Raw genomic sequence first — 144,179 nt, 5'->3', positions numbered from 1 at the left:
GTTTAGCCTCGTTCATTGAGGTACTTCATTACAAATGGCACTCGAAAGCTTTCTTGCACTCGATTCGTGTGCCAATTTTAAAACTTTCATTTTGTCTTAAATATTGGATATCAGAAGCCCAACTTTTCATGTTGAGATAGCAAAATCAATGTTGATTTAAATTGACCAATAAGTCGTGTTTGCAATGTCGAACACTGAGGTTGATATTGAGTTAGAGTCTTGCCTCCTTTAACATCATTATATTTATATTTCTTATGTTCCTTATGTTATTTTACAGATTATTGATAAAGTTTACTAAAAATAAAGATAGTTATCTATGGATAGGTATTCTATATGCTGGCTGTATGTTTGTGGTAGCTTTAGTTCAATCTCTGATATTACATCAGTATTTTCATGGTTGTTTTGTACTAGGAATGAGATTACGTACAGCTATAGTAGCTGCTGTATATAGAAAGGTGAGATACTCTTGAAATTAGATGAATTCATAAAGCAAAACAATTCAAACTGTAACTGTCAAAACTAGAGTTAGTTGTTTGATCATTATATAATTAAATGTTAACGTTAACTTGTATCTCAAATGGATTGATATCAGTGTTTGAAAACATATAGGAGTTTTTCAGGAACAGTTTTGATTTTTATTTTCGATTGGCTTTATGCAATTATAAATTCATTGTTTTTTTTGTAGACTTTGAGATTATCCAATGCAGCTAGAAAGCACTCAACAGTTGGTGAGATTGTTAATCTTATGTCCGTTGATGCTCAGCGTTTCATGGATCTAATGACATATTTTCATACCATTTGGTCCGGACCTTTCCAGATAGCTGTATCGTTGTATTTTCTATGGGAGACACTGGGACCATCTGTATTGGCAGGATTAGGTGTTATGATTCTACTTATACCTGTTAATGCTTTTATTGCCAGTAAATCAAAAAGTCTACAGGTAATTATAAAGTCAAAATTTCTTCTCTTGTTTTCAAAATTCATGATTGCAAATCATAATCACATTGCCAGGAAAAATATGTTTGATCCCAAACACATTATTTCTTTTGAAATAATTCAAAAGAAACATTTTTTTGGCAATCTTAAATTTTAATGCACTCACTAAGTTGTCAATATCATTTTCATGGTGGGGGGTTGGATGGCTGAATGATTAGCATGTGCGCACTGTATCATAAAGCCTGTCATTTAGTCAACTGGCGTGGTTTCGAATCCCCGGTTGTACGTGACAAGGAGTAGGGTCGCCTGTCCAACCTCTTGGGTTTTCTCTGGGTCCTCCGGTTTCCTCCCACTGCTAAAGACCCCTACGCACAAGCGAATGATTGAAATAAAAAAATAAACCATATGTTAGTCCCGAAATGACCTAGTTTTTGTACTTTAACCCTATCTCTCTCTCTCTCTCTCTCTCTCTCTCTCTCTCTCTCTCATTTTTATGGTAATTACAAATATACTTTAGTAGAAACAAATAATTTGGGGAGTTTTAAGACCTAATTATGCTCATCTGAACATATCTTTAATTGTTTTGGTGTTCTTGAACAATCCAAATCGACAGAGGCAGAATCAACACATATCTAAGTACAGATGAGTAGAATCGTGATTTAATCATCATAGCTATATTATAACAGGTCTCAGCTATTGTGATGGTGGATATATTTTCTTATTCAGTTGTTACATTACTTGTTTCTCCACAGTGTTTTTGATTGAGAATATTATATTTCAGAATGTTCAGTCAGGTTTCTTCTATATCTAACTGTATCTATATCTATTAAATTTTTATATGTTTCATATCTACAGTTGCAACAAATGAATATGAAAGATCAAAGAATAAAGCTAATGAATGAAATTCTGAATGGTATAAAGGTAAATTTCTTATACGTGTCCTATATTGAATGAAAAGAATTTGTATTTTGGGGGGACAGTTTTTGCTGGATGAATCATAAAATTTTCTTTAAATATTCCCAGAGGTTATTGATACGATGACACAACTTTTTTATGGTCCGTCTGTCTGTTCGTCCACATTTTGTTTGTGGACACTCTACAGGTCACAATTTTTATCTGATTATGACGAAACTTGAAATATAGATTTACATCCCAAAGATCTTGGTTCCTTCAATATTAGCATGTATCGGAGCATAACTTCATGGATTATGGCCCCTGATTGTTCAAAAAATCACTTTTTTAGCTTGTGGACACTGTAGATGTCACAATTTTCATCTGATTTTTATGAAACTTGAAATGTATGTTTATTACCCAAAGATCTTTGTTCCTTTCGGTATTTACGCGTATCGGATCATAACTTCTTGAATTATGGCCCCTGATTGTATGAAAAATCAGGTTTTTAGCTTGTGATCCCTCTAGAGGTTACAATTATTATCCAATATCTGTCACCGAACACCGTAATGTCGGTTGAGTTCTAATTTATTGAAAATCGGACCGAAACTGCTGGACAAAATGGCCGCCCCTCGTTCGCAATTAGAGTAAACATATGGTATATTAAGATTGTGTACCCTCTAGAGGTCACAATTTTGATCCGATTTTGATAAAACTTGAAATAAATGTTTATAACCCAAAGATCTTGGTTCCTTTCGATATTCACGCATATCGATATTCGTAACTTCCTGAATTATGGCCCTTGATTTTACAAAATATCGTGTCCCTTTAGAGGTCACAATTTTTATCCGATTTCAATTTTAAAAAAACCTGTGAATATATCACCGTTATACCCTAATGATGGTGGAGTTTGAAATGTGTGAAAATCGGATCAAAACTACCCGACAAAATGGCTGCCCTTCGGAAGCAAATAGTGTAAAAATATGGTATATCAAGGTTGTGGACCCTCTAGAGGGTTGTGATTAATCCGATTGTTATGAAACTTAAAATATATGTTTTAATCCAAAAGATCTTTCGATAATTGCGCATATCTGAATGTAACTTCCTGGATTATGGCCTCTTATTATTCGTAAAATTACATTTTTAGCTTGTTGACCCACTAGAAATCACCATTTGTATTCAATTTTAATAAACCTTTAAATATATCACCGTTACATGTCATTGAAGATTGAGTTAGAATTTCGTAAAAATCTGACCGAAACTGCCAGACAAAATGGCCGCTCCTTGTACGAAAAATAGTGTAAAAGTATATAATACCAAGGTTATGGACACTATAGAGAAGTCACAATTTTTATCTGATTTTGATGAAACTTGAAATGTATGTTTATAGTCCAAAGATCGTGGTTCCTTTTGATATTTGCGCACATCGGACTGTAACTTCTTCGATTATGGCCCCTGATTGTATGAAAAATTCTTGTTTTTTACCTTGTGGATTCTCTAGAGGTCACAATTTTTTATCGGATTTTAAAAACCGTTTAAACATATCACCATTCCGGCATAATGAATGTTGAATTTGAATTTCAGGAAAATGGAAATGAAGCAGTCCCTTTTGATATTTGCGCATTTCAGACCATAACTTTCTGGATTATGACCCCTGATTGTACAAAAAAATCGCTTTTGTTTTTAGCTTGTTCTCTATCCATCTCTTGCAAAATGTGGGCATATCTTTCCTGGCAACTGCAGGTTTTTTAATGGTTTTCTTTTGTATTAATGAAAGGACATTTTCATATACATTGCTATTCTGCACTGCATTTCAGGGGGATCACGGTAGCTAAGTGGGTAAGAAGCTGGCTCGCTAGTCTGGAGGTCAGGTGTTCGATCCCTGCATTGGCCGAGAAAGTTCATCCAGATTTTCCGTCGTGGTCCCCCCTTGTTAGTGATGCGGGACAGAGGGCCTGACAAGGACAGCTGTCTAGATGTTCTGATAGTACGAAAAACCGAGGTCCTGTGTACACATTGGCGGGCATGTAAAAGATCCCTTGACGGTTGGAATTCGATATAAGAGTAGGCCGTAGTGCTGCTGTCCAAACAAAATTTGCCTCATAGCACACTGTATGGCGTATGCCTGTCTTCATTAGCCCAGTTCGGAACAGAACAGTAGGATGTTAAACCCCATTTCATTTCATTTCATTTCATTTCATTTCTACATTTCAGGTTTTGAAATTGTATGCATGGGAGTCATCCTTTCAAGAAAAAGTTTTGGGTATTAGAAATAAGGAGTTGACTGTATTAAAAAAGGCAGCTTATTTAAGTGCTTGTTCATCATTTACTTGGACTTGTGCTCCAGTAATGGTATGTATATGATTTCGTCTGATCACATCGATCACATCTGTCATTACCTGTTGATGAAAGCTGCTGATTGTCATTTGATCACCTTGTTTATGGAACAGTTGAATGGAAATGATAATCATATAAATTTGTTCTAAGAAATAAATTATTATCATTTTCTTTTTTCTAGGTTTCTTTAACGACTTTTGCTGTATATACTTTATCTAGTCCAGATAATATATTAGATGCAGAGAAAGCTTTTGTTAGCCTGTCTCTATTTAATATATTACGGTTTCCACTGTCCATGTTACCGCAAGTCATCACAAGTATTGTGCAGGTAGATATAGATTTTCTTGTTAATGAAAACCTGAGACAACTGCTGGTGGACAACTGCCGACAGTTTGCTGGTAGAACAATTTCCAGCCTTTTTATGTGTGAAGTAAAATGAATCTAAATAGATCTATATAATGATTACATGAATGATGTGATAATAAAATATAAGTATTTATTGGTAATGAAAGTGCCCGACAAAATGGCCGCTCTTTGTACACAAATTGTGTATAAGTATGTAATACAAAGGTTATGGACCCTCTAGAGGTTACAATTTTTATCCGATTTTGATGAAACTTAAAACATATCTTTATATTCCAAAAATCTGAGTCCCTTTTGATTTTTGCGCATTTCAGACCATAACTTGCTGAATTATGACCCCTGATTGTACAAAAAATCGTTTGATGAAATTTAAAACTTCTTTATCTTCCTAAAATCTGAGCCCCTTTTGATATTTGCGCATTTCAGACCATAACTTTCTGGATTATGACCCCTGATTGTACAAAAAATCGATTTTGTTTTTAGCTTGTTCTAAATCCATCTCTTGCAAAATGTGGGCGTATCCTGCCTGGTAGCTGCTGGTTTAGCTTGTTGGTATATCTTGCATGGCTACCACTGATTGATTTATTATGGTAACAAACAGATATACAAACAATATGGCCGACAGTTGTCCTCGCCAACAGTTATCCTTGTCGGCAATTTTCCTGCTCCAAATCTTGAACATTAATTTTAAACGCATATGTCATAATACAGTAGAGATCTTAAATATATATATTAGATTTGAATAAAGTTATTCCGTTTACAAAAACATTAATACAAAAAAGACCAAGAAATGAGCATTTGACGTAGTATGGTTGACAGTCTATAATAAATTGTAGATTAAAGATACATTATGGGAGATTTTTACAGAGAATTGGCCATTCTTGCTATAACAGTTAAAAAGAAGATGATGAAAGAAGAATATTTTGAAAATTTCAGTCAAATTACTTTATTCTGAACATAGTTATCATCGTTGTAATATTTGACTAGAGATGGTCGTGAAATGTGCCTTCACCGTGGCTGATCGTTTGATTGACAGGCGTTAACTCCACCTACATATCTCGATTATCAAGTAAAGTTTTCAATGGCATGCTGAAACTCTCTACAGCGGCCTCGCTAAGTACACTCTATCATTTGGCCTCGATCTAACTGACGTATTCTCATCAGGATGCGCCATATTTGAATTAATTGATAAGTGAAATTCTATTTAAATCCGAGCTGTAGCCGAGCCATCGGTGGGTCTACAAAGTTGATTTTGGGCTTGTTGTTTAAATAAAGATCTAATTTATAATTTCTATAACATCTGAAGCCTAAATTAAGACTTGCAATAATCAGATTTTGCTCTTGCATAATGTATGTTTAATTTAGATACAATTGTTTATTTGATTAGGCTAGTGTTTCATTGAAACGATTGAATAATTTTCTGAGTCAAAAAGAACTTGATCCTGGTGCTGTTAATAGATATTCAGAGACAAGTAAGTAGTGTATTCATATTTACAGAGAGAGTTCTGGAAATGATTTTAATGTTTTGTGCCATATACATATGATTATACGCCCACGTATATTGTTATCACCCCTGTCCGTCCATCCACAATTTGTTTGTGGACACTCTACAGGTCATAATTTTAATCTGATTTTGACGAAACTCGAATTTTAGGTCTATCTCCAAGAGATCTTGGTTCCTTTCGATATTGGCATGTATTTGACCGTAACTTCCTGGATTATGTCCCTGATTGTACGAAAAATCAAAATGTAGCTTGTGAAACCTCTAGATGTCACAGTGTTTATCCGATTTTGATGAAGCTTAAAATATTTGTTTATATCCCAAAGATCTCGATACCTTTTGATATGGACACATGTCGGACCATAACATCCTTAATTATGCCCCCTTCATTGCAGAAAAATTGCATTTTTAGCATTTGCAAAATGTGGGCATATCTTGCATGTCAACAGCTTGTTCTATATTTTTAGAAGAATGTATAAATATGAAGAATGGTACATTTACATGGGAGACTGATTTTGAACCAACATTGAGAGAGTATGTTTTTCTTTTTTATCATTTCTTATTTTTATATCTTATATTTTTTACTGACACAAGAAAGTGAACAACAACTCATGAAAGCCATAACAAGTTTAGTTTATTGTGAAACATTGGCACAAGTGGTAAAAATCAACAGACAGTAATGTGTGTTTTCACTTCTAATAGCCACACATGCCAGTGTCACCCTATGGTAGGGTGACCCGTGCACCGTACCGAAAGTTGGTCTTGGCACGGTGAATGTACACGCTTCTGTGTCTTATCTTGAAGTGATTTCTCGCATACACTACGCACTCAGCGGTAGAGTCTAGATACTATAAATAGCCATTGCACGCACAATTCTCTACACTTCTATCAACTATTACAGCCGTAAAAATTCTATTGTTGACGATTCTGAATAGCAGTGATATTTAGCTTATTGGTTATTACAGCAGCTTTAGAAATTACGTTCGTTTATTTTTATAAATTGGTTTATCATTATCTGTACCATTAGGAGCTGCATCTTTTGTTTTAGTACAAATAATATCTCTGAAATACTCGGGTTAGCCAAGAATATGATACTAGCAGTAGTTTCATTTTACTTTTACAAGGTTCTTAAAACAATTGTTGAGTTGCCTAACGTGCGTATTATTTCTAAATTCAGTTTATTGTTCTAGCTTTCTGTCATGTTTCGTAAAAAAAGTAGTCTTGATTAACCCGGCCTATTAATAAAACGTAAAATGATCGGTAGACTGGTTAAGCGAGAATACTTTCAAAACAAGGGGACGTAACCTATTTTTTACTCACATGTGCTCGGAACCATCTATCAGTGTATTATTTATGGATGATTAAATGGTCATAGCTTATTAAGTACAGCATGATCGTTTATTTAGTGACTATAAATGTTTGAAACTGATTTAAGGCTTGGTGTATATATAGATATTGTGGTGTAATTGTCGAGATATTTGGAGATATTTATTTATGGTGGGTCACCCTACCTATGGAAGATATATATCTCTGACGGGCTGCTTGTGGGATCCTTCTACACTCATATTGCAGCGCTGCTTCCAGTGGCTATGGTATTCAAGCACTTTTGAGGTAATGCAACAGCACGCTCTCAGTTTGTGAGGTGTTGGCATATTGTAGGAGTTGCACTGATCCTAGCTTTTTAAAAGCCGGTTACCCCATGTCTGCAATGGTTAATTGGTTATTACAGGGTTTTGAATTATATTTTATTTGTAGTATTAATATGGAAGTAGAAAAGGGATCTTTAGTGGCAGTTGTAGGAGCTGTGGGCTCTGGTAAATCATCTTTATTATCATCTTTACTAGGAGAAATGGATAAATTATCTGGTACTGTTAGTGTTAAAGTAAGTATTGTTTTTAAAATTTGGATTTTAGTTAACTCATTTGGTCTTACTATCGCCAGCCGTCGACCTAATACGCTACTGAATTTTATCAGCTTACGCCACCTGTCGACTACCTAATGTCTAATCACTTTTCCTAACAACGACTGTTGTCAGCCTCTTTGATGTAAAGTTTTATTGATTAAGAAAGTTATCAAAAAAGGTCAATTGGCTTTCCAAAAGTAGTTATCCAATAAATATGTAGTTTAAACTAATTACTGGAATCATAAAATTTACATGTCACATCAATGGTTTATAAAGGTCATAAACTCACAATTTGCCCATTAACGACTGTTGCTGTGCCTCTTTGATGTACTGTTTTATTGATCAATAAAGTTATTGGCTTTCCAAAAGTAGTTATCCAATATATAGTTTGAACTAATGATTGAAATCATAAAACTTATACGTCACATTAATCGTTTAGGGGTTATAAGGTCGTGAACTTGCGAGAAAATTTGTGTCATAGGACGCCATTTTGTACACAAGTTTAATATTCTCACGGTCGTTCGTCCAATAATTTTTCTTCGCTATGGAAAGTGATTCCGATTCAGAATTTGAAGGAATTTTATCAAAGGATATTTATTTACATGTGAATATTAATCTCAGTAATGTTCCAGAAAGTGATTTTTTTGAGATTGAAACAGAGAAGAAGATATATGTGATATACGGCGTACCAAAAATGGCAGCCAGTTTTCGTTGAATATAATATCCCCACGCTCACTCTTTTAATAATTTCTTCGCTATGGAAAGGGGGATTTTTATCAAAGGGTATTTTAGATGTGAATATTAATCTCAATAATGTTAGGGAAAGTGTTTTATCCAAGATTTTAAACGGAGAAGAAAATGACCCAGATACGACTCACTATGAAAAAAAAGTCAAAATGTCGGCCCGTAGTCGGATAAATACAATACCAACTTTTTTCAGCAAACTAAGTTAAATTCAGTGATTTTTTCAACATTTTTAGGACATTTCAATGAGGATAAAAATAGTTTGACTTTTTAATTTGTTCATTGTAGTAAATCATGTACATTTTGAGCAGCAATTAGACAAATGCCTATGGCAGCATACTATGGCCTATTGTGCAATGTGCGTATGCTAAACATTGTTGATTTTAAATAAAGAATAACTTTGTTTTTGCTTTGTATTAGTGCTTAAAGTTTAGACCATTTTGATGCCCAATTATATATCTTCATTTGAATATATGAACATTTTTTGACTGGAATAATAGTTTGTGTGTCATTTTGTGTTCTCTGCAATACATGGGATTAATGGATAATCCTTTAATTAGCTCCAGGGAGATAAGCTATTGTCTAGTTAATTGGCTTAGGGCGATACAGGAGTAGTTAATTAATTAAGCCTAGGGGTCAGTTAGTTAATGATTTGGGGGTGCTTATATGTATTACTCCCAGATCTGTCATCTGTGCCAGCATAAATTTAGATCACATTTAAAGTGAATTTGACCTACAACATCCACAGTTATATAAGGAAGTAATTCTTAATAACAATAAAATGATTTCTGATTGAAGGGATCGGTGGCGTATGTAGCTCAACAACCATGGATACAGAACGAAACATTATGTAATAATGTACTGTTTGGTAGATCGTTTAATAGAAGTAATTATGATAAAATAATATATTCTTGCGCTCTACAACCTGATCTAGAAATGTTACCAGCTGGTGATGAAACAGAAATAGGAGAAAAGGTAAGTTGATTAGGGAAAATCTTGTATAAATAAGAACCAGATACCAAAGTCTATGCTGTAACTGGGAAGAGGGAGCCACGGTGACTCAGTGAGTAGGACATTGGGGCCCCAGAGCTTGCCATGAGACGCAAATTTAATTGTAGGGCAATGGACAACGTATAGTCGTTCGTTTGGGACAAAATACAGAGGTCCCGTGTACTCATTGGCATGCACCTAAAAGAACCCTTGACAGTTGAAATTCGAAATAAGAGTAGGTCATAGCGCCTCTGTCTGGGCAAAATTTCCCTCATAGAACACTGCATATTTATGTTTTTCGATATAAAACCGTCACAGAAATAAAAACCGTTATAGATACCGTGTTCAGAAATATATCGAAAAACCGAAAATACTATGGTTTTGATTTTTGTGGATAATATTATCTGAAAATATGTCTTCCTTTTTATATGCCCACATTGAAATGTGGTTGTATATTGTCGTCACCCCTGTCTGTCGGTCCGTCCGTCCATCCTGCGTCCACAATTGCTTGTTGACACTCTAGAGGCTAAAGTGTCATGGCTGTCCGTTATCTGAAAAATAGCTATTTGACATAGTTTATGGACACTTATTGAGACAGCACTGATGATTTATAGTTTAATTCAGTATTCTTGTATTGCAAAATTCATTTCCAAGAAGACATACGCTTGAATGAGAAAAAACGTTGCTATAAAAACATTTCCTTTTTATGGTCCGTCATATGTAAATAATCTTAATTAAATCAAATATAACTAATGTATAGGAAGAGTATGCATTGCCATTAGGCACATGAAATGAAAATGTCTACTCACACAAATCATTTTGCGTGAATAATTACATGTACTCACCTCACTCAGGTAAGTCTATATTTGCGTGAGTAGTCATCTACTTGCCACCAGATTGCTTGTGGCAATAGCTTGGTCCTGTGTGCATATCGTCTTCATTAGCCCAATAGGAGCAGAACCCTATTTCATTTCATTTCATTTGTAAGGCTGACCTTAAAAATATCTTTGTTTCGCCAAACCCGACCCACAATCGAGGAGAAGGGTCGGTAGGTCGGGTTTTTTTTCAGATTTTTTTTTAAAGAGCTAATTTGACAGCTTGATAATTTTCTGGGGGGAAACATTCGTCTTTTTTTATTGTCAAACAAATCAATGAGTATGACATCGGGATTTTTCGTGATGCACGACTCCGAGACTCGCACACGATTTGCCACGAACTCTAAGTGTGAAACCCCTTCAACACGTTTTTAACGATCGTGCCTTCATTTTTCTCGAAAACGGATATTGAAAATATCTTCGTCATGTTTAAAACGACGCCCCACAGACATAGAGGCAGAATCATTTCGTGGGAATGGACGTGCTTTCGTCTGCAACCATTTTGTTGAGAAGCGATACCTATGACGCTTTCGTCTTGATCAACCAGTTTCAATAATGAATCAAACCATAGCCATAGTAAAGGGAAATAACTCTCGTGATATATTTCAGGTTGACACACAAAATAAAATAAAAAGATCGCGGAAAAGTGCAATAAAATAATTTAAGTCGGGGGTGGTTTTTAGTTAGTCGGTCGCGTTAGGCGAAACAAAGATTTTTTTAAGGTCAGCCTAACTAGGAGCAAATATTTTTGGATATGAATTAATTGTCCCCCGCCTTTCGAAGAAAGCAGGGGACTATTAAAATGGGTTCGTCCGTCTGTCTGTCTGTCCGTCTGTCTGTCCGTCACACATTTTGGGACACAATAACTCTCTTCCTAATTGAGCTAGAATGTTCAAACTTGGTGTATGTGTTTATTAGGTCAATGCCTTGATGGAGTTCGAAGATGAGCATTTTCCGCTTAGGGTAAGCAGAGATAAGCAATTTGATTGGTTGATGCTTTGGGACACGATAACTCTCTTCCTAATTGGGCTAGAATGTTCAAACTTGGTGTATGTGTTGATTAGGTCAATGCCTTGATGGAGTTCGAAGATGAGCATTTTCCGTTTAGGGTAAGCAGAGATAAGCAATTTGATTGGTTGATGCTTTGGGACACGATAACTTTTAATTGAGCTAGAATGTTCAAACTTGGTGTATGTGTTTATTAGTTTTATCATTACTTTGACTAAGTTTGATGGTGAGAATTTTCTTCTTAGGCTAAGGAGCGATAAACAATTTGATTGGTCATAACATTAAATCATAACAACTCTGCTTTTAATTTATTCTATCTGATAGAGAATAATGAAATTTAGCGTATAGTTGATAATCAGTTTGATAAATATGCAATGAAATAATATGTGTCATCTATTTATTTGGGGATTTCGGCGGGGGACATTAGCCTCACTGTTGGCTTGTTTCAAATGGATTATGATTTAATCAGCCCAATATGTCAATATTTAATACCTTTTCTACAGAAATTAATTTCTTGGTTAATACATTTTTATACGCCCACATTTCCATGTGGAGGTATATTGTCGTCGCCTCTGTCAGTCCAAAGGTCTCGGTTCCTTTCGATATTGGCATGTATCGGACCATAATTTCATGGATTATGGCCCCTGATTGTACGTAAAATCACGTTTTTAGCTTGTGAACACTCTAGAGGTCACAATTTTGATTTGATTTTGATGAAACTTGAAATGCATGTTTATAACCCAAATGTCTTGTTTCCTTTCGATATTCGCGTTTATCAAAACGTAACTTCCTGAATTATGGCCCCTGATTGCACGAAAAATCACGTTTTTAGCTTGTGGTCCCTCTAGAGGTCACAATTTTTATCCGATTTAAAAAAAACGTTTTAGTATATCACCGTTACACCCTAATGATAGTTGTGTTTGAATTTCGTGAAAATCGGACCGACAAAATGGCCAGCCATTGTACGCAAATAGTGTAAAATATGGTATATCAAGGTTGTGGACCCTCTAGAGGTCAAAATTTTCATCTGATTTTGATGAAACTTGGAATGCATATTTATATCACAAAGATCTTGGTTTCTTTCAATATTCGCGCATATCGGATCGTAATTTCCTGAATTATGGCCCCTGATTGTACGAAAAATCGCGCTTTTAGTTTGTGGTCCCTCTAGAGGTCACAGTTTTTATCTGATTTAAAAAAATGTTTTAATATATCACCTTTACACCCTAATGATAGTTGAGTTTGAATTTCGTGAAAATCAGATCAAAACTGCCGGACAAAATGGCCGCCCATTGTACGCAAATGGCGTAAAATATGGTATATCAAGGTTGTGGACATCCTAGAGGTCACAATTTTGATCCGATTTTGATGACCCTTGAAATGCATGTTTATAACCCAAAGATCTTGGTTCTTTTCAATATTCGCGCATATCGGATCTTAACTTCCTGAATTATGGCCCTTGATTGTAAGAAAAATCACATTTTGAGCTTGTGGTCCCAGTAGACACTAATGATGGTTGAGTTCGAATTTAGAGAAAATCGGACAAAAGCTGACGGACATAATGGCCACCCATTGTACTCAAATAGTGTAAAAAATATGGTATATCAAGGTTGTGGACCCTCTAGAGACCACAGTTTTTATCCGATTTGGATAAAGATCTTGGTTCCTTTTGATGATCACACATATCCGAGCATAACTTCTTGGATTATGGCCCCTGATTGGTGGAAAAATCGCATTTTTAGCTGGTGGATTCTCTTAGGTCACATTTTTTTTTCCGATTTTAAACATCGTTTAGATATATCACCATCCCACCATAATGATAGTTGAATTGGAATTTCGGGAAAATCAAAATGAAAGTGCCCGACAAAATGGCCGCTCTTTGTACGCAAATTGTGTATAAATATGTAATACAAAGGTTATGGACCCTATCCATCTCTTGCAAAATGTGGGCATATCCTGCCTGGCAGCCGCTGGTTATTAAATCAAATTAGTTTGTAGGTGCTGGATCGTGAAACATGTTAAGCTGTATGTAACCATGATGAACACATATACTATGAAATGATTTGCATTTTATTTTAGGGAATAAATTTGAGTGGAGGTCAAAAACAACGAGTGAGTGTAGCCCGGGCCTTGTATCAAAATGCTGATGTTTATTTATTTGATGATCCATTAAGTGCGGTAGATTCTCATGTAGGAAAACATATATTCGATCATGTTATTGGTCCAGAAGGCTTATTACGAAACAAGGTAAGTTTTGAATTATCTCTATATATTAACTACTAATATAGAAACAATATTGATCAGATTTAACATACTTTTGAGTAATAAATTCACTCAAGGTCTAGTATATGGCAAGTCATTCTTGGTCTACTTTTTTTTAAAAAGAGGAGCATGTCACTTTTTCTACAATACCTGGTACCAGTTTTAATTTGTTTAGGAATTAAGAGCTTTAAACATTTGTTTAACATTTCTATGATTTATATTTTTTAGACAAGAATATTGGTAACTCATGGTATTAATCATTTACCTAAAGTAGACAATATAATAGTATTAGTTGATGGTCAGATATCAGAAGTTGGTTCGTATAGACAACTATTAGATCTTAATGGTGCTTTTGCTTCTTTTCTTAAAAATTATTTACTTGAAGAAGTAGAAGGAGATGTTCAGATAGATGATATAGAAAGTAAGTACTAGTATTTGAATCTGTAATTTAATACTTGGGTATCTTGGGTATCACAAAGAGATGTTCAGATTGACAATATAGGAAGTATAGGTACCATATTTTGGGGGGTATTAGTCCATACTTTCTTCCTCTAAGTCAGAAACTGTCCTCAACGAGATTTATTACATTGCTTGCCAGTGTTTTCCTACTAATCGTATCAAAGTTGTGTAACATTACATGCGTTTTTTTTGGAAGTCGATTGTCTGGCATGCATAAAAGTTGTACATAATATTTGACATCTAATAGCAATGTTGACACATAGTCAAACTAATTTATGATTTTTAACAGACTGACTTCATTTTACTTGTGTAACCTATCATAGCCTACATTTGATTGCTAATAAACTGGATATTTATAGTAGTATATTTTCAATTTTATCAGTGCTATTGTGTAGTGTCTTCATTAGAACTAACTGTACTTGACCTTGAGGCTTTTGCATCATCAGTGTGGAACAATTTGATATTCATTTAGCATTGAGTGGAAAGATAAATACAGTAAAAGAACAAATGTTGAATAATGTTATGGCATATCTTAGTCTCAAAGTGACTTGGTTTGTACATAAGGTATGAAAGGCTGAACTCTTGGTTCATTCCAGATGTAGAATTAAGAGAAGAAATTTTATCTCAATTGGAGGCTTGTTCAGAAAGTGAAACTTCAGTTTTATTGAGAAGGTAAATTTAAATGCTTAATCAGATTATAAGATTATATTGCATATTAAACTATTCTTTACATTCATAGTGCATTGTTCTGAAAATTGGTACTGTTCTTAAATACACATTAGAGAGTGGTTTAATTATTCAGTATTAGATCTTTAATTGAACATGGTTAGCCAGGGGTGTATTCGAAACAGTATTCTGGTGCAGAGAACGGATGGAGAACAGTTTTTTGTCGGTCTCGAACAGCCGGTAATGTGTTCATGAACACATTGCCGTTCTCAAATCCCACACTACCTCGTTAGCTGATGTGATGCGAGAACAAACATGATTGACGCATCGACAGCTGCCGAGAAAACAGCATCATGACTGCGTTTATTGATTTAAAAGTTTAATACCGTTCGAAAACTGCATGTAGTATGTGGCCAATATAACATCAAGTAAAAAAAGGCGGTGTACACGCGACCAAAAGAATTAAAAAAGAGTAAAACGAAGTCATTTATCAAAATTATGCTTATTAGCGAAGTCATTTATGCGTAATACAGTGTCAGTACTTATAAAGTTATAGTAATATAAGGGCATTGAGCAGTCTAAAATGCACATTTTAAAGCTATCACTGTAATTTTTGTTGATAAGATATAACATTTTGTTATTTGGAGTGATAAACTACATATTAATCACCCAAAAAATACCAATTTTATTTACCAACTATGTTCCAAACTTGACCCAAAAGCATAATAATAAAGGGTGTTGATGACAAATTTGGCATGAACAATGCTGAGTGCAATTCCCAAAAAGTTACTGTGACTGTCTAATATCCATGGAAACACCAAAAAATGATGAGTTTTTTTGGAAATTCTATTAGTGCATGCTAAAAAGCTTTATCGATAATCCCCCTGTAGATCGAAAGTAGAGGTTATAAGCGACATTTCGACACCAAAAATGTTGTAAAATATCATCTCAAAGTATTTTAAAATCTTTGTTCATTATTTACCTTCAAATGAGATTTTGTGATTTTCGGTAAATTCTATGAATACGTCCACAACAAGTTCTAAAATACAACAATTCGGACGTAAAAAGTAAATATTTACTTCAGTGCACTACTCCGCCGCTCTAAAAGTCATTTTATACATTCAAAAATGGTAGTCTTCGACCATCAAAAAATGAAATTCAGACATGTTCCAGTCGCAATAGATGGTAGACCTGGATAATCGCGTCTTGAGAGGGAATTCCTTCTGACATCATATATAGATAGATGCCAATGATCCAGTGTGAAACTGCTGCTGGACACGGCATTGATTGTTTACAGAAGATGACGTGAACAGTGTGTATGACGTCATAATTTATTCAAGAACTGATCTAGGTCGGTGAAACCTTTTCGTTTACTGTAAATAGTTTTTTCTTTCAGCGTGTACCTCCATTATTACACAACAAACGTTCAGACTGTCCTCTGGGTTATTTTAAACAAGGAACGTGTGCAGAGTCTTAATAATTGTTGTTAAAAAGTTAGTGCGTATCTTAGACTACTTAATGCCCTTAAGGCTTAAGTTATATAAATTTAATTTAACTTGTTCAAGTGTGTCTGCTAATATTTAGTGGCGGGATTGGAATATCTACCTTTTCACTTTTCTAGTTACTTGAAAGACGTCAACATTGATTTTGGCGATTGTCGAGTGTATACAGTGTTACCATGTATACAATTATCTCATGTTCGAGACTTGTGAATGTGTTCTTGCATTCTTCCGTCGTCCATGAACCTGCGCGAACATTGTTTCGAATACACCCTGAGTCACTATATTACAAACTTTGTTTTATTATTTGAGAGTATGCTCAATATACCATGTATATAACATACCTGATTAATATACCATGTATTGGTCTAAAAATATAAACATTCTTGATCAATATACAATGTATTGATATCAAAAATATAAACATATATATATATGCATAATATGCTTATGAATGTACATTTCAGAAGTATTCAAAATTTATCTCAATCCAAGACATCACTATCAAACAGTAAAAAGTCTCTAAAAGAAACTGTTTACAGTGAAGTTAAAAAACAGAAAAAAAGTGAATCTGAATCTGTTAAAACAGTTAAACAAGATGACAAATTAATTCACGCTGAAACAGTTGAAACTGGTCAAGTGAGGATAATTCTTACATGCTTATTGTATCAATGAGATAGTAAAAAAAAATGTTTCAAACAAACTAACAGTTTGCAAATAGCCAAAACATTGCACAAATTTAACAAAAAATATCAATTATTTGCAATTTATCATTGCTAACCAATAGTTACAATTTAAAATATACCAATTTGTATTATTTCAGGTAAAACTGTCAGTGTTTTATTCGTATGTAAAAGCTGTAGGACCAATATTAACTGTATTTATAATACTCTTCTTTGTATTATATAATGGCGCTAGTATTTATTCTAATGTATGGTTAAGTGAATGGAGTAAGGATGCATCTGAACCAAATACAACTACATTTAAAGATAATTTAGATATGAGGTTAGGTGTCTATGGTGGTCTTGGCGTATTACAAGGTAAGATTGTTGAATAATCAATCGTGGCATTAATGAAATTCCATACCTTCTAAATAAACAAAGAAAAATACCATGTTCTTTTGAACCTGTATGTGGATTTGGGTCTTATGAGATTGCTGTAGTAATGATCAGTAGCCATTACAATATGAAGCATCAATGTATTAAATTTAATTTTCTGTATCCCTCACAGATTCAAAATAACTGTCCATTTTAAGCCAAAATGTTGAACATTATCATCAATATATTGCATGAAAAAAATTTCATGGTATATATTAAACAGATGGTCATTAAATTAAATCATGTTTCATTTTATTCTAAACCTTCTTTAATTGATGCATGTTGTATAATTACGTTTGTGGATTTATTTGATTTTCAGGATTTTTTGTGTTCTCATCCGTATTTACCATGCTCATTAGCAATATTTTAGCTGCTAGAAGATTTCATGAATCAATGCTGAGAAATATGATAAAAGCACCTGTCTTGTTTTTTGACACAACACCTGTTGGTAGAATAATCAATCGATTCGGAAAAGATATAGATGTTATAGATGTGACACTGCCCAGTAATATCCGTCATTTCATTGTCAATTTTTTAAAATTAGTCTCTGTAATGGTCGTGATATCTGTTGGAACCCCCCTGTTTTTGACAGTTGTAATTCCACTTGCAGTTGTATATGTTCTTATGCAGGTTTGTTTATAGTGTCGGTATGCTTCTATTAAGTAGTTCTACAAGATTTCTGACTTATGTTTATTTCAAGAACTGTTTTCTTGGTTCTAGACTTTTACTTTGTGGTCATTAAACGAACAGTCCCAGATTTTGCAGGAGTGGGGATTTAAGTTGTTTTATCAATGTTAAATGCAAAGAAATTACCTACAGTAATGAGCCATTGAATATTGCTTTATTAACAGACTGGCATAGTTTTATTACCAGGATATGGACCATCTTTGTGTGAACTGATAATGCAGCTGTCAGTAAGTCCTTCATCCACAGAGACTTAAGTAAAGTTTTGTGTGATTGGCTTGAAATTTAGATGTAATGTTTATGTTTCGGAACAGCAAAAATCCTATTGAGAGACCTAAGTTTTCATCCGTTTGATTTGAAATTCATGCATAGTGTGTATGTTTATGAGATGAAAGAGCCTATTGAATTTCTAAGATCTACTATTTGATTATATTAGCACTAGGAAGAAGCCTATCAAATTTTGAATATTTCTGGGTTATTGCCTTTAAATCATTTTATGATGTATTTTAAATTATCAGACAACTTAATTAGCTGCTCTGCATGGAGTTATCTTTAACATTAGGATTCTGAAAGCTATAAATATATTTGTCCAGATTCAAATATGGCATAGGGTGGTAAGAGTGATTATCAACCACACATAATCTGGGATTGCTCCTTTAAGTATATATGGCATGAATTTTGGAATAAGTCACGGTGATTATTGATGGTGATGCGGTTTACAATTTTAACTGAATTTGTTTCATAGCCATAGCTATTTCTGAATCTAAATTGGCAAACTACATTTGTTTGATACTAGTATTGCTATGGCTTCAACCAATTTTAAAAATCAGTGTATTTAAAATGAGTGTATTTATCATAGCAAAGTTATAATGGGAATCTTGATAATTGTTAATTTAACTCTAATAACATAAAATAATAGATAGCACACGCTGCTGGGACTAGGTTTATGTTTTGTAATTTTTTTATTTATTTTTTATTTGATAGAGCACTGTAACAGACTTCTAATAATTCATCAATTTTTATGCTGATCTTTAAAATTCACTGCTTAGCTTGACAACAATTGTTATTCTTGTAGCCATTTATAGGTCACACCGTGCTCATTCTAGCCTTGCAAAGATTAATGTTGCAAAGGAAACACGTTGCAGAATGCTAAATAAGCTCACCTTGATTCACACTTTTTACCTGTCGGTTAAAATTATATATGTTAAAATTTGATACCATTTTATAAGTTCGTTAGAAATATTAAAACAGTAATATGGGTATCAGGTTTCAGGTTGCTAAATGCTTGGAGAAAGCTGGAATTGCTGCTATTTTTAAAGTGTTTTAATTTGTTATCCCTGAAGTTTTTGACAATGACAATTGATTTGTTTTTTGGTAATTTGTATGTTCCTTAAAACAATAAATAGTTATATAGTTACTATCCAAATTGCGAAGGAAGTACATATGTTCATTCCCTCTGAGTTAGAAACAATAATTCTATTTTATCATTAGCGTCTGTTAATATATTGTTTATTTGTTTCTAATTTTCAGGTAATTTCAAGTATAAGAATAATAATGGTACACATTTTTAGAGCTATTCTGTATTGATAATTAATATTCTATTAACAAACTTCTATTTCCCTTATAGGTATCCTTACATTTAGTAGTTCTTTATTAATGGCTATAGCTGGACTCCAGGCATCTTGGTATTACTACTATAATCTTATCAACAATCTGCTACGTTTACCCATGGTCTTTTATGATCGGACACCAATGGGTCGCATCATCAACAGATATTCACAAGACATTGCTGAGTTGGATCTGGTTGTGCCATACACAATAAGATCAATGATTAATGTTATTTTGATGGCAATAGCAACATTATCTATTATAATTTATACTACACCCTACTTCACCCTAATATTACCAGTATTGGCAGTCTTCTATATACCCATTCAGGTGATTCTTATATGGAGTTATTAAATGAGCTGTCTCAGATATATTTTGTAAATAAACCAGGTTTATTCTCTGTGAACGACTTTTAGAAATCATTATTGTAACATACATTTGAAGAAATACAAACTTTCACTTTCCCTATGGGTTTTGCTATAAGGCTTCAAAATCCCGGCTATATCGGTACTTGGATATAACCATATTTATATATCTGCCATGTTTTTGGTTAAAGTGGCATTTGTGATTATCAAGTCAATCATACAACTGAACAAGGAAATTTTGACTTCCAAATGAAACAGTATTTGGGCCCGCTCCTTTAAAGTGCAATGTGTTATCTCCATTTTGGGTATTTTGAAGGAATGCATATAAAAGGTTCAAAGAGATAATGAAGTCTTTGCATTCACCCCTCATATTTCTAAAAACAGAAGAAATATTTTATTTCTAAGCCCATTTTGAGAGAGAATATATGAAGAAAAAAAGTAGCCTTAAAATATTCCCTGTCAAAAACAATAAAATGGGGATAACATGTATGCAAATGTATTTATTGAATCTTATTAAACACATCTCTTATCACAAAACCTTATTCTTACAATTTTTACAAAACCAAATCAGTATATTTTACTATAATTCAATTTACAAAGCCTTATTTTTATTATCACAAAACCACATTGCTTCTATTATCGCAAAATCTTTTCTTATTATACAAAACTGAATTACTAAACACTCAAATGACAGAAGGAGTACAAGGAAATATTGAACTTTTACTAAAAAATAAATTGTTCCTTATTCAGATTTACTTACCACAGTATCCTGATTTTTACTGAATTACAAATAAAACGATACTTGGTAAATGCACAGTGTGATTTCCATTAAAAAGATTGCACCTCTTTATGCCTTCCCACTAATGTTATATATTTGCTGCTGTCTAGCAGAATGAGTGTAAGCATTTATAAAATGTGAGCAAGTTTAGACTGAGGAATAAATTTGAAGTTTATTTGAAGTGTACTATATTTATTGAAATTAGAAGTGTATCATCTGAAGTCTATTATTACTATGAATGTTAAAAAGTAAATTAATTCAAGCTATGATTTTTATATAAATTAGATTATTGAAAATCAATTTATTTGTTTTGCTGTTGTTCTCTTCAATTAATTTTTTACTTTCATTTGTAGCTTAGCTTCAGCTTTGACTTTCTATAGTAGTTATTAGTATATTTGTCCCCCGTCTTTCGAAGAAAGCAGGGGACTATTAAAATGGGTTCGTCCGTCTGTCTGTTGTCACACTTTTTAGGACACAATAACTTTCTTTCTATTTGAGCTAGAATGTTCAAACTTGGTGTAGGTATTTATTAGGCCAATGCCTTCATGGAGTTCGAAGATGAGTATTTTCTGCTTAGGGTAAGCAGAGATAAGCAATTTGATTGTTTGATGCTTTGGGACACAATAACTTTAGTTCTAATTAAGTGAGAGTGATGAAACTTGGTGTAAAGTTTTGTTACATCAATACCTTGACTAAGTTCGATAAAGAGCATTTTCTGCTCAGGGTAAGCAGAGCAATAAGCAATTTGATTGGTCAAGACTTTGAGCTAGAATGTTCACACTTGGCGTTGGTGTTTATTAGGTCAATGCCTGGATGGTGTTTGAAGATGAGCATTTTCTGCGTAGGGTAAGCCGGGATAAGCAATTTGATTGGTTGATGCTTTGGGACACAATAACTTTAGTTCTAATTAAGTGAGAGTGATGAAATTTGGTGTATAGTTTTATTACATCAATACCTTCACTAAGTTCGATAATGAACATTTTATGATCTGGGTTAGTAGAGCGATAAGCAATTTGATTGGTCGAGACTTTGGAACACAATAACTCTCCTTCTTGTTGAGGTAGAATGTTTAAACTTGGTGTAGGCGTTCATTAGGTGAATGCCTTGATGGAGTTCGATGATAAACATTGTCTGCTTACGGTAAGCAGAGATAAGCAATCTGATTGGTTGATGCTTTGGGGCCAATAACTTTAGTTTTAATTAAGTAAGAGTGATGAAACTCCCAGTATAGATTCATTATATCATTACCTTGACCAAGTTTGATGATGAGAATTTTCTGCTTAGGCTAAGGATGGATAAGCAATTAGATTGGTCAAGACTTTGGAACATAACTCTGCTTTTAATTGAGGTAGAATGTTTAAACTTGATGTTGATGTTCATTAGGTGAATGTTTACGGTAAGCAGAGATAAGCAATCTGATTGGTTGATGCTTTGGGGCCAATAACTTTAGTTTTAATTAAGTAAGAGTGATGAAACTCCCAGTATAGATTCATTATATCATTACCTTGACCAAGTTTGATGATGAGAATTTTCTGCTTAGGCTAAGGATGGATAAGCAATTTGATTGGTCAAGACTTTTGAACATAACTCTGCTTTTAATTGAGGTAGAATGTTTAAACTTGATGTTGATGTTCATTAGGTGAATGTTTTGACTGAGTTCAATGATTAACATTTTGAGCTGAAGCTAAACAGTGCTGAGCAATTTTATTGGTCGATGCTTTGGTACCAGATAACTTTGATTCTATCTGGTAGAGAGTGATGATACTTGGTGTAGAGTTGATAATCGGTTTGATTGCTTGATACTTTTGAAAAAAATAAATGTGCGATTAATTAATATGTGTCATCTATTTATTTTGGGATTTCGGCGGGGAACATCAGCCTCACTGTTGGCCTGTTTCCCAGTCAGCTTAAAGCTTTCGTGATACCATTGTTCAAGTTTTACTAGGACTGGTCCATGTGCTTCTTAAAAGGAGCATGTCAGCAAGAGATTTTTGCTGTGCTGTCTGAAGAAAAAGTGTCTGTCCTAGAACACCCTGATAAACTTAACATGTGTCTTGTACACCAGAAAATACTGTACATATAATTGCAATTATAATATCAATTCTTTCATGTTCTGTAATCAAGTTCCTGCTTTTATGACATCTATTGATACCAATGCAGCTTATTTTGTTACAGATCTTTCTTGCAGGAGGTGAAGGTGTTTAATTGTTCATACTAGATAAGAAATTAGGACAACTGTCGGCAAGCCAAAGCAAAGTTTTTTTATTTTTTTTATTAGAATTTGTTATATTTTAAATGACAGACTGCTAATAATTATATGGAAATATCTTACCTGAAAAGACAGCATTTGCTGCTTAAAATCCATGTTTGTTAAAGCCCGGCGTACATCGACACATGTAACTGGAGACAACTAGTTGCCGGCAATTGGGGGAGCAACTACTAGCAACTGAGTAGATACGATCGATTGCCAGTTTGTGTCGATGTATGCTTGTGACTGGAAAACCACCAGTTGCTGCTAGTTGCCTGTGTTCTCTTTTCTGGCATCTAGTTGTACTCAGTTTCTCTAAAATGGACGATCAACAGCAACTGAACGTTTGTACGATCAAGAGGGCACATGGGTCGTCACGTTACCAGTGTTCGCAATCATTGCCGTAGATTTGCTATGTATACAGTTAATTATGATAAAAAAGAAAGAAGAACTGTTTTCTTACACTTCATATAAAGGGCAATTGATATTTTGGTAAAATTTCAGCTTAATTCTCCTAGAGCTAAAGCCGTAAAAGACTGTCAGATATTAAAAAACAACCTCAGGCGACTAGCTGAAAGAAAAACTGAAAAATTACATGACCTACTGAAGCACTTGTTTTTCTATTTTACTAATGTTGATGTATTCATTTTGAATTGAGCAACCAACCAGATGCCGAAGTGTCAATCAATATACGTCAAACGCTTTGATCGACTCTACCAATCATTTGCGGAACTTCCAGTCGCCGTGTTGATGTAGGCCGTGCTTACAATATTACAATATTTTTATACGCCGTCGCCCCTGTCCGTCCCGACATCTGTCCGTCTGTCCATGCACAATTTGTTTGTGGGCACTTTACAGGTCACAATTTTTATCCAATTTTGACGAAACTTAAAATATTGGTCAATCTCCCAAAGATCTTGGTTCCTTTCGATATTGGCATGTATCGGACCATAACTTCATGGATTATAGGCCCTAATTGTACGAAAAATCACGTTTTTAGCTTATGAATACTGTAGGGCTCACAGTTTTCACACAATTTTGATGATGAAACTTGAAATGCATGTTTATAACCCAAAGATCTTGGTTCATGCCTATCAGATCGTAACTTCCTGAATTATGGCCCCTGATTGTACGAAAGATCGCGTTTTTAGCTTGTGGTCCCTCTAGAGTTCACAATTATTATCCAATTTGATAAAACCTTTGAATATATCATCGTTCCACCATAATGTTGGTTGAGTTTGAATTTCGTGAAAATCGGACCAAAACTGCTGGACAAAATGGCCGCCCTTCGTATTCAAATACAATAGTGTAAAAGTCTGGTATATCAAGGTTGTGGACCCTCTAGAGGTCACAATTTTGATCCGATTTTGATGAAACTTGAAATGCCTGTTTATATCCCAAAGATCTTGGTTCCTTTTTATATTCGCACATATCAGATCGTACCTTCCTTAATTATGCCCCCTGATTGTACGAAAAATTGTGTTTTTAGCTTGTGGTCTCTCTAGAGGTCACAATTATTATCCGATTTAAAAAAATGTTTGAATATATCACTGTTACACCGTAATTGTGGTCACATTCGAATTTCGTGAAAATTGGACCAAAACTGTCAGACAAAATGGCTGCCTCTCCTACGCAAATAGTGTAAACATCTGGTATATCATGGTTGTGGACCCTCTAGAGGTCACAATTCTGATTCGATTTTGATTAAACTTGAAATGCATGTTTATAACCCAAATATCTTGGTTCCTTTCGATATTCGCGCATATCGGATTGTAACTTCCTGAATTATGGCCCCAGAATGTATGAAAAATCACATGAAAAAAAAACATGTGAATATATCACCGTTACACACTAAGATCTGGGTTCCTTTTGACAATTGCGCATATCCGAATGTAGATTCCTTGATTATGGCTCCTGATTGTTTAAAAAATCGCATTTTTAGCTTGCAGATTCTCTGGAGGTCACAATTTTTTTTCCGATTTTAAAAATCGTTTAAATATATCACCATTCTACCATAATAAAGGTTGAATTCGAATTTCGGGAAAATAGAAATGAAACTGCCCAACAAAATGGCCGTTCTTTGTGAGCAAATTGTGTACAAGTATTTATACGAAGGTTATTGAACCTCTAAAGGTCATAATTTTTATCTGATTTTGATGAAACTTAAAACATATCTTTATATCCAAAAGATCTCAGTCCCATTTGATATTTGTGCATTTCAGACCATAACTTTCTGGATTATTGCCCCTGATTGTACAAAAAATTAGCATTTATAGTTTTTAGCTTGTTCTCTATCCATCTCTTGCAAAATGTGGGCGTATCCTGCCTGTCAGCCGCTGGTTTTGCTTTGGCACGACAATATATTGTAAAGTTAGAAATTTGTAATGTATGCATAAGAACTAACAAACAAAACTACTTTTGTTCAGTTTATTTCATTTTAGAGCATTAATATAACATGAATTCTGAGACATTAATTTAGAATGATTTTGGCTTTTAATGGACAAAAAAATTTAAAATTTGTTTTGTAAAACTCACACATATTATAATTCTGTTTCTACAGGGCTATTTGTATTTATAGCTGTATTGATAAAAGCAGTCGGAGCCAGAGATGCATCCAAAATCCTTCATCAAAATTTCCTCATCAACATTATGAAATCTCCTATGAAATTCTTTGATACGACTCCACTAGGACGACTCGTTAATAGATTTGCCAAGGATGTTGATATTATAGATATAACAATACCAGCTACAGTTCAGATGTGGTTACATTGTTTACTACATGTTATTAGTACTGTACTTGTGGTTTCCATCAGTACTCCTTACTTTCTTCTGGTTATATTACCACTACTTATATTATACTATTTTATACAGGTATCCATGGTTACCAGACATTTATTTATTTATATATTGTTTTGGTTTTTTTCTGTCTGTCTTACTTGGGTAATTCTGATAAAATGTTTAATATTTTAAAGGTAGTCATTATAAATTGCTGATTCATAAAACCTAAATCAAAAGTAAATAAATTTATCTTTAACTTAAAAAATTTAAGTTGCCATTATCGAATTAGATGTTCTTAAGGTATTTCTATCTGCACATTACAATGAAAATAATGATAATATGCATAAAGCAAAAATATTTGCTTATTTAAAAGTTATTAGAAAAAGATTTAATTAGTGTGCAACTTAAAGTAGCTAAGTCCGTAACTCAATATCATCCAAAATCTTCGACATTGGAAACACAAATTTTTTTGCGATTTAAATCTGCATTGGTGTTGTGATATTCTTACCTGGAAAAGATGGGCTTCTGATATCCAATATTTAAGACAAAATAAACATTTTACCATTGGTACACGAATCGTGTACCATAATGCGTTTCAGCGCCATTTGTAACAAGGTATTCAAAGAATGAGGCTAGACATATTCCACAAGTCATGTCAAACGGTGATAGCATGTTCTTATTTTGAGAGCATGCACAATAAATAATATCGGTTTTGACTGGAATAACCAGACGCTAGAAACTGACTTGCTGTTCAGACTTCTGGCGTATTTCCCCGAACAGAACTGATGACAATTCACAGTAAAACGGACACGATTGAATGTAAAACAGTTTATATAAATTCATATTACATTATTATATGTATTGCGACCCACTTGTGCCAATTTCTAGTTCCAAAATATTAGCGATTTAGCTCCTTAAAATTATGCCATCATCATTGAAAAATATACATAGCTTGGATAATCAGGGTTTTGTTATAAGAATAAAAAAATATACGGTATATTGTCTCTGTATCCATGGTAAACTGCATATTAAACACAGCTGTAATATTTGGTAATATCTTTTTAAGACAGCATACCTTCATATTTGGCATTTTATTAGAATTGCTTATTGTATAAATATATACATGTAAACATTAGTATTCTTTTTGAATATAGTAATTTTAGCTTTAGCATGTTGGCTTTACACAGTAGTGGTATATTGTTATCTTTTTATTACAGATAAACTTAAATTATAATATCTTATAAAAAACTATGTAACAATTACTAAATATGCTGTAAATGCTCGCTGTTGTATATTTGATATCAGGTAAATTAGTACCGAATTAATGATATATTTGAAATAAGTTTACAGAAACTGTTATACATTTGTTTTAATTGCAGCACTGATAAAATGACTAATAATATTATATTATATATGATATATATTATATCTGCCCTAAACCTTGTTAATGCAATAGAGGTTACAGTTTTAACAGGTTTTATTCAAATTTGGTGTGAGAAGACCTTATCAATAATATTCAGTGTTCTGCAACGTTACTGTTCCAGAGTAAACCCCCTGTGATAGAGGCTACAATTTTTTTGTGTCTTTTTTTTGTTTTGAATTTGTTGTAAAGTATTGGGTTCATGGGAGGATGATCCATATTGATATTGAGATTTCAGCTTCAGAGTTAAAACTATCACCACCATCCCTTTCCGAGAAGCTTCTGAAAACCATATAAGCTAAAATGATTTAACTGATTTTTCAAATTTAATGATGAGCCCATTTGATTTGCCTTGTTCTCCGTTCATCATTTTGAAAATGCAAGTATATCTTGCATGGAAACCGCTTTTCAGCAAGTGTTTGTGCTAAATTCAAATGTCAAATTGAATCCAAATCTGTTAGCTTAATGAACTTACAATAAGTAATAGACTTTGTGGCAATAGGTATTCTATAAAGAGGTATGGTACCCATGACAACTTTAGGTATGAGACCTAAACCAGAAAATCGGCCGCAATGCCTCCATCAAATATAAAATACAGAACATAAAGTTAAAACTGAAAACATTTAATAGCCAGCAATTATTGGATCATTCTTCATAAAGAAAGCCCCAGCAGACAAGTAAATGTGATTCAAATATGCAGGGAATTCTAAATTTGCATTACATTTATATATGCTATATAGATACCCATATATATAGTTAGTTACAGTGCTCTTGTTTAGTATAGTTTATCAGTGCTGCAATTATTTTACTGCTCTATTAAAGATATTTATAGAGAGTTGGCCATTCTTGCTATAACAGTTCAAAAGTAGATGATGAAAGAAGAATATATTGAAAAATTCAGTCAAATTACTTTATTCTGAACATAGTTATCATCGTTGTAATATTTGCCTAGAAATGGTAGCGAAATGTGTCTTCACCTTCGCCGAACGTTTGATTGACAGGCGTTAATTCCAACTACATATCTCGATTATCAAGTAAAGTTTTCAATGGCATACGGAAACGCTTTACAGCGGCCTCGCTAAGTACACTCTATCATTTAGCCTCGATCTAACTGACATATTTTCATCAGGTTACCCCTTATCTGATTTAATCAATTAGTGAAATCCTATTTAAATCCGAGCTGTAGCCGAGCCATCCGTAGGTCTACAGAGTTGATTTTGGTTTTGTTGTTTAAATAAAGATCTAATTTATAATTTCTATAACATCTGAAGCCTAAATTAAGACTTGCAATAATCAGATTTAGCTCTTGCATAATGCATGTTTAATGATTTAATGGCTGCCTAATAGTTGCTGTTTTTGGTTGATTATTGACATTGGTTTTTTTTTATGGGAATGTGTGCTTCTTTTATTGTATTTTTATGTCTTGGTTATGCTGCACTTTTTTACAGATTTGTCTTAGCTAGATGATTTTGTTCAATATTGCATATTAAAGCGTACATGTAGTTTATTTTTGCTTTTATTAGTATTTTTTTTAACTCACATTTACAATTGATACATTAACCTGTTAAGCGTGACGTTTTTAAAACGTTAACTACCCCCTATTGTGCAATTAATTTGACGAAGTGATGAAGAACTATCTACTACGTTCTAATAATAGGTTGGGGAAAATACCTCCAAGGCGTTATATTATGCCCTACACACAGTGAGTAGCATTTGTCCAGGACGTAATATAAAGTCCTACACATGCTGGGGAATTATGTTCAAAGAATAGGGTTGGGGAAAATACCTCCAAGAAGTTATATTACGCCCTACACACAGTGAGTGGCAGTTGTCCAGGACGTTATATAACGATCTACGCACTTAACGGGTTAATATTAAATTACTTGCTTCATATGGTACTGACTTTTAGGTTATTGGACTGCTGGCATATGCTTTCATATTCTTTCGCTTTTATGTCTAAACTTGCTCATATTTTATTTAAATTACATTAAAATTAAATAGTTTTATTGTGATAAATTAAATTAAATCTAGATTGAATTTAAAGTAAGAGTATATTTTAAAATAAATCTGAAATATGTTTTTATAATTTTCTGGTTTTGCAATGACACAAGCTTTTATTTCAATATATTATAATATAAATAATTTAATTTTAATTTCAGCGTTTTTACGTGTCCACTTCCAGACAGTTGAAGAGATTAGAATCTATTAGTAGATCTCCGATTTATTCTCATTTTGGAGAAACTATTACTGGTGCCTCAACTATTCGAGCATTTGGACAACAACAAAGATTTATATCGGAATCAGAGAATAAAGTTGATGAAAATCAAGTCTGTTACTATCCTAGCATAACATCAAATAGGTAAGGGAGTTAGCAAGAAGTTAACATACTAACATGAGACATTTCAACGGACCTAAAGTTTTGAGATGGGAATATCATGAAAATGACCGCACTACACGTACTAGTCATATTAATGATTTCTGTTATTGTACTAGCCATATTAACTATATGTACATAATATATATATTATTCAAAAAAAGTAGGGGATATTTGATTTTTAAGTGTTATTAAAGTCACCTAATGAAACTGACGAAGAAACAAATGACAAAATGAAATGAAGTTCACATTCATCGATTTATTCCAAATGATCGTTAGACTAAGTAAGGCACAGACTGACCATTATAAGGGTAAAATGATACCCGGGGTCAAACAGCAAAGTTACCACAGCATCACAACCAAGTCAGTAACGGGTAAATCCTCCTCTGTTTGCCAAACAAGCATTGATCCGACGTGGCATACTCCTAATGAGACGTCTATGGTCATTTTGGTCCAGATTGTCCCATTCCTGTTGCAACGCAGCAGCAAGTTCTTGGACATTGGCAGGACGTTGTTGACGTTGACGTAACCTCTGTCCAAGCATGTCCCAGACATGCTCGATGGGGGAGAGGTCGGGACTCAGTGCTGGCCAAGGTAATGTGGTGATGTTCTGTTGTTGGAGGTAACCTGTAACGATCCTGGCCCTGTGACATCTTGCGTTGTCCTCCTGGAAGATGAAACGGCGGCCATGACGTCGTGCGAACGGCACAACATGGACTGCCAAGATGTTGTCCCGGTAGTACTGGCCTGTAACACACCCTGCAACAACATGTAAAGCCGTTCTTCCAGCAACAGTGATGCCTCCCCACACCATAACAGAACCACCCCCAAATCGATCATGTCTGATGATGTTAATGTCTTGGAAGCGCTCGTTTCGACGACGCCACACCCTCCTACGTCTGTCCAAAAAATCAACAGTGAACCTTGACTCATCTGAAAACATCACACTGCTCCAGCGTCGATTATCCCAGTGTTGACGATCCCTACACCAACGACGTCTTGCCTGAATGTGATGATCTCTCAAACAAGGGATCACGCGAGGACGTCGGGCGCGAAGGTGACCCCTATGCAGTCGATTCCGAATCGTCTGGCCACTCACTCTCACACCAGTGTCTGTTTGAAGACGAGCGCTGATCTGATTTGCTGTGATGACACGATTTCTCAAGGCCAAGGTACGGATAAATCAATCCTGGGCTTGAGTTGTCGCCCTTGGTCGACCTGAGCGTGGTCTGTCCTGTACAGATTGTGTATCACGGTATCTGGACCATAGCCTGCTTATGACAGACTGAGAAACATTCATCGTCGGCACCACAACCGCCTGTGTTGTGCCGATCTGTAGCATGCCAAGGGCACGTAACCTTTCATTTTGGGTAAGCCGACGCATATCAAAATTTGTTTTCTGGTCACTAAAACAATTAAACTGATGTTTCCACCCTGGAATTCAATGCCACAATGACTGTAACATTCAAAGTCAGAGTCGTGCAAATCTTGGGTTGGACCCCCATGATGATCCCAAGCATCACCTGCATTCCATGCGGTAGCTATTGGTGCGTTTGGGCGTCACATGTAACTGGAAATGTTTCTTCTGTTAGGTTCTATAGTGACTTTTTTCGTAGTCATTTGCATATTTTAGTATTATGCCCCCAAAATCAAATATCCCCTACTTTTTTTGAATAGTATATTATATATTTCATATGGTTAGCTATAATAGCTATATGACTTTTGATCACAATATACCATTCCTGTTACTAGCCATATTAACTACATGTACATGTATATTTCAGATGGTTGGCTATAAGATTAGAGTTTCTGGGTAATTTGATTGTATTTTTTGCCTCATTATTTGCTGTATTAGGTAGAGATAATTTAAGCCCTGGTATTGTGGGATTGTCCATTTCTTATGCTTTAAATGTAAGTATAATTGGATCTCTTTATTGTTCATTGAATTAATGATTCTACAGAAATATATGCAATGATGATAAACAAATTTTATTGGATTGCTTTCCTTATTGTTAGTTGTTCCCACTGTCCCAGCCTTTCGGGGAACAGGTGACTATTAAAATGGGTCTGTCTGTCTGTCATGCTTTCTGGGACACAATAACTCACCTTCTAATTGAGTTAGAATATTAAAACTTGGTGAATGCCTTGATGGAGTTCAAAGATGAGCATTTTCTGCTTGGGCTAAGCAGTGATAAGCAATTTGATTGGTTGATGTTTTGAGACACGATTGCTTTGATTCTAACTAATTAAGTGGGAATGATGAAACTTAAACTGATGTACAATTGTTGTGGGAGGTGTCAGTGTATATTGTCCTGTGACTCCTCTTAGTAGGTTTGTCTTGTGTAATTGTGTTTGTGTGATGCGGTCTCCCTACACTTTCTGTTTATCAGAAGACACTGTTAAAGTAAGGTTCTGAAATAGAGAACAATCAGTTCAGTGCAAGCAATCTCTGATGTTTACACTGATTTGACAATGTAAGAATTTTTAGCATTGAAGTGGATCAAGCCTTTTCAAAAAGTAGGGGTAGTGAAGTCAGTGATTATGTAAAGGGGTGCATTCTCAGGTCAGTAATCACTCAGAACTTTTTCGCAGCAAATCTAATATTCATGAATGTGGTATGTATGGCATGGGTAATAGGCAGGTCCCAGCCAGGTGGCTCTAAAGTTGAATTTAAGCTAAAAGTGGCCAGAAACAGTAGTCCACTTTAAACAGTTTGTCAAGAATAGAAATTCCCTGGAAGGGACGAAGGAACCTGTCTATAAATTGAGGCATATGATGTATTTTTTTTGTAAACATCCTCAAAATCATCTGTTGTATTATTTTATTTTATTATAATCCTTTAGTGGCATTTAGCAATTGGAAACATAACAAAACTATACAGTTATATGGGACAACAATCACTGGTTTATTATACACAGGCACGACGTTTCGATAAGTATTCTCTTATCGTTATCAAGCACAATAACATTTAGTAAACTTTAGTAATACTTATCGAAACGTTGTGCCTGTGTATAATAAACCAGTGATTGTTGTCCCATATAACTGTATAGTTTTGTTTTATTTTATTGTTTATTATTGATAAGTTGATATGTTTTATTTTTACAGGTAACACAGACGTTAAATTGGATGGTCAGAATGACTTGTGAATTAGAAACAAATATAGTCGCTGTAGAAAGAGTTAAGGAATATGCTGATACTCCAACTGAGGTAGACTCATTTATTTAAAATTTTGTGTTAACAAAAACTACTTTGATTCCATAAAGAGTTCATTACACTTAAACGGGATGATTGATGTAGGAGTTGTCTCAAAATTAATTGGGTATAATAACTAAATTGTTTAAATCTGCAAGGTATTTTTGAACAATGATTAAAAATTATGATATGCAGGCATTTGTATTTTTTTTTTTACACAGCATATTTTTTAATTGGGCAATGGATTAGTAGCTGTTTTTCCATAAATAAAGGTTATTGTGGTTTCTTGTTTGCAGTATGGTATATGGAAAAAAAGTATATTTAAAGTATATATTTTCAGGCTGAGTGGATTGTTGAAAATAATAGACCACCCAAAGATTGGCCAACATCAGGAATTGTAGAGTTCTCTGACTATAAAGTCAGATACCGAGAAGGTTTGGATCTAGTTTTAAAGGGCATCAATTGCAAAGTGAAGTCGGGAGAAAAGGTAAAGTTTTTTCTTTGTTTATAGATTTTTTGTATGGACCAGTTTGATTCTAAAATTCTAGCTAATTTTCTACACAATTAAAACTGTTAATGTATCCTTTTGGTATATTTTAGATTGGAATTGTGGGTAGAACAGGTGCAGGAAAGTCTTCACTAACATTAGCTTTATTTCGTATTATTGAGTCTGCTGAAGGTAGTATATCAATAGATGGTATAAATATAGCTGATATAGGATTACATGATTTAAGATCAAAGTTAACTATAATACCTCAGGTAAGATTTTGTACATTATTATCCAAAATTGGCTATAGAAATGGCTCATTATTAAGGGAAAGTGGAAATTGTCACTTGGCTATTGAAGGATGGGATAATTCGGAAATTCATAGAATAGAAGATAAGTTACAGTCAATAGTAGGTATATATTGCATTCCCATTCAACTCCTGGTTTTTATAAAGACATTTATAACTACAGTGGACTCTGTCAAATCCGACATCGTACAGGATCGTTACAATATGTCGGATTACGCAGAGTGTCGGAATACTCAGTTTTCTCAAAGCCAGAAGTATTATTGTAACTTCGAAAAAGTGAAGTATTATTATAATGTAGCTTCTAATTTCCAGAACGTTATTCTCTTTAAAAATGATAAACCTTTCTGTACATTCAAAATTATATTACATTTCATTTAACATGCGTAGGCATTTTGAATAGGTCAAGTCTGTCGTTAATTTATCTTCTTCATCATCTTCAGTTGATCGCACACATGTCTTTGGTGTCACGTTTTCATTGATAATCTGTCGTTCTATGTCCAGGTCATCGTCACACGGTTCGGATAGATCTGTAGGGTGAACAAACTTAGGTATTCAGGTTCAATCGGCATGCGCAAGGAATGTTTCCAACAGGTGCTAGGAATATTTGTCACAACTGTCTTACAAGAGGATTATAAAATTATCAAAGTAATCAACAAAGACCTACGCGAGCGAGTTTTAATCTCACCGATAATTGATTGGTGATTGCTTGTTAATCTTTTGTGGCTTCACCCCCACCGATTGAAGGCCAGATTATACAGTGTTGATTCAATGGAAGTCATGTGATGGGATGGCTGATTGATGTCGTAATTCTGAATATTCAGAGTACAGATTACTCAAAGATTTTTGGGCTGAAATAATAAGGAAATAAATTGGGACATGAAAATGATGTCAGATTTCACAGAGTGTCGGAGTATTCAGAGGTCCACTGTAATCTTAACTAATTGTTTAAATCTTAACTAAACATTATTTTTTCTTTCTCGCTAGGATCCTGTTTTATTTTCCGGTTCCCTGAGAATGAATTTAGATCCATTTGAAGAGTTGACAGATGATGCTTTATGGCAAGCATTAGACCATGCTCATCTTAAAACATTTGTTAATAGTCTTCCAACAAAATTAGATCATGAATGTAGTGAAGGAGGAGAAAATCTCAGGTGATTTGAAGATTAAGTGTGTTTATTTTAGTTATGTTTGATTTGAAGGGATTGCTGTGTTTTCTGATAGTGTTGTTATAGTCAAATTTATCTTAGTATATTGAATAGGAAGTGTACTATCAATGATGATTGTGATAGTTCTTTGATATTAGAAAGAGAGATATTATGGTTAACAAGGTCATTTCTTTACATTATTTGCTTCCGAGAAAAGCAAAACATTGAAAGAAACTGCATAAAATTATTCAGGCGATCTTACTCCTTGCCCCATTCAGGATCAATAGCACAGACTTTGAATTGATGACACAACGTATAATTGAAAGCACACATACACTTTGACCACTCAGTTGCTGAAATGTTAAGCGCCATATAAATGGTGGTTATTGTCAGTTTAAGTGTGAAAGGGGGTTTGAGATGGCCTACTGGTCTAGAGTTTCACGCTTCGACTTCTAACTGGTCGGTGACCTCTGACTTGCGGTTGTGGTTTCGATCCCTGGTGTGAGTGTATGTGGCTTGGAGATAGGGGCGCCTTCTCAACCTAATGGGTTTACTCCAGGTACTCCAGTTTCCTCCCACAGGTAATACCCATGTGTGTGTGCTAAGGTAATAAAAATGAAAATAAGGTAACTTGTCTGCGATATCACCTTCAGTACTCTTTAAGTACTCACACACACACACAGTTTAAGTGTATTATTTTCTAAAGTTTATGTTTTTTTGTATTATTTATTGTAGTGTTGGACAGAGACAGTTACTGTGTTTAGCAAGAGCTTTACTGCGTAAATCTAAAATATTAATATTAGATGAGGCTACAGCAGCTATAGATCTAGAAACAGATGATCTTATACAAGCTACTATAAGAACAGAATTTGAAGACTGTACAGTTTTAACTATAGCGCATCGTCTTAATACTATATTAGACTATACTAGGTGTGTGCTTTACCTATTGCTGCCATAGAAATGATCTAATTCCTAGAATTTGAAATAAAATGTAGATTATCGCTAGTGCTGGCATGTTATATCGTTGAATCGATGTATCGTGATTCAACTTCTCACAATATGCGTATTGAATCACAAGATGCTGAATCGATGTATCACGATTTTTTTTTTATACATCCACATTTTATGTAGACGTATATTGTCGTCTCCCCTGTCCGTCCGTCCACAATTTGTTTGTTTGATGAAACTTAAGATATAGGTCTATCTCTCAAAGATCTCGGTTCCTTTCGATATTGGCATATATTAGACCATAACTTCATGGATAATGGCCCCTGATTGTACAAAAAATCATGTTTTTAGCTTGTGGACACTCTAGAGGCCACAATTTTAATCTGATTTTGATGAAACTTGAAATATATCTTTATAACCCAAAGATCTTGGTGTCTGTCGATATTCGCGCATATCGGATTGTAACTTCCTGAATTATGGTCCTTGATTGTACGAAAAATCGCTTTTTGTTTAGCTTGTCCTCTATCCATCTCTTGCAAAATGTGGGCGTATCTTGCCTGGCAGCCGCTGGTCATGTTTTTTTGTTGCTTCAGTAAGTAACCTGCCATTCTTAATTATTTGATGTTGCACATTATCCAAACACTCTTAAATTGTTTTCTTCCTTATTTTGATCCACATCAATATCATGATATACAACAGTTTTATTTCTACGACATTGGCAGGACTAAAAATATCAATTATTCATTTATTCTGCTGTTTTCTTTATAAATATTGACCTGGTTCTGAATTGTGATATGAATCATATCGAAGCACCTAAATCGCAATACATATCGTGTCGTGACTGCCGCGGCAATACCCAGCACTAATTATCACAGAATTACATAATAATATGATTTAAATAGTTTACTTTCATCAAAATAATATATATAATTGATTTTATATAACATCATACTGTGTATCTACATCGATGGAACTTCTTAATAAACCGAACATTTCTGTAATGGATTGGCAGATCTGTTTCAAATCTTAGAGGTATTAGATGTTTATACTTGGAAATTTTTATGCTAGAATATGTTTTGTTCTAATTTTACAGAATAATGGTGTTGGATGCTGGCTGTATAAAGGAATTTGATAATCCTCAGGACCTACTAAAAGATGAGTCATCATTGTTTTACAGTATGGCTAAAGATGCTGGATTGGTCTAATGTTGACAATTGTCATTACAGTAGCATGGGACATGATTGCCTTAATGACACTTAAATGTCCGATTTCTCCATCCAAAGCCCTTCGAATTTTTAACATAAGTTTGCTGGAACAAGCTAATTTGATGGTCAAAATGTCAATTTTGAAAGATTTTGCATTGACCACATATCGAAATGAAAATTAAAGAAGCATTGTGTAAGATTTAGATAAAGAGCTGGCCGTTCTTGCTATAATAGTTCCCAAAAAAAAGATAATGCAAAATGAATGTTTGTAGTTTTGATAAAATGTGTGCATTGATTTTTTAATCATAACCACCGTACTGGTTGTTCGAGACTTGGCCCCGTTTCTCCATTTTTATACGCCCACATTTTCATGTGGACGTATATTGTCGTCACCCCAGTCCATCAGCCCACAAATTATTATCCGATTGTGACAAATTGTTAAACCGTTCTAATCTACTTAAATGCGAAGCAATCTGATGGCCTAGAGAGTTGATTATTAAATGTCTAATTGAACATACATTATGTATGGGCTAAATCTGCCTATTGCAGATATATGTTCACGGGATTTGAATCCGATCTGCTGCTCAACGTTCATTGATGATGAAATCCGAAATGGATAATCGAGACTGTTTTTTATCGTACCGACTTTAGTAATGATGATCGAGGCTGGGCTTAAAATTCAAAAGCTAATATCTCGGTTCAGGGTGGATCAATTTGACTGAAATTTTCAACGTATTCTATTTACGTTATCTATTTTTTAACTATTATAGCGAGAACAGTCAAGTCGTTATCTAATCTCCCATAATGCCTCTTTAATAGTTTATATAACATTTAAGGCCGAAAAAAAGACCTGCAATATTCAGATTTAGCTTTTATAGGTAGCATTCATGACTAAAACATCTTCCAGCCTCAAGATACTAGCAAGATGTCTGCATTGTGTATCCTTTCCTGTAGTGATTATAATGCATTGGTTTTATTTGGAAATGTTTTAGTTTGGTGCTATCCTACTGGTCTATTAACTCAACTGCTATCTCAATTTGTTTCAACAAAATGTTAAATTGAGCTCTCAAACTGTTTTTATACGCCCACATTGAAATGTGGTTGTATATTGTTGTTACCCAATCCATCTGTCAGTCGGTGCAGGATCCACAATTGCTTGTGGATGCTCTAGGGGCTAAAGTTAATATCTGATTTGCTTTAAATTTATATACAGTGTTTAAGGTCATGAGATTAAGAGAGAGGCCTATTTACTTGCAACTATTTCCGATAATTACTTCCAAAGTTATGGCATTTGATCACTTTGAAATATCATGTGGATGCTCTAGAGGCTAAAGTTAATATCCGATTGACTTTAAATTTATTTTAGGACATGAGACGTAAAAGCCTATTGATTTTCAATGATTTTTGGATAATTACTGCCAGAGTTATGGCCCTTGATCATTTGGAAATATCTTGTGGTCACTATAGAGGTTAAAGTTAATATCCGATTAATATATGCACTGTTTAAGGTCAGGAGACGAAGAATTATTGATTTTCAATGATTTACAACACTTGTTGGCTGCCCGGATGACTTGGCTGCTTTAGGCGTATGGTTTGTTGCCTGGCAACCTATCTTTAATTCATGATCTGAAATACTAAAATTTTTACCTCAAACCCTTAATGCATTTATTCCCTCTAGGAAACCAGGAGTTAAAACAAATTTGATTATAAATGCAAAGATGAATATAAAAGAATTGATTCTTGTATTTCCAATATGAGATATTTGTGCCAGTCTGTTATTGAGTTTAAGTATTCTAAATATGGTACCAGTACTGTAAATATTGATATCTTCAAAAAAAGTAGGGGATATTGAAATGCAAATACCTATTCAGGTTGTGATATGATAAATAATCATGGACACTTGACATGCTTTGAGAGTATGTTCACAGATGAAGAACTTATCGCCCCAACAGAACCACTGAGCTGACATGTGACACGCAATAGTGCCATACATGTGGTAAGGGTTCATTGTCAAATTTGACACGTTAAGGAAGAGTTGATAAAAACTGCCGCGTGCTGGTTTATCCTATCCATGATTGCTTTCCATCAGTTCTTGCATAAGATTTACTGTTTAGCATATCTTTGCTTTAGTGTGTTACGTTTAATTTGCAATAAGACGTCTTCAACTTGATGAACGTCTACGTGCTATTGGCATGCTTCAAATGGGTTCTACACAGCGAGCAGTAGCAAACATACTTAATGTGTCACAGTCTGTGATCAGCAGACTGTGGAACCGGTACCAACAAACACACAAAGTTGATGATAGACCTCGTTCGGGTCATCCTAGAGCCACTACACAAGCCCAGGATTGATACATTCGTACACAGGTCCTGCGAAATCGAGGACAAACGGCCAATCAGCTTTCTGTAAACTTGTGCCAAGTTACAGGAATTCGAGTTAAACCCCAAAAGATTAGAAATTGGCTACATGCAGCCCCATTACATGCGCAACGACTGCGTGTTGTGCCTCCATTAACTTGCCAGCACATGGCAAACAGGCGTCAGTGGTGTAGGCAGCGTAGAGATTGTTGTAATCGTCGATGGGCGCATGTAATGTTCTCGGATGAGTCAAGATTTACTCTTGATTTCACCGATAGGCGTGCTTGCATTTGGAGGCATGTAAATGAGTGTCATGCTAACGTTAACATCAGACAGCATGACAGATTCGGGCGTGGGTCTGTTATGGTGTGGGGAGGAATCACCATGACTGGCAGAACGGACTTGCATGTTGTTCAAGGAAGAGTCACTGGTGTGTACTACCGTGACCACATCCTGGCACTGATGTTCTGCCCTTTGATCAACATGCAGTTCGACGTTTCATCTTTCAAGATGATAATGCCTGTGCCCACCGCGCTCGTGTCGTGAATGACTACCTCCAGCGTCACCATTATTTCCATATGCCTTGGCCAGCCATGAGTCCTGACCTTTCCCCTATGGAGCATGTCTGTGACATGATCGGGAGACGTGTTCGGCAACAACAACTGACAACACTGCAAGAATTGGCCGTGGCACTGCAAGAGGAGTGGGTCAGGTTGCCCCAAATCGTGATTGGACGATTGATTAGGAACATGCCACGACGAATTGCTGAATGTCTGAGGATTGGTGGAGCAATTACTCATTATTAAGACAAAAATCAAAAACGTCTATTTCCACTTTTGACAGGGTATCTCTTTGCGAGTGAAATGGGGCCGTCAGCTAAGCGCCCATATGAACTGTTTATGTTCATGTGTGGGCAATTGGCCTGTTATTAACATACACTGGTTACCTCTAATAAAAACAGCAGTGCATTTCCGCAGTTTTGTATTGTTTCTGAATATCCCCTACTTTTTTTGAAGAGTATATAATTAAAGTATTTTGATATTTTGTCATTGTTATTATGAAATCCAATGTGTTTATGTCATTGGGACTAGCATGCAAAACAACATTAATAATTCAATAATAAATATTGTTTGTTAGAAATAATAAGATCCCATCAACTCTTTTTTTTGACAAAATATAATTTATTTGAATTTGGCAAAAAATAAAATTGTGATACAGTAAGGAAAGTATTCCTTGCGATAGATACACACAATGCTCCTCTTCTGATAACGAACATTTCTGAAGTATGGTACATTATATATCCTTTGAGGGCTTACTATATTTTAAAACTCTCTTAATATTTTCGAAATGACCCAAATCCAAGTTCTTTGTTCCATTATTTTGTCTGAAGAAATGATGTTGCTTGGCAAAATAACAGGCTAATTATTTGAACTTGAATTTAGGCAGGAACTTGATTCCATGTCACTCATTGAAATTCCTGACTCAGAATCAAGCATCCTGATGATCTTTTGAGACATTTTTTTTATGCTTGAAATCTACAAAAAAAAAGAACCCTCAAAAAACCCTCACATGGCCTTATAGAACACAGAAAATTTGTTAACTACCTCTTAAATTCACAATATTGTGTACTTCTGATTTTATTGTTCATACTCAATTATGTTGAAATTATAGGATTGTGACAATTCAAAGTCTTATTCTTTTGTTAGTTTGAGATTGTCTTTTTATATGTTGAATTTTCATATTTTTTTTTTAACTCAAGTGATGTTTTATTCATTTATGATTTTTAACTGAGCTAGAACTAAAGCTGACACGATACATTCTTTTATTCAGGGTTCTTACCAAGAATGCCTCTTTTTAATCCATTATAGGATTTTATTTAGTTGTGATTTATACAATTTAAATTAAAAACTATGGGGATGTACGTACCTTTCCTGGGATTAGCACAATGAAATAATTCTAGAAGACCGACATCCAAAAGATATAAAATACCTCTCTCTTGTTGACCTCCTTTTTGAAAATTAATTTAAGCCATGTCTGTAGAGGCTATGTCAAATTTTCTGAGTAGAGTATGAGTGAATCGTATTAATAAGTTTGGGTAACAATGTTGTGATAGGCGATATATAACTTTAGTTATAACACAGTCGCATGAGAAGAATTATGATACAATAATATTTATTGTCATCTATTTATTTCAGGATCTCCACGGGAGACATCAGTCTCACTGTTGGCTTGTTATATTTTCAATGATAGTAGTAACAATATTACTACAGAAATGTTTTTATATTATGAAGAGTTGTATATTTTATTGGAAATATTTTGAATGGGATTGTTCAGTGCCTGTTATCTTATTTTCTAGTCATTATAAAGTGAAGAACATTCCTTTACTTTTAATCAGATTTATTTATATATTCTAGAATCAAAGCTTGCAAGCATTGTCTGCTCATTACCCACTACTGCACCTTCCCCAGGGTTTAGTTCATACGAGGACTTATGAATAGTTTGATGGACAGACTCCTTGTCTGCTTTTTAAGAAGAATTCTGGTGTTTTTTTATGGTTGTAAATTACAACTTGTAATCTTTCAGGCCAAGTTACTATCTAGTCAAATATATTAATATTTTAATTTAAAAAAAAAAATAAATCCATTTCCAAACCTATTTTATTTCACTATTATCTGATCGGAACAGATGTTAGTAATTAATAATCTATCTGATTGCATTCATAGATATGTGAGATTTTAGATTGGACCTTTCACACTCCCTATTGATTTGTTATTGGTCTAGCTGTCTGCAAGGCATTGCCATTGGTGGAAGGGGTAGCAGAGACTCCTTGTGTAGATGTTCATTCGGTGAATGGCTTGACTTACTTTGATGATGAGCATATTATGCTAAGGTTAAAGGAGCTAAATCGCTAACATTTGGGACCTAGAAATTGACAAAAGTGGGTCACAACGCATATAATACTGCAATATGAATGTATATAAACTGATTTACATTCAATGGTTTCCGTTTTTACTCCAATTTCAAATCAGTTATGTTCGGCGAAATAAGCCAGCAGTCTCAAGCGAGTGCAAATTTCTAGCGTCTGGTTATTCCAGTCTACATATGCCGTTTGATTTGGTGCAATGTGTCTAGCCTCGTCCCTCGAGTTTCTTGATACAACTGGGGCTGAAGCGCATTATGGTACACGATTCGTGTACCAATGGTAAAATGTTTATTTTGTCTTAAATATTGGATATCAAAAGCCCATCTTTTCCTAGTAAAATCACAACATAAATGTTGATTTAATTTGACAAATAAATCGTGTTTTCAATGTTGAAGATTTTGGATGATATTGAGTTAGAGGCTTAGCTCCTTTAAGTAGAGATTAGCAATGTGATTGGTCATGACACTGAACACAATAACTCTGCTTCTTTCTAAACTGAGGTAGACTGTTCAAACTTAATGAATGATAAGCATGCAACTGTCTGCCTGTCTGTCCATCACACCTTTTGGAACACCATTGGCTTGGTTCTCTTTGCACTTCTGTTTTATTTTTTTTTATACCCATCAATTCTTATAATTCACCATAGTGCTGTTTTATTTTAATGATGACTGTGACCAATAAATGTTATTGCTTATATCTTTTTTGCATTAATTTAAGCAGCACAGCATATCAGCTTACTTGAATGATACTAATTTCCAAGTTGTATTGAGATGTATAATTTATTTTTGTGGATAATATTGAAATAGATCAGTGAATAACATATGTAAATGATCAGTGAAAATAAATTGTTCATTAAATTGTAATGGTTGTCTGTTTTATTATTTATTAATGGAATTCTCTAGAGAATTTCTAATAATAATAACAGACAATATAATCCTAAACTTCTGTTATTATTTTCTGTAAAAACTGATACTCATATTTAATATTTGAATTTTAGTTTTTATCAGTCTTGTGTATCGTTTGTATAAAACATATTTGGGGAGCAAGAACAAAGCAGTATATTACTGTGTAATACAAATGAGCAGGAATATTATGTCTAAAACGATGATTTTTAGAGTATTTACAATGCTTGGGTGATTGGGGGGATAAACTGATCTATGGCTCTGCTAGAATTCCTCCTGTCTGAAAAATTTCAACAATTTTGAAACCAAACACTCAAAAACCCTTGTTCTGTAAGGGATTTACAATGTTTCAATGATTGGAAGAATAATTCTATATGATTAAGCAACCAAATCACGTGGGTGATGAAACATAGATTGTCTGTGTATAAAAGGGTGTTTTTTCTTCAGCATTCTTTTGCTGTTCAGAATTTTTATAATCAACTTCATTTCCCTGAACACAACTTTGTCATTTTGGGACTAACATAATTTATGGTAATACTTTACTTTATGACAGTTCACATAGGGATCATTAGGAGTGAAAGGAAACTGGAGAAACTTTGATATGGACCAGATGCCCCTACTCCTTGTCACATTGATGACAGACTTGCAGCACTGCATAAAATCACTGCATCACTAACTCCACAACCCTCTTCATTAGCCCGGAAGTAGGACATTAAACCCTATTTCATTCATTCATTTTACCTTCCCTACCACATAGAAAGCTGAATCATCTCTACTAGTTGTTACTTCAACAAGATAAACTTCCACTGCTTTCAGAATGTATCAGTGCCACAGATTAAATGAGCCTCAAAATGTGGATAAAAATAAAATTTTCAGAAAATAATGTACAGTACTTCATTGCTTGTATAGTTTATTCATACTTCAAAAAATATATCAAAGCATATACAGTTTTGCCTAATTTGACATGATTGCCACATCAACATTAATTTCATAGCTGTCTTCTAAATTATGACATACAAATATATAAATTGTTGAGCATTATAATATATATAATAAAGAAGTAATTAAAATAACAAAACAAACTGAAAATAAATATATGCAGAGAATTATTTGCCATCTACATTAAAACATTTTTCAGCTGAAGAATTTAAGTATCATCCAAATTAGCTGTAGAAGACAATTAATGAAAGATTTTGGAACACTGTCATTGGCATGATCACCTCCAATGCAACAATTTGGGTAAGTTTTATTTGATGGAAGGACAATACAACCCCTAAAAAAACTGCAATACCACAAAAATAGTGGTATGTTGGAGTTTGTTAAAACTGGAATAACTATATATATATATACAACCTTTGTGAAACCTATTTCACAATATGGTTATTATGATATAGACTGTTTTTGGTGCCATTTAGCAATTGAACTTGATATAATCTGAAAAAACATTAATAGTATTCTATAGAATTGTGTCCTTTGTTTATTCAAATTCAATAAATGCACTTGTGGAACAAGTTGTGATTTTTTCTAGTATGCATTTTATAAAACGTTTTCTATTTCATAAAAAAGCTTATTCTTATACATTTATGGGATATTGAAAAGCATATTTGAGATTAGTCATCTATGACAGAAAGTTGAGATCAGTATAGTCATATAAGAATTATCACCAAAATACCCAATGTTAAAGATATGTTCTATCAGATTTAATCAGAATATCTATTTTACCTTTTCAAACATAACATTTCAAAAATAAAAGTATAGTCAGGGTGATTTTAAGCTCAAGCATCATATTCTGCAAACCAGTTGGTTTTGACAAGCTGCTGGCAAGGGACAGCTCTATTCAATAAGAATTACTTTTTTTTTTATCTGATATTCATAGGCAATAACTTTTTTAAACTATTAATAAACATGTCATGGCTGTATTTTTAGATTTGTGAATGGAAAAGCCTTCCTAAAAAAAAACAACTGGTTTATACAAGTAGTTATCTCAGTAGTTTGTGGATATACATCATTAATCGATGAACCATGGACATATGTCTTTAAACAGTGGATATTAAAAACAAATATTATAATACACGCTTTATTTCCCCTTGAAAATCTGACAGATCCATGCCTGCATCTTGGCTGCACATACGCCTACAAATAATTATAAGGTAAATACATTAAAACAGTTACTTGCTTTCAGCAGCTGTCACTCAAATTATTATAAACAAGCCAACAGTGAGGCTGATGTCACCCGCCGAAATCCCAAAATAAATAAATGACACATATTAATTAATTGCACATTTATTTTTCGAGCAATCAAACTATACACTAAGTTTCATCACTCTCTATCAGATAGAATCAAGATTATCTTGTCCCAAAGCATCGACCAATGAAATTGATTAGCTCTGCTTAGCTTCAGCTCGAAATGTTAATCATTGAACTCAGTCAAGACATTCACCTAAACATTTATATCAAGTTTAAACATTCTACCTCAATTAAAAGCAGGGTTGTTATGTTCCTCAATTAGATTAGAAGGAGAGTTATTGTGTTCCAAAGTCTCGACTAATCAAATTGCTCATTGCTCTGTTTACCCTCAGCAGAAAATGTTCATTATCAAACTTAGTCAAGGTATTGATGTAATGAAACTATACACAAAGTTTCATCACTCTTACTTAATTGGAACTAAAGTTATCGTGTCCCAAAGCATCAATCAATCAAAATGCTTATCTCTGCTTACCCTAAGCAGAAAATGCTCATTTTCGAACTTCATCAAGGCACTGACCTAATAAACACCTACACCAAGTTTGAACATTCTACCTTAATTAGATTGAGAGTTATTGCCTTCCAAAGTCTCGGCCAATCAAATTGCTTATTGCTCTGCTAACCCTGAGCAGAAAATGATCATTATTGAACTTAGTCAAGATATTGATGTAATGAAACTATACACCAAGTTTTATGCACTTTCACTTAATAAGAACTAAAGTTATCGTGTCCCAAAGCATCAACCAATCAAAATGCTTATCTCTGCTTACCCTAAGCAGAAAATGCTCATTTTCGAAATTCATCAAGGCACTGACCTAATAAACACCTACACCAAGTTTGAACATTCTACCTCAATTAGAATGAGAGTTATTGCGTTCCAAAGTCTCGGCCAATCAAATTGCTTATTGCTCTGCTTACCCTGAGCAGAAAATGCTCATTATTGAACTTAGTCAAGATATTGATGTAATGAAACTATACACCAAGTTTTATGCACTTTCACTTAATTAGAACTAAAGTTATCGTGTCCCAAAGCATCAACCAATCAAAGTGCTTATCTCTGCTTACCCTAAGCAGAAAATGCTCATCATCGAACTCCATCAAGGCACTGACCTAATAAACACCTACACCAAGTTTGAACATTCTACCTCAATTAGAATGAGAGTTATTGCGTTCCAAAGTCTCGGCCAATCAAATTGCTTATTGCTCTGCTTACCCTGAGCAGAAAATGCTCATTCTTGAACTTAGTCAAGGTATTGATGTAATGAAACTATACACCAAGTTTTATCACTTTCACTTAATTAGAACTAAAGTTATCGTGTCCCAAAGCATCAACCAATCAAATTGCTTATCTCTGCTTACCCTAAGCAGAAAATGCTCATCATCGAACTCCATCAAGGCATTGACATAATAAACACCTACACCAAGTTTGAACATTCTAGCTCAATTAGAAAGAGAGTTAAATTGTGTCCCAAAAAGTGTGACAGACAGACGGACGAACCCATTTTAATAGTCCCCTGCTTTCTTCGAAAGAGGGGGGGGGGGGGGCAACAAATAAAACACAACTACTACATACAGCAAACATTACCACCAATTAAATCTACAGCACTTAGATCGACATTGTATAAAGGTAAATTATATTTACGGTACCTACATATTGCTAATCAACCAAATGTAACATACATATATATAACAAATAGATTTGGCAAATTAAACTAAATACAATGTGTGATCAGTTAATTTGGAAAAATTTGTCTAGTGACATATTTAGATATGGGGGATGGGGGTGAGAGATTTGGGTCATGTCTCATACTCCCCTTTACCAATATGGCCAATAACTGACTTGATCAACCAAAATAATTGCTTTGGGGTATTTAACTTTTGTGGGCCTTATACCCCTACTACCTCTTTTATAGTAATTTAAAAACCTTGTAACACCCTTTCCTATTTAAGGATTTGATAGGGATAATAATAAATGGTTTGGTATAGAAGGCTGTTGTTGATTGCATATTTTCATATTCAGTTTTAACTTTATTTGACCTATCTTAGCGTCACAAGACTTTGTATATGTACAAAAATTAAAATGCTATATAAACACTAATAAATACAAATGATAGAATTTGGCAAGTTTCATACAATATCAATGAGGTAATAGTTCCAACTACAGAATGAAGATCTTTTACATGTAGACTATACTACCACATTCAACAGATAAAGCCAATCATCTGTAGAATCAAATTTCTACATACATGTGATGATCAATGGGGAAAGAATCAAAACACTGAAACACATTTCAATTGGTTTTGATTGACACAGTTATGTAGTCTTTACAAATTATGTCAAGTTTGCACACATATAATTAGGTTTCAGAAAGAAAATCGACTAATCTTCAGCTGCAGAACATGATGAATGCTGAATCTAGACATACTGTACCACCAATGTGATAAGTTAATTCAAATATACACGCAATAAAAATGTAAATAAACCTAACAAATAGATCTGATAATGATAAATCCTTTCTTTAAAAACTTTTGTCATTGTGATTCTTCGTTGGTTGGAGCTTCCCCTTAAAGTCTTTGACTGAACATTTATTGAACAATTATTAATCCCTTGCAATGTACAATACAATGTCCTATGAAAATTTAATCTCTTGAAGAGATATCGGTCCAAAATGGTTCAATTCAGTTTAGTATTTACAAAGATATTATGAATTGAAAATTTGCAACATTTGACATTCTCTGCAGACGATAAAAATTGGATATGGTCAAAACAGACATAAACCACAGAGCAAAAATTCAATTTAGTCGAAACGACCAAATGTGTGGACAAAATTATCTAAATATATATCACTAGATTCTTATCAAATAAAAAATATGAATCGTTTTGATTTTGTTATGACCAATCTATTGTCATTTTGACTGTAAGTTGTGTACGTTTTGTCCAAATATTCAATTTGGGTGCATTCTAGTATGGCATAAGTTTGATATTTTACGAAAAATGTAAATGATACGCAGTTGATTAAAAAACTAGTAAATAAATTAAAATTTCTATATAATACAGATCTACATAAGTATATTATGACAATAAACACAGGTTCAAGGGGACTTTCTTGAAAATGGCAAGATCCTACCAAAATCATAACAAAAATAATTTACCTTAAGATTCTAATACATTATTAATTGAGCCATTGTTGGTGGAGTGTCACAACCATGGTGAGGGTAAAAATATTTACATTTTGATATACCAGCATAATGTATTTACAAATATGATATAATTAAATGTAGGTAGAAATTTAACACTGATAATTCAATCACCTACATGGAAATAATTGCTATAGAACCGGTAAACAAACTTTTCCTGTGAATAATTCTGATATTATAGTAAAGAAAATAGCCAGTATAAAGAGGACATAAGAAGAGCCAACTTGAGTGTGATTGGGTAGTTTATACGGTCGTCCACCAATCTCATCTATATGAAATCCTATAGGAAACACTATTGCTGCCAAGCAAAATAATGTCACTGAAATAACAATAAAGAAATTGCACTGGTCAATAATTTAAAAAAGATATCTGATTTATTTTAAGCAACTACCATTTAGAATTTGAAGACATTCAGTACAAAGCAAATAACACAACAATAACACAACTTACTTCCTATCAATGCTATCCATCTAGCATATTTTGTAGCTTCTCTCTTCCAGTGAGATGCGAAGAGTAAGAAACATGTTAATGTTATACACAGAATACCAGCTAATATACAGATAAATGTAAACATCCATTCTTTAGATAAATTAGGAAATACACATATTTCTGGACGTCCATGTATAATCTGACATTGTCTTGTTAATCCTAATCTCATATGACCTAAAAATATCAAAATAGTTTATAAATATACAAGTCACATACATTTAAATAGTCATCATTTTAAAAACAAGAATAGCAAGCCAACAGAGAAACTGATGTCCTCCTGTCTCCATCCCAAAATAAGTTGATGTTTATTTGATAGTGAGATGAACCTTGGTCAGAACAAATTTGGTTCCTAATTCACTATATCATTTGAAACATGAAGCTTAATAGATCCCCCCCCCCCCTCTTCTATTTTTCCTGATCATTAGTCTGTTTTGGTGGCTTTGTAATGGCATCGATATTGAATATATATAGGAAAAACCTATATCATAATACTGGTAGTGCCTTGGCATTATAACATGGAGAGCAGAGGGCTTTGGAAAGCATTTTACACCAATCAAAGAAACTCTCTGATCGAGTTGCATGTGGACCATTATCACTGATTCAGTTGCACGTGGACCACAGCATTGTCACTGATCGAGATGCATGCCGAGCATACAAAAGTTGAATAGTAGGTTCAATGTACCCCAGTGCATTATAGACTATATATCATTTGATAATTTGTTCAGCCTAGAAAATTCTTGTATTTACAATCAGTTCATATCTACAATCCAGATAAATAAGGACTTGATCCATTTTGAATTTTTTAAAATTTTGATCATAAAACTGTGATGTGGCAGATTGAGTTGAACCACTGTCAATGGGGTACGTTGAACCCCTGGTTCAATGTACCCCAGTGCATTATAGTTTATATATCATTTGATAATTTGTAATATCTTTGAAAATAAAAACAATATTAGAATATCAATTGATCCAACTCAGTAGGCCTGTCATATAAAAGGAATTAAAACTTCATGGGAGCAGTGTTCGAAACTTGGCTGTGACATACAGGGGCGCACTGGGTCTCCCTGACTAAGAGTCGTTTGTCAGCAAATCAGGCTGTCCAAATTTAGACAGAATATTGGACAAATGTTGGTTTGATTCACTGCAAAAGTTGACTGGGATCCCACTATCCCACCAAACTGCCAACTTAAGTGCAATTTATGGCGATTTGTAGGAGCCTAGGGAAACCGGACTCCTGCTTGTATCGATCGTTGCACGGATGTCAAATCTGTGGATATTTGTTCTTAACTAAACATGGATTGTTTGCATATTCATTAGATCACTATGAAACAAGTGACGAGGTTTGTGATCCAAATTCAGATCTATGTTTAACATGGAATTTTTACCACTGTTCAATGTGCCCCATTATGTGGTTAAACCTGCCCCGACTATTTTGTACAGCGGGGTACATTGAACAATTACGGTCAAGTGGATTAAAATGTGTTTTTTTTAAAAAGTTAAAAATTAATTGAATTGAATCTGATACACAATAGCAACTATGATATGTCTTCAAACAATACAATAAAGTAAATAGATCTTCTAATAAAAACATTTGATATGGAAGGAGGACAACCATGTATGTGAAAAAACTGGTTCAATGTGCCCCGGTCTCCCCTAAACTGTAAATTGTGATGCCTTCTAAAACTGACATAAGAATATGTGCCTGACGATATCAGTTTGCGTTATAACATCATAACTAACAGACTCTGATTTCAGTTACAGAGGCTACATGCAGGACATTGGTGTGACTGTTCATGGTCTGTGCTTCAGAAAAACAATTCAATATTATTTACTAAATATAAATAATAATATTTTACCAGCAACATTTGTAATAATCCAATCAGGATTAGCTAAACTTCCAATTGCAAAAATATCAGCAGTAAAAAATAATATCCCTGAGAGTGCTACCAATTTATCCATCCTTGATCATTATCTTTGATCCACACTCTATTGTTTATCAATAATTACTGATATGTTCTTAATTATTCTAAACACAATAATATTGCCTTTAATAATGTTTTCGTTCGAAGACTTTAGTCTATTCTTGTAGATCTGTGGCCCAGAGACTTAGTTTAGTGATTCATTCACTTATTATCAATAGTATCATCAATGCGATATGAATAATGTTTATTCCTTATTTCACTATGAAATTTCTTGTTAAATGCACGTTCATGTAACCATTATTATCTAAATGTAAGCATAGATATAATCACAACTTCATTATTAAAGGCGAAGATGAAAGAAAATACAATGTCTCCATAATTCTCTAAACTGAATTGACCCATGACCTACTGGCACAGGAAATGATAAAAATAGGCGTGGCAAATGTGTCTTGTTTAACCAGTAACCATATTTATAGGGTTAACTTGTTAGACGTCAATGGGAGGACCGGTGGCTATAGAATAGATAAATATCTTGGATTGGTGGTGACAGTCCATCTGGCACAGATCTCATAAACAACATCCGTGATGTTTTGGTGTCAGCCCGTTCTATATCCTTACTAAAAACGTGTATTTACAATGATAAGCCACACATATCCGGCAATCGTTCATTGGACTCAAGCAAAATTATTGGGTCAAACATGCAATTGCAGGTTAATCTGTTCTCAATACAGTGCCAAAAAAGTGATTCTTAATCTCTCCTCCTGCAGTACCAGCAGTAGGCCTACTACCAGTATGACATCAGGAAAATGGATGGCACTGTCAGGACTGATGTCTTATTCAAATCTGGTGCATGCTGTGGCAGGAGCAGTTGTGGGTATATTTTTTTATTTCAGAAAAGTTTTAAATAATAGTCATTTTTATTTTTAAACTGATCAAAATTAATTATGAAGACCTATCAGTTCATGAACGAAAAATTGAAAACTAAAATATAATTGGTTTTATTTGAATGGTCGCAGGAATTCCAGAGATAAATTAATGTTTGAAGTAGTATGTTTCACCATTATCTATGGTTTCACTTAGGAGCAGCCAATGCTACTAAATTGAATCCAATATACAAAGACTTTTCGAACCAAGACATTAAGTCGTACCAACAAATAGACAAGTCAGCAGATCAATAATATGATTTCTTTGAAATTATAAAGTGTTGATGTGATATTCTTAAATTAAAGTGGAATTATGGGAGATTAGATAAAGAGTTGACAGTTCGCGCTATAAAAATTAGAATAGATAATGTAAATAGAATATGCTGAAAATTTCAGTCAAATTGCTCCACTCTCAACCGAGATATTAGATTTTGAATTTTATGCTAGCCTCAATCATCATTAGTAAAGTCGGTACGATAAAAAACAAAGTCTTGATTATCCATTATTACGTTTTTAAATTATTCTTCAAAAAATGTATTCCAATCCTCTAAATAGCGCAGACTAGCGATGGCATCGAGAGTTGATTATGGTCTGGATAAGTTAATTAATGTCAAATTAATAATTTAGATAACATTTCAGACCTAATAAAGACCTGCAATTGGCAGATTTAGCTCTTGCATAATGTATGTTTAAGTGTTATTTTAATAAATTGATTATTGTGTTTGTTTTAATAAATTGTTGACAATTGATATTTGAAGTAATAAGTGATTAGTGAATTGATTTAATAAATTATAATTCTTGTGATTGGTATTATTATCAATAGAATTATTGTTAATATTCTTACGTTATTATTATAATGTCTGGCATTCAAAAATAATTTTATTAGACTGGTCTGACAATATAAGATATAATTTATTACATGCAATTTATATCTTACAGGGAAGTGTGGTGGCTCTGGCTGTATTTTTTCCCCTGGATACAGCCAGAACAAGATTGCAAGGTAAATTGAATATATCAAGGCCAATGTCCACCACGTCAGATAGTGACAAATTCAGCAGTGGCTTCACAGATAACGTCATAATTCCATGTGAAATTTTGCAGCCAACATGAAAAGTGCAGAGGACAATTTGAATGTTTTGGTTGAGCTAGACTTTGATTCACAGATTAAATTTCTGCAAAAAAATTATTGTAGATTTTTCATTGGAGCATATTGTAATGGGTTCTTGTGATTGGCTAAAAACATGACCGCATCAATTGTTCATTCTGATTCTAATTGTATTGAGCGGAATCTCTGCCTTTTCATGTGGTTGTGCCATTGCATGCTCAATTGACATTGATCAGAGCAACCCCATCCGCTTGAATATTAAAAGTAGGATTTCTGTTCCTAACTAGTGGAGGAATTTGGCCTATATCAACAGTAAGACTTCAAAGAAACAATGTAATTTGCAGTTCAATAACCCCATCATTAAACAATATATCAGTCAAGCGTGGTGGGCATGCTCTTTTAAACTGTTGATGACAGACACCTTGGAATATTGATATTGATAATGCCATTTAAAATTAATTACTTTGTAATCATAACCATCCATAACACTGTCAGTGCTTCATGAATTCTCCATTTTACTCTATTTATTCAAATATGAAATATGCCCTGATAATCAATCATTTTAAAAAGAAAAGAGATTTTGATCAACCTAAGCATAAAATTATCAGCATGATCTTTTTGATTTTACAGTTTATGATTATGTTTACTGGTATTCTGTTTGTAGTTGATGATCAAAGAAGAGCTAAACATTCACCTTTTATAATGGCAGAGATAGCTAAAGATGAAGGATTGTAAGTTAGACAGTGACAGTTTTGGGGTCTTGTATTTGAATTTAGGCCATGGTGTGGGTTAATTATGAAGATGGTTCAATATCATGTATGGTTAATAGTAGTATCTAAATTGCCCTCAAATTTCCATTATTTCTAATACAATACCATATTTGAAAGAATTTCCATTATTTCCAATTCAGTACCATATTTGAAAATTTTTTTCATTATTTTCAAGACAATACCATATTTGGAACAATCACCATCAAATAAGCATATGATTACTCAATAATATTATATATGATTTACCATATATTGATGTCTGATTGGGCATATTCCAGGATAGACGTTTGCCAATCAGGACAAAGTAGAAAAGGAACAAACAATTACTGTGGTTAAAATTTGTCAGCTGTCGTTTTTTTTTAAATACTGAAACAATGGGTATATGCTGTTTGAAGTATTACGTACATTCTTTTGGTTAAGCACAATATGAAACAAAGATAGGGACATGTTAACCCTGCTGTATACGACCCAGTGCTGAATCTAACATCATTGTCAACAAAATTAATAGGGGTGCCCTCTTAAATTTGCAATTTAATTATATGTAGGAATATAAAGATGACTATATAGAGACTTAGAAGTTGAATATTAATGTGGTTTTTTGTTAATATTTGTAGATCAGCTTTATATCGTGGATTGTTTCCTGTTGTATCAGCCTTATGTTGTTCGAACTTTGTTTATTTTTATGTTTTTAATGGGTTAAAAGCTGTTATGTTACAACAAACAGGAAAAGTTGACCCTTTAAAAGATCTCATGCTAGCGTTTATAGCAGGTAAAACAGCTTGACACTTTCATACAAATTAATGCAACCATCACTTTCCAACTGTTGATTCATGTGGCTATCAATGAATGTGTTTTATAGGCCTCTCTTGGCCTAATCTAAGAATTACCAAAATAGACTTGACCTTCCCTTAGTTATGAAATGAAATGAAATAGGGTTTAACATCTTACTGTCCCTTAGTTATAGGGCAGTCAGTAGCATTTAGATATAAACAATAATGCCAAACAAAAACTGGTAACTCTTTGAAAGGGAAGTTTTGATAAAAGGCCTTATTCTCTTTGAGGGAATTATTTTGAGAAAATTGGGAAAGCTGAATTTCCATGAACAATTTTTAACATGTATTTTAATTTTTTGGAAATTGATTATCAGAAACTCACACAAAACATATGTAAAATCAATGATATATTTGGTGCAATAAAAATTGTACAGTTAGGCACATGTCTAAAGTGACAAATATGTAGCAGTAAAGTAGTGTCTGACAAACACATGGAAGACAAGACGAACACACTTAAGAGTCCATAAGGCCTTCAGGACAGGAGAAACAGGAAATGTTGGCAAGTGAAAATTTTGTGATTTTGTTTCAGGTGTTATCAATGTAATTGTTACAACACCACTATGGGTAGTTAATACAAGATTAAGGCTACAAGGAGCTAAATTACAAACCAAAAAATATGATGATCAATCAAAACAAAAATATAATGGCATTATAGGTGAGTAGTTGGTACACTTCACAGCTTGTAAATTATCAAGGAGAATTCAAAGGATCACCACCTTCATAATATAATTGTGTCACATTAGTGGCATGACAGTTACTCTGTGAAGTTGATTTGCAACACTGAATTTCAATATAGATATTTTACTCTACAATTTATAAATTAATAAAGGACGCTTGCCAGGGGCGAAGTGGGAACAGGGGGGGCCCTGAGTCGGACCCAGTGAGGGAGACCCACAAACTACTGTTAAGGTAGGGGCAGTGCACGTGTCTGGGGGCGGTATGTTTCTTGAGTATATCCTGATGTTTCTAGCTTATGCCCAAATTTAGTGTGTGACAGTCCCACTAATTCACCATTACGACGTAAATTAAAAATTAAAGAGGAACCCAAACTAACAAAGGGCCCCCAAACTGCTTAAGAACATTAATTTCTTTAGGGGCCCCCCCAAGTCTTCCATACTCACAGGGTCCTCAGTAAACCCTGGCGCTTGTCAGATCTCTTACATCTAGAATTATGTTAAAGTTTGATGTTATTTGAGCGGTAACTGGAGATTTTCTGCATTTACAGATTGTATTAAGAAGATTATAAGGTATGAAGGTGCCAGATCATTGTGGAATGGAACCATGCCTTCGATTGTTTTAGCATCAAATCCAGCCATACAGTTTATGGTGTATGAGACACTCAAAAGATATTTCCAGAGAATTTTGAAAACAGCTGTAAGTTGAGAAATATTGATTCCCTTTCAAGTATTTCAGGGTATACAGCAAGTAATAATAGGAATACTAATTTTGATTTAACTTCAGAATCTAGTTCTAAGAACTAGGTCATTGTTAAAAAATGAGAGCAAAACTGTTTATATGGCTATAACTAAAGTAATATGAAACAAAGCCTTTGTTGATGTATAATCACTGATTAACTTCATGTAAAATTGCATTAAAAAATGTTGATTTACTCAGTGCTGTGTCTGTCAGATTCATTTCACCACAGCAAGAGTCTGTAACAGCTGATTTCCTTATCGAGATTTCTTCATTGACCCATCAGACAGCCCTGGTTCATTCTTAACTTTTCTCTAGTCAACTGGCCTTGATAGTGGTACACATGGTGATTATGGAAATGCATTTACCTAATTATGCACTATGACCAATTTTATGGCAAAGTATGAGTAAACAAATAAGTTGATTTACCCTATTATATGTTTTTTTCATCAAACTGATCAAGTTCCCTGAACGGTTTTGACCAGTATACTTTCAAAAGTTACCAGTATTGAAAATGGCCCAATGCAAAATTTTGAAGTTTTATATTCAAAAATAGGCCCAATCTTGGATGATGTACAAGTTGTGTGGTACGCGTTTGTATATTTGTATGAAAATTAATAATCTGTCATATAAAGCTAAATCTATTTGTTTGCTGTATTTTACAGGAGTTAAGTGGTGTGTTGTATTTTATAATGGGTGCTATTGCTAAAGCTATGTCTACTGTAATAACATATCCATTACAAGTTATACAGTCTAGAATGAGGGTTAGTTTACCAACCTTACCTATATGTTACAATATCTTAAATTATTCAGTTAAATTAGCAAATTCTGTTTCTAATGATTTAAGATTATGATAGCTTGTGATTTGTAGATAATGATAATATATGCATATAATGCATATATTGTTTTTGATGTCATGGATGAAGCTATTGCTTAATAGTAGCAATTAATTGTGATCTTTATTGCTTAAAAATATCATTCTAAATCCAGGCTCTTATTTCAGCCATATTTGCCAGTCAATGTTATTGAAATATTCCTTGTTAGTTTTAATACGCGGAAGGGGTTGGGTGACCCAATGGTTAACATGTGCGCGTGTATCAGAAGGTCTGTCATTGAGTCAAGTCGTGTGGTTTCGATTTCACGCTTGTACGTGACAAGGAGTAGGGTAATCTGTCAGCCTTGTGGATTTTCTCCATGTCCTCCGGTTTCCTCCCAACACTAAGGACCCCTACGCGAAAGCAAATTATTGAAATAAAATTGAACCATATGTTAGTCTCAAAATGATCTAGTTTGTGTCGAGTGGACGTTAAACACCATTTCTCTCTCTCTCTTTTTTAATGTTCGGAAATTCAAATATTTAAACATACATTATGCAAGAGCTAAATCTGCCTATTGCAGATCTTTCTTTAGGCCTGAAATGTTATATGAACTATTAAAGATACAGTATGGGAGATTCGCTAACGAGTTGGCAGTTCTCACTGTAATAGTTAAAAACTAGATAATGTAAAGGCAATTTGCTGATAATTTCATTCAAATTGATCCACTATGAACCGAGAACTAAGCATTTGAAATTTCCGCCTAGCCTCGATCATCATTACTAAAGTCAGTACGATAAACAGCATAGTCTTGATTATCCGTTAAATCGTGAAGGAAAATTATGCAGTAAATCGGCTCATAATCCACTAAAGATTGCAGGCTAGCGATGCCATCTAGAGTTGATTATGGTCTGGATAGGTTAATTGATGTCTAATTGATAATTTAGATAACATTTCAGGCCTAAATAAAGACCCGCAATAGACAGATTTAGCTCTTGCATAATGTATGTTTAATTAGACCTTAATTAACTCAGTTTCATCTTATACATGTATGTCAGACTGTCACTGGATTTGAATCCGATCTGCTGCTCAAAACTCATTGATGATTTAATCAAAAAATGGATAATTGAGACTATGCTTTTTATTGTACAGACTTTAGTTATGATGACCGCGTCTAGGCTAAAAAATCAATCGCTAATATCTAGGTTCAGAGTGGAGCAATTTGACTAAAATTTTCAGCATATTCCCTTTACATTATTTAGTTTTTAACTACTATAGTGAGAACTGCCAGCTATCTATCTGATCTTCCATAATGTATCTTTAACTGTAAAAGTTGAATATTAGAAACCCAATATTTTTATTTTCAGGCTGGATTTTCAAAAGAAGAAGAGTCAAAAAGCATGTTAGGTAATATATTGCATTTAATAAGGTAAGTACTTATATATTGATTGTTTTTATACACCCATATGTTAAAGTATAGTAGTTGTGTATTGCCATCCTACTGTCAGTCAGACACATTGTAATTTAAAGATTTCATTTTATAACTTGCCTTAACTTAATCAATATTCAGAATGACATATCAGTTATTTACAGAGGTATTGCCTTTGCCATGTAAACATTGTAACTGCTGTACAGGTCACAGTTTTGCTGATTTTTCTTTAAACTTGCTGTGACTGTTGTACTACTCAAAAAAGCTGAAACCCATCAAATTGAGCCTCTCATCAGTTGTCATCAGAGTTTTTATACGCCCACATTTTCATGTGGACGTAGATTGTCGTCGCCCCTGTCCGTCCGTCTGCATGTCCGTCCACAATTGTTTGTGAACAGTCTACAGGTCACAATTTTTATCCGATTTCAATGAAACTTGAAATATAGGTTTATCACCCTAAAATCTCGGTTCCTTTCGATATTGGCATGTATCAAGGTTGTGGATCCTATAGAGGTCACAAATTTTATCTGATTTTGTTGAAACTTGAAATGTAAGTTTATAACCCAAAGATCTCGGTTCCTTTCGATATTTGCGCATATCGAATTGTAATTTCCTGAATTATGGCCCTTGATTGTAGGAAAAATCACTTTCTTTTTAGCTTGTTCTCTATCCATCTCTCGAAAATGTGGGCGTATCCTGCCTGGCAGCCGCTGGTATAACTTGCCTTAACGTAATCATTATTCAGAATGACATATCAGTTATTTACAGAGGTATTGCCTTTGCCATGTAAACGTAGTAACTGCTATACAGGTCACAGTTTTGATGATTTTTCTTTAAACTTGCTGTGACTGTTGTACTACTCAAAAAAGGTGAAACCCGTCAAATTGAGCCTCTCATCAGTTGTCATTTGAGTTTTTGAGATTTTCATTTCAACTTTCAAGGAGTGTTTGGTAAAATGGATAAACCCTATTGAAATTAAGAGTCCTGCATTAATTAGTGCATTTGTCATGAAAGCATGTAATCATTCTACAAGTAAGAATTGCTGTTATAATTTGACTAGGCATAAGGATTAACATCATTGTAATGCAGTGTGCTGCATCCATGCACTTTATCATCAAAACCTTGTAGATGATCTCTGGGTTGGCGAATTTTGTGATTTTTGGAACTACCCGCTTGGCAATATTGAGAAAAATGCTCTAGTCATGTTTATTTCTTTTCTCAGGAATGTTTTCAGCTTGACAAGAAGTTTACATTTTGATTTTTCAGCACTCGGGGAATCCCAGCTTTATATAAAGGAATGGAGGCCAAATTACTGCAAACAGTGTTGACAGCAGCACTTATGTTTTTAACATATGAGAAAATAGCTGCATTTACATTCAGATTAATGGGTATGAAAGTAGAAATACCAAAAAGATAATTTACAGTGACACGACGGCGGACAATACACATATGCCAAGCTTATTTGGTAAACAAATGTATAAGACGGTTTACAATAGAAAAGGCCATTTATTATCAATAAATGACAAGGAAGTACTACGTATAAAATAACGACAGTAATATAACAACAATATATCATGGTACAAAATTAAGACACTCACTGTAACCCGGGTATCATTTAATCTTGTGTATTTAGCCTTAATTTCTTTCACAATCATTTAATATCCAATCTTTGTTTAAAAATTCATAAAATTCATTTAAAATAACCCCAAATCATCTAATTTGTACTTGTGTCCAGTTTAAAGCTGACCATTCAATTTTGATAATGAGTGTCCAATTACAAGCGTTTAGTTTCTCGATCACTGTTCAAAAATTAATTATTATGCTTTAATAATCAATTGAGTTGTTTATCTTTTAACAGTGATCGAGAAATTAAACGCTTGTAAATTAGGCACTCATTATCAAAATTGAATGGTCAGCTTTAAACTGGACACAAGTACAAAATAGATAATTTTTGATAAATTTAGACAAATGATACCCGGGTTATGTAATGAGACATATTGCCATTGATTAATTAAATAAATGTTCGGCTTTCCAAAGAAGGGGTACAGTGTATAGCCCTCCATAGATTGGGAGCACCACGCAAGGTGAGATTGACTAACCTGCGGTCACTGAGGTGAACACCATCTGTAATGGGCTTATAAAATAAGGCAGAGGACATAGGAATTCCTTCATGTAAAGCCCTTGGGCATCGAGTGCTCTCTGTTAAACATAAACATAGTTATCTCCCATGCGCTGTTCGCTACAAAGACTGTTTAACCCTCTTGCATAAATGTCGCTTTTTTATTCTATTTATATATTGTCTGACTTGAATCAATTCTCGTATACTATTTTTATGGTATGTTACAATATCCTTATCTTAAATTGTCCATTTGTACCTTTTTTATACGCCCACATTTTGATGTGGACGTGTATTGTCGTCACCTCTGTCCGTCACTACAGGTCACAATTCTTATCCGATTTTGACGAAACTTTAAATATAGGTTTATCTCCAATAGATCTTGGTTCCTTTCGATATTGGCATGTATCGGATCGAAACTTCATGGATTATGGCCCCTGAATGTACAAAAAATCACATTTTTTAGGTTGTGGACACTCTAGAGGTCACAGTTTCATCTGATTTTGATGAAACTTGCAATGCATGTTTATAACCCAACGATCTTGGTTCCTTTTGATATTCACGCATATCGGATTGTAACTTCCTGAATTATAACCCTTGATTGTACAAAATTTAGAGGTCACAATTTTTATCGGATTTAAAATAAACGTGTGAATATATCACCATTACACATTAAGATCTTGGTTTCGATTTTAAAAACCGTTTAAATATATCACCATTCCACCATACTGAAGGTTGAATACGAATTTCGGGAAAATTGAAATGAAACTGCCCAGCAAAATGACCGCTCTTTGTAAGCAAATTGTGTAAAAGTATGTAATATGGAGATTGTGGACCCCCTAGAGGTCACAATTATTTATCTGATTTTGATGAAACTTGAAATGTATGTTCATAACCCAAAGATCTCAGTTCCTTTGAATATTCGCACATATCAGACCATAACTTCTGGGATTATGGCCCCTAATTGTACAAAAAATCACATTATTTTTTAACTCCTTCTCTGTCCATCTCTTGGAAAATCTGGGCGTATCTTGCATGGCAACACTTGTTTTAAACACTCACAGATTTTTTTAAAAAAAAAAATCATCTTGACAATGTATTCTATACTGGTTGGTGTATATTGTGTTGCCTGACAACCTATATTATTGCTCGGGATTTTGTAATTGTTGTTATACATGTGTTTTATCATTAACATTAATATTTTAAAAATATATGTAAAATAAAGAAACAAATTATCAGAATTCTGTTTTATTATAGGCCCACATTTCGTGTGGACGCATTATGTTGTCCCCTATGTCCATCCATCAACAAATGCCTTGTGCACACTATAGAAGCTACAGTTCTGAACGGATTTGTTTCAAAGTTGGTATGAAGTATTGTGATCAGAAGAGTACAACTACAAACCCTATCGATATACATTGTTCCACTACTTTATTATCTGGATAATCCCCCCTTTTTCGAAAATCTTGTGAAGACGATAGAGTGCTATAGTTTTTATACGCCCAGATATATAGTCGTCGCTCCTGTCCGTCTGTCCATAATTTGTTTGTGGACACTCTATAGGTCACAATTCTTATCTGATTTTGACGAAACTTGAATATAGGTTTATCTCCAAAAGATTTCATTTTCTTTCAATATTGGCATGTACCGGATCGAAACTTCATGTATTATGGCCCCTAATTGTACAAAAAATCACGTTTTTTAAGTTGTGGACACTCTAGAGGGCACAATTTTCATCTGATTTTGATGAAACTTGAAATATATTTTGGTCGAAGTTCACGCGTATCGGATCTTAAAGCTACATTCCCAGAAAAGTATTTATCGGGTGGTTATTTCCAATAAAAGTATGGCAATTTTGGTATATATGGAAAGTAGAATATCCAATCTTACTAGAAAAATATTGGATTCCCTGAAAAACACTCATGGAGCGCATACAGGACAAAAATGTAAGGGTTTCTCTAATCGACAGGCCGTCGATTAGGAGTGTCTGCACGCGTGACGTTGAAGGTTGCACGCAGAGATTGAGCGCTTGATGTACATTTTGATAAACTTTATGAAGAATTAGACGTACAACACTTTCTGAGATAAAAATCACGGAAAAAGACGCGGGCAGTGCATAATCCGAAAATTTAATTAGGCTTCGATATTTGTAATAAATAGTTGGCGATTAAAGACAACATCGTCTTGTGTATGCAATGATTTCTCCTCCGACTTCGCTTGTGTTGCTAGGTAGGCCTACCGGGAGAGGTAAGTCATGTGACACAAACGTGACCTCTTTTGATCGATTTTTTATAGCCGATAATTGCAACGCTTTGGGAAGGATTTGAAGCAAAATTGTGATAAATTAATTAGTTTGAATATGTTTTTAGTCCAAATATATCATCAAATCACCCAGTTTGTACCCGGGAATGTATCTTTAACTTCCTGAATTATGGCCCTTGATCGTACAAAAAATCATGTTTTTTGCTTGTGGTCCCTCTGGAGGTCACAATTTTTATATGATTTAAAAAAATGTTTGAATACATGTACATCACCGTTACACCCTAATGATGGTTGAGTTCGAATTTCGTGAAAATCGGACCAAACTGATGGACAAAATGGCCACCCCTTGTACGCAAATAGTGTAAAAGTATGTAAATACCAAGGTTGTGGACTCCTAGAAGTCACAATTTTTATTCGATTTTAATGAAACTTAAAATATATCTTTATGTCCCAAATATCTCAGTCCATTTCGATATTTGCGCATTTCAGACTATAACTTTGTGGCCTTTAGCCCTGTTTTTCCAAAAACCTTGTGAATGTGATAGAGCAAACAATTTTTAATGGATTTGTTTCAAATTTGTTGTGAAGCATTGGAGTCATGAACAGTATTCAGCGCTCCAGGACTTTTCTGTTCTGGAGCTACCTCCCCATTTGCCAAAAACTCTGTGAATGTTATAGAGGCTATAGTATAGTCTTTAACGGAAAGGACAAACCCCATCGATATTCAGCATTCCACAATCTTCCATTCCATTGTGAACCCCCATTCCAGCAAAGCGTTAACTGCTACTGTTAACAGATTTATTTCAAGATTTTGAACCTTATAGATAGCAGATTTATTGTACATTAACAAATTTGGTCTACAGATAATTTTTGTATGTCCAGATTTCATATGGACGTATTATGCTCTGGCCCCTGTCCGTCCGTGTGCCTGTTCACATTTTCTTTGTGTACACACTACAGGTCATAATTTTGATCCGATTTTGACGAAACTTGAAAAATCACGTTTTAAGCTTACAGATGGTCTTTAATGCCAAGGAGCCACTATGGCTCAGTGAGTAAGACATTGGCTTGCTAATCTGGAGGTCCTGTGTTCAATCCCGGTGTGGGCCAAGAAAGTTTTTGTGGTGCAGGACAGAAGGCCTGGCAAGGGACAACATATAGTTGACAAAATACTGAGGTCCTGTTTACACATTGGCGTGCATGTAAAAGAACCCTTGGCAGTTGGAATTCAAGACAAAAGTAAGCCATAGGGCCGCTATCTGGACAAAATTTCCCCTCATAACACACTGTATGGCATATGCCCGTCATTATTAGTCCAGTTCTTAAATGCCAAACCTATAATGAAATGGGTACATCTTTTCATGGTTATTTCGTTTACTTTGGGGAATGTGAGACTTTTGCTTAATGTGTTTCGATTGTATTGCCAAGTCCCAACTTTAAAGGAGCTGGTATTCTAGATGGCGTAAATGTAGAATGACACATGTATTGTCAATATGTCCATATCCATATACAAGAGGATTACATTTTGATCAATCCCAGACTAAAGAAATCTTGCCTGAGTAGAAAGGAGTTATATTAGTTTATTACCACTGAACCCAACTTGCTCATTTGAGGTTAACATAGTTTAGAACTTGCACAAGGAACTCATGCACATGATTCACAATCAGAGGTATGTCTATCTGGTTTCCAATACCGGCAAGTCTAATTGTCATGAACTGGTTTATAATGTATAAGCCCACACCTTCAAACATCATGGTTGTATTTATTTCAATATTTTGAAGAAACCAGAGAAAACCTACATGTAAAATCATTTGTTTCCAATACTGGCAAGTCTTCTTGTCATGAACTGGTTTATAATGTATAAGCCCACATTTCAATATTTTGAAGAAACCAGAGAAATCATTGGACCCAAATCTAAATTGATGACTAAGGATTTGTGGCACAGACCCCTAACGCCATACATCAGGGTTAAATTTATTTCAGTATTTGAGGAAAGGAGGGTGACAATACTCCTTGTTGTGTAAAATCATGGAACCCAGAACCAAAACTGAATTGATGACTAATGATTTGAGGCACAATGCATCTGTTGATCCTCCACCCTTGATTACAATTGTACCCACTATTTTTATTTAATTATGCCCTTACAATTAGCTTTCAAATGCTACCCCAATACACATATTTAATAAATATTAACAGAAACGAATATTGTAGCCAGAAATTAAACATTGCTTATATATTACTATACAGGATACAACAGTTCATCATGATCTAATGATCTTGTGTTATTTCATTTAAACCATCTTCGTCAGCCCAGTCGGAGCAGAACAGTAGGACGTTAACCCCATTTCATTTCTTTTCATTTAACAAAATGGATCTTTCCCACAGCATATTTTCATGTTCTGAAAGAAATCTCGTTTTCCAATGAATTTCTGGCTACAATATTGGTACCCTGTTTGTACATAAAGACTTTTAAATGAAGAACAAGAGTTATCAAAATACACCACCAGAAAATCTCACAGATGAAAAGTATTGCACATCGACATGACTACAATACTCGTTACAGTTCAGCGGGGGTAGGGGGTCTAGAATTGTTTAAAAATAAACCTATTGATATTACATGTACCGTATGCAGGTCTTTTAACTTTAATTCTAAATATGGCATTGAAGTCTACACTTTAGATGGTGTGTTAATCAACACTTGATTACTTAGCTCTTGTTCTCCATCACAACAAAATCCACAAAACAGATTTATTTTTCATAGTTTTTATTGGAATCAATTTTCTCATAAGGCACCATACCTGTGGTGCTACATTTAATCCGCCATCTATCTGTGACAGTAAAATTAAAATACATGTACAGAATTTGAAATGTACACTTATATACAATATAGATTAGCAATATCTTTAATCAAACATAATATATTTACACTCTTTCTAAATCCACAAACCTTTTCATCCACTCTCTTCTATACATAAGTACAAAACTTATAGAAAGGTGTTTCAATAGCAATAACTCTTGTAAACAACCTTATCTATGCTGGGAAATCATAAATCAAATGCAAACTGGCATTATGTAATAAGCTTCTCAAAGAAACATCCACATTCAACCATCTTTTCTGAAAAATGCCTATGTTTGCAGACATTTCCCACTGAAATAATCTTTTTATCACACAAGGTATTTATAATTTTATATAAAGAGGAAATAGTTTATTTTAAAGTACTAATTTGCTTCGCTCTTTCTACAGTAAATAAGTACTTATATTAATAAAAAAAATTATAAATAAAAGTTAGATGACAAGTTGAAAACAATACTTATAACAAAATATTTTTCAATTTAAAGACATCATTCTGCAGTTTTAATTATTTAGTTGGAATGATGTTGATGAATCATTTGTAGCACTTATGTCCAATAACATGATTTTAATGACAATTTAATTGAATATACTTTTATATACACTAATATAATCATACTTAAATAATACTGTTTTGTGTTTTACTTGATTGTTGAAAACCAAAATCAAATATTACCATTATCATGTTATGAAACTATTTTCATTTACCATACTTCACATTATGCTATATACAAAGTCACTACAACTGTATCTATATTTGAGCTATCAATAGTATCAATAATATTAATACAATGTAGATGATATACCAATAAGGTTTCACGTAAAGATGATAAAACCATGCCTGAAAATAAGGCACCTGTAACAGACATTGTCAGGCATAATCTCTCTGGTGCCTGTCATTTTGATTGGCATAGATTTGAGGTCTGATACAAAGTTTAAAATGTCAGGTACTCGTACAGTGGTGCTTAACATTTTCTGAGGTATAACTAAAATTATTATTTCCAGGCTTGTATAAAACTACACAATGATAAAACACTTTTGTTTTTATACAATAGAGATCTAAGTTTTTCATATGATCAAGTTATCAACAGAGGATGCACATTACTTTTGTATCTTATCAATACACAGGTCATAATTCCATAGAATACAATTATTGCTTATTACTGAGCCATGATTCAACTGGACTTCTCTTGTCTTTTACCATTACATGTATCTTACCAAAACACAGGTCACAATTCTATGGAATACAAATATTGCTTTTTAAAGAGCAATGTTTTGCCAAGGCGTCTATCGTTATCATTGCTTGATAATGACTAGAGGAGACTAGTCAAAACTTTGCTCAGTAATAAGCAATAATTGTATTCCATAGAATTGTGACATGTATACTCTAGTTCAATTACTAAATGCCATTGAAACAATGTATCTTATGAAGATTTAGATGCACAATAGGCTTACATTATTAATAACAGAATACAATGATGTTTATTTACATGTGACTACTGACTGATTTATCTAACTATTCTGTCTCTTGTTCTTTTTTCTTATGTTTCTTTTTCTTATGTTTATGTTTGCCAGTTTTATGTTTGTGCTTATGTTTTTTATGTTTAGATTTTTTGGACGGATTTTCATCATCTGTTGTGTCATGTCGTTTCCGTTTTTTAGCAGGAGTTGGACTACTTTCGCGTGAACTGGCACTTGGACTGGGTTCTTTTTCTTTCTGGACTTTGCCGGGGGCCTCATCTGTTGAGCTGGTTTCCGTTTCACTCACTTCTTCGTTGTAATCAGGTTCGAACAATGATTCATCTAATAATGACTCTTTACGATCTATCACAGGTTTAGATTTAGATTCAGTTTTTTCATTAGTGTTCCTAGTTTCGTTTAATTCCTGATCACTATGATCATCACAATCTTTCACAGATTTACTATTAACTGTGCGTGATTTATCACTAGAACCTTTTCCTATATCATTGTCCTTATGATTAGAATCAGAATGTCTTCTTGATGGTTTCTCGCGATGTCGTTCCCTCTGCTCTTCAAATCGCTCATGGTCTCTCCTATCTGTTCGATTTGGTAGTTTTTCTCTCAAATCTTTAATTTTTCTGCTCTCGCGATCTTTTCTATTACTACTGTCTTCAAAACTACTTCTACTTTCTCTGTCTCTTCTATCTTTGTATTTATCAGAATTTCTTTCATGATCATCTAACTTCATTCTGGTGAATACAGATTTGCGCTCTGGTTCTCGATCCCTCTTCTCTTCCCGCCTCGATTTGTCTCCTTTCCTCATCTCCCTTCTTTCAAGCTCCTCATTTCTTTGTCTTTCTTTTGATGAAATTGTGATTTGCATCGATTTCTGTTTTGTATGAACTCTCCTATTGTCTTCATACGATTCAACTGGCTTTTTCTCATCCTCTCCTTCATCTAAATACACTCTACGCTTCTTACCTGTATTACGTACTGGTGAAGTTATAGCAGATGCCACTGAAGATATTTTGGGTGGTTTTTGAGTCAAAGCTTTCTCAGCTTTCTCTATCACAGACCTACAAAATGGGAATAATATGTATCAAACATTTAAATGATTGTATCCAACTTACCGACAATAATTGGATTTCCTTGAACAAAACATCAATTCAAGCATTGTTTGACTGTTCTGTAGGACTACATTTATGAATAAAATTTACCCAAGACGAAAAAGAAGATGTGGAAAAACCTACAATCAGCAAGTTATTTATTTGTACACAAAAGGATAAGACACAAAAACAACGCCTTAGCAAATCAGTGTTGTATTAACAATTTTAACATAGACATGAGCTGTAGTGCTTGGTATTGCCACTGCAGTCACGATACAATACGATACATATTGCGATTCAGGTGCTACAATATGATTTGTATCACGATTCATAACCAGATCAATATTTACCAAGAAAACTGGATAAATGAATAAAATTGTTATTTTTAGTCTTGCCGACCTCAAAAAAATAAGACTATTTTATAACACTATACTGATGTGGATCAAAATAAGGACCAAAACAATTTAAGAGTGCTTGTGTACCTATGGATAATTGGTGATGTGGATAATTAAGAGTGACAGGCTAACTACTGAAGCGACAAAAAAAACATAAAAAAGAATCACAATACATTGATTCAGCGTCTTGCGATTCAATAAGCATATCCTGAGAAGGTAAATTGTGATACATCGATTCAACGATATATCGTGCCAGCACTGAGGTGTTGATTATGAAATGATTTCTGTTAAATATTTAACCTTAAATATTAGGACACTTTATCAAAGAGTTTTAAAGGTAGTTCAATGTGAGGACTTTAAAAAGCTTGAAGTGACATAGAAACATTTCAGTTTTAAATAGGAAAGATAAAGGTAAATAACCTACTTTGGCAAGGATTTTTTAACTTCAATTTTTTGTGGTTCCTCTTCAGATTCCTCATCTATATCATCTCTCTCCCACTTGGATAATTCAGGTAGATCTAACATTAACTCGGGTTTGTCTAATAATAAATCTGGTTTATCTAATAATAAATCAGGTTTATCATTAACACCTGGTGGGGATGGTTCATCTTCATGAACACCATCAGTTGCATCAATAGGACTACTAGGAACCTGATCATGTGGACTTGGGGGAGCACGATTAACTAGGGTAGCTACTTCATTGCCAGATTCATTATTTTCCTTTTCTACCTTAGTTCGGATTCCATCTGGGTCCTTGCTGGGTGTTTCTGCATCTTCTTGTTTGGATTCTTCCTCTTTTCCTTTAGCTTTTCCTTTCTTTGATGTGCCCTTTTTCTTTGGAGGTTTATCTGATACATCCCCAGAGGTTTCATTGTATTCCACTAGTGCAGCTGCCTTTTTACTTGAGCGTGTTCTAGATTTGTTTTCAGTTGTGGAGTCACTTGTATCTTCAGCTACATTACAACTCTTGCTTCTCTTTTTCACTTTCTTTATCTTTTTGATGTCTTTGGCAGGAGAAGGTTCGGTATCTTTTTTAACATATGTAGCATCTGTAGTAGTTTCAGCAGTATTAGCTTCAGATTTTTCCGGTGCTTCATCACCTCCACCAGTTAAAAATATCAATGTAGAGTTGGATGATCTAGTATAAGTATTACCAGTAGACACCTTTGTGCTGTCTTTCTTTTCTTCATATTTATCAACATCACCAGATATGTCTGTTTCTACCTTTTTCTTATCTTTAGATTTATCTCGTTTCTTTTTCTCAGATTTTTCTTTTTTCTTTGATTCTTTCTTTTTCTTACTTTTACTGTCACCTTTCTCCTTACTCTTCTCTTTTTCTGTCTTTTCATCAGACTTCAACCCCTTTCCATTTTCCTTGTTTTCTTTATCCTCCTTACCCTTCTTATCCTTTGATGTTTTATTGGAATCTGATGTTTGACTATTTCTTTCTTTATCATGTGACCGAACTCCATCTTGCGTTTTGGGATAATCTTTGCGACCATATCCATCTCTCTGATATCTTCCTTTATCATCATGCGTTCTAGGTCTATCAGATGCCCTGTCTGTACCATAATCTTTTCTATCCCGAGGACGATCATGATCATATCTACCTCTTGGTGGAGTACCCATTAAAGGTCTGCCATGACGTTTCGGGGATCTAGAACGATTGCGTATAGGTGGTACCGGGGGAGCAGGATACATTGCAAAACCTGGTGGTGGTGGTGGTAGACCAACTGGCATTCCTGGTGGACCAAGTGGCGGTCGAGGTCCAATTCCATACCCTGGTGGATTCCCAAAGAAGTGAGGAGGAGGAGGAGGTCCATCAAATCTTAAAATATACAGACATATTATTAGTTACATAATTTATTGAAATCGTATTTATTAATTTGTCTATAACAATATTATATTTATAACATTTGTTTGTCAAAACATACATACTTACATTATTTCAATAGATTTGTATAACATGGAAAATAAAGTCTCATTAATTAATTACTGCGCGTAACACTGATAAATATTTTAACAACAAGCAGCATAAATGTAGTGCCTTGAACTGTGATGTTTGTAAGAAGTCATTTAGCTCAGTAGTGATCTTTTGACAAAATAAAAACCTCCCTCATGCATCAAATTTTGCTAATAATTGTCTGTGAGAACCAGTTTATTTTTTATGTACATGTGGCATAACTTACCCAAATGGAGGAGGACCTGGAGGACCACTGAAACCATAATCAGGAGGGTATCTTGGAGGTGGGGAATATCTTCCAGGGCTATCATTACCATATCTAGCACCAGGTCTTGGGGACCATCTTCTACTTTCAGGATATTTTCCTCTATAAGATGGACTGCCAGGAGGCGTTAAAGATCGTCGCCTACTGCCTATTGGTGATCTTCTACGAACAGGTGAGTAACGTCTATATGGAGATCTAGACCTTGATCTTGAATATTTTCTGTAACTACGAATCGGAGATCTTGAATAAGATCTATATCTACCTCTAGATAAAGATCTAGCAAAAGATCTAGATCGAGACCTATATCTTGACCGAGAACGAGATCTGTACCGGGACCTTGATCGAGATCTAGTCCTTAACCTAGGAGGGGGTGACCGAGACCTAGAACGTGATCTATATGGGGTTCTCGATCTACTTCTTTTTCTGATTGGTGTAAGAGATCTTGGTGGTCTAGATCTAGATCTCGATCTCCTGGGTGTTAATGAACGCAGTCTTCTTGGAGTTCTTGACCGCGATCTTCTAGGTGTCTTCGAACGGGACCTGTAAAACGATTAAAAATCATAAATATATAAAAATAACACAAGCTCACTACAACTTAGTCATTAAATCAGACCATGAAGTGTGTCACATTGTGGGTCTTTAAAATACAGGATAATATTACTGACATAATAAAGGGCAATAACTATAAGTAATTATCAGAGTGAGCAATAGCAATAAATCCAGAAGCTGCTTTATTTCACTAACCTAAAAAATGCATATAAATTTCAAGCAGTTTGATAATGTTTGTCTTTTGGACAGGGGCGATGGCAATAAAACTAGTTATCATTCACCAATAATAAATAGAATGGTTTGATGACATAATTCAAATTTATTAGTACACAATAGAGTAGTTTACCTTGAATGACTTTTTGATTTACTTTTGGTTTTCTTAACACGATCTTTGCGCTCTAAGAAATCTTTTGTAAAATGATCCATTACATCATACTTTTTCTCTCTGAAATAGTTTAAATTTTGCCATGATTAACCTTTTAAAAATACTATAAAGATAGGTTGCCAGGCAATGGAACATACACCAACAGCAGCTAAATCATCGGAGCAGTCGACAAGGTTTGTTGCTTATTTATTCTTTTGTAGGTAATTGGGGACATTTACAAGACAATTCCATACAGATCAGATTATAATTATCGTCGTTTGAGGGTTCACAGAAATTGCTGAAATTCAATAGGCTTCTCTGTTTCACTAATTTAAATGATAAATATACTTTTCATACAGATCGGATGATACTTTTGTTGTTCTCAATGTGTAAAAACATGAAACAAGGGCCACAACTCTAGAAGTAATTAATGGAAATTGCTGAAATTCAATAGGCTTCTCCGTTTCACTAAATTAAATGAGGCATATAAATTTCATACAGATCGGATGATAACTTGTCATTAACAAGATACAATAAAGTAATAAAAAAGGGCCTAACTCCAGAAGAATTAACAGATGGACAGGGGTGTCAGCAATATACGACCACATTTCCATGCGGGCATATGAAAAGGAAAGGTACACTTGCAGAAAATAATAATTGAAAGAGGAATGTTAAAGTCATCCAAGCAGTATATAAAGTACTGTTTATTATGTTATGTCACATTTTCATTCCATTGTATGTGACAGAACCATTTTAAAGACACTAATAACAGAACTATCAACTCTATCAACAACTCATGAAATCATCAAGAAAATTTTTTTTTTAAATAGATCAGATGTTAACTTTGGCTGCTTGCGTTATCGGAACTGTTGAAAACCAACGGCCCTTTTCACCTTATGAACAGAAACACTATGTAGAAATTTGAAGTCAATTGGATAACTTGACTCTGTAGAGTGATCAAGGGCATTAACTCTATCACTATTGCTCGCAGATATTGTTAATAATCAATATCTGTTTTTGTCTCATGAAAATAAACACTCCGCAGTCACTTTGTATATACTGCAATTCATAATGGTAATAAGTCAAACCTCAAGAGTGTCCACTAATTGTGGACGGAACTGGGTTGATGATAAGATAAAACATGTCAATTTTATCAAATTACTATCTACGCATTAAGATATCATTGAGATATGTTTTGTGCAATAAAAGGAAAGTTTATACTTACTTGGCAGCTTCTTTCATTCTCTTTTGTTCTCTATAAAACTGTTCTTTCGACATGGGTGCAACTGGAGGAGCAAAAGGAGGAAACGGAGGTCGTGGTCCAGAGCCAAATGGAGGGACGCCAAAATTCATTGGCGTAATAGGTTGTCCGATCATAGGTCCTGGCACACCTGCTAACAAATATGAATGATTTTTTAGAACTAAGTTTATTGTGACCATAAAAAAATAAAGATCACATCCTTCAAATTCATCAATTTCATGCAAGACATGTAAGTCTGTTTTGCTGTTTTATCTTGACTATAGGAAACAATATTGAAACTTAAAACAAAACAAGCCACCAAGACAATCCACGAATGTTGTTTAATCCGTTCAGGCATATTCCATTCAGATTATTATCATGACCATTATTCACTTTTATTATACATAATAAATCCTTTAATCAGGGACAATATTTTTTCTCGACAGTATGAATATTTTGAGCCAACCTCTGTCTTTACAATGTTGGCATTGGCTGTGTCGATCATGGTTTGTTTTTATTGAAATATATTAGGAACGATCATTTCTAATAAATTTGTTTGCATAAATGAAGTTTCAGAAAGCTTTTAAAGTGATTTTTTCATAATACAGACAATAATTTTTGTTATGTTGTTTAGTGTAGGATGTTGGGTAGCCAGTGCTGTTTTTGAGATGACAACATGATCATTTCATACAATGTACATTTTGTATTAAGCTTAGTTGCTGTACACTGACAATCAAAGAGGTCATCTATATGTAATAATTCAATATATCTATTCAGAGTCATTTATGCTTTGTTTCATTAGCCTAAACATCTCACCTATCATATACGGAGGGAACAAACCATCAACATAAATAGCTTTACAGCAATAATAAGTCGATGCAAGCCATAATAAGTTGCAATCATATTAATCAGCTTTTAATTTCAATAACAGTAATTGTTGAATATGCATTTTAATTTAGAAATGCAAACAGTTTAATGTCCACACCTCTCTATAATGACAATTATTGTAAACAGTTTTCACATGTATTTTAACTCGATGCAAAAGACTAGATAGAAGTGATTGATTTCATAATCTTATAATATAATATAAACAATTTCAGGTACATGTATACAGCAAGTAGACTATCCTGTATAATTAACTTACCTGGATATATTGGTGGTGGAACACCTAATAAAGATGGAGGGTGTGAGTTACTGGTTGTTGGTGGTAATGAACCATATAATGGTGGGGTGTTACTTCCAGGAGCTTTCAGATTTTGCCATGAAGGAACAGTACTAGATCTAAATCAAAACATTATTTAATCAAAACCGGTATGCTTAAATTTTCCAAGTTTGCTTTATGTCTGTTTATAGTTTTAATGCTGGTTTATTTCATTTCATTAACTTATTTCTAGAAATAAACTAGATTTAAGGAGATAGTTTCCTACAACTAAATGTCTTTGATCAATCGGAGATATTGCTTTTTACAGTATGTTTAATAACATATAAATTAGTGATTGTTACAGTGATAATTAATACTAATTAATACTAATTAGTTAACATTTCTATTAATATCATAGTTATTGTTTTATTTATTAATCTTTTTCTGAAATACATTTTTAAAACTTATATAAAAAAATTTTTTGAACATGAGAAAATTAAGAAAATAAATTATGATAATAGATTAAATTTACCTTGTGGTCTGTACAGCTAGAAAGAAAGGAACAAAAAAAAAAATACATTAAATCATTAAACTAAACTTATTCCACAATATATCAATTCACATTTGCTTATTTCTAAGGCAAAAGTTTCATTTACAACAAATAAATGATATGTGAAGTGTTAAATTGTACCACAGACAATATTTAATTATAGCATCTTTGAATTAATTATTGCCTTATAAGGGAAAGTGCTGAGGGAAATTTGCCCTTGCAGTGACGTTTCCGCCTACTTTATAAGAGTTCTTTTGTAGGTGAATTTCAACAAGAACATGGATGGACTTTGTCTTTTTGTCCCATTTTAAGGACTGAATGCCATAGGATTCAGACTGTTAGTGAGCCAGAGCCATACTGGCCAAGCCACCAGGGCTCCCACTTTACAGTACTACAGTAAAACAAGAAATATGTGTGTTAAATGCCCACTACTACTACCTCTTTGTTCAATAGTAGACTGCAGTTGTATCAAACAGCTGGTTACATTAAATTATGTTAACTGACAAATTAATTTATACTATATACCTTGTACTGTTTGAACTTCTGGAGGAGGCTGTCCTACTACTGATATAACGTTCACCTTAAATATATAAAATATTATTTTTAAAAAGTTCAATTAGATATCTAGAATAAAATTATTCACATTATAATTCCAATACAAAACCTAAAAGGATTTTCACTTATGTCAAAAAGACAAATTTACATTCTGCCAACTTAAATGCATAAAATAGTCGTCTAATAGCACCCAACCCACCAAAAGCTTTGTTTCGCTGGTCACAATCAAAAATATGACTAGAATAATCTTAACATTGATTGAGGGCAATACCTTTCATAAGCAAGCTAAAAAAAAAAAAGAAGCAATTTTTCGTACAGTCAGGGGCCACAATCCAGGAAGTTATAGTCCGACATCCGACATGAAAGGAACCAAAATCTTTGGGATATAAACATATGTTTTAAGTTTCATCTAAATTGGATAAAAATTGTGACCTCTAGAGAGTCCACAAGCTAAAATCCATGAAGTTACGGTCTGATACATGCCAATATCGAAAGGAACCGAGATCTTTGGGATATAAACCTATATAGTATATTTTAAGTTTCAGCAAAATCGGATAAAAATTGTTGCCCGTAGAGTATCCACAAACAAAATGTGGGCATATAATAAATGACTACGTACTGTTGCCTCGTCAACACCTGGCGGATGGGGCTGTTCATCTTTAACAGGAGTTGGTGCTCTATCTTCAGGCGTATTGCTAAAATAATAAACAAGCCAACAGTGAGGCTGATGTCCCCCGCCGAAATAGGAAAATAATTAGAGGACACATATAAATTTATCACAAATTATCTTTTACAAAGTATCGAACAATCAAACAGTATATCTTTACTTATAGTCTAAGCATACAATGTTTTTGATGGAATAATTATAGCATATTAAGGGGAAAACATGCTCTATGCCTACAAATCTAGAGTTTGGTTGTATCAACGGGTCTATTTTCCATCTTGCTGCAAGTTGTGCAAAGTTCACTGTTTTCTTTCTGTCATTAAATGTCAATTCATTATTGCATACTACATATTTAATTAATTTATAATAGTTCTCACTTAATTAGAACTAAAGTTATCGTGTCCCAAAGCATCAACCAATCAAATTGCTTATCTCTGCTTACCCTAAGCGGAAAATGCTCATCTTCGAACTCCATCAAGGCATTGACCTAATCAACACATACACCAAGTTTGAACATTCTAGCCCAATTAGGAAGAGAGTTATCGTGTCCCAAAGCATCAACCAATCAAATTGCTTATCTCTGCTTACCCTAAGCGGAAAATGCTCATCTTCGAACTCCATCAAGGCATTGACCTAATAAACACATACACCAAGTTTGAACATTCTAGCTCAATTAGGAAGAGAGTTATTGTGTCCCAAAAAGTGTGACGGACAGACAGACGGACAGACAGACAGACGGACAGACAGACGGACAGACAGACAGACGGACGAACCCATTTTAATAGTCCCCTGCTTTCTTCGAAAGGCGGGGGACAATTACTATATTAAACAACACATCAAGACTGAATATTCAAGGTTTACTACAAATGTACAATTAAAGTTAAGATGGTGTTGAATTATTACCAAATGAACCTATTTTGAATAACTATGCATTTCATCACGAATACAAGCAGTATGAATTGTAATAAGAAATTATCAATAAAATGGGAGTATGTGAGTCCTACCTTCTTTCTGAGTGTTGTGATAAAATAGGGCTGTTGACTGACTGTACAGGTATAGAAGTCATGTGTAATGGCGGTGGTTGTGATCGTGTTACTGTTTGTACAGGAATAGCATCATTAACTACTCTATTTACCGAGGATATGGTATTAGTAAAATGATGAGGAGCTTGCTGGATACTGGGTATCTGTTGAGTCACAGGTACAATGCGAGGTATGATATTCGGTTGACTAGGAGTTAGAGTCTGAATAACTTGATTATAAGTGGGCTTTTTATATTGTTGCCAAGCCTGTCGAATATTCACAGGCTTCTGAGCCTGAACAGGTTTCTGAACTGGTGGAGCCTGTACTTGAGGTGTAGAGGCTGGTGGCATAGTTGGACTAGCACTTCTGCGTTCTTCTTTCATACGTTCTACAGACTTATTTATGGCATTAGTGTAGCCAGATTCATTTAAAAAATTGATAATAGCTTTTCTCATCAGCATATTAGGTATGAGTTTATCGGGTGAGACATCTTGTTCATGACAAACTGGACATTCATGATCTTCTGTCTCTAACAGTTTATTTCTTATACCTGTTAAAAGAAACAAGCACAATTTCAATATTAAACACAACATATGATGATACTCCTTCATTTTCATTAATATCTGACCAATAAGTCACATCAGACACAGAGTAATTAATACACATTCTAAAGTACTAACGTAATGTGATACACGTTACCTGGGATAGTGTTTGTATGTTTAGAGAAAATAATCATCACAATTCCACACACTTATATATTTAACTCACTTGAAATAGTGAGAGACATCAATACTTAGTAGCTAATAAGATCATTAACATCAATAGGATTAAATTTGGCTATCTGAAACAATTTTAACGCCTTTAATTTAAAAATGACCTACATGTAATAATAACCAGCGGCTGCAAGGCAGGATACGCCCACATTTTCGAGAGATGGATAGAGAACAAGCTAACAAGAAAGTGATTTTTCCTACTATCAAGGGCCATAATTCAGGAAATTACAATTCAATATGCGTGAATATCGAAAGGAACTGAGATCTTTGTGTTATAAACTTACATTTCAAGTTTCAACAAAATTGGATAAAAATTGTGACCTCTATAGGGTCCACAACCTTGATATACCATATTTTTTACGCTATTTGAGAAGGAACAGCGGCCATTTTGTCTGTCAATTTTGTGCCGATTTTCATGAAATTCGGTCCACAACCTTGATATACCATATTTTTACGCTATTTGAGAAGGAACGGCTTTCATTTTGTCTGTCAATTTTGGGCCGATTTTCACGAAATTCGAACTCAACCTTCCTTAGGGTGTAACGGTGATATAATAATACGTTTTTTTAAATCGGATAAAAATAATGACCTCTATAGGGTCCACAAGCTAAAAACGCGATTTTTCGTACAATCAGGGGCCATAATTCAGGAAGTTACGGTACGATATGCGTGAAGATCAAAAGGAACTGAGATCTTTGGGTTATAAACTTTCATTTCAAGTTTAAAAAAAATCAGATAAAAATTGTGACCTCTATAGGGTCCACAACCTTGATATACCATATTTTTACGCTATTTGAGAACGAACGGCGGCCATTTTGTCTGTCAATTTTGGCCGATTTTCACGAAATTCGAACTCAACCTTCCTTAGGGTGTAACGGTGATGTAATAATACGTTTATTCAAATAGGATAAAAATTATGACCTCTATAGGGTCCACAGGCTAAAAACGTGATTTTTCGTACAATCAGGGGCCATAATTCAGGAAGTTACAGTCCGATATGCGCGAATATCGAAAGGAACCGAGATCTTTGGGTCATAAACTTACATTTCAATTTTCAACAAAATCGGATAAAAATTGTGACCTCTATAGGGTCTACAACCTTGATATACCATATTTTTACGCTATTTGAGACTGAATGGCGGCCATTTTGTCTGTCAATTTTGGGCCGATTTTCACGAAATTCAAACTCAACCTTCCTTAATAGGGTGTAACGGTGATAAAATAATATGGTTTTTTAAATCGGATAAATACTATGACCTCTATAGGGTCCACAAGCTAAAAACGCAATTTTTCGTACAATCAGGGGCCATAATACAGGAAGTTACGGTCCGATATACGCGAATATCGAAAGAAACCGAGATCTTTGGGTTATAAACTTACATTTAAAGTTTCAAAAAAATCGGACAAAAATTGTGACCTCTTTAGGGTCCACAAGCTAAAAATGTGATTTTTCGTACAATCAGGGGTCATAATCCATGAAGTTTCGATCCGATACATGCCAATATCGTAAGCAGCCGAGATCTTTTGGGGATAAACCTATATTTCAAGTTTCGTCAAAATCGGATAAGAATTGTGACCTGTAGAGAGTCCACAAACAATTGTGGACGGACGGACGTCCAGAGGCGACGGCATAATACCTCCACATGAAAATGTGGGCGTATAAAAATTATAATAAAAATTATGCAAAACTTACAGTCATCACAAAAACTGTTTCCACAACAAGGAATAAGAACAGCATCTTTCAGTAAATCTTGACATATCAAACATCTTAGTTCTTGAGGAATTCCAGGTGATTTAGGCACTACTGCTTGTGTATTCATACCAGGCAAGAATGGTGGCAATTCCTTTTTACCAGTAGCATAAGCATGCCTTTAAAAACAAAAAGTGGTAATTTTACTGGCACCAATCATGAAGTATGACAATACGACATTTGTCCTCTTAGAAAGAATAAATAAATAGTTTCACCTTTCATAAAGTGTGTCAACTTAAAAATGTTTCTGTCCATAAATGTGACTACTTAATGCTAATTAAACACTTTAAGTCATTCCAAAATATACTTACTTATCAATGGTAGGAACTGCAAATTTTCCAGAGTAAGTTAACAAGGCTCCTGGTACAGTGGGGTCATCGGTTAAAGTTAGAAAACTATTTGGTATTCCTGTACTTCTCTTAAACTTTGGTTCAATTACATTTGATTCCTGCAATTTACAAGGTATATGTTATTGTTATCCTGGTCTGCTATGGTAGTTTAGATAATGAAAAGTTTTAGTTAGAATATCGGACCCAACTTCAAAAAAGAGTGAGAAAGAGGATTGTTTATGAAGCTTAATGTTGCCATTGCTTTATGACACACACTACCAAAACTGAAATAAATCTAACTAAAACACCCTTAAAAATTTGTGACATTTGAATGTCATTTCATATATTCCTAAAGCACCGACTGCAAGTTTTACAACATCTGGACGTTGCTAGATTACTTCACAATTCCCGAACTTATAACTACGTTATCTACAGACACTTGAACAGTAGCGTCCAATCAGAGGTTGTGACATAGCGACCTCCACGGAAACCTTGACATTGAACGAACCTTGAACTTTGCAACTCAATTACCACAGGTAGACATTTTAGCTTGAAAGCGCAAGACTTGGTATTCTCGACGATCGAGGAATCTGATAGGTTCACAAGCTAGGCTTGTAACCAATCAAAATTAGTGCCGAAATATGCAGGGTATTTACGTGAAGGACTTGATAGGATGTACGTAGTTAAAGCGAGATCAAGCCTTCTATTGAAGATGGTTATTTGATGGAATAAGGAATCCTTTTCAAACTACAAAAAGTGTGGAATCCCTAAAAGCTATATTGGTCCAAAAGCTGTTCAATGCCATTCAGTATTTTACAGAGATATTAGGTGATAATTTGGATATTGTCAAAAGTCAGTGCCACATATAATATACTATTCAAAAAAAGTAGGGGATATTTGATTTTTAAGTGTTATTAAAGTCACCTAATGAAACTGACGAAGAAACAAATGACAAAATGAAATGAAGTTCACATTCATCGATTTATTCCAAATGATCTTTAGACTAAGGCACAGACTGACCATTATAAGGGTAAAATGATACCCAGGGTCAAACAGCAAAGTTACCACAGCATCACAACCAAGTCAGTAACGGGTAAATCCTCCTCTGTTTGCCAAACAAGCATTGATCCGACGTGGCATACTCCTAATGAGACGTCTAAGGTCATTTTGGTCCAGATTGTCCCATTCCTGTTGCAACGCAGCAGCAAGTTCTTGGACATTGGCAGGACGTTGTTGACGTTGACGTAACCTCTGTCCAAGCATGTCCCAGACATGCTCGATGGGGGAGAGGTCGGGACTCAGTGCTGGCCAAGGTAATGTGGTGATGTTCTGTTGTTGGAGGTAACCTGTAACGATCCTGGCCCTGTGACATCTTGCGTTGTCATCCTGGAAGATGAAACGGCGGCCATGACGTCGTGCGAACGGCACAACATGGACTGCCAAGATGTTGTCCCGGTAGTACTGGCCTGTAACACGCCCTGCAACAACATGTAAAGCCGTTCTTCCAGCAACAGTGATACCTCCCCACACCATAACAGAACCACCCCCAAATCGATCATGTCTGATGACGTTAACGTCTTGGAAGCGCTCGTTTCGACGACGCCACACCCTCCTACGTCTGTCCAAAAAATCAACAGTGAACCTTGACTCATCTGAAAACATCACATTGCTCCAGCGTCGATTATCCCAGTGTTGACGATCCCTACACCAACGACGTCTTGCCTGAATGTGATGATCTCTCAAACAAGGGATCACGCGAGGACGTCGGGCGCGAAGGTGACCCCTATGCAGTCGATTCCGAATCGTCTGGCCACTCACTCTCACACCAGTGTCTGTTTGAAGACGAGCGCTGATCTGATTTGCTGTGATGACAAGATTTCTCAAGGCCAAGGTACGGATAAATCGATCCTGGGCTTGAGTTGTCGCCCTTGGTCGACCTGAGCGTGGTCTGTCCTGTACAGATTGTGTATCACGGTATCTGGACCATAGCCTGCTTATGACAGACTGAGAAACATTCATCGTCCGCGCCACAACCGCCTGTGTTGTGCCGATCTGCAGCATGCCAAGGGCACGTAACCTTTCATTTTGGGTAAGCCGACGCATATCAAAATTTGTTTTCTGGTCACTAAAACAATTAAACTGATGTTTCCACCCTGGAATTCAATGCCACAATGACTGTAACATTCAAAGTCAGAGTCGTGCAAATCTTGGGTTGGACCCCCATGATGATCCCAAGCATCACCTGCATTCCATGCGGTAGCTATTGGTGCGTTTGGGCGTCACATGTAACTGGAAATGTTTCTTCTGTTAGGTTCTATAGTGACTTTTTTCGTAGTCATTTGCATATTTTAGTATTATGCCCCCAAAATCAAATATCCCCTACTTTTTTTGAATAGTATATTTGCTAAAAAAAATTGAATCCAATTGAATCCATACTGGGATATTATCTACCGTTGATATTTTTTGATTTTGTTTAAACACACAATAATTAATTTGAATACATTTTGGCATGGATTAAGCTGTGGAAAATTGTAAAGAAAGGTCTGTTATTTGATGTCATTTGAACTTTTTGAGATGAAGTTTACATAGTGATAATTTTTACCAATTTGACAACCGGAAACATGATTCAACATTCATACAAGAATTAGACGAACTTACTGATTTTTCTGTACAGCCATGAATATAATGTCCCCCTTTACCACATTTATAACACTTATATCCTACTGGTGGCTGGCCGAGTGGAACTTTATTCTTGTAGCTTAATAAAATATACAATTAAAAGTACATTATTATATCGTAGTTGCATCAACCATAGAGTATAATATCAATTACATTACGAATTCTAACATTTGAAAAAAAAAAAAAAATTTGACCAGACCAAGTCTTTATCACAAACAGTTTAATTTTCTCACCTTGCTGGGTCAAAATCTCTACCAGACTGGTTCATCATTGCACGAATTTTATCAATCTCCGAAGTCTTAGCATTTGCTATATCCCCGGCCTGAAAATTAATTTTATTCCCTTTATAAAAAATATAATAACAATGAAAGCATATATAACAAACTGATCCAAACTTTCTCAAGTTCATTTTTATATGGCCGCATAAAAAGTCAAAATGTTAAAGATGCCTTCTCGCATACAAACTGTGTGATATGATATCTTTGTACTAAAAACATAATTAAACTCATTTATGTACCAAAAGACTGCTTCAAATCCACCTAAAAACATTTTTTCTTAAGACATCTATCCCATGACATGAGAATTTATTTTTTTCATCAGCCTTGTTTATCACATGACTCGACTGAGGGAGAATCCATTTTTTTGTTTGTATTTGTTGTTAGTTGCTGTCCATTTACCATAAATATCGAAGTCTAAGTAAATTCTTGGATTCTCCTCTGCTAAATTCTTTTACCACGGTTCAGCCTCAGAGTCTATTGAATGTTAAATTCTTTCAATGTTCTCACAACCGTTAGCCATTAGATCAAAACATAAGAAACGCTCCTTGTGTCACTCGAGGAGAGAGGCTGCCTTTTTAGAATACCCTCACATTTTTTGCATATGCGCACCCCATGGTCTCACAGGTTTGTATGGTCCATCAATTGTAATATATACAAGGGAAAGGAATTAAATGTAGAACACACACACAGGCATTTCTTGGATATCTACTCGCAACCAAGCAAGATCGGTCTTATTATCTACGAGATATGTGCCTGATCACAGAATCGGGAGCTGTGAGATAGATTTCATTATCTATTGTTGAAATTAAATGAGATTAAAAATTTGGGAATATATAAGATGTGTTTTTAATTCAAAGCAATTGATCGTTGCTAGAGGGATTTTAAATCCAATGCAAACTATAACATCAAGATAGTTGATTCTCGAATAAAATGAATATCTATCCAAAAATAGTTTAATTCCTTAAAGGGACAATAACACTCTTGCTGGCTTGACAGCTCCAGAAAAAAAAAAATAGCCTTATTCTAAGTACTAGATGTGTTAGTGTCCTCCCTTTGTGTAAATTATCCATTAAATCCTATTTTACTTGTCCAGAGGGTTCAAAAATATTTTTAAATCAAAGTCACATTTGAAAAGATTTACGTGAGGCTTTTCAAATCATTTAGTTGAATTTTTCCAATTTTTTAAATTAGGTGTGTTAAGATGAAATTTGTATCATCAAATAATTGGAATATTGTAAAATAGTACAATTTGTTGACCAGAATAAAGATTGGGACATATTATTCAGTTACAACAAGAGTGGTATTGAGCCTTTAAGCATGTACCAAGATATGAAAAATTGAAATTTTTTGCAATGCTCGGAATGCTCTGAAGACAATTTAAATAAGCCATAGACATCTCAAAGTGTTGGGTAATATTTTTTGATAGGACACTTTTTTTAATTTGATTGAATCCAAGTCAAGATATTATCTATTGATCTATTTAGGTGGGGTCACGTTGGCTCAGTAAGGAGTTGGCTCGCTAACCGCGAGGTCCTGTCTCCGATCCCTGCGTTGGCAGAGAAAGTTCATTGGGATTTTCTGGTGTGGTTCCCCCTTTTCAGTGGGGCAGGACAAAGGGTCTGGCAGGGGACAATGCATAGTCATTTGGATGGGAAGAAAAACCGAGGTCCTGTGTACACATAAAAGATCCCTTGGCAGTTGGAATTCGATTTAAAAGTAGGCTGGGCAACATTTCCCTTGTAGCACACTGTACGGCATATGCCCAGCCTGAGCAGAACAGTAGGATTTTAAACCCCATTTCATTTCATCTATGAAGGCATGAGGAATTTGATTTAAGAGTAGGCTGGGCAACATTTCCCTCATAGCACACTGTATGGCATACACCCAGTCTCAGCAGAACAGTAGGACTTGAAACCCCATTTCATTTCATCTATAAAGGCATGAGGGGTTCGGCTTACAATTTAAAAAGTTTGACCTCATAAACCTAAAGGCTGTATTCCCTGATTCTGATTAATGTTGGTTATTTCAGGTAAACTCAATTCACTATATAACTGAATATTGGACCTATTTGTTGTGCCTTTCACAATGAATGTTTTGGAATATGCCCCTTTGATGTTACCTAATATAAATATGTGTTTGTGACATGCACAATCCTCCACCCCCCTCAAAATAATTAATTACTATTTCATTTTTTCAAGACCTAATATTCTGTGTAAAAAAAACCCCTGAAAGGCACTGCTACAAATTTGTACCGTAGTTAACCAATGGATGCCAGGCAAAATATGCCCACATTTTGCAAGAGATAGATAGAGAACAAGCTAGAAAGAAAAAGCGATTTTTCGTACAATCACTGATGTGTAACGGCGATATATTTAAACGTTTTTTAAAATTGAATACAAATTGTGACTTCTAGCAGGTCCTCAAGCTAAAAATGTGATTTTCCGAACAATCAGGGGTCATAATAAAGAAAGTTAGTTATGTTCGGATATGCGCGATTATCGAAAGGAACCAAAATCTTTATGATATAAACATAAATTTAAGGTTTCATCAAAATTGGATGAAAATTGAGACCTTGACATATCGTATGAGGGGCGTCCGATTTTCACAAAATTAAAACTCAATCATCATCAGGGTGTAATGGTGATATATGCACATGGTTTTTTAGATTGGATAAAAATTGTGAACTCTGGAGGGATCACAAGCTAAAAACATGATTTTTTGTACAATCAAGGGCCATAATTCAGGAAGTTACGATTTGATATGGAACCAGGATCTTTGAGTTATAAACATGTATTTTAAGTTTCATCAAAATCGGACGAAAATTGTGACCATTATAGAGTGTCCACTCCATGAAGTTATAGTCCAATACATGCCAATATCAAAAGGAATCAAGATCTTTGGGAGATAGACTTAAATTTCAAGTTTCATCAAAATTGGATAAAAATTGTGACCTGCAGTGTGTCCACAAACAAATTGTGGATGGACAGACAGACATCAGGACAGACAGGGGCGACGGCAATAAACATCCACATGAAAATGTGGGCATATAAAAACCTACTTCCAGGATGGTGATCAGATTACCTAGATCCACCCACATCATACCCATTCTAAATGTTACATTTGATCATCAAATCTGCGATCGAAATCCTTTGGTTATCATTGGTCTGAAGTACCTACTGATGGAAAGGTAAAACTTCTCGATTGTTAACCTATGTCAATGCACCTGCTTATTGTCATTCAAGAAACTTTTAATAACTCATATGTTCAAGCATGTTATAACTGAGAGCTAAAGACTCTTTTAGGATAGGATTTCTAGCCCTACAAGGACATTATGTGGAGTTTTGGCACTATATATGGACATTTATTATTATTATACAGTTTACACAAAGCCAAGTATTGTACCCATCTAAGGCATGCACCTGAGTTGAATATTCCAGGATTACACTCTTAAATAGCTGAAAAATACATCAATATAACTATAAATGAAATGAAATGAAATGGGCTTTGGTGTCCTACAGTTCTGCTCCGATAAATAATTATAAGCATTACCTGTTGATTGGCCAGTTCCTGAGCAGCTCTCTCCTTCTCCTTCTCTTGTTTTATCTGAAAATAAATGCCCACAAACCATGCTAAACAATAGTACAACACCATTACACATGTAAAATCTATTAACACTTTACATGATTATGATACCGTGGATAGTTTCCAACTATGGAACCTTCATCGCATTAATTCATTGGAAAAATTAGACAAGCCACAGTCCGAAAAATTGATACATGAACAGAAATGCTAACAACTGTGCTTGTTAGTCATATAGTTCATTTGTCATAGAAAATTAATTGCTGAACAATCAATACTCCAAAATTCAGAATTGAGAGCATTTCTGTTACAGTATCAAGTCAGCTGGTAAAATAGCATAGGATCTGTATTAAAAACAGTATTATGGGGATATCAGTTGAGATCTTCTTCATCTTTGTCTTCTGTTGTTATCTGCAGTCGTTACCATTCAGAGAACTTGTGTATTTTATAGCTGATGTCCATACTTACCAAGAGGAAAAATCATATCTTCATTCACACCCTTTTCATTACAGTTTTATTAAGTTACACCCATGGAATAAATTAGGACATTATAATTTGTAGTAACTTAAGACTCATTTCCTAACATAATCATGATTCTTTGGGGTTTAATTTTTGTGATCCATCTAAAAAATGCATTCTGCAAGATGCTATTCGTCATTCAATTTCAAGACTATAATATTGTAGCTGGGAAAATTGGGGTGACTGAAAAGGATCCAATTCACACTTCTTTCACTTTGAAAAATCACAAATTTCCAATCAGAACGAGTGTTTATTTCAAAAAGATATAAACACAAATCAAAATAACAAAAAAATATGTATCAAAAAGCAATAACAATGTATAAAAAAAACCCAGTAACAATGTATAAAAATATAACAATCTTTGTATAACATTACTTAGCAACAAAAAAAATACTATGTTATGAGATCAATGACAAAAAAAAAAAGTATATCACAATGAATTGGTACATACAGACGTAATCCATAGCGCACTTGTGAAAACGGGCGATGTACAAAGTTTGCACTAATACAACAGTATCAATAATTATGTATCTTCAGAATACAAATTAATTATTATTAAAATAAAATAGAGATCAATCCATTAGTGTGATACAGACAATTAAATATACAAACAACCATGTATGAAAGTTGCCGGTAAAAATAACTATGAATGACAATTTTCAGTAGTAAAGGCCTTGAAAATAAAGTAAAGCAACTGGTGAGATGTAGCGGTTTTGAGAGAATGATTTCCAACTACATGTAGCAATATACATCTACTTTGCATAACAATTACGATTTCCAAGTGTTAATTATATAGTAAACATATACGGTTGAATGACGCATAAACTTAAAGTTTGAGCTACGAAAAAAATCAGATTTAGTCAACAAGATTTCATTTTTAATACACAAGTGGTCAATATTATATCTAAATTGACATATATATAATCTATTACTTGATAAATAGGGCACACAAAAATGTACATATACATAAATTATCGAAATTAACCTTACAAAATAATGTGTGACCAGCTCTAGATAAATAAGACATGTCACAGGCCTATTATTTCTGATAAGGCATGAAAGGTCCAAAATACAAAACATTTTTTCCAATTTTCACTAAATAACTATTTTTATTTCCCCACTGATTCAAGGTGAGAAATGCATGACATTATTTTCTGGTATTAGACTATGGAGTCGTGTCTGATTTGTTTCAATAATTTCCAATCAATTTTTTTTGTATACCAACTTCAAAGCTAGAGATCTTAGCAATTATGAAAAATAATTTCCTTTGTTGCAAACAAAATTGAATTTCTTTGAAAACAGAATTTAAATTTCTTTGAAAACAATATAATTTCATGTCTTCACCTATATGTGTCTCATTCAGCCATAGCCGGTAACATTATATAAATGGTCAAATTTTAAACAGGATACAATACAATTATCGTTCAATATCAATATCATTATTAATAAAAATATGTTTAACTCCCCAAATCCAGTTTCCTGCTGGACCTTATTTAACACAAGTACTTTACTTCCATTCTAGTGTTTTTACACATTTTAATTACTACACATCTAGTAGATTTGTGTTAAGGAAAACCTTGTTGCTTTTTTTCAATATCATAAACAATATGGTAAATATGCCTATTGACATCTGTGCTAACACGATCAAGCTAATATTTTTTCTAACAGTGGTTCAGTGAGCAAAGCGCTGGCTCACTAATTAGTTAGTCCCAGGGTTGGCCGAGAAAGCTCAAGATTTTCCAGGGTGGTTTCGCCTTGTCAGTAGAGCGGGGGGTCTTGACAATGGAAAAGATGGAAAACTGTGAACATAACAGAACCTTTGAAAGTTAGAATTTGACGAAAGTAGACAGAAAAGCTGTTGTCTGGACATAATTTCCCTCCCACTGGATGGCATTAGCATGTTTTCATTAGCCATTTTAGTGCAGGAAGTAGAAAGTAGGACATTAAACCCTATTTTATTCATTTTTTCTCACTAATTTTATTAACCAGCGGCTGCCAGGCAGGATACGCCCACATTTTCGAGAGGTGGATAGAGAACAAGCTAAAAAGAAAGTGATTTTTCCTACAATCAAGGGCCATAATTCAGGAAATTACAATTCGATATGCGCAAATATCGAAAGGAACAGAGATCTTTGTGTTATAAACTTACATTTCAAGTTTCAACAAAATCGGATAAAAATTGTGACCTCCATAGGATCCACAACCTTGATATACCATATTTTTACGCTATTTGAGAACGAAGGGCGGCCATTTTGTCTGTCAGTTTTGGGCCGATTTTCAAGAAATTCAAACTCAGCCGTCCTTAGGGTGCAACGGTGATATGATACGCTTTTTTAAATCGGATAAAAATTATGACCTCTTTAGGGTCTACAAGCTAAAAACGCGATTTTTCGTACAATCAGGGGCCATAATTCAGGAAGTTAAGGTCTGATATGCGCGAATATCGAAAGGAACCAAGATCTTTGGGTTATAAACTTACATTTCAAGTTTCAACAAAATCGGATAAAAATTGTGACCTCTATAGGGTCCACAACCTTGATATACCATATTTTTACGCTATTTGAGAACGAACAATGGCCATTTTGTCTGTCAATTTTGCGTACAATTAGGGGCAATAATTCAGGAAGTTACCATCCGATATGCGCGAATATCCAAAGGAACCAAAATCTTTGGGTTATAAATTTACATTTCAAGTTTCAACAAAATTGGGTTATAAATTTACATTTCAAGTTTCAACAAAATTGGATAAAAATTGTGACCTCTATAGGGTCCACAACTTTGATATACTGTATTTTTATGCTATTTTAGAACGAACGGCGGCCATTTTGTCTGTCAATTTTGGGTCGATTTTCAAGAAATTCGAACTCAGTCGTCCTTAGCGTGTAACGGTGATATCATAATACGTTTTTTTAAATCGGATAAAAATTATTACCTCTATAGGGTCAACAAGCCAAAAACGCGATTTTTCGTACAATCAGGGGCCATAATTCAGTAAGTTACGATCCGATATGCCCGAATATCGAAAGGAACCAAGATCTTTGGGTTATAAACATGCATTTCAAGTTTCATCAAAATCGGATCAAAATTGTGACCTCTAGAGTGTCCACAAGCTAAAAACACGATTTTTCGTACAATCAGGGGCCATAATCCATGAAGTTATGGTCCGATACATGCCAATATCGAAAGGAACCAAGATCTTAGGGAGATAAAGCTATATTTTAAGTTTCGTTGAGATCGGATAAAAATTGTGACCTGTCGAGTGTCAACAAACAAATTGTGGACGGACGTCCGAACAGACAAACAGGGGCGACGACAATATACGTCCACATGAAAATGTGGGCGTATAAAAACCAACGTACTAAAGGTCCCAAGTTCTTACTTTTGCATGTGTATTAAATGAGCAGTCCACCCAGATATATTTTAGTAAATAAAACTGCTTTATTTGGATGTAAGATTCATACAAGACCTTATCCCTGTCATGTTTAACCATTTGAAACTATGCTGTTGATACATTTTCAAAAAAACATAAAAATTTCCATTTGGGTTTGAAGTAAGTTCATACACACAGTTTCAATCATGAAAATAGATCAACATTCATTTCCAACCAAAATCATGATACATGTGCATTTAATCTTTTACTATCAAAATATAATCATTTAAGTACATGTATGAACAAGATGAATGAAACAAAACAGATCTAGATTTACATAATCTATCTACAGGTACATGTTTTACTGTTATAGTTATAGCATATATAGATGAAGTATATTATATAAAGTCGGCATTATCTTTTGAACATACCTAATTAAACTTCAAATACAGGTTTTTCGATGAAAAAAAATTCCTGGACTAGAAATTAATTATTTCAAATTTTGTAAATTTATAAATAATAGCTCAATTTAATTATATATATAGAGAGAAATGGGGTTTAACATTCACTAAACACAAACTTGGTCATTTTGCGACTAACATATAGTGCAATTTTATTTCAATAATTTGCTTGTGCTTAGGGGTCTTTAGCAGTGGGAGGAAACCAGAGGACCTGGAGAGAGAGAGGAATGGGGTTTAACTCCACTTGACACAAACTAGGTCATTTCGGGACTAACACACGGTTCAATTTTATTTCAATAATACGCTTCTGTGTAGGGGTCTTTAGCAGTGGTAGGAAACTGGAGGACACGCGACCCTTGTCATGTACAACCGGGGAATTGAAACCACTCCAGTTGATTCAATGACAGACCTAATGATACAGCGCGCATGTGCTAACCATTCAGCCATTAATCCTACTTGCCTGTTCACATCAATTATTTCACATGAACAAGACTAATCCAGTTCATATATTATCCAACTGGAGTATGTATGTCGTTAAAAAATTATGTTAGCTTTTAGTGTAAGGCACTGGCTCACAAAGCAGGAGGTCTCGGGTTTGATCCCGGTGTTGGCAGCGAAAATACCACAGCATGGTTTCCTCTAGTCAGTTGTATGTGATGGAGAGCTTGGCAAGGAACAATGTCTTGTCATTTGGTTGGGATAAAATAAGAGGCCTGGTATTGCTGGCATGCACGTTACAGAACCATTGACAGTTGGACCAGAATGAAAAGTAGGAGGAAACAACACTGCCCGTGTACACCAAAAAGCATATGTCTGTCTTTGTTAGCCAAATTGGTATAGAGAAGTAAGACGCTAAACCCCATATGCAGTAATATAAACAATAGCTTTTAATATTGTTCATCCAGATTATAAATTGTAAGATCTGTGGTTGGTTATAAATGTACATTGAATTTAATAAATCATTCACATTACAAGATAAAGAATTCTAATAAAATCAATTACTAACACAGTATGTATACTACATGTATTTAAGCTAACAATTATATCATTACATTTGAATTTAATATTTCTTTCTATGTCAACACTCATCAAACAAATACAGATAAGAATTGGAAGAAAGTGATATTATTTTGTTTATTAACTTGTCAAAAAATAATTATATTCAAGGTTACTCAACATAAACATTGTTGAATGAATAAACTGAAATAGAATGTTATTGTAAAACTTGACATGTTCATCATGCTCAAATCATATTATAATCTGTTTTTATGAAATATATCACCCACCAAGATGAATTTAAATATAAAGAAAAATACCTGTACAGCTGAAAAGAAACAGACAATATAAAAATAAAAAAACAAGATACATTTTACCAGATTAAAATAGGATGTATAAAAATGATAAACGTACTGCTCTGGCACACTCCTGTTTGAAAGCCTCCCTGAAATAAGAAAAGAAAATAATTAAAGATACATTATTTAAGATTTGGTAAAGAGCTAGCCATTCTTGCTATAATAAATATTTTGAAAGCAGATAATGTAAAATAAATGATTTGAAAATTTCATTCAAATTGCTTTATTGCAAGCGAAGATATATTAGCCTTTGAAGGTTTGACGAGATGTGTGCAATAATTTCAGCCACCATACTGGTTGTTCGAAGCCAAGTCTCACTCCTTCATTTTTGAATTAAATCAAAATATGGCTGAATCTATTTAATATCAAAGAAATCTGATGCCATCAGAGTTGATTATGGCCTGGATCAGTTAATTAATGTTTAATAATTTAGAAAACATTTCAGGCGGCCAGGCCTAAAGAAAGACCCGCAGTAGGAAGATTTAGCTCTTGCATAATGTATGTTTAAGCCCTAAGAATAAAACATATTTGTAACAAGTATTGTCCATTCGGCCAACATGATACATCATTGAATTGTGATTTGCTGTATTGAATACCAATAGTGAATCACTATATTTTTCTTTTACAAACGAGGCCTTTAGGACATATCCTTGGCTTTAGTTAAAACAATAACACTGAAGAAGAGGTGGTTCATGGGTAGTCCATAATGGTTGTATTTTTAAGTTGAATGAACTCTATTTATAGAAAAAGTCGGAGACTGTCACGTGACGGACAATTAAAAAATGCTGTAGGGCTGCGGCAGCTCATTTTAGCTACAACATTTTCCGATTTTTGGTGCCTCGAACAATCCCAATTTCAAGGAATGACATACATTACTAATTAATCATGCAACAAATAATTTTAAGTTCTCAGTACATGTACATGGTGTGTATTTTTAACTTCGTAGGAAGTGTGACCCAATTATTCCTTTAATAAACATTGTTTAATTAACAAGATAAAATAATACCCTGCGTTTCCAGACGAACAATGACATACATGTATGTCTACATTATCATGATATTCAAAGCATTTTAATGGGTTCTATTTTTTAATGAGTCACTATCGATAAAGGTACATGTATCTGTATCAGCCGATGTGTTTTACTGCGATCAACATCTGATATCAGTAAAGTCAATTGTACTACTGCACGTGATAAGCTAACCCAGAGGTTTCATTAAGAGCCAGTTGTTGGCGAATTTCCCCGCCTACTGAATTTTGCTCCTTACGTCAGCTATATTTTATATCCATCTGACTATTTGCTAAAATATTAATGTACTGGTAGCACAGTGTTTCGCTACGTAATATAGAACGGGTAGGCGGTGAGGTGCACGCCCAACAATAAACACAGTAACGTCACGGTTATCTGGTACTGTAGTCAAAGTTAAAAAGTATGTGGTAATTCAAGAAACAGGCATTATTCTGTATCTCCTTTCAAAAAGAGTTACCGGTGTAGTTTAATATCGTGCCTTCTCTTTTTTCACCCACAATTCGAAATCTTAACGATTAATTACATTTATACCAATATAAAAAATGTTACGAGGCTTATATCTTTATCAGCTTACTTTAATATTTTTAACAAACTTTCTTTCAAAAACAGTCTTCATACCGGCTGGTTTTTATGCATTATACATCAGTAAACTGACATGGAATAAAATACATAGCAACTAGCCGACTCTACACTTATGTGGTTGCGCTGGCTGTTAAAAACAAAGAATAATCATTTCTTATCACAGTCATTTGATTCTCAGCTGATTTGAATAATACAATTCTTGTTTATTATTTGTCAGTGAAAATAATGAAGCTAGCTGACAGGAAAGTATATTACTAGACGATAGGAGATTGCATTTTACACAATATTTTTAACAAGAAAAAATATAATTTAATAGCCCACGATGTATTGATGTACTGGTATCGCTACATTAGAAAGGGATCGTTGACTGTTAATCGATCTATTTTCTGTGACTGCACCAAATTGAGTTAATTATCTTGTGCTAACTTTAACATTTAAATAATATTTATCTGATACAGGTTCTGATTGAAAGGCAAAGTTGCCCTTATATTGGCCTTTAAATGTCGACTTCTGAAAGTGGTGTAAAATCAAATTGCATCATTTATTGCATGCCAAAAACGCAAAAAAGTGTTTTGCAATCAATGCAGTGCACAACCTTTTCGATCGTTTGAGTTTGGGCAACCAAAGAAGCAACTGAAGACAATAACATTACCGGTAATTCAGAAACAATTGATGTCAGTTGACTAAATTTTATTCACAATGAATATATCACTGATTACTTACACAAATACTCATAAATATAATATTGCTTTTCACATCATCTTAACCCCCATAATTTTAAATACCCTGTTTAAGGATATATATTTTTATAAATTATATTACATCCCTGTCAATTATAGGCAACTTTGTGGTTAACATTTATAAAATAAACACTTATATTTCATAATTTTAATTGATCATATTTCATATCACAGTCTAATCCCAATGCTCTGTGGTTATTAGTCTATTTTCAAAGTTTTATGATTACCTCAATAATTTTCCTGATTAAATTACTTTTTTTGTTTATTCGACAGATAGTGAAACCGAAACATTTGTGATAAGAATAGTTCCGGATATCTAAACATCTTTATCGTCTTTATAAAAATGCATTTAAAACAAAAAATAATTGGATACACTGCCCTGTGAATTTCAAAACGAAGCCGGGATTTTCGGAAATTAATTGTTACCGAGACACACGATTATAAAATCCTGAACAGTTTTTGCACAATGGAAATAATATAAAGAAGAGAAATAGAAAGACATGGTACAATCTGTCGATAATTAAACCAATGGGCGGTATGATTTGTTGATAATAATTTTGGGTATTTATAAAAAAAAAAATAACGTTATATATTATACCCATTCAATTCAAAGGCCTTGGCTATTAATTTTGCCGAGGCAAATGTAAAGTACATCAGTATTTACGGATTTAACTCAGCTACAGCAGATTTCCAGGGTTAACTGACAGGACTGCTTTAAAAGTTCATCAGGAAAATTTAAAGATATTCAAGGGTGAGATTCAAGGCCAGTAAGACGAATGTCATTCTTTTTGTTTTGCACCTATGTTCAAAAGAAACAATGCCACCCAAAACTCTCTAACCAAATAATTAACACAAGACGGAAACAAATAACGGATTACAAGCTTATTTATGCTTGTAAACACCCAAAACTCATAACTGGGTCCGAGAGCAATAGCTTATTCATACACAAAATTTGAATTGTCGTTAACGAACCAGACATCATTATGATTGACAAGCCTCGCTGCGACCCCCTTGTACGAAATGATCTATCCCGATAAGTGACGTAATTAGCTTCCATTTTTGTATTTCTCTATGTCCCAAGTTTGTGATTAGTTCAATTTTACAAGTTAGAACTTTTTATTCGCTGGGATATTTAGTTGTACAATGGATTTTAGTTAACAGGAGATAATTTTAAATACACAGGTAAGTTTATAATAACCAAAGTTAAGTAGTTTGTTCATAATCAAAGAAATCTGTTTAAAATTTACAACAGTTCAGGTTGTAGTAGCCATATTGATACATTGAAGTTTCTGAAATCTTCATTACTTGTTTTAGGGGAGTAAGCTTACTCATGTTTTCTACACAGCTAAATATGTACATTAGGTACATGTAATTAAAGAGACTGCAGGCAGTTTCAGATTTCACTATATTGTTCCTACTGTCTGATTCATCGTAAATTTTAAACGGATTTCTTCGATTATGAACAAACTACTTAACGTTGGTTATTATAAACTTACCTGTGTGTTTGTAATGAACTCCCGTTCGATAAAATCCATTGCACAACTAATTATCACAACGATGAAAACAAGTTCTCTCTTGAAAAATTGAAATATCACAAACTTTTCCCAGAGAAAAATACCAATATGGAAGATGGTTACGTCACTCTGCGGAAGATATCATTTCGTATTAGGGGTGACAGCATAGGAAATTCAAGTACAATTACGACAAGAATCCATGACCACTCGGACCAAAGATCACTCGGTTCAAGACCAGTCGGACCAAGTGATAGACCACTCAGCCCAAACAAATAGACTACTCGGACCATACAAAAAGACTATTCGGACCCAACAGAAAGACGACTCGGAACATTAATAAAATGTTGTTTTAATAAATTGATAATTGCGTTTGTTTTAATATAATTACTCGAACCAATAATAAAGTGTTATTTTAATAAATTGATAATTGTGTTTATTTTAATATGACTACTCGAACCAATAATAAAGTGTTATTTGAATAAATTGATAATTGTGTGTGTTTTAATATGACTACTCGAACTAATAATTACGTGTTGTTTGAATAAATTGATAATTGTATTCCAAATCGCAAAATATCGAGAACCACACTTGTAGTCACGTTTAAAAAGGGGCATATAAACGTCCGGTCTTCGTATTATTATGTGCTGTTTATATTAACGCATCAAGGGCGGATAACTTGAAAACGTGTCTCCACCCCCCCCCCTCATATATAGTAACCCAGGGGTTAGTGGGGTAGAACGGAATGAAACCACTGGGGATACCGCGAATGTGGAAAAAGTAAAATTAGGCTATCAGACAAGAACAGTATACCCGTATATGTAGAAACTGTCAAAAGTCTGGACATACCGAGTCTCATTGCAAGAGTAAAGAAAAATTAGATTGATATTTTTTTTTGGCACCATTATTAATTAATTTTAAAACTAATCGTTGATTTATTTACGTACACAAAATTGAACCAAACAACTCTAAATATAAGAATTCCGTATAAGAATTATTTGCTTCTTTGTATTGTGATTTAATAATAAATAAATAGCATATTGTCTAGCCTTATAATATAATTTAATTGGTCCGACTGGTCTTGTTTTGGTCCGACTGGTCTTAGTCCGAGTAGTCTTTGGTCCGAGTGGTCTGGATACCTACGACAATTGGCATTGAGTTTGAGCGTTCGCACACATAACTACCCGCATTCCTGTATTTAGTTACCGTCTTTTACATTCTAGTAAAATCTCTGCAAATTTTATAGCTTTACTTTTTGAAATATTTTGTTCTAATTATTTGATTAGCGACTCGGATGGGATTATTTACTTTTGAACACGCATGCCGCACAAACACAACTATACATTCGTTTTACGGGCTTTATCACACTTCGGTCAAAACTGTCGAATCGAGAATTAATGTTCCGCTTCTTACGGGGTCATACGGGCTTAGTAGCATTATATACCCACCCGGGCATCCAATACGGCAATAGACACGCTGAGGGCTGCCGCAACACGCTTAAAGATGTTACTGAAGCGGTTATTATTCGATCGAAAGAATGCGTATAAAATTAAAAATACACTCAGAGAATTCGGAGGTAAGCTTCATGATCCTTGTTAAATTATTTATAACATAAAGAAGATAGGATATTTATAGTTTATTCATGACTTTATTTTTACGAGTATCCGTGCAATCAGTGATATTTTAATTGTGAAAAAAATTTGATAGACTGGCGATCAATGGTTTCCATATAAATCTCCTATGTAATTGCCTTCAATTGATATTTTTCGTCGCCCAAACCCATATACGATCAAAATGATCGCGCTGTCAAACTATCTTTCAATGTTAACCAACCCCCGCAACAGGTATATTGGATTCGACCAATACGTCACGAAGACATTGTTGACATCGACTCTGTCGAAATTACAAGTAAATTTTCAAATTTTTCAAGAGAGAAATTGTTCTCATCGTTGTGATAATTAGTTGTGCAATGGATTTTATCGAACGGGAGTTCATTACAAACACACAGGTAAGTTTATAATAACCAAAGTTAAGTAGTTTGTTCATAATCGAAGAAATCCGTTTAAAATTTACGATGAATCAGACAGTAGTTACTCTTAAAATGAAATAATTTATTCCCTCGATAAACTTGATATGTGTCACTTACCATGATTTGCTAGTGTTATTTTTGGTTGAGGTTGGGATAGGTACACGGGCAACAATCACGGAGGAATTTTTTGGTATCATGTCATCATTATTCTTGTATACTAGAAAAAAATATATCATGGAAAATTAATTACAATTCTTTTACAAAAATTTTGGGTATAATAATGTATCAATTTCTTCAAATAGCATCCATTCCCCGACACTACTCTAACAAAATACTAGACACAATGACACATCCATAAAACAGTAGTATACTAACTAGTAAATGCTTAGCGGCAGCAGTTTAAAACTATTGGTTCATTTTGTTGGGCAAATAAATATTATTGTTCATTTAGATTTAAAGATACAGATAATTATATATATATATATATATATTAACCTTCTTTAGTCTGTGCATTTGTTATTTCTAAGTCAATCTCTCCAGGTTTCATACGGCGTTGTTGAAATATGGCTTTCTTCAGGTCTGCCAACGACAGAGCGACTCCATCAAATGATATTGATCTGTAGTCCAGGGTCGTCTTGAATTTATAATGAATGCAGGACATTTCAGCCGGTTTTGTTTTGTCTGATACTTCAAATGTTGCAGGATGTCTGGTAAGGTTTTATAACCTTTAAAAATGGCTTCACCTGGCCTGTTTTTACTGCAAAAGTGGATAACAAAAACCACCACGTTGAGGGTCAAGTGTCAAGGACAGTCGCCTTATTTTATATCTAATTGACGATCAAAGGCTAATTAAAATGTTTGTTGAATTTAACACAACAAGAACCACGTAAATTGACGTGCTTTGTTGTTCCTAGGGTGTTTCTTTTAGCTTCTTCTGATTGATTAGAATATTTGGCGGCCATGTTTATTTTCTAACCGCGTGAGAATAATAAATTTTCATAAGTGTATGTTTTCATGATTAATTCCTTCTGAAATATATATTTCTTTCGTCTCCTTTTCCTCCAATTCTTCTAGCTGACAAGTAATCGTGGATTAATCAAGGTATCGTATAGAAAAACTCATAAAATTTTTATCTAAATCATACGAATATTTCACAATCTCTTCTTCTTTCTTCTTCAGTCTGAAATAAAAGTCTCGTTATTTCTCGTAATTTCTCGAAATCACATGACGTACTGTCTTTACAGGAAGTACCAATCTAACAGGTGATTGTTGATATTCATTTGAAGTGATAAACAACGGAATATTACCTATTTTAAAACTTGATGGTAACTAATTATTGACATTAAATACACACCTTCTAACGCAGTAATTAGATATTAAAGGTTTCAACGGTTGTTTTTTCTTAAATGAAATAATATAATTCGCGATGACGACTGACGTTGCAAGAAATACGTCAAATGAAAATGTGTTAAGTTACTGAATGTTGTTTATTTGTGTTTATTCGCTCCAGATAATACATATAGTATTAGGTAATAAGCCTAATTTGAGTTTGTATGCTGACATCTTCTCCATTAAGCACAAACATTTAAAAAAAAATCAATCAATTTCTTTAATAAATACACTTCCAATATTACAAAATTAGAAAATGTGTGCTGCATTGACATTATTATCTGTCTGCTGAGTAAGACAGAGAGTGTTCTAAATTCTATTATTTGATCTAAACTTCTTTTTTTAGAAGGGAATGGCATTATATCTATAAATAGTGTAGTTACTAATATTTTGTGAAAAAACACAAATCAGAAATATGTGAGTGTCAGCAATTAGATTTATTTCAATTGTCACTGGTTGTAAAAATCCATAAACAAAATAAGCCTATGGCCCTATGGTATTTCACATTTATACACCATAAATAATTATCTTTTAACCTAATTATTGCTTGTAAGTTGTCTATAATATTACTTCTATTATTACTTGGAATAGGCTGTCTATGGCTAGCCTATGGTGTTCTGCATTCTTTTCCCTTTGAACAGTCAAAACTTCCTGTTGATGATAATATCTCAATTTTATTAGTAAATTTTGACAGTAAATTTTTTGTAACTTGAAAGAGTTGTCCAAGATGCACATTAGTGATTAAATTGGTTACTCTTAGAAATTTGTATCCAAGTGTCATGTAATTGTGTTCTACATTTATTTGAAACTTTTGAAAGAAATATTAACAATAGACTTTGACTAATCAGCTTATAAACTTGCATGTGGCTGGAAACCTGTTTTCTCACTCCATACATTGTCTGGACCAGGGAGGTGTTGACTTTGCTGAAATAAAGTGACTGTTCTTAAATTAATTGATCAGTAATAAATCAATCAGAAGAGCTGTATAAGAAGATAAGGATATTGTTAATGAATAAATAATAATGTTAGCTCAATAGTCAAACACCGTATCAAATTAATTAATTAGCTTGCAATATTATCTTTTTTATCTTACATTTCACAAATGTTCTTAAATATTTACATTGGTTACTGGCTGCTGTTAGAATTGATTTTAAAAGATTTTACTATTGACTTTTTTTATAAACATTTTATCTCCAGCTTACTTATCTGAAATTTTAGAAATGTATAATACCCAGTTAAAGTCTTAGATCATCTGATGATAAAATTCTTTTAAAACCAAAGTCTGCCAAACTTATACTGTTCAAGCCTCTTTTTTAGGGAATAAATTACCTCATTATATTAGTTGTACATGTGTAAGTCTTTCTTTTGTTGTGATATTCTTCTTCTTGTGAAATTATTTTTATATATCCACAGCTAAATTTATTATCTGATTACTGGTAAATGTATTGTTAAAACATACATTATGCAAGAACTAAATCTGCCAATTGCAGGTCTTTCTGTAGGCCTGAAATGTTATCCAAATTATTAATAAGACATTAATTAACTTATCCAGACCATAATCAACTCTTGATGTTATCGCTAGCCTGCGATATTTACTGGATTAGAATCCAATCTACTGCTCAACGCTTATTGATGATTAAATCAAAAAATGTATAATCAAGACTATGCTGTTTATCATACAGACTTTAGTAATGATGATCGAGGCTAGGCCTAAAATTCAATCGCTAAATTCTTGGTTCAGAGTGGATCAATTTGACTGAAATTTTCAGCAAATTCCCTTTACATTATCTAGTTTTTAACTATAATTATAGTCAGAACTGCCAATCATAATGTATCTTTAATATATGTTAGCATTAGGAAGAACTAGAACCCTATCAAATTCAAATTAGAAAAAAATTTGATAATTACTCATCGGGATGTTACACTTGATGACATTTTAATGTCTTGTAAGAAATTGTAAATGCTCCAATTTTACCAACTCAGGAATAAATATGTGACCATTCTTGTGGACTTCTCAGACAACTTAGTGCCTTGGGGCTTATGTTTCATGGCTTGGCAACCTATCTTATTTCTTGATTTGTTTAATGTCTTTCGTGGTTTGATTTCATTCATAGTAACATTGTAAAGTACTCTTGAACATGTAAAAGAAAGAGAGTCTATATAAATTTTATAATATTTATAATTTCAATCCTACCTCGTGGGTTTTCTCCGAGTCCTCCGATTTCCCCCCCCCCCCACTGCTAAAGTGCCCTATGCGCAAGCGAATTATTGAAATTAAATTGAACCATGTGTTAGTCCCGAAATGACCTAGTTTGTGTTGTGTGGAGGTTAAACTCTCTCTTTCTCTCTCTCTCTCTCTCTCTCTCTCTCTCTCTCTCTCTCTCTCTATAATTTCAAAGTATGATTGTAGCAAAAATATACTAAATCAATCAGAAGAGCTGTGAAAGGTGGGAATTTTGTTTATTAAAGATACATTATGGGACATTTTAATAGAGAGATGGCCATTCTTGCTATAACAGTTCAAAAATAGATGATAAAAGAAGAATATATTGAAAATTTCAGTCAAATTACTTTATTCTGAACAAAGTTATCACCGTTGTAATTTTTGACTAGAAATAGGAGTCAAATCCCTCTTCACCGTCTACGAGAATGCAGGCCGTTTGATTGACAGGCATTAACTCCACCTACATAATCTCGATTATCAAATAACGTTTTCAATTCGTATCACGGATAACTTCGCTCAGAATACAGTAATTTGACTGAAATTTTCAATACTCCGGTAATCATTTTTCATCATCTATTTTTAAACTATAATAACCAGAGTGACCAGCTGTTTATCTAAGTCTTACTTGAACATTCATTCTAAATTTTGCATATAATGCGTCTTTAATTATATTTATAATACAACAAATGGAATGAAATGAAATGGGCTTTAGCGTCCCACTGTTCTGCTCCGACTGGGCTAATATGCCATACAGTGTGCTATGCGGGAAACTTTTCCCGGGCAGTGGCTCTATGGCCTACTCTTATATCGAATTCCAACTGCCAAGGGATCTTTTACTTGCACGCCAATGTATACACAGGACTTTGTTTTTTCCTTCCATCCAAACGACTAGCCAGCTGTCCTTATCAGGCCCTCCATCCTACACCACTGACAAGGGGAAACAACGGTGGAAAATCCAGATGAACTTTCTCGGCCAGTGCAGGGATCGAACACTCGACCTCCAGACTAGCGAGCCAGCGTATGATACAACAAAGACAATACAGTATTTTATTGAGTAGACATCGCTAGCCGGGAGGTCGTGGGTTTGCTTCCGGTGTTGGCCGAGAAAATTCATCAGGATCTTCCGACATGGTTTTCCCTTGTTAGGGGAGCAAGATAAAGGGTCTGACAAGGACAGCTGTCTAGTCGTTGGAATTCAATATAAGAGTAGGCCTTAGTGCCACTGTATGGCATATGCCCGTCTTCATTAGCCCAGTGAGAGCAGAACAGCAGGACGTTAAACCCCATTTCATTTTGATTAAGCACAAACAATCTATATCGCTTGGAACTTAAATGAATTATTATATAATTCTAAATTAAAGATAAATTATGTAAGATTGACATAAAGAGCTGGCCATTCTTGCTATAATAGTTTAAAAATAGTTAATGTAAAATGAATAATTTGAAAATTTCATTCCAATTACTGTTCTACGAGCGAAAATATTAGCCGTTGAAGATTTGACAAAACGTGTGCAATAATTGCAACCACCGTACTGGTTGTTCGAAGCTAAGTTTTGCTCCTCCATTTTTAAATTAAATTAAAATATAGCTGAACCGTTCTAATCTATTTAATATCGTAGAAATCTGATGTCACCAAGAGTTGATTATGGCCTGGATCAGTTAATTAATGTCAGGCCTAAAGAAAGACCTGCAATAGGCAGATTTAGCTCTAGCATAATGTATGTTTAAGAGAGATTAAATTCTACCTGGTCATACTTTCAACATTTGTCATATTACATTTTAGTTAAAAAAACTATATGGATATGTACTGATTTCTACGTTTCTACACTCAAGACATGACAGTTTCTTTTATTTACCTGATTGCTTTTATAAAATATTAAAACTAGATGTTTTGAATTTATTGACATTTGAATTCAGTCAGGTAGATTTTTCTCAGATGGACTGGCAGATATATTCTAAATGCAATCCCTGGTTTGTATGATTTATTATTTCATTCAGTCTGTAAATTCTATTTATATAACATCTCTTTTCCCCAGGCATTGTTACTGTGCTGACTGACACATGGGTCATGTGACCTAGAATGGATGAAGGTGAATTGAAAAATGACAGTGAAGTAACTAACCATGTTGAAGTGAAGAGGGAGGGGGATAATGTCAATTATGGAAACATCAACTTAAGTGAAGTGATAGGAAAAATATCTGGTTATGTAAAACAAGTAAGTTCTGGTAGTTACACACATGCATAATATGTCATTTGAAAAGGATTTCAATGATTAAAGGGACAGTCCCTCTTTAATATAGGTGAAAATAGGATATTGAGTAGGGTTGATATTAGTGATGGGCAAGCCTGGAAATAAGGCACCTGTCACAGACAATGTCAGACACAGATTCAGACTTTGTCAGGCACTAAACCTCTGGTGCCTGTCATTTTGTCCTGCACTGATTTGTCTTTTTTATTGATATTATTATTTGTCCGGATACTGTTTCCATAATGTGTGAACAGAAGGTCAGCAAAAAAATTGCTATTATAAAAATGCTTATATGCATAGATTCTAAACTCCCCATGTAAACATGTAAAATTTTAAATGAAAATGCAATGAAACCAACAATTAATTTTATTAACCCAACTCAAAGAGGGTTAGCTGTTTTAACATTTATTGTGACTGCCTAACGTGAATGAATAGGAAGTTATGTTGGACAATTTAGTAAAAGTTTTATAACTATCTCTTAAGTTAAACCTGTATGTTACTTTTTATAAATAACTGAAAATATTTGTTCATTTCTAAAGTTTTTATAAATAATTGAAAATATACATTCATTTCAATTCTTATAATATTTCTGAGGGGTGAATTGTTGGTGTAAATTATGTTGGGATTGTAGCTTTCACTTTGAAAATTGGGCATGACAGGGGGGTGATATAAAATGCATTCTATCATATAATTGCACCATTATTGAAAGAATGGCAGAAGCCTGTTAATTTCGGGAACGGGACAATTTGTCCCTTGACAATTTGTCCCCTGACAATTCGTCCCCTAGGACTATTCGTCCCCAGATAATTTGTCCCCATACAATTCGTCCCCGGATAATTATTCCCCTAGGACTATTTGTCCCTTGGGACTATTCGTCCCCTAGGACAATTCATCCCCTAGGTCTATTTGTCCCCTAATTATGATCAACAGTTAATTCTAAAGAAATAGAAACTAACTGATGTCTGGTCTACATTGTTTTATCATACACAATAATGCATATTGATTTTAGTCAAGTGCAGTATTGACAATTGAAAATACCCATAGTGAAGGGATAAATAGATTCTCTAACTCACAAAATGTGTCACTGATCATAGCTGATTACTACATGCACATCAATTAGCCCTAAAAAAACTTCAGGAACCATTAAGTTAAGGCCTAGATTTAATACTAAATGTAAAACTAGCATCAAAACTGATATTTAGGATAAAAAGTAAAGATTAATTCAGTTTTTGATAATAGAACTACCAGTATTGTTGTTCAGGGACCAACTGTCCTAGGGGACGAATTGTCCTAGACAAATTGTCCATGGGGATGAATAGTCCTAGGGGACGAATAGTCCTATGGGACTAATAGTCCTGATACAACTTGTCCGGGGAGGAATTGTTCAGGGAGGAATTGTCCTAGAGCCATTAATTTCATACTAGAGTACCTTCCACAAGAAACCATTCAATTTCTTAAACTGTTTTGACAGTTTTATAGATTAACCTGTAGTATGATATTAACCACTTACTATTAATTTTTTTTTTAAAACATTTTTATTTACAGAGGAAACACAATGAGGCCTTAGCTGAATGCAATAAAGGTAAAATATTCAGTTTTTATGGCATGTTCACCATTCTGACTATGATTAAAGTATTACTTTGCCTATGTGTTAATCAGTACTGCTTGTAATTACTGATTTCATGCTAAACATAGTAAACACAACTTATTAGTTGTAATATGTCCATATTCATGTTGTTTAGTGTTTCACTCTCTTTTGTATGAACTTCATACTATGAAGCACAACTTGTCAAGGTAATTAACTTCAAATGTAGTCACAAGCTGTTCAGATGATGGATTTACATGTACCTCCCTTAAACTTCAATTTGTCCATCGTCCACAATTTCTTGTGACTATTTTATCTTCTGATCTTTTAGTAGAAGTTGCCTATTGAATCTTTTGCTGGTTATAAATTTTAGGCATTGAAATTTGATGTTGTTTTTATGCGAATATTAGTGCTATCATAATTTGACCAAATTATTTATTTCAAGTCAGTCCTTTAAATGTTGGCGGGTTGGATTTTTGAATGGTTAGCACGCGCGGGGTGTATCATAAGGTCTGTCATTTAGTCAACTGGCGGGGTTTCGATTCCCCGGTTGTATGTGAAAAGGAGTAGGGTCGCCTGTCCAACCTCGTGGGTTTTTTTCCGGGTCCTCCGGTTTCCTCCCACTACTAAAGACCCCTACGCACAAGCGAATTATTGAAATAAAATTGAACCATGTGTTAGTCCCAAAATGACCTAGTTTGTGTTGAGTGGATGTTAAACCACATTTCTCTCTCTCTCCTTTAAATGTTTCAGAACCAATAATTGACAATTTTCTTTGGTTTATGTATAGGTTTAGCTTTGGAGCCTCATCATGAGAAACTTTTGGAGAAAAAGATTAAAATATTATGCAATTTGGGCCAGTTAAATGAAGCCTATACTCTGGCTTTACACTGGAATAAGAGACAGCCTCAGGTAAAGACTAATTATTGAATAACAATGAATTGCATTCATAATTGATAAACATTCATTTATTTGAAAAAATACGCTAAAATAAAAAGCAAAATTAAATATGTATTCGTCTGTCTGTTAGATGAAAAGGTAATTAAATTAGCACAGTAGTTAAAAACCAGGCTTTTCATTTATGAGAACTGATAGTAGAAAAGATAACTTTCCAACTTAAAAGTCTTATCAGATAATGTATACTCTTACAAATAAGTGTTACATTGTATTATATACATTTATACATTGTTAAATTGTAAAGATCAAATTTACAATTAAGGTTATGTATAGTTTGTGGAAAATCATTTGAAAAATGTTGAATGAACGAACTAAAGAACAATAAGATTCTGCCTTTATTTTGAAATATAATTATGGAATAGCCACTGAAAATTATAGAAAAACAAATAATGTAACAAATTTATGAGTTCTGCTGCTTTCTTTTGTTCATTATTACCATTAAATTTGAATTACATTATGAGTATTTTATTAGATTCATCACTGTGTAGGCTGTATTCAACAGTGTCTTGTAATATTGATGATTCTCAGATCAATAGCCATATATATCAATTAGTTAACATTGTAAATATTACATCAGTAATCAATATCATTATGTAAATACATGTATAACATGGTTATGATATATAATTATTATACTGTTGTTTTTCTTTCTCATTACAGCATCCTGTTGCCAACAAAGAACTAAAAAGGCTACAAGATGTTTTGGCATCTCTGCAAGACCAGGATTCTGAGGAAGAACCATCTGTTAATTCCTCTAAACAAGATGAAAACCATAATGCACATGATGTTTCCCCTTCTCCCTCCAAAAATAATCGAAATGTAGGCGATGTGAAAGAAGACAAGTTACAAACAAACTCCAAAAAGTCAACTTTGGTGACTTCAAATGCAAATCTGTCAACCATTAATCAACATAAAAGTAACGGTTAGTATATTAGAGCTCATCCTCTTGTGACAGGTTACTATTAAATACTTTGCCCTTTTAAATCACTATTATTAATTGGCGGACAAACTGGGTACTTGTTTTATCGGAGACAGTGAAATATTTTGGATCAGTGCCTTTTGCATTACCGTTATGAAACAGTTTTCTGAACTGCGTTTGCCTTTCTTAAACCCAATTTCATTGCATTTTCATTTTAAATTAAACTTGCTGCTAGATGGCCGAGTTGTCTAACACTGTATTTGACATCTGTGCAAGCTGTGAGTTTGATGCCATGATTGTATGTGCAGTCACCTGATTAAAATCTCTGGCTTCTCCTGTTTTCTCCCACTACTAAAGAGAATTATTACTATTCGATCTGGTTGTGTTTAGAGTTATAGGTCTCTCTTATATTTTCAGGTACTTCTAATGGATATGAATGTACATTTTGTGATATAAAATTCAAGAAAAAAGGAGAACTTGAGACTCATTGTCGAAGTGATCTGCATAAAAAACGCCTAACATCAGATGAAGGACAAGACTGGCAGTTTAGGCCTCCACCACGTGGACTATCAAGTGAAGAGTATTGTCTCTGTCAGAGGTAAACATGTTAAAAAAATAAACATTCCTCAATATTTAAAAACTGCATCTTGCTTTATATCGAACAAAAAGAAACCTGAAAATCATAAGAACATCCCGGGGACTTATTAAATGTGGGGAAAAGTACAAAATCTTATCCCTAGATGCTACCTAAGCGAGAGAAATATCTTATAGTCTTTTTCTGTTTAATATAGATTCTCTGAGAATGGGAGATGTACTTTTGGAGAAAAATGTACTGAAGCTCATTCTGAAGAAGAGTTGAATGAATGGAAAGAAAGATTTAAGTATCGTAGAGAACAACTGCAAAAAGCCAGAGAAAAACTTCTACATGGAAACTCATACACAGAGAAGTTAATGGAAAGATTGATGTTATCAGAAAATCCTTCTGCTATTGTAAGTTTTTCTTGAGAAATTACTAAATATATTATATTAGTTTCCGTCACTCTTATGTACATACCGCAAATCTTGTTTTGTCTTCATTTTCAAGCTGTATAATTTGTTATGTTCAAATGTAGTTACTCAGTCAGTATGGCATTGGCTCACTAACCATGTCCAGGGTTTGATCCTGATGTAGGCTGCAAAAGTTTATGTAGATTTTCCATGCCTTGTTCCCCTTACCGTCTTCATTACTCCAGTCAGAACAGAACAGTAGGACGTTAAGCCCCATTTGATTTGGTTTTCTTTTGTTAGTGGTGCAGGATAGAGCAAGGAAAAGTGTCTAGTTTTTCAAATGCCACAGCAAAAATGAGATCCCATTTATACATTGGCAAGCATATAAAGGAAGCCATGTCAGTTGGAATTTGAATAAAACTATAAGGAACTGCATCTGTCCAGGCAAAATTTCCCTTAAATCACACTGCATGGCATATGCCTGTCTTCATTGACCCAATTATTAATCTTCATTTCATTGCATTTTATATTTTAGCTAGTTCAATCTATGGATTTTGTTAAACTGCACATTAACTCAGATTTAAAAGTTAACATGGTAAATAAACGCTGTACAAATGCTTGGACATTTACTGTTACCAGTAAGGTAAGTTGTTGACTTACTGAGAAAATAAACCAAACACACTTCTCATGCACTTTAGATTAATGTGAAATTAGACAGGTGTACAATTTTATTTCCAGTTCTTCTTAGTATTCATGTCAATGGCATTGATAGTTCAAGTTTCTCATTTCCAGACCTTGCCATAAAAAATATGGGGAGAATAAAGAATCACTCTCCTAATAGTAAGTGCAGGAGGACGACACTACACACAAATAAAACTAAGTCAAACCTGTGGACAAAACATACAAACTACACAGATATTACAAGCAATAAACGTATATATCAAATTAAGTGAATGGATTTGGGAGCTAGCATAAGCATCCACTGCACTAAGCAATCCCAGGCCTGTAATGATATAGGCTACACTAAATGAAGATACACATATAATAAAGATGCAATTTTAGGCAAGTAGATGAGTTTCACAACTTACTAAATTATCAGTTTGATAATTTTCAAACTCAGGTGAGTTAAGGATATTAATCACTATCTTTCTACTTGCTTTAGTCTTCAGTGTCATTTGATAGGATGCCAGGTAATTTGTCCACTACTATTATAATGATAATTTTATTATTTCTAATAATTTCTATTTTACCATCAAAATTCTTTAATCCTATTTCAGATGTGCTTACATAATGTATGCCTTTTAGATGATGTAAATAAATCATATTTCTGCATTTCATCCATATCTGTTGGCCCGAAAAAAACTCAAAAATATCAGAATTTAGAGAACAATTGTCAGGAATGGACTAATCAGGATGTTAGTGTAAAGGCTCACGGAGAATGTGTATATAGAATCAAGGTTAGTATGGGTCTTAAAAAAAAGGTCAAAATTACAAACCATAATAATTTGTTTTATGAGCATTTAGTTTTTGTATCAACTGTAGGGTTTTGTCGAAATATGTTTGATGTCAAAAAACAAGATACGCCGTAAGTGGTCAGAGCTTTAGTCTACCAGCTATTACATTTTAATATTACAACACAGTCTGTGAGTCACTTGTTGGTTTGACATGAATGGAGAATTATTATTTTTTCCTTTTATCAATCGTGTTAATTTGCTTCTTCAGGTGGTCTTTAAAACTGATATATTTGGTACATTCCGACAGTCAATAGTGTTTGATTTTGGATTGGAAACTGTATTACGTCGTGAAATGGAAGTTGACTCAGCCCCTGTGCTGGATACAGGAAAATTGACTAATGATCTCTTGATAGTGGAAGCAGCAAGATGGACAGAAGAAAAAGTTCAAATTGTTGCTTATCAACCTAAGTATGTATAGAATATTAATATCTATTAGTGTCATGCTATAATTATAAAAATATTTATTACTATTATTGATGGATTATATTTCAGACTGCAGCATCATAGTGCTACAGAGAAAGACTTGCTGGCCAAGTATACATTACCACGCGCTGAGAAATATTCAACCATTATGCAGACATTGTCCAAGGAAAATTACCGTCTGTGGATGCATGAGATGTTATATTTAGAAGAGATGACACAGTACAGTTTGATATCAGGGTATGTTGGACATTTGTTTGAAGAAGCCACGGTGGCTCAGTGAGCAACGCACTGGCTCACTAACCATATTGTGACAGTTTTCTGTTTTGTTCTAGATGACAAAGTTGCCTGTGGCTAGATGTTTGTTGTCTGGCAACCTACGTTTGTAACTTTATCATTTGTTAACAATTTTATTCAGTGTATTTTTGTTATGTTATAGATTTAATGTGAAGACATCATTACAATTGGTGAACAGATTTTTATTGATGCCAGGAGCATTGTCCACAGCCAAATATGCTCATAATGGAGAATTGTTTGCCAAGATGAAGTTAGAAGATGATTTGTCTGAAGATAGTATAGGAGGAAGATTAATATTACAGAATGCTCAAATAGCTTGGATAGCTTTATGTAAATCAAATAGTGATAAGCCACCCAAAAAGGTTAGTTAACCATTTTCAATTTAATATTTTACTTTATTACTTGTAAAAACTTCCAACTAAAATATTATCTCATTTAGTTCTCTACCCATACCAAAACACTAGTATTTTGTCTGAGATATTTACGCTGCTGCCCAGATAGTTCAAATGATACTAGAGGCTTTCTTCTCAGCCCGTGGATTATTGTGTGCAGTGGACATAACTGGTAGGCTCCACAGTAAAATTATTTAATTCATCTTTTCATTTTGTTCAGGTTTATGAAGTTGTTATAGAAGATAAAGGAAAGAATTTTATATTTTTACGATTATCTAAAAATTGTGTTGATGAATTAAAGCTATCATGTGATGAAGAAGTTTGTGTCGTGGTAAGTTAACTGTATGGCTACAATAAGATCTTTATTTCTGCAGTATGACAGTTCTGGACCAGGGAACTGGGCCCCAAGCTCTACTTATCTTGTTGTTATTCTTGTCCTTGAGTATGATGCTCTTCAAAAAAATCCTATGGCTTTGCCAATTCTAGCCAATCAACATGAAACTTGGCATGCTTGTTCCATATAGTACTATCGTAATTGTTATTTTATAGGTGTGTCATTTATGTACCATTTTATTAGAAGATGCACAAGAAAATATCTTCAAAATTATTTTAAAATAATATTATAATTACTTATTGTTTGTGATTTCAGATCCAGTTTCAGTTAAACCGATTACCTAAAGTTGAAATGCATGCTGCTGTAGATAAACTACCAACTTTAGATATTGTCTTTCCTAACTTAGACACGCTACAAAACATACCTTGGTCACCAGAGAGGTAGTTATCGTTGTATACATATTTTGCATCTGATATATATGAAAAAGATTGAGAAAGAGATTTGAGATACATGAATGAGGCAGAAAACAACTTTATTTTATTCTTAAATGAATTAGGATATGAAACAATCAAGTATAAATTCATATGAAAATTTAATCTTTGTCTAATTGATTTTGATATTTTTTTTTGATTATTAGGCAGTGGAATGAAGAACTGGATTGTAAATTAAATGTAAAACAGAAGGAAGCAATCTTGGCTATTACTGCTGACACTGATATAATTCTACCACCATTACTACTGGTTGGTCCATTTGGCACAGGTAAAACCTACACACTAGCTCAGGCAGTGAAACAAGTCTTAAAAAATGATGGCAGCCGTATTCTGATCTGCACACATTCAAACAGGTAATTATTTAGTGGGTATGTCTTAGTCTTTCTGGAGTCACTGGTATCACCCTAGGTGGAAGTGGATGTGCACCCCTATTATACTACTACTACTACTACAGTTTACCCCTGTCAGTGGCAAGGAACAGCATCTAGTTGTTCAGATGTTCCCTGTACACATTGACCTGCATGTAAAAGAAATCTTGACAGTTGGAATTCAATTGCTGTCTGGGCAAAATTTCCCTCATTTCACACTGTATGATGTATGTCGGTCTTCATTTGCCAAGTTGGTGCAGAAAAGTAGGATGTTAAACCCTATTTCATTCGCTCATTCATTGATTACTATATTTCAGTGCTGCTGATCTGTACATTAAAGATTTTTTCCATCCATGTTTTGAAGAAGGTGATGAAGATATTAAACCACTACGTATATTATATCAATATCGTTGGGTACAAACAGTATCTGATGTTGTTTTGAAATATACCCTATATGATTCATCTACCGGTATCTTTAAACATCCTACATTAGAAGATCTGGAAAAACACAGAATCATTATTACAACTTTAAGTACAGCACGATATATAAGTGATATCAATGTATCTAAAGGTAAGTTCAAGTAATACAGTAATACATTACTCATATATAAAATTCACAACAGCTATGATATTACATATATAAGCATAAGTCTAAATTTCGGTAATTTCGCTAAATGATGTTCCTCGAAGCTGCTTGCCCAAGTCAGCTGTTGTGGGAACCAACTTTAAGAAGTCTTTAGTCTTGTAAAGGCCGACCCCCTGAGAATAACCAAGTACTATTTATTTGATTGGTCAGGCTGTCAAATTTGTAAAACTATATGTAAATTTCCATTTCATTAGTTTGCAAACAACACTGGAATCTACATGACATCCTGTTGTTGATCTTTTTGTTGACAGATTTTCCCCCTTAGTTTGAAAAAAAAAAGGTTTTTACGAATTCAGAATATCTTTCATACCACACGTCAGAGATATTGCTATCATTATACCAATATTGGCCTTCGGGACACACCTATTATGCTACATTTAACCACTAATAGCACCAGCTTCTGTCTTCATGGTTAATTGCATGTTAAACACATCTGTAATATTTGATAATATCCCTTTAAATTGTAAAATGAAATTCAGCAAATAGTAGGGTGCCTCTCCATAAATAAATATCTCCAAATATCTTGACAATTACACCACAATAATTATATATATACCAAGCCTTAAATCAGTTTCGCACATTTATAGTCACTAAATAAACAGGCATGTTATACTTAATAAGCTATGACCATTTAATCATCCATAAATAATAGACTGAAACATGATTATGAGTGTCGGCCTTAACATCCTTTCACTATATACGTTACATGCTCTTGTTTTGAAATGAGTCTCGCTTAACCAGTCTACCGACCATTCTCCGACTGATTGACAGACTGGGATAATCAAGACTACTTTTTTTTTAAACATAACAGAAATCTGGAACAAGAAATTGAATTTAGAAACACACATGTTAGGCAACACAACAATTGTTTTAAGAAAAGTAAAATGAAACTACTGCTAGTATCATGTTCTTGCCTAACCCGAGTGTTTCAGAGATATTATTTGTACTAAACCAAATGATGCCACTCCTAACGAACGTAATTTCTAAAGCTGCTGTAATAACCAAAAAGTTAAATATTTCTGCTATTCAGAATCGTCAATAATAGATTTTTTACGGCTGTAATAGTGATAGATGTGTAGAGAATGGCTATTTATAGACTCATACAAGTGTTACCGTACTGCATAACAAGCCAGAAATCACTTTGAGACAAGCCACTGAAGCGTGCACATTCTCCACGTCGTGTTCAATTTTCACTGCACGTGGCACCCTACAAATAGTTGTAATGAGGTTTTCTGTAGTTTGATAGTGTAATGATTATGTGCTCAGCATAAGAAGACAATTTTTTTCTCAATTTTCAGAATTTTTCACTCATATCTTTATTGACGAAGCTGCTCAAGCTTTAGAATGTGAAACGTTGATTCCATTATCTATGGCCTGTGAATCAACAAGAATAGTTTTAGCTGGAGATCACATGCAGGTAAAGACATATTTATTTATGATAACTACATAAAATAGTCCAATTACTGTACATAAATACTCTAGACACTTGGTAAGAGCACTGGACTCAACTAGAATGAACATGATTTAAATTGTAGCATGGGTGTAGATGAAATTTGGAGGGACTTTTCCAACTTGGGAAGATAAATGCCTACTGGTTAGATTAAAACATGTGTCTAGTCTTTTGGATTCCACAAAACATTGTGTCACTGTGTAAAATCTGGTACTACTTCAAAGCATAGAAAGTGGGTTCACCTCTGTGTTAAGAAAATTTAACCACATGTTCTTCTAAACAGATCATCAAAAAAGTTAATGGCATATTTTGCATCAATTTGTTTTGGTTTATTATCATCTTAATTTTGTTTCATTTTTTGTAGTTAAGTCCTGAAGTAAGTGCAGAATTCTGTCGCCAGCAAGGTTTTCATATGTCATTTTTAGAGAGACTTCATGAGATGTATCCACGAGATCACAGTTGTAAAGTAATGTTGTGTGAGAATTACAGATCTCATTCTGCCATTGTTGATTTTACATCAGAGTTATTCTATGAAAACAAATTGATATCTAGTGGAAAACAGAAGGCACACAGTAAACTTTACCCTTTGACCTTCTATGCAGCTAAAGGAGAAGAAGTTCAACATCCAAATAGTACAGGATTCTATAATACTGCAGAGGTAAAACTAAGGGCACACTAAGTAACACACAAAATTATTATAAATTTAATTATTATTCAACTCTTAATAAGAAAAACAGAAAGTAAGTAAGAATTTGAAATAACGTCCGAATAATTCTGTGACTTCACCTATCTACATTAACTCTTTGAGAAATGTTTTCAAATCCACCGTTTTTATACGCCCACATTGAAATGTGGTCGTATATTGTCGTCGCCCCAGTCCGTCCGTTCGTCCGGCTGGCGTCCACAAGCAATTGAATTTAAATTTATACACAGGGTTAAAGGTCTTGAGACGAAGAAGCCTATTGATTTTCAGCAATTACCGATAATTACTGCCAGAGTTATGGCCCTTGATCACTTTGAAAAATCTTGTGGACGCTCTAGAGGCTAAAGTTAATATCCGATTGACTTTAGATTTATATACAGTGTTTAAGGCCATGATATAAAGAAGCCTTTTGATTTTCAGCGATTTCCGATAATTACTGCCAGAGTTATGGCACTTGATCACTTCAAAAAATCTTGTGGACGCTCTAGAGACTAAAGTTAATATCTGATTGACTTTAACTTTATACACAGTGTTTAAAGTCATGAGGCAAAGAAGCCTTTTGATTTTCAGCGATTTCCGATAATTACTGCCAGAGTTATGGCTCTAGATCACTTCAAAAAATCTTGTGGAGGCTAAAGTTAATATCCGATTGACTTTAAATTTATACACAGTGTTTAAGGTCATGAGATGAAGAAGCCTATTCATTTTCAGCGATTTCCGATAATTACTGCCAGAGTTATAGCTCTTATTCACTTCAAAAAATCTTGTGGACGCTCTAGAGGCCAAAGTTAATATCCAATTGACTTTTAATTTATACACAGTGTTTAAGGTCATGAGACGAAGAATCCTATTGATTTTCAGCAATTTCAGATAATTACTGCCAGAGTTATGTTCTTGATAACTTTGAAAAATCTTGTGGTCACTCTACAGGCTAAAGTTAATATCCGATTGACTGTAAATTTATACACAGTGTTTAAGGTCATGAGACGAAGAAGTCTATTCATTTTCAGCGATTTTTGATAATTACTGCCAAAGTTATGGCCCTTGATCACTTCAAAACATCTTGTGGATGCTCTAGAGGCCAAAGTTATTATCTGATTGACTCTTAATTTATACACAGTGTTTAAGGCAGGGATCTTAATCGGCTGTTTTTTGTCGGCTTTAGCCAATTGATCTTTAATCTAGCCGATTGGTAAAACAATGAACCAGCCACTAAGGTATCACAAATCTATCTACTTTCGGCCGATTTACAAAGAATTAATTATCAGGCCGATTGTTTAAACAATGAACCGGCCACTAATGGTATCATAAATCAATCTACTTTCGGCCGATTACAAAGAGTTAATTATTACTCGGCTTATTTCATAAATAAACAACTTAATTGAGGTAATCATGCCAAGTACTTGAACACCTCGCAGAATGACACCAGGAAACGTAAACGAGATTTAACTGAAGATAGTGATGGCGGCGTTGACCTTGAACTTCAAGTATGCACGTCGTCAATGGAAGTTCCAAAAGCCGGAGATCCTCCCACGTGCAATATAGGTCAACCAAATTATCGACAATAAAAGACCGTATTAATCTGACGATCATACCTGCGCAGCAAAGAAAGACGATGACAGAACAAAGAGATTAATTCCCAAATCTACAGAAATTGTTTCAAACCGGGCGTTAATCTGAAATGCGTATTCCATAGCAAAAAGAAACATTGCCATCAAAAATTATGAACAATAATTGAACGATTTGACAGAACAACAGGATCATGAAATGACAAAAAAACTATATCGTGATTTTAATTGTTGTGGTGAATTTATTTCTTTAATATCCAGTGAAATAAAGGAAGAGATCCTTTCAGATATCCGAACTAGTCCTGCTACATTAAATCCCGACAATTGTATACCGGTAATGCTAAAAATAATCTAATCGGAATCACGACAATTGGCCACAACACCTTTCGCCCGTACAGCATATTTCCGAGTTCTGACTATACACGGAAACCGATTTGTGCTACTTTGTTATTTATATACTTATATACTTTGTTATTTATATATATATTAACATGTGCTTACGAATAAAATAATTTAAAAAAAACATTTGTATGTACTTGTAGTTTTTACTAATTTATAACTTCCATTTAGTTGGATGAAACCAAAAGTAGGAATAAGCAATGCAAGTTGCTGAAATAATATACTATTCAAAAAAAGTAGGGGATATTTGATTTTTAAGTGTTATTAAAGTCACCTAATGAAACTGACGAAGAAACAAATGACAAAATGAAATGAAGTTCACATTCATCGATTTATTCCAAATGATCGTTAGACTAAGTAAGGCACAGAATGACCATTATAAGGGTAAAATGATACCCGGGGTCAAACAGCAAAGTTACCACAGCATCACAACCAAGTCAGTAACGGAACGGGTAAATCCTCCTCTGTTTGCCAAACAAGCATTGATCCGACGTGGCATACTCCTAATGAGACGTCTAAGGTCATTTTGGTCCAGCTTGTCCCATTCCTGTTGCAACGCAGCAGCAAGTTCTTGGACATTGGCAGGACGTTGTTGACGTTGACGTAACCTCTGTCCAAGCATGTCCCAGACATGCTCGATGGGGGAGAGGTCGGGACTCAGTGCTGGCCAAGGTAATGTGGTGATGTTCTGTTGTTGGAGGTAACCTGTAACGATCCTGGCCCTGTGACATCTTGCGTTGTCATCCTGGAAGATGAAACGGCGGCCATGACGTCGTGCGAACGGCACAACATGGACTGCCAAGATGTTGTCCCGGTAGTACTGGCCTGTAACACGCCCTGCAACAACATGTAAAGCCGTTCTTCCAGCAACAGTGATGCCTCCCCACACCATAACAGAACCACCCCCAAATCGATCATGTCTGATGACGTTAACGTCTTGGAAGCGCTCGTTTCGACGACGCCACACCCTCCTACATCTGTCCCAAAAATCAACAGTGAACCTTGACTCATCTGAAAACATCACATTGCTCCAGCGTCGATTATCCCAGTGTTGACGATCCCTACACCAACGACGTCTTGCCTGAATGTGATGATCTCTCAAACAAGGGATCACGCGAGGACGTCGGGCGCGAAGGTGACCCCTATGCAGTCGATTCCGAAGCGTCTGGCCACTCACTCTCACACCAGTGTCTGTTTGAAGACGAGCGCTGATCTGATTTGCTGTGATGACACGATTTCTCAAGGCCAAGGTACGGATAAATCGATCCTGGGCTTGAGTTGTCGCCCTTGGTCGACCTGAGCGTGGTCTGTCCTGTACAGATTGTGTATCACGGTATCTGGACCATAGCCTGCTTATGACAGACTGAGAAACATTCATCGTCCGCGCCACAACCGCCTGTGTTGTGCCGATCTGTAGCATGCCAAGGGCACGTAACCTTTCATTTTGGGTAAGCCGACGCATATCAAAATTTGTTTTCTGGTCACTAAAACAATTAAACTGATGTTTCCACCCTGGAATTCAATGCCACAATGACTGTAACATTCAAAGTCAGAGTCGTGCAAATCTTGGGTTGGACCCCCATGATGATCCCAAGCATCACCTGCATTCCATGCGGTAGCTATAGGTGCGTTTGGACGTCACATGTAACTGGAAATGTTTCTTCTGTTAGGTTCTATAGTGACTTTTTTCGTAGTCATTTGCATATTTTAGTATTATGCCCCCAAAATCAAATATCCCCTACTTTTTTTGAATAGTATATGACTATAAATGTCGATATTATAGCGATGTATGAATGCAAGTATGTAATTACTAAGGTCTTGTTTATACAGAGTTTCGGCTATTATTATCCTAAATACATTATTCAATTAGTGAATTATGCAATTACTGACATGAATAGAGTATGCATAAACTAACATGTTTGTTGTTGAAAAGACGACTATCCGTTAGGCCTAACCGTGGCCGGTTCATTTCAAAATGGATTAAGAATCCTATTGATTTTCAAAGATTTCCGATAATTACTGCCAAAGTAAATTTTTATGAATTGGAACAGCTTAACCCATGATATTAAAAGTTTTGTATACTAAACGTTAGCATGCCGCAGAACTTTATAAAAACCAAACAAATTCTAATGGTTTTCTGATAATTACTTCATGATTTTAGTGTATTATAAATGGTTCATTACCGAAAAAAGTAAAAATATGCGACAACACTTGTTGACTGCACGGACGATTTAGCTGCTGTGGGCGTATGTTTCATTGCCTGGCAACCTATCTTTTGTTTTGCGACCATTAAATCTTCGTGGTATTGTTAATGTACTCATTGTCTGCAGCCTCAATCTACTTGTGGAGAATATTTTCAGTCATCTCTTTCACAGTCATATTTCTCGGTGAAAATAGATGTTAGCAAAAGTGTAGCCATCTTTCTTTTGAATAATAAATTAACATTCGAATATCCTGAGCTGTATGTGATTGTCAATGTCATTGTCAGTAGTGTTTCCCTTGGTTACGTACTTGATTGTCAATTCTAGTGTTCATTTCCTGTTATCAAGAAACCTTTAATAGAGATACTTCCTTTGATCGCGAGAAGTATTGACTTTGGTTTTTTTTTTAAATAGGACGATTTAGCTGCTGTGGGCGTATGTTTCATTGCCTGGCAACCTATCTTTTGTTTTGCGACCATTAAATCTTCGTGGTATTGTTAATGTACTCATTGTCTGCAGCCTCAATCTACTTGTGGAGAATATTTTCAGTCATCTCTTTCACAGTCATATTTCTCGGTGAAAATAGATGTTAGCAAAAGTGTAGCCAACTTTCTTTTGAATAATAAATTAACATTCGAATATCCTGAGCTGTATGTGATTGTCAATGTCATTGTCAGTAGTGTTTCCCTTGGTTACGTACTTGATTGTCAATTCTAGTGTTCATTTCCTGTTATCAAGAAACCTTTAATAGAGATACTTCCTTTGATCGCGAGAAATATTGACTTTGGTTTTTTTTTTAAATAGAAAACGTGTGACGTGGTCAATTTTTGATGGCACGGCAGTATCTGAGAACCAGGATATTTTTTTGTGTGGCCTAATCTTCAAAGTAGATATTTGTTAAGTTTGCATGTAATGGGTTTGGATTTCGGCAAATGTTTCTGGTAAATATATTAAAGGGCAAAATAAAATGTATTTTTGAAAAGAATTCCTTGATTTAATTAAATGTATTTTTAGACGTCCATAAACAACTATCAAGGAATTGATTGGATTATTTTTCTTGTTTAATTCAGGTTTATGAAGTTGTTGAAAGAGTTGAAGATCTACAAAAAAAGTGGTTGGTTGATGAATGGGGACCATTAGATGAAGATGCTATTAGTGTTGTTACTCCCTACACTGATCAGGTAAGATAAATTATTATGTTTATAATTGTGCCTCTTAGACAACTCCCAGGTCTTTAATTTGGCTTGGTTGGGTGACATGGCTGGAAAAAACTGGTCGGACATGGACAAAGTATGATCAAATTTTGCAACTTGTCTAGTGAAACTTATATACGATGTCACATTTCAGGAATTTAATATTTTCCCAATAAATCAAATGCTGATAGTAGCTACATAGCTGTCGGTCTGTCAGCTGTTTGCAGGGAATGGTTAATTGGGTTGTATGTATTTCAGCATAGAACCTTTTATTACAAATTTTAATGAAACATATTCCTGCAGATTTACAAAATAGGCTTCCTGTTAATTTCTTACATGTTCGTAAACTACAGTAAATTAATTATCCGTACTCCAGAAGTTCCATATTATATTATTCTTCCAATGTAGTATTTTATGGTGTAGTAATCTCTGTATGTTTTCACAATAAAATGTACATAGATTATGTAGCCACACCAGTTTATAAATTAAATAAGATTTATATATTAAGATTTGCAAGGTCAAAATATAATGGGACATTGGTCAAGGTCAAGATTTGGATGGATTTCAACATTTATTAACTGATAATCTAAATCATACTTTATTAATTCATAATACAACAAAAAAATAAGTTCCCAAAAGCTGGTCATATTTTCAACCCTTTATAGAAAAGGTAGACAATTGTTGCGTGATTAGGCTAACAATGTCAGAATGAAGACAGGTATACGCCATAGAGTGTGCTATGAGGGAATTTTTTTCTGGACAGCGGCTACAACCTACTCTTATATCAAATTCTAACTGCCAAGGGATCTTTTATGTGCCAGCCAAAGTGTCCACTGGATCTAGACTTTTCCGTCCCATCCAAATGACTAAACATTGTCCCTTGCCAGGAAAATCAAAATGAACTTTCTTAGCTAACGCAGGTTTGAAAAATGGGACCTCCAGGTTAGCGAGCCAACATCTTACTGACTGAGCCACCGTGGCTCCCCTTTTGGCCTATAGTATCCTAAATTGTTATTTATGACAATTTATTATTCATTGATTCCAATTTTTGTTTTGCACTTAATACCTTGTATGTAATGACCTATGACTTACCATGTATAACATAATTTCTTTCAAGGTGTAACCCTCATTAGTATAATTTTTATTTGTCAGGTGAAGAGAATACGGGCAGAGTTAAGAAGAAAGAAATTATTTCGTATTTCTGTTGAACGAGTACATAATGTTCAAGGTAAATAAAACAGAAACAGCTTTTTTTTTATAACTTGTATAGTTATACTAAATAAAAAAAAATATTAAAAAATACTACCCACAATGATGTAAATTAGTTTATGGAGTATTTATGGATGAAAAAATTCTATTACTTGCTGTGTGTACTTCCTGTTACATATGATCTGACTTTTAGTGCAGTGTGAATATATTTGTTATATACTCTACACATGTATTATTGATATACATGTTTTATTATGTAATTATAATATTTTTAATTACAACATGTGTGAATTCTGCTATTGCATGCCACTATACTGGAGACATTTCTGTATGGATATATAGTAAGATATTGGAAGCAACAGTGACTAGGATGGAAAATATTTTTTGTATAGTACTGGTAGATTTTGTTCTGTTTATGTATACAAATTTTGTATTTTATTACAAAATTTGATTTTAGAGAATATAAATTCAGTGTTTATGTGTATGTACAGGTAAACAGTATCGTGCCATCATATTAAGTACAGTAAGAACCCAGAATACGTGTAGATCTGACAGTAGGGAAGAAGATTTTATAGACTATGGTTTTCTGTCGAATGTTAAGTTGTTAAATACCGCCATAACACGAGCACAGTCATTGGTTATGGTAGTAGGTGATCCGGTATCCTTATGTTTAGTAGGAAAATGCAGGTAATCCCAATATATTTCTTTAATATTCAATCAAGGTCTCAGTTAAGCTTGAATATGTCATAGTACTATTTTTATAAAATTTAAAATCTAAAGAGTGACGAGTAACCATCTTAGATTCCTCTCATAAAGCTACTATTTTCCTTCTTTTGCTTTAGTGATAATGTATGACTCTCATTACCACATGTGACAACTGGACAGGAGTCATTCACTAAAATCACTTTGTAATGTGTCATAATCATGCCATGCTATTGACGTGTATGCAATAATGGCCACTGTAATATAAATCATAACTTGTCCCAACGTCTATTCTTAGTCTACACTTACGTTAATAATAATACTGTTTTTTGCAACACTTTGAAAAGTTACATGCATGATGGAAATCTACTATTTATATATTCAACAATTTTTTTATGGTGATTGGAATGCATCATTAAATTAGTGCAAGCTGGCAGAAATCAAAATTCAAAATCCACAAAACTACCAATGCATCTGATATAATTGTAAGATTTCATGTGACTTTGAGTATTTTCAAATGTAAAGTTTATTTTGAGAATAGAATAACTTTTGATATAAATATTTAGGCATGCAGATAAGAAATGCTGAATATGTTACAAGAACACTGTTTTAAATGGATAAATTTGTATTTTTGATAGGAAAGTTTGGGAATATTTTTTGGAGATTTGTAATAAGCATGGAAGTTTACATGGTATGACATGGACGCAACTTCGAGCTCAGTTGGAAGGGGTGGAGATGACTAAAACCTATACTTTAAATCCACTCGCTCCAGAATTTATACCTAATAGACTGTACCATATTACTAGGGCAGCTTCAGAAACAATAGGAATGAATCTCCACAGTCAGGTACCAATGCCACCATGGCAACACATGAGTCCATATTCAGTGCCGGGTTATAATCCAGCTACTTATCCGGTAATTTTTTTTAATATATTAACATTTTTTTTTATTGTACTACTCGAAGAAAACAAGGGACTATTAAAATGGGTCTGCCCATTTGTCTGTCTGCCCATTTGTCTGTCTGTCTGTGGGGGGTTGGATGGCCTACATTGAGTCAACTGGCGTGGTTTCGAATCCCCGGTTGTACGTGACAAGGAGTAGGGTCGCCTGTCCAATCTCATGGGTTTTCTCCGGGTCCTCCGGTTTCCTCCCACTGCTAAAGACCCCTACGCGCAAGCGAATAATTGAAATAAAATTAAACCATATGTTAGTCCCAAAATGACCTAGTTTGTGTCGAGTGGACGTTAAACCCCATTTCTCTCTTTCTAATTTAGGTAGAATGTTCAAACTTGGTTTAGGTGTTCATTAGGTGAATGTCTAAAATGAGTTCAAAGATCAGCAATTTCTGCTTAGGGTAAGCAGAGATAAGCAATTTGATTGGTTGTTGTTTTGGGACACGATAACTTTGGTTCTAATTAAGTGAGAGTGATAAAACTTGGTGTATAGTTTCATCACATCAATAATGAGCATTTTCAGCTCTGGGTATGCAGAGCTATAAGCAAATCGAGACTCTGAAGCTTGACAACTTTGATTATAATTGAGTGATAATTTGTCTACCCGCCATTAGGAAATACCTTGTTTGGGAAAGTAAGTTTTTTTCTTGACAGTTTCTTATGGAACAAGGGTCACTTATTCCATTTCTGGCTATTGGACCGTTGTCAACCTTGTGCTTTTTGAGAAAATGCCCTAATTAGATAGTTAACTAATTAATTCTGAGCAAATTACTAATTACCCAAATTACTCGGGAAGTATTCAGTTTTGACCCAATACGTCCATTACAAGATAAATCCCCAATGAATAAATAAAAACGTATTTGCGTCTGTGGGCCATTTCATTGACCTAAATTGACCCATATAGTGCCTATAATGACCCAATTATGAGAGAAATACGAACTATTTGAATTATTCAGAAAGTATTCTGTTTAGGCCTAAGTCAATTACAAGAATTATAGATTAGTTTCCAAAAAACACTTTTAGGTCTGTGGGATGTTTTCATGGGCCTATATTGGCATATAATGGCCTAATTCTGAGCAACATATTAATTTGATTATATCAGAAAGTATTCAGTTTAGACCTACAAAATCCATTTCTGTAATTAAAGATCAGAACCAAAGTATCCAAAAGAAACATATGGGGTTTCCGTGGGCCTTACTGGGAAAATATGGCCAAAAATTCACTCAAAACATCAAACCAAACACATGCGCCACCATTCTCAGCGAGTTCACGATTAACCATTAAATCATTAAAAGAAATGTCTCCTTGAGTCTGACATTTGCAAAACATGGTGAACATGCTTAGAATGGTGATGACGAAATGGAAATTGATACATAATATACACTTTGGTGGCCGGACTAAGTGGTGAAACCTTGTGTATAGTTTGATTACATCAATACCTTAACAAAGTTTCATGCTGAGCATTGTCTGCTTAGGCAAAGTAAAGACTTAAAACTGATTAGTCGAGACTTTGGAACATAATAACTCTCCTTCTTATTGAGGTAGAATGTTCAAATTTGTTGTGGGTGTCTATTGGGTAAATGCTTTGACAGAGTTCGACCATGCGCATTTTCCACAAAGGCTAAGCAGAGATAAGCAATTTGACTGGTTGAGACTTTGGAACACAATAACTTTGGTTCTCATTGGGTGAGAGCAACAAAACTCTGAGTATAGATTCATTATATCAATACCTTTACTAAGTTCGATGATGAGAATTTTCTGCTTAGGCCTAGTTGTGATAAGCAATTTGATTGGTCAAAACATTGGAACATAACAACTCTGCTTTTAATTGAGGTAGATGTTCATTAGGTTAATGTCTTGACTGAGTTCAATGATTAACATTTCCTGCTAGAGCTAAGCAAAGCTAAGCTATTTCATTTGTCGATACTTTGGGACAAGATAACTTTGATTGTAATTGATGGAGAGTGATGAAACTTAGTGTATAGTTTCACTATCATGTACTTCAAAACCTTGACTGAGTTTGGCCGTAAACATTTCATGCTTAGACTAAGTATAGATGATCAGTTTGATTGCTTAATACTTTTGAAAAAGATAAATGTGCAATTAATTGATATATGTGTAATCTATTTATTTTGGGTTTCGGTGGGGGGAAATCAGCCTCACAGTTAGCTTGTTGTTTCAATTAAGACTCTATACTAACCTACTCAATGGTCTAACGCATGTGCTTTAGATCATTAAGGTCTGTCATTGAGTCAAGTGGCGTGGTTTCGATCCCACACTTGTACATGACAAGAAGTAGAGTCATCTACCAAACCGCATGGGTTTTCCTCCCACAGCTAATGACCGCTATGCGTAAGTGAATTATTAAAATAAAATTTACCATATGTTAGTCCCAAAATGACAGTTTGCGTTGAGTTGATTGAACCACATTTCTCTCTCTCTTCCATACTTCCATTTAGAAATTCTAACATATGACTTTGAAATACTTATATATTATGTTGGGTTTTATTTAATTTGTTTTTTGCAGATGTACCAACATATGATGCCATATCCTTATCAAGGTCAATACGTACCCAACATGTACAACCGTGTTATGTACAAACAACCATCTCCACCCAGTACTGGTGGTCGTGCATCACCCAAAACAACTCGTTCACCATCACAACTATCTCCAAATAGTCAGAAAGTTCGTGCTGAACACAATAAAGATGGTATAAAGAATGTCGAAGGTAAACCATTTCATAAACCAGCTAGAAGTCGGATGATGGGGTATGTGCCACCAAGGGTACTAATGGCTCCTCACTATAGCCATTATTACCCTGTTGTACCCCATTATCCAGGATTTTATTATTTACCAGAAGATCCAAGAGTGGCTGTTTATCCAAACCAGTATGTACCACATAGATCTATGCCTCATTTAATCCACCATCCTGGCAGTGAACGTATGTATCCTCAACCACTTATAGGTCCTAATGTTGCTCATAAAAATAACAAATCTGATACTGAATCAGACAATTCTGATGCCAGAGTATCACCTAGTACAAATTCGGGCCAGCAAATCCAACTTTTGCCAAATGTAAAACATATCCCAGGACATCTGTTCACTTGCGGACCTCAATCTACTAAAGGTGATGCGTCGGAAAATAATAATCTAGAGAGAGCAAACAAAGGACAAAAACAGCAGAAAGAAGAACGAAGGTTAAATGTTTCGGATAGACCATACAGTCCTGCCAACTATGGAATGGATCGTTCTTCTACTCCAGGTCTTGAGGAATTGAATACTGACCTGCCTCCAAAACCAAGTCCTTTTTCCAACAATCAAGGTCCATTTAGCCAACGTAAGTTTCACAAAAGTCCTGGATCTGATAAGCAGTTTGCAGAAAAACAAGAAACCTTGAAGAACAGAAGAAGTGGTAAAGCTCTGCATTTACGTACAGGATTTAGTACACAATTTGATGATGATCTACCCACTCCTACGGAAGTAAAAGATATTGTTCAAATGCTAGAAGACTTTCATGAAGAAAAATCACCATGTCCCTTGCCTATTGTTTCAGCTTCAAAAGAGATCAAAACACAAACTAAGACATCAAAAGAAAAGGGTGCAGCAGCTAGTTCCACTCCACCGCTTAAATTTCAGTTAAATTTCACACCACCGAATAATGGAGAAGTACAATCCTCAAATAATGGAGGCAAATTGTCATATGCTGGAGTTTTAAGAAAACAACCATCAAATTCACTCTCTCCACAGCCGAATGCTGATCCTCTAAGTGGTATAGAACCTCAGACACCAAGAACACCATCAGGATTCATCACTCCTGGCGGGGATATGAATATAGATCCATTTGGAATTCTCAAGAGTTTGAATATTGAACCTGCCCCACGACATAGAAGTTTTCAACATTTTTAGTTTATATCTCCATTTTCTTTAGAATGAAATCTCAAATTAGTTTAGAATTTATTAACTTAAGTAATATGTTAAGCATTTTTTGATTTTCTGCATTTATCATTCTCAAAACTACAAATGTATTTGACTTTGTGGATGGGGTGGGGGGTGGGGGGCAGGGGGTGGAGATATACATCAGTCTGATTAAAATACAACTTGTAATATATTACTGTTTGTTGACGTATTTTATATTTTTGATAGGCTTTTAGTAAGGGATTGTTAATGCAAGTGACAGCTATTTGGAAAAAATTATTTGATTTGTATTTAAATCAGATTGTTAAATTAAATTAGAACAAATATAAAAATGGAACATTTCTGTAGTTCCAAGATTTGTATAATTGAACCTGCTTTTGCATATATCCACAAAATATAGCCCCATAAAACAATTTTTTATTCTGTAGTCCTATCCAAAATTGTCAGCTTCATGACTTCAGTATTTGGACTGTTAGAAGGGTACGTAATATGGAAAAATACTAGAATAATTTGGACTATTTTTTACTGATGTTTGGCATAGCTACTAATTTTCATCATTTGGAAACTTTGAAAGTCATTTGAATTTGTATAGGTACAGAAAAAGATAGAAGAAGAATGTTTTTTTTTCTGATTTAAATGCTACTGAATTGTTTGTTAGATGTATATGTAGAGTAGCAGATTATTACATATATATATTACATGTATATATATATATATATACTACATATATGCATGTAACTTTTATTATAGCATGGAATAACAACTGATCATAATAATTTCTTGTCGGCAATTATATGTTCTTTTGTAAACTAAAACTCAAAGTTCAATATTTATCTATTAAATCAAGCTTGTAGGTGTATAATTGCTTTTTGGCATGTAATGTTTAGCTTTTTATGCGATATACACCTAACTTTCATTTATGTTTTATACCATTACTCTGCTTGTGTAGCTAGTTAATAACCTTCTCTACAGTCTATACTGTATAACATGAATCTGATTGCGGCATGAAATTACTATTGAACATTTCTCAAAGTCACAGCAAAATATGTCCCAGCTGGATATTGTTAACATGTAATAACGTAAATATGATGCTGGGAAGACATTGGTAAGTAAATGATGGACATTTACTGGCTTACATTAATTTCATAATGAATCTTATCCATCACATATGTTTTTCATTAATTTCATGGCACAATAATTTCATGTTGTACAGTAAAAGATATTCATTTTACTTGTAACGGTTGATGGGTATAGATGGAATGGATATTGAAAACATTTATTACCTATCTTCTATTGAGATATTTAATATTATTTGTTGTCAGTATCGAGTTTTTTCTCTTTGGCTAAATGTTGTTCATTTTTTGTCTATTGTTTTTCAATTAATAAGGAATGTATGATAGAAAGTCATATCTATTATTCGAACCAATCATAAGTTCCTGAACCAATCAATTCTATGAGGTCCCTAATTCAGTATATTTAATAGTTGTCTGTTTAAAATGAAACAGGTCATCTTGATATGATAAAAAGACAAATAGAATATTTGATTCAGTCCTAACATTTAAAATGAATTGTGTGGTTATTGTTGACAGAACTTTTCCATTTTGTTATGTATTCTAATTTAGAAGTGCTATATCATATTTTAGTGTTGTTATTTGTAAGCTATTGTTTATTAGTATATAGAGGTTATCAAGTGGATGGGCATGTAATATTTTATGATGTATTTCAGTCATTTACTGTTACTTCTAATATATTAAGGAATCAAGTAATTTTATTTATATACTGACTACTAAATCAATTATGATAATTTTTGAATATAAATAAACACAATTTTTTTTTTCAATTTTATTTATGGTACTTAAATAGTTATCATTTTCTTTTTTACATCTACTCACTAATGGCTGTACCTATCCTATTGATAAAAATTCCTTAATATGTATATATTCATTTTAAAAAAAAAGACAAAAATAAATGATGAGCTCAAAAAGGTAGGAAAAGAGCAGAAATTTTGTTAATTTTGCTAGTCATTATCATTAAAGATAAAAAAATAAATTACATTAATAGGTTGTTTTATTCAAAGTGTTCAATTATAAGTTAGTTCTTTTGACAATGAAACCAATTCTACAATAAATATCACTGATGGTTTTTCTTTAATATCTCCATTTATTTTAAAAATCTTGTTTTTGTCTGTCTAGCTTTCAGTGCATTTCGTTCACTTTATTTAACAAAATTTCTGCTCAATTTTCCAAAAAACCATTCCCAGTAGAGTTGTCACATCAGTTAAAAATTCATTGTGTGATTATAGTTTGAGACTTAATATTTTCCGTAGGCCTACATATTTTATTAGTGTTGTAAAAGATATGCATTGCATAATTGATAAAAACTTTACATGTGCTTTTTGAAATATTTACCTGAAAAATTCACTGTTCACATATATTTGAAAACATAAACATATATATTTATAATTCATATATAAAAGATGTAAAATGGAATGTTTTGTCACAGTTAAAGATGACTTGTATATTCATAACAAAGAACTAATTTGTTCATACTTATATTTGGGATGTTATTTGAATCCATTTTATATATATAGTTAAAATGTAATGTAAGTCATTATTTAGAAGACTTGCATACATATATGTAGAGAATATTTTTGAAGGGCTATATGGTTTAGGTTTTATGGTGTTTGCCCCTATGTATGGCTTCAAACGGTGCGGCAGCCATTTTTCTTGTTTCTCAACAGAGAGATAGAGGACATACAAAAAATTGACCAGATTAACTTATGTACATGTCTTAATTTAAAGAATGATTTGTTTATACAATTTCTCCATTTACCAAAATTAAAATGCAGTGTGATGCACTGGAAGGTCAAGTCTGGGAATAAAGGACTTGTCACAGGCGTTGTCAGGCACAGCCCCTCAGGTGGCAGGTCAATTTGTGTGGCACAGACTTAAATTTTATAAGTATTTTTAATATACATGTATATTATACATGTCAGGCATGACATTTTGTCAGGTAAAACTAAAATCATTATTTCCAAAGCTATTTAATTCTTACATGAAATTCGTGGAAGAACCTTTAATGCAGTATATGAACTCTGCATCTATATATCAATCTTAAGTCATTCCGTTGAGATACAAGTAAAAATGTTAGGATTGCTGCACCAACTAGTTTATTACTTCAAATAATGGAATATATATATATATATATATATATATTAGATTTCTTTTTCATTTGTTGTAATTGCTTGCTTCGAGTTTATTACACAGATTAAAGTATATTGCAAAGATTAATTGTCTGTTGAATGTAGAAATGTAGTAGGACACTCAACAAATAGTGTAACCAGCGGTTGCCAGGCAAGATACGCCCACATTTTTCAAGAGATGGATAAAGAACGAGCTAAAAAATACAAGCGATTTTTCGTACAATCAAGGGCCATAATTCAGGAAGTTACGATCCGATATACGCGAATATCGAAAGGGACCAAGATCTTTGGGTTACAAACATTCATTTCAAGATTTCAATCAGATGAAAATTGTGATCTCTAGAGTGTCCACAAGCTAAAAACGTGATTTTTCATGATTTTTATCCGATTTTAAAAAAAAGTTTAAATGTATTACCGTTACACCCTAATGACGGGTGAGTTCAGGTCTCGTGAAAATCTAAAGGAAACTGCCTGACAAAATGGCTGCTCCTTGTACACAAATAGTGTAAAAGTATGTATAAACATGGATCCTATTTCATTTCATTTTTATAGTTCAAAATTTCATTTTACTTGTCTTTACTAACTAGGATCTGGAAGAGTTGTTATTTTACCGGCGCTTTGGTTGAAGTGAGGGATAAACCAATGAAACGGTCTGTTACGGCGACTTCTTGGCGTGCCATGTACAGAACTGTGGGTAAACCACTAGAAACGTCAATGCTGATTGATCAATGTCTGGCGTTATAGGGTCAAAAGCCGCACATACGACCCCTGACAAGACCTTCGAGTACAACCGGACAGATCTTCATGTAGTGTTGGCCATCGAAAGTATAAAAAAACGAAATATAGATCTGTATTCTAATCAGATTGTGGACTCATGGACCCTCTAGAAGTCATAATTTTTAGCCGATTTTGATGAAACTTAAAACATATCTTTAGGCCTATATCCCAAATACCTCAGTCCTTTCCGACATTGGCACATTTCAGATCATAACTGCCTGGATAATGGCCCCTTATTGTACGAAAAATCGCTTTCCTTTTTAACTTATTCTCTATCCATCTCTTCCAATCTTGTGGGATTTCTCCGGGCCCTCCGGTTTCCTCCCACTGCTAAAGACCCCAACGCACAAGCGAATTATTGAAATAAAATTGAACAATGTGTTAGTCCCGAAGTGACCTAGTTTGTGTCAGCGGACGTTAAACCCCATCTCTCTCTCTATCTCTTGCAAAATGTTGGCGTATCTTACCTGGCAACCCTACCGGGCAACCGCTGGTTTAATAGATCAGCCAATTAATCAAAAAAGGTAGGCCAATCCCCAAACAACTGCGGTAGAGTTATAGTTCTACTGAATGACGTCCTAAAAGTTTACCAAAATGGGAGCACCGGAAAGTCCAAAATTTTTGAAGTCATTTTCTCAATTGAAAACTTCAGACAGGCATGTATTTCCATGTGCCATTTTCGGGGGTACTCCTACCCTAAAGACCTATGTCTGAAAACCCACATCATAAATAGCAAAGTTGGTCATTCTGTCAGTTATCTATATATCCAGTGGTGTTAACTGGCCACTTACACCTTTTCAGGTGCACCAGTACCCTAAAACCTACCGAAAACCTAAATGTACGAATAGACATAACTATGTACTGCTTGATCATAATATAGTAAATTTGGTATCTGAATTAATGTTTTGGGGTCAATATTTCATTTAAAGATATGATCAGGGGTATTTACAGGTCCCTTATACCAGTAACGGGGTACTTCATCACATACTGGCTTATTTGGTTATGTACATGTTTTGAGAAGATACCCCTAGGGTCCACGTAACCTGCTATCGTGGAAAATGAGTGAAGCAAGACAAGACAACGAAATAGATGTGTAAGGAATCATATACCAATTTGCTCTATGTAAAATGAACTAATAAAGAGTGCTGTCATCTAAATGATTTCTAAGACACGTGGGGTGCTTTTTATTAACTGAGCAATTTTTGCTAAAATAAACGTCAATATCAGTTTGCTGAGCTATACAATGTTATAGTTTGAATCAGATGTACTGTTACACATTCGAAGAACTGATAGGAAAGGCTAAAGTTCAATACAAGTGGCTGCTGCTTTAAATGTGATAAATTGGGAGTTAAAAGGGGTTGAAATGCCTACTAGCATCTGCAGATCATGTGGATCCGACATGCTACTTAAGCCGTAGCATTGCATTCCACGTTTTGGAGGTCACAGATCTTCTCATACTGCTGGTAAAAAATGCAAACATCTGTGCAAAAAGAAATTATTTTCGTTCTGACAGAGCTCAAAATTGTGTATGGAGAGAGAAAAATGGGGTTTAACGTCCACTCAACACAAACTAGGTCATTTCGGGACTAACACATGGTTCAATTTTATTTCAATAATTTGTTTGCGCGTGGGGGTCTTCAGCAGTGGGAGGAAACTGAAGGACCCGGAGAAAACCCACAAGGTTGTACAGGCGAGCCTACCCCTTGTCACGTACAACCGGGGAATCGAAACCACACCAGTTGACTCAATGACAGACCGTATGATACAGCACGCATGTGCTAACCATTCGGTCACCCAACCCCCCCAAAATTGTGTAGTTTGTCTCATCAAGAAACTTCTGGAGTATCTTCCTAAATCTTGTTTCTTCACGCAATCAGTGGCTGAGATAGCAATCTGGTAAAAACACAGATCCGATTTCGTTTCGTTTTTATAGTTCAAAATTTCGTTATATTTGTCTTTACTACACTTGGATCTGGAAGAGTTGTTATTTAACTCGTGTTCTGAATGGTGTCAGGGATAAGCCAATGAAACGGTCTGTTACGGCGAGCTTTAGGCGTGTTTTTCACGGAACTGTGGGTAATCCACTAGTAACATCAATGCTGATTGGTTAATCAAATGTCTGACGTCATAGGGTCATAAGTCGGTCTTTTGACCCCTGACGTGACCTATCGCTATAACTTGTCAGATCTTCATGTAGTGTGGGCTATCGAAAGTATAAAAAAACGAAACGAAATATAGATCTGTATTTTAATCAGATTGCCGAGATAGCACACTCTTAATCCATGGCATTAGCAAAAAAACGTTGTTCCAAAAGATTATTAATATTAAGCGAGATCATGTAGTCCTACCGTAAGCTAACATAATATTAATGTGCAATATATACTGTTTATGACGTACATGTCATGGCTTTCTGTGGTCGTCAGACTATCGTCATTTTGAGGAGACGACCACTGTAAAGATTGGTTGCATTATTTCTCTTACGTCTCATTTTTGTATTCCTGATTGTTTTCAAATTTGAGTGAAGTCTGTGTCACTACAGGCCCGGGACTGTAGGCCTACAGCGCAGTGGACGCTTACGGCTGGCCCCCGGATCCATTCACTTGATTTGATATTTGTTTATTTGGTGCAATGTCTATTTTCTGTCTTGTCCGCAGGTTTATCTTGTAGATTTTTGTTTTACATGTAGTGCGGTCCTACTGCATTTACTATTATATAGTTGGGAATCATCTTAATGCGCTAGAAGCATCTCCCTCTGTCCCCAAAGGAACTCTAAGATGACAACCACAGAAAGACATACATAGTGCAATATGGTAGGCCTACATCATAGAAAGTCCATATAATATTGCGTCATTGTAATGTCAGGTGTGTATTATCATTATATGGCTATATGACATCATACTTTTAATGGGCTCATTCATTTGACATTTTGATATTACATAGCTATGTTCATAAGGATTTTTTTATACGTTGATTAGGCGAATGTCGGCCATCTTGGATTTTATCAATTTTTACAACTTTCCTGTGCACAAAATTTTGTAAACTACTGGGATGTAAGGCTACAAGGCAATGGTTCGGACAAAAATATAAAAAAAAGATAATGATTCAATAAATATTTTTTTATTTACATCTCAATCGAACAATAATTTTATGTGATGCTAGTACAACAATTCAATAGTAATAATTATTGGTAAATATTATAAAAATTAACTACGATCATAAAAAAGATTATTTCATTTCCTGACAATAAGGTTTTTAACCAATTTTGGTAAATAGAAGATTATACAATAATCATACATCATGTCCATGTAAATAAATATAAGATATTGAACATGTGCAATAACATCTTAGCATTTACTAAATTTGGGGTAAGAATTTAAATCATCCAGATTTCGGTGGTATTATGTCAATTGCAGAGGTAATAGTGTATTAAACATTCCATTTATTATAAAATAAACAAAAGGAATTTGATAAAGATTAAATATTTTATACTACCATGTCTTAAAAAAGAAGATAATATTTTGAAAATAATAGAACTTTCCTTTATCACACATGTACTAAAGAGCTCGCATAAATATTTAATGGATATTCGTTTACAAAAGTCACCTATGTCAATAAATCTACAAAAACCATACAAATAATCGTACATTTGAACTGAACAGCAAATAACATTAGGATAATGACTTAAAATATTCAAATAGTTTAAAATTGATTAATACAAAAGTCAGTATCATATTTTTCGTTCAGTGAAGTTATAGTTTACTTAAATTATTTTTAAAAGATAGGTTGCCAGGCAACGAAACATACGCCCACAGCAACTAAATCGTCCGGGCAGTCAACAAGGGTTGTCGCATATTTTTACTTTTTTCGGTAATGAAACATTTATAATACACTAAAATCTGATTAAAAGCAACAACTCACGAAGTGATCAAGGGCCATAATTTTGGCAGTAATTATCGGAAATCGTTGAAAATCAATAGGAATCTTCGTCTCATGACCTCAAACACTGTGTATAAATTTAAACTCAATCAGATATTAACTTTAGCCTCTAGAGCATCCACAAGATTTTTTGAAGTGATCAAGGGCCATAACTCTGGCAGTAATTATCGGAAATCGCTGAAAATCAATAGGCTTCTTTGTCTCATGACCTTAAACACTGTGTATAAATTGAAAGTCGGTCGGTCGGACGGACGGACGGACGGACGGACGGACGGGGGCGACGACAATATACGACCACATTTCAATGTGGGCGTATAAAAAATGTTTTGAGAATTAACCATTCAGACAATTGACTTACATACTGGTTATGTATATACAAAATTTATTCAACATTTCACCGATCCATAACAGCAGGCATGCAAATTAAGCATACACTACCAGCTTATAATTTAATGGCACTTACTGATCTTTAATGGCACACTTTGAGACTATATTTAATAATTGGTTCAAATAAAATAAATTTAATTTATAATATAAACAAAACCTTACTAAATAACTATGAAGAATTCTGTAAACATGTTTTATTTCAAAAGCTTTTTATCTATATAATCTATATATTCCTTTCCTATGTAAAGAAGAACAAGACCAGATCCAAGACCAAATAAAGTTCTTAAAGCTGCATCTCTAGGAAGTATGGACTTACAAGTTGCCCAAAATAAAACAGATCCAAAGTTAAACAAAAAGGATCCAAAAACACTGTACTGCACTCTTTGTATTTTGGTTGCTGATTGAAGATGTCTTGAACCATAAAGATAAAGACCAATTCCCACATGTGCATTAAACCATAAACTGTTGGCTACTATCAAATCCCGATCATTGAACAGACTGAAACAAAAATATCAAAATTACACACAAAACATTGGGTACCGGTATGCAGATTTTGTTAAGATGAACTGTATGGTACCTGTACCACATTGAACATTAAAGACCAAATAGTCTGAAATTGGAATGGTAAACTTAAACCGTATTTCCACTAGTAGGCCTATCAATCTAATATAATGTCAGTAGGCTACATACATATAGATCTTGTCAGAATCTTGTAAATCTTTTATCAGCTTCAACTTTGAAGAACTATAATCTGCTCATCATGAACTATATTCCACAATTTTGATTGCTATCTTAATTCACCAAAAATTATATTTCTATTCACTTTCCATCCAATATAAATGAAATTTCATTAAAATTGTGTTTCTTTCCACAGAAAAGTTACTGCTTGTGATTTTGGTGTCTATTTCAAGTAGAAAGCAAGGTACTAAAAGGTCATTATTTTCAAAGGTTATGGGTAAGTCTAAAATAGACAAGATAATTAAAGATACATTATGTAAGATTTAAATAAAGGGCTGACCATTCTTGCTATAATAACTCAAAAATAGATAATGTAAAATGAAAATATTGAAAATTACATCATTCTGAGCCAAGTTATCACTGTTTGCAGTTTTGACAAGATGTGTGTATTGTGGTAACCAGGGCACTGGTATATTCAAGTCTTAGCCTCACTTTCCCATTTTTAAATTAAATTTTTAAATGGCGAACCGTTCTAATCTAGAATCTCGAGTATCCGATGCCATCGAGAGCCTATTGTTTATGGTCTTGTTTTGTTAATAAATGTCTAATTAATAGTTTATATAACATTTCTGGCCAAAAGAAAGACCCGCACAATAGGCAGATTTAGCTCTTGCATAATGTATATTTAAAGATGTATTGGAAGAAGAATAACATCAAATTTTCACCCAATAACATATATATAGTCAATAATCAACTTTTGTTCACGTTTAAGTGAGAAATTAATACCTATCCTCCTCAACACGTGGTCTATTATTGCTTCAGACATTTTTTCCCACGCTAAAGTCATTAGAATAGTATATAAATATGGACATGAAATCCGTATGGAAAGTGATGTATGATCACATAAGACGGAGTGTGCATGCTATTTCTGGCTGGGTGGACGTTTTAAGTTGGATAGGAGAGAAATTTCACATAGCAGTTGGGTTTTATCAAATCATATAATTATGCGGCCTTTTCAATGGGAATTGGTTTATTTATGTGCAGTAGTAGGCCTACAGTTTGGGGTGAGTTTATGGAAATTAATGGAGCTATAGGCAAGGAACTTTTTTGAACTCCTTAGAATGATCCACTACTGTGGCTGGAGTAAGACGGAAGACATCAGCTGTAAACAGTCAGTAGCCTAGTGAAACTATTTCTCTATGTACAAACAATTTGGCAACAAACTAAAAAGATAGGTTGCCAGGCAACTAAACATACGCCCACAGCAGCTAAATCGTCCGAGCGGTCGACAAGAGTTGTCGTATATTTGTTCTTTTTATAGGTAATTAAGGGGCATTTAATAGACAATTTCATACAGATGACATTATAATTTTCGTCGTTTGAGGGTTCACAAGGTTCTAAAAACTAAAACAAGGGCTGTAACTCTGGAAGTAATCTACAGAAATTGTTAAAATTCGGCAGACTTTTTCGTTTTACTAATTCAAATAATACATATCAATTTCATACAGATCGGATGATAACTTTTGTCGTTCGAACGTTCACAAGGTTCAGCAAAGAAAAACAAGGGCAATAACTCTAGAAGTAATTGAAAGAAATTCTTCATTTCACTAATTTAAATGATGCATATGAATTTCATACAGATTGGGTGATAACTTTTGTCGTTCAAGCTTTCACAAGATTCAACAATTTGAAACAAGGACCATAACTCTAGATGTAATTAACGGAAATTTGCTGAAACTCAATAGGCTTGTTCGTTTTACTAATTTAAACGATACCTATAAATTTCATACAGATCGGATAATAACTTTTGTCGTTAAAGCATTCACAAGGTACAACAAAGTGGAAAAAAGGGCCATTACTCATGGTGTAATTAACGGAAATTGTTGAAATTCAATAGGCATCTTCGTTGCACTAAATTAAATAATGCATATCATTTTCAAACAATCGGTTGATAACTGTTGTCATTAGAGCGTTCAAAAGATTCAACAAAGTGAAACAAGGGCCATAACTCTAGATGTAATTAACGGAAATTGCTGAAATTCAATAAAGTTCTTTGTTTTACTAATCTAAATGATGCATATAAATTTCATACAGATCGGATAATAACTTTTGTCGTTAGAGCATAAACAAGGTACAACAAAGTGAAACAAGGGCCATAACTCACGGCGTAATTAACGGAAACTGCTCAAATTCAATAGGCTTCTTCGTTTCACTAATTTAAATGAGGCATATCAATTTCAAACAGATCGGATGATAACTGTTGTCATTAGAGCGTTCACAAGATTCAACAAAGTGAAACAAGGGCCATAACTCTATATGTAATTAACGGAAATTGCTGAAATTCAATAGGCTTCTTTGTTTTACTAATTTAAATGACGCATATAAATTTCATACAGATCGGTTGATAACTTTTGTCGTTAGAGCGTTCACAAGGTGCAACAAAGTGAAACAAGGGCCATAACTCCAGACGAAATTAACGGAAGTTATTGAAATTAAATAGGCTTCTTCATCTCACTAATGCAAACAACATATATCAATTTAAACAAGCCAACAGTGAGGCTGATGTCCCCCGCCGAAATAGGAAAATAATTAGAGAGTTATTGTGTTCCAAAGTCTCAGCAAATCAAATTGCTTATCGCTCTGCTTAATCTGAGCAGAAAATGCTCATTATCGATCTTAGTCAAGGTATTACTGTAATGAAACTATACACCAAGTTTCATCACTCTCACTTAATTAGAACTAAAGTTATAGTGTCCCAAAGCATCAACCAATCAAATTGTTTATCTCTGCTTACCCTAAGCGGAACGGACAGACAAACAGACAGACGGACGAACCCATTTTAATAGTTCCCTGCTTTCTTCGAAAGGCGGGGGACAATAAGCATGAACATTTACTCAATTCGAAGATCAACCAATCAAATTGTTTATCTCTGCTTACCATAAGCGGAACGGACAGACAGACAAACAGACAGACGGACGAACCCATTTTAATAGTTCCCTGCTTTCTTCGAAAGGCGGGGGACAATCAAAGTAGGAGAGTTATTGTTTTCCAAAGTCTCGACCAATCAAATTGCGTATCGCTCTGCTTACCCTGAGCAGAAAATGCTCATTATCAAACTTAGTCAAGGTATTACTGTAATGAAACTATACACCAAGTTTCATCAATCTCACTTAATTAGAACTAAAGTTATCGTGTCCCAAAGCATCAACCAATCAAATTGCTTATCTCTGCTTACCCTAAGCTGAAAATGCTCATCTTCGAACTCCATCAAGGCATTGACCTAATCAACACATACACCAAGTTTGAACATTCTAGCTCAATTAGGAAGAGAGTTATCGTGCCCCAAAGTATCAGCCAATCAAATTGCTTATCTCTGCTTACCCTAAGCGGAAAATGCTCATCTTCGAACTCCATCAAGGCATTGACCTAATAAACACATACACCAAGTTTGAACATTCTAGCTCAATTAAAAGTTATCGTGTCCCAAAGCATCAACCAATCAAATTGCTTATCTCTGCTTACCCTAAGCGGAAAATGCTCATCTTCGAACTCCATCAAGGCATTGACCTAATCAACACATACACCAAGTTTGAACATTCTAGCCCAATTAGGAAGAGAGTTATCGTGTCCCAAAGCATCAACCAATCAAATTGCTTATCTCTGCTTACCCTAAGCGGAAAATGCTCATCTTCGAACTCCATCAAGGCATTGACCTAATAAACACATACACCAAGTTTGAACATTCTAGCTCAATTAGGAAGAGAGTTATTGTGTCCCAAAAAGTGTGACGGACAGACAGACGGACAGACAGACAGACAGACAGACAGACAGACGGACGAACCCATTTTAATAGTCCCCTGCTTTCTTCGAAAGGCGGGGGACAAAAAAAATCAGATGATAAATGTAGTCTGTAGAGTGTTCACAAGAAATTGTGGACGACGGACGGACAGACGGGGGCGACGGCAATATACGACCACATTTCCATGTGGGCGTATAACAATGTCAAATTATGAATTGTGGGGCCATACCGGAAAACACCGAAAAACAACCGGAAAGCAACCGGAAAACACCATTTTATACTGAATACCGGAAAACACCATTTTATACTGAATACCGGAAAACACCGGAAAAACACTAAATACCGGAAAACATCCTAAATACCGGAAAACACCCTATATAGGTAACCCGGAGCCTGGTCCTCTGTGTGCGCTTTTGAACCAAGTGAGCGCCGATGAAGGAAGGTCAAGGTCATTACGATGTTCGTTTTACAAATAGCCCCCCCCCCCCAAAAAAAAAATAAATAAAAATTTCCGATTTTTTTTTCTCCAAAATTTGGTTGATGCCTATTATGTTTTGAATGTTTTAAAAGACGCAATCAGTCTACCTCCATCATTGACCATATTTTATTTTGTATTTTAATTTTAGTTTTCAGTAAATTTTAGTAGATTTCAGTAGATTAAACACAGCCCTCTGAGGGCCCCGGTTGCGCCGGTCTACTGATTCTTACCAGTAACGCTGGCATCAGGGTGGTACGAATTAGTGGAAGGCACGATTAGGCCAACTCCTCCCTAGGTAACAAAAAATCGCATCATAAAACAGCAAGTATCATCAAAAGCGAGTTAATAAATCTCTGAATAGTTCGAGTTGAAGTTCCAGGTTTAACTGCTATGTGTCCTAATCACCAAACGAAATGGATGCCACGCAATTCTCGGACAGGCTGTAATCTGAAAAGTGTCTATCCTTTCCAAGAGCTATCCATCTCGTTGGAAGGGCTAAAAATCTACTTGTTTCTGAGCTTACTTTCATTCCAGGGTCAAATATAATCACTTGAACCATAATAATATTCAACATATTCCATCATAATCCGAGGGCCGCACACAGGATTTTTTTTCTGGATTACCTTTCGAGCTTTATTCCCCAACTCGTTGACCAGTTTTCCTTGAGAAAACCCCAACTTTCGCCCAATTGTCCATGAGGAAACTACATATTCTATCTTACTGCATTGACGGGAAGTGGTAAGCTGGACGTCTGTGAAAAGGGTTGATCCATAAATTTTCAAGGAAGCAATTGTTGTTTTTGTTTGTGAAATAGAGGACTCTAGCCGATGAGGCTACTTTCCCCCCAAGAACCTCAGGCAACCAATTTGTTTTATGTACTACTATCGTAATAAAACATTACTATATTAACCACTTCCTGGTGGCTGAAGACTTACACTGAATGCGTAAACGGAAAAAAATGTCCCCGAGAAAATGTTTTTTCTGACAATTGATATTCGAGATGTCTTCTGTTGCACAAATTATGCTACACTGTGTAAGAACTTTCATCCTTTGATCTGAAGATTGTTTGCACTATTTCAAAGTAAACCTGCATTTTCGTATATCATCCCGTAATTTGTGATTAATGACAATGACTGTGGAAATAATATGGGTTGAGGAATGGAAGATCTATGTTCGTCACGTGACTGGACAATTCCACCCCCCATCCCACCCGGACGATGATCGCTCCCGGAGCGACGCGGCGCGCCCTCTAAAAAAATCTCGGGCACAGTTTACTCTTCTAAGTTTTCCGGTAGGTATTTAGTAATGCGGAGTTTGGTCCTTGGTGTGGTTTTGGATCAGGTGAGCGCTGATGAAATAAGTTCATTAACATACAAGCGAGTGATCGCCTACGGTCAAAGAAAAATTTCTTTTCAGATTTTTTTTAAGAATTTCTTCTCCCAAATTTCTCTCTCAAAAAATTCAAATTTTGTTTCCAGTATTTTTCTCTGTAAAATTATTTCCTACGGAATGTTTTTTTTGTAAAACCAATTTTTTGGAAAAATTCTATTTTTTGGGGGGGACAGAAATTTTTTTTCGTCAAAAAAAATTTGGGAGAAAAAAAAATTGGATTTTTTTTTTTTTTGGGGGGGGGGGGGGGGGGCTATTTGTAAAACGAACATGACCTTGACCTTCCTTCATCGGCGCTCACTTGGTCCAAAACCGCACAGAGGACCAGGCTCCGGGTTACCTATTTAGGGTGTTTTCCGGTATTTATGATGTTTTCCGGTATTTAGTTTTTCAGGTGTTTTCCGGTATTCAGTATAAAATGGTGTTTTCCGGTTGTTTTCCGGAATTTTCCGGTTGTTTTCCGGAATTTTCCGGTTGTTTTCCTGTGTTTTCCGGTATATGGGTAATTATCTTGTGAGTGTGCATTCATGGTATCAGAGTTCCGAATTATTGAACCATCTCGAAGCGATACATTTTTGACTTTGTTTCGACAACTAGTATCTTCTACGTCCTATGTTATGAATTGACATGCAGTCTTTAGAATTTTAAGACAAAAGGGGCTTTTAGTGGAACTTGTTTTACAAAATCTCAACACCGCAACGGTATTGTATAGTCAAAAAATATTTTAAATTAACCAGAAAACGCAAAAACATTCAACTTTCTGAAAAGATGATGGGGATTACACTTCAAAAATAATATTTCTTTTTATATCGTCATAATTTCTTTGCTGTAATTTGTAGTTTATACCACTTACCTCAAATCGCTCCACATTTTGTAATTGTATTAAAGTGTAGCGCAATAAAAACATGATTATGTATTTGATTTCTTGATTCAGTAACACAGACCGATCAAATAATATTTCTGTCCGCTTATAAAATGGTTCTTTAACTTTAAAAAAAGTAGCAATGAGAGATTTTACACTCAGTGACGGTGTTGAATTCCCGTGACGGTGATATTTTTAAATTGGTGGCTTTATATAATAAACAATAACCTTATATTAGACACTATAAAAAATAGTATGTTTACATAACAGTTTGCTACTTTACACAAAAATATATGCAATAGCCATTTTGATAAACCTTTCAAGAACACATAATTTATTAAACATTTTATTTTATTCCAGACACAATCAAAACTCGTTGAATATTTGATCAATATTACCGGGAGCACATTAAAATCTTGATAAAATACTGATTTAACACTAATTAATTATACGGTTGGCATAAAAAGGATGCGGTTGGAAATACACATATATGGTTAGTAAATGAAATATACGGGTGTCGGGTATCAAATAAAACACACGGTTGGAAATGAAATATATTGGTAGCACACCCGTAACTAAAATTGGTCGACCATAAAAAATTTTCGCCCCATGTGAAAAAAATCATCTGTATATTTGATATCGGATTCTCAGTGTTTACGGATTTTATCCAGATTTCTGGATTTTTTACCTTTTTCAGATCTTTAAAAGAGGACTATTTTGAGGTTTTCTGCTCAAATTTTCTTCGAACGAGGGGTCTTGCATGAAAATTGACTGATTTCTTCGGTGTGAAAGGGAGAAAGACGATTGACGAGGCTGCCCAGAGTGCAGGAAATAGCGTTTCCGGCAGTTCAATTTTGAAAATTTTTCTCGACCCCCCCCCTCCCTAGATATACATTGTCCGTCATTTTTACAGCACCCCTGAGAACACTTTCCACTTCCACCCACCGCCACCGCTCCCACCCCGTTGCTCTGAGCTATTTACGGCCCTGATTGGTAGTAAATGAAATATATGGTAAGAGATCAAATATACAGGTTGCAGATAAAATTTGAGGTTGACAATGAAATATATGGGTAGTCCGGGTGGGCGGATCAGACAGACAGGCAGGCCCATTTCAATAGAACCTGCCTTTTTCGCTCTACAGGAATGAAATTGGATTAGGTTTGTAGTTTATCTTATTTGTGATCAACACAGTACAAATAAATGCGTTTTACAATGTTCCTGGTTTAGTAAGATACACACTTTCATAGAATATGAAACTTCTCACATTTATGCTACTCCAATCTATACAAAATGTCAGTTTCTCTATCTTTCGCTTCGCTACAAACGAGGACGTCTGTTGACACTATCACCCTTCAATTAACAAATGACCATTAGAAAGGGATTCGGATTCTGTATTTTCCATTAAAGCACAAGCAATCTACTCGAATTTTAAGTTTATTGTATAAAACGAATGGCGAATAACTATCTTTATCGTTCTAGGATGTTTGCCATACGAGTGGAGAATATCCACTCCGGTGAAATATTAGAGGAACTACAAGTTATTCTACATAATTATGTTGATAAGATAAGATTTAATTTAAGCGCTGGTGAACCAAACCTCAACACCGTATCGGTTTCTCAACACCGTAACAAAACTTAATGTTACGTAGTTGAGCGTTACGGTGTTGAGAACCATGGAGTTTATGATGTTTTGAGCCAAGAGCGCATGTGTGAGAAACGCCGTTAACGT

The 144,179-nt window shown here is 34.3% G+C and overlaps 5 protein-coding genes and 1 long non-coding RNA gene across 8 annotated transcripts; 3 read left to right on the top strand and 3 right to left on the bottom strand.

Moving 5' to 3' along the window:
• Positions 1–29,565: 29,565 nt before the first annotated feature.
• Positions 29,566–43,214, top strand: LOC126810525 (multidrug resistance-associated protein 1; the record flags this gene model as incomplete). The annotated part of the gene is made up of 8 exons (XM_050535640.1): positions 29,566–29,771; positions 31,571–31,697; positions 32,892–32,993; positions 33,319–33,465; positions 33,579–33,737; positions 34,758–34,924; positions 35,654–35,848; positions 36,960–43,214. Coding segments are annotated over 8 exons (1,215 nt in total), but the record flags the coding sequence as incomplete, so codon positions are not given.
• Positions 43,215–44,146: 932 nt separating this feature from the next.
• On the bottom strand, positions 44,147–51,498 carry LOC126810526 (uncharacterized protein C16orf52 homolog A). Its single transcript, XM_050535642.1, has 3 exons — positions 51,040–51,498; positions 49,145–49,357; positions 44,147–49,013 (listed from the first exon to the last, which is right to left on the bottom strand). The coding sequence occupies exons 1-3, from the start codon at positions 51,140–51,142 to the stop codon at positions 48,826–48,828; spliced, it is 504 nt and encodes a 167-aa protein (XP_050391599.1). The 5' UTR covers positions 51,143–51,498; the 3' UTR covers positions 44,147–48,825.
• A 57-nt stretch (positions 51,499–51,555) lies between these two features.
• Positions 51,556–61,750, top strand: LOC126810522 (peroxisomal membrane protein PMP34). Its single transcript, XM_050535637.1, has 9 exons — positions 51,556–51,975; positions 52,968–53,028; positions 53,798–53,864; positions 54,518–54,672; positions 55,266–55,391; positions 55,962–56,110; positions 56,815–56,913; positions 58,332–58,393; positions 59,660–61,750. The coding sequence occupies exons 1-9, from the start codon at positions 51,742–51,744 to the stop codon at positions 59,808–59,810; spliced, it is 1,104 nt and encodes a 367-aa protein (XP_050391594.1). The 5' UTR covers positions 51,556–51,741; the 3' UTR covers positions 59,811–61,750.
• A 3,749-nt stretch (positions 61,751–65,499) lies between these two features.
• On the bottom strand, positions 65,500–99,079 carry LOC126810514 (E3 ubiquitin-protein ligase RBBP6). Of its 2 annotated transcripts, none has more exons than XM_050535619.1 (18): positions 98,372–99,079; positions 97,994–98,093; positions 92,046–92,076; positions 86,256–86,309; positions 82,662–82,750; positions 82,408–82,507; positions 79,732–79,868; positions 79,364–79,539; positions 76,880–77,447; positions 75,831–75,906; positions 75,182–75,236; positions 74,639–74,654; positions 74,110–74,246; positions 72,951–73,119; positions 71,708–71,806; positions 70,774–71,352; positions 69,009–70,412; positions 65,500–68,159 (listed from the first exon to the last, which is right to left on the bottom strand). In XM_050535619.1, the coding sequence occupies exons 1-18, from the start codon at positions 98,535–98,537 to the stop codon at positions 67,139–67,141; spliced, it is 4,977 nt and encodes a 1,658-aa protein (XP_050391576.1). In that variant the 5' UTR covers positions 98,538–99,079; the 3' UTR covers positions 65,500–67,138. The 2 variants fall into 2 exon arrangements, with proteins under 2 accessions (XP_050391576.1, XP_050391577.1); XM_050535620.2 differs by having other exon boundaries at positions 72,951–73,116.
• LOC126810528 (uncharacterized) lies at positions 87,035–92,001 on the bottom strand. Its single transcript, XR_007675246.2, has 2 exons — positions 89,408–92,001; positions 87,035–89,338 (listed from the first exon to the last, which is right to left on the bottom strand). It is a non-coding gene; the product is annotated as an uncharacterized LOC126810528 (long non-coding RNA).
• A 12-nt stretch (positions 99,080–99,091) lies between the features above and the next one.
• LOC130010780 (probable helicase with zinc finger domain) lies at positions 99,092–130,227 on the top strand. Of its 2 annotated transcripts, none has more exons than XM_056098808.1 (23): positions 99,092–99,201; positions 103,526–103,704; positions 105,283–105,319; positions 106,113–106,234; positions 106,940–107,201; positions 107,616–107,796; positions 107,990–108,188; positions 108,721–108,828; positions 109,463–109,642; positions 109,908–110,107; positions 110,192–110,359; positions 110,559–110,778; positions 111,029–111,139; positions 111,458–111,582; positions 111,780–111,986; positions 112,319–112,572; positions 113,946–114,064; positions 114,462–114,755; positions 120,039–120,149; positions 121,314–121,389; positions 121,862–122,057; positions 122,711–122,987; positions 125,553–130,227. In XM_056098808.1, the coding sequence occupies exons 2-23, from the start codon at positions 103,570–103,572 to the stop codon at positions 126,930–126,932; spliced, it is 4,962 nt and encodes a 1,653-aa protein (XP_055954783.1). In that variant the 5' UTR covers positions 99,092–99,201; positions 103,526–103,569; the 3' UTR covers positions 126,933–130,227. The 2 variants fall into 2 exon arrangements, with proteins under 2 accessions (XP_055954783.1, XP_055954784.1); XM_056098809.1 differs by having other exon boundaries at positions 99,108–99,138.
• Positions 130,228–144,179: the final 13,952 nt, after the last annotated feature.

Source organism: Patella vulgata, chromosome 2 (assembly GCF_932274485.2).
Source record: "Patella vulgata chromosome 2, xgPatVulg1.2, whole genome shotgun sequence".
Classification (NCBI taxonomy): Eukaryota; Metazoa; Mollusca; class Gastropoda; family Patellidae; genus Patella; species Patella vulgata.
This window is presented reverse-complemented; position numbering and strand designations above follow the sequence as displayed.

Bases quoted from the DNA above. Each gene is read 5' to 3' on its own strand.
- LOC126810526 (XM_050535642.1), bottom strand. From the start codon at position 51,142: ATGGATAAATTGGTAGCACTCTCAGGGATATTATTTTTTACTGCTGAT. The intron at 49,358-51,039 runs GTAAAATATTAT...TGATATTTTTAG, and splicing joins GATTATTACAAATGTTGCTG to GTCATATGAGATTAGGATTA. The intron at 49,014-49,144 runs GTAAGTTGTGTT...TTGTTATTTCAG, and splicing joins ATGGATAGCATTGATAGGAA to TGACATTATTTTGCTTGGCA.
- LOC126810522 (XM_050535637.1), top strand. From the start codon at position 51,742: ATGATAAGCCACACATATCCGGCAATCGTTCATTGGACTCAAGCAAAA. The intron at 51,976-52,967 runs GTGGGTATATTT...TATATCTTACAG, and splicing joins ATGCTGTGGCAGGAGCAGTT to GGAAGTGTGGTGGCTCTGGC. The intron at 55,392-55,961 runs GTGAGTAGTTGG...CTGCATTTACAG, and splicing joins AAAATATAATGGCATTATAG to ATTGTATTAAGAAGATTATA.
- LOC130010780 (XM_056098808.1), top strand. From the start codon at position 103,570: ATGGATGAAGGTGAATTGAAAAATGACAGTGAAGTAACTAACCATGTT. The intron at 110,779-111,028 runs GTTAGTTAACCA...CATTTTGTTCAG, and splicing joins GTGATAAGCCACCCAAAAAG to GTTTATGAAGTTGTTATAGA. The intron at 114,756-120,038 runs GTAAAACTAAGG...TGTTTAATTCAG, and splicing joins GATTCTATAATACTGCAGAG to GTTTATGAAGTTGTTGAAAG.
- LOC126810514 (XM_050535619.1), bottom strand. From the start codon at position 98,537: ATGTCCTGCATTCATTATAAATTCAAGACGACCCTGGACTACAGATCA. The intron at 79,540-79,731 runs GTAAGTATATTT...TTGTTTTTAAAG, and splicing joins GCAGTTCCTACCATTGATAA to GCATGCTTATGCTACTGGTA. The intron at 75,907-76,879 runs GTAGGACTCACA...TTATTATTTTAG, and splicing joins TCACAACACTCAGAAAGAAG to CAATACGCCTGAAGATAGAG.